We start from the raw sequence: 112,140 nt of genomic DNA on the forward strand, positions 1-112,140 counted from the left end.
GACCCTCAGCCTAGACGGTTCCCTGCCTCTGCCTCCCTTCACAGCTCCTGGAGTCCTGTTGCTTGGCTAGACACTTCTGTCCTAGAAGATAACGAGTTCATCACTGGCTGGGACCTGAGACAGAACAAAGATGCTCGCCAAGAAAAAGGACATCTGGAGTGGCCCCGAAGTGAGGAGCTAGGGTTAGAAGATTGGCCCCTGGCCTGGGCTGGGGAATCTGCCTGGCCCTGCAGTTGTGACTGGCTGCTCTCTGGTTGTGCGTTCTCCGCAGCACCATGCTGCAGCAGATCCTGCACGACATGTACATCGACCCGGAGCTGCTGGCTGAGCTCAGTGATGTCCAAAAGCAAATCCTCTTCTACAAGATGAGAGAGGAACAGCTTCGGCGTTGGAGGGAGCGGGAGGCGTGGGACGCCCTGGCTCAGGCGGAGGGCCTCAGGCCCTTGAAGGTCAAACGAGGTATGTGGCTTGGAGACACTGATCTTCCGGGAGGTGAAGAAATTCATGAGTCAAGGCTGGGCTCTCCTTTCATATGGGAACTAGTGTGATAAAGATGGAGGATTTGGAACCCTTGTGCTGGGGGCTCTGGTCCCATTAGCTTGAGTTTCGAGCCAGGATTAGAGATGAAGGCTGTGGCAGGGACTAGGCAGGACTCAGATGGGCTGGGGAAATGGGTACTTGCTTTGTCTTGTTGTATAAGGCCCCCAGTTCTGAGAAGGCACCATTGAAACTGTGCTCTGATGGTTGACAATTGCATGGTGGGTAATAAAGTACATAGTCTTTTCTTTCTCTTTTTCTGATTCTGGGAATTGACTCTAAGGCCTTGTGCGGGTTAGGTAGGCACTCTGCCACTAAGCTATATGCCCAAGCCAAGCGCGCATTCTTCCTCTTTGAACCAGTTCTAGTCAGAGTGCATTGAGGTTTTGTAGGTCCTTCCTCTCTGGCGTGCAGACTCCAGTTCTCAGCTCAGGCCTGTTCTGTGCATCACGATGCCAGGAAATTTCCTTGTACAATGAGTCATCATTTTTAAAAATTACTTTTGTTTATTTATTTATTTATTTTATTATTATTTATTTATTATTTATACAGTATTATGTTTGCATGTGTTCCTGCACGCTAGAAGAGGGCACCCGATCTCATTATAGATGGTTGTGAGCCACCATGTGGTTGCTGGGAATTGAACTCAGGACCTTTGGAAGAGCAGTCAGTGCTCTTAACCCCTGAGCCATCTCTCCAGCCCATGAGTCATCATTTTCAAATGTCAATAACAACTTCAGGCAAGAAGCAAGGGCCCGAGCCGTCTTTCAGGTGATTAATATTCGAAGTTATTTGTTAGTCAAAGGCATAGACTGGTGCTAACTGACCTGCTTGGGACCTTGAGTCAGTGTCAGGCAGGCTAATGCACCTTGCACAAGTCGAGGTCCTGCTATGGGGAGCAGCTTTTGTGTATGGTGGAGTCGCTTTATGGCCTCTTGAATACATTACCATAGAGTAAATTCAGAGTCACCCATAATGTGCTGGTGTTGCATGCATTAAGCACAGAGATCAATAAAGCACTTCCCCCTTGATGTCATTGATCAAGAGGGGAGCCCAGATTTGAATCTTCAATCTCCCTATGTCTTCTGTCACCCTCTTGTCTGTTGTATGACTCTGCTTATGTGCCTGCCTGAAGACTGGCTTGTGACTCGGTCCTTATCCGGGTGTGTGTATCTGTCCCTAACAAAGGGTTTCTCTCTCTCTTTTATTGAACAGTACAAAACACATCACATGGGGGAAGGAATGATGTGAGCTTCACAGAAATCTTTAAGAGAATTTTATGAGACATTAAGTCACTGACCCAGATAACAAAGAGTACTATAAGCATCACTGTTCATCAAGCAGTATTCATATGTTGTATTCAACATTTATGGTGAATATTCATTTTATAATATTGCTTTCAACCTATATTTGCTCTTTTCAGCCACTGATGATTATAACACATGTACTAGAACACATGCATTGCTCTTGAGCCAGGGGCATGGGAGGTGCCTGGCGTGACGCTTGGCTCCTGGTACTTGAGTCAACAGTATCCCTATGCTGATACTTCAGTCAGTGGTGTGCCCTATGATCCATCTACTCAAAGTCTCAGACTCTGTGCAGTTCACTAATGCCAGATGGATTAAGATTACAGCTACCCATTAGCTTAAATTGTAAGAGTTCATTACGTAGGAAATCCAAGGCTGTTAAGGATGGTTGTTATATTGTCTTCTTAAAGGCAGATTAAACAAATAGGCAGAATACAAGGTAGGACAGCCATCTTAAGTCTTAAGTGGCCTCAGTGGGTATTACTGACTCTGGCTGAGAGGTGCAGCAAAACCAGTGTGTTAAGATACAAAGAATGGAGGCAGAAGCAGGCAGATCTCTGTGAGTTCGAGGCCAGCCTGGACTACAGAGTGAGTTCCAGGACAGCCAGAGCTGCTACACAGAGAAACCCTGTCTCGAGAAACCAAAAAAAAAAAAAAAAAAAAAAAAAAAAAGAGAATACAAGGAATATTCTTACTAAAGCACATTGATTGCCAGGGCTCTATACTTTGCAACACAAATCTAGTTTCTTTCTTCTTTGCTCCAGTGACCCTGACTTGGCCTCTATCTATTCATCAAGTAAAGTGTAGCCTTGATGTGTTCAAAGTGTTCAATCCAAGCCAGGTCCTGTTCTTCCGAGCCAGCCTCTCTGTTGTTCTGCCCCAAGACCTGCCACAGGCATGGTGATGCCAGCTTATCATGTCCACTCTCACCCTGGTCTTTGTGTATGTTTTTATTTTTTGCAGGAAAAAGGTCAACATTTATTACCAGGAAATCATGGGGGTAACAATGGCTGGGCAGGTGGGACAATTTTTTGGGAAAACTTCCTGGTAGACAAAGGCCAAGGTGACATTGGCTCCTTGGCCTGTGTTGGTAAGGTCTATCTGGGGTCACTGTCTCTCTGGGCAGCAACACCTGACTGCTGTCTCTCTTCACATAAATGGAGGATTGTTTCTCTTGGTTATGGCATGGGGACCACAGTCCATTTAATACTTCACTCTATTATGACCTGGGCCACAGGCTGTTCAGTGGCAATGCCTGGTTGCTGCCCCTTTCCCATGATCCTCTACTTGTTTTGCATGGGACAGCATGGATGGTCAGAGACTGTTCCTCTCTTCACTTTGTTCTGATGTTGATCACAGGCTGTCTGGGTACCAGAATCCGACTGATGTTTGTCTCTGATTCCACTGTACAAGAAAGGATGGTTGTACCCTTGGGTGTTGGTGGGGTCACAGCTCATTCTTCTCTCTGGTCTGCTACTCTTTGGGTCATAGAGACCCCCAGAAGAGGGAGAAGATGCTTCTATGTTACACCATCATACCTTTGCTGGGTCTTCTACATTAAGGTCCAGCAGGTTCACCAGGGTCTGTACCACAACATTAATGAATGACTGTACTTCAGGTGCCATGGTGCAGAAGAGCTTTTCTCCTGTGTCTGCACAGTAGATGGTTGAACGCTTTCATTCTTCAGAGACTCCCCTTTGTCTTTTGTGCTGAGGCTTAGATGTTGTAGAGTATTCCTTGTGATTTCCTTCAGACAGATTTCTATCAGGACCTGTCCCTTTCCTAGTGTATTAAGGGAGGACTGACTCTCAGTTTTGGCTAAATCCTTGATGTGGGTGGAGATATTGAGGCCATAGGCTTGGGAAGACTGCACTCCTCCAAGCCTTTCTGCCTGGCTTTTGGCTCTGGATCTCATAAATTCTCTCCTCTCTTTATCTGGATGAAATACCTTGGGGGTCTTTTGTAGGATCTTGTCCTTGGGGACCCTAAATTCCCCAGTCTCTTTGCTGTGGTCTTTCCTCATGAACACATCACCTAGGCCCTGGAAAGGTTTGGGATTGTTGGATGTATTCTGGCAGCTGGGTAGTGAGTCCTGTGAAGGCAAGCTGACCGTGGGCAGGGTGCACAGGACTTTGACCATCTGGAAGGTGCCCAGCAGGGCATGACGGTGGCTGCTTGTTTGCTTTGATATCACCCTCAGTAAGCACCCCTGGTTTTAGATCTGGGCCTCTTGAGTGCTGAGGACTAGGTGTTTGGAAATGACCTGGGCTTCTGTTGACCTCTACATCTTCAAAGCCTCTGAGATTGATAATTGATGGCGTGGCCATTGGGAATCTCCCTGGACCAGACTCACTTTCCACAGAGGAGGAGTCTTTTCTTCCACCTCTGATCTGCTAGATTGCTTGGCTATTGAAGGTGGGTCCCTTTTTTGATGGTCCACCACTGTCTCTCTCCAGCAGGGCTGCCCTGAGGTCACATTCTTAGACTTCTTCCATGGAGCATACTTGGCCATTCTTGGCCTAGTAGTTGGTTGAAGGCTGCCTCTTTCGGTCCCTCGGATAGTCCTGCTCTTATGGGACTTTGCCTGGAAGCAGAACGCATAAGTCTTAGCACAAAGGTATCTCTGCCATACAGCTGGATGGGCCTTTGAGGACTCATGGCTGGCAGCAGGTGGAGAAGCTGAACCTCTGAATATGCACATGCAGATGGAGGGTTCTGCAGCCTGGCCGCTGATACAGTTTCTACCCTTGTCTCTCCTGGATCTCGGTGATGTAAATTCTCCAACACCATACACATTTGGAGTAGTATTCAGACTTGGAAGCACAGGTGGGTGAGGGGGGAACCATGGGCTAGGGAAGGAGTGAGGCTAGAAGCCCTGGTGAGATGAGCTCCCTTGACTCAAGAGTCTGCAAACATGGTCTCCATTTGCATTTCCAGGAAGCTGCTGGATGTTCGATTCCAGCTTCCTCTGAGTCTTCGGGTCAAGGAAGGAAGGGTGTTGGGTGGTGTTCACATAAGGGCAGCTGACCTATCCTCATTGCAGAGTTTCTGGGTTCCAAGTCCTTTGCAGGAGTGTTGCTTGAAACAGAAGGCATGCCTTTGGTTCCAACACCAAGGGGTTGATGAGGTCATGCGCACTCCATTTTGCTGGGCCCTTCTTTTAGGCAGTCCCTGAGGACACAGACCACATCATGCGGCTCAACTTGCAGCTTTTGGAATCAAGATTGGAGCGTTGGGCAGGTTGGGGGAGGTCAGGACTGTTCTTGGACTAATGAGGACTGTGTGCTGGGAACAGTCCCTGAAGCTTCTCTATTTCATTGGATGGGAGGAATCTGTTCCTCATTCTCCCATCTTTCTTACTTTGTCTTCATCCTGGGGCTCTTCCTGCTGCTGGAGGACCTGACACTGCCCAGGAAGGACGGAGGCTGACCTGATACCTTCAGTGGGCAGGGGGCTCCTGGGAAAGTTGTCAATGGGCTGGCTTATGGGTGCTTGCCGGCTTTGGATATTAGAATCTATAGTTTCTTTCCAGTTCAGTCCCTGCTGCGAGGGCTGATTTTCAGTCAGGAGGGATGCACGTATCCTTGTATCAGTGGTAGGATATGCTATTCTACGGGTCCTACTTATGGATGAAAAAGGTGTTTGGTTTGGTGTAGATCTTGGGAGGTTGTCTAGTTCCTGGACCTCTGTTACACCTACCACGTATGGTGCCATAGGTTGATAGGGCAATGGTTGGGCCTGGGAAAGCAGTAGAGTTCCTTGAGCCAAAGGAAGAGCTGAGGGAGGGTCATGTGTGTCACTGGACCTCACAGTCTTAGGTCCTGCAGAGGAAGGTGTCCTGGAAAGCCAGGCAGTAGCCCCCACTGACTCAGAGAGCACAGAAGACTTGCCCCAGAAAAGTCAGCTAAATTTCTGCTGTATAATATCCTGTAAGACTTTAATGAAAGACAACAGATGAGAGACGGGAAGCTGATCCAGTTTCTCCTTAGAGTTCCAAAAGAGGTGTGGTGTGGAGTCCAGTAAAGGATGCTCAGTGGAGATGTCCTCTGGTCGTGATGCACTCTGGGTATCCTCCAATCTCTTTCTGCCATGTGTACAACCTTTTACAGTAGCAGCTCTCTTCCTGGTCTCGTTCTGCCCCCTCTTCACCACCTTTGGGGTGCTCCTTTTACTCCCAGGTAGTGGTGACACTGGGTACTTCTTTAGGAGTGGGATTAGTAGGGAGAAGAGTCCCACCCCGCACATAATGCCTAAGATCGTGTCCGTTGCTATGAATATGGAGTTGACGCTCAACTATGAGTCGCTAATGCCCTTCAGGGGAAGGAGAGAACTCTCCATCATCTGCACCACAGTGCCGCTCTCAGGCCACTGAGTCCTGGGAGTGCAGTGTTGAGTCTTGTCTAGGGGGCGCAGGCCACATCACACAGCAGTGGCCTCCGCATTACAAAGGGTTCCTAGCAGGAGGGAGGCTGCCACAGCCCCTCCCCAGCCTCCAGCATAGCAGACTCTCCTGGCTTCTGAATTCCCCTGCTTTCTCTTTCCAGATGCAGAGATAGACCCCCATCCATGTTTTGTTCCTTCTCCCTGAGCCCAAGAATGTCTCTGTTTCCTGGAAGATGTCTGCTGGAGTCCATGACGTTCATAGTTTTTGACGAAGTGGGCGTTTCTGTGGAACCTGAGTTGTTTCTGAGGGACTGTGGCTCTCAGGGTGTCTTCTGGCTGCGGATCCATGTCTGTTCATTATGAGATCACAATTTGTCTCAACTCAGACATGACACTTCCATTTGTCTCACATTTATTTGGCTTGGCAGTTTTCAATGAAATCCAAAATAATATAATTTTATTGTCTTCAGCTATAGAATGCTAAGGAAAAATTGAATTCAGTACTTTATCCTAAGAATGCATTTAGCCAGTTATTAGTTAATTTGACTGCTTAGTATTTTGCTTCTTTTCTTTAAATGTTCATTTTTAATTAGCAAGCATTACTATAATTCCTTTAGGCATTTTCAATACTTAATTGTCCTGCTATTGTGAGTAGTGCCACAATCAGCATGGGTGTGCAGGTATCTCCTGGGCAGGATGTAGACAGCATCCTTGGAGTCCTTGCTCAGTAATGTTAGCCCAGAGCCTGTGGTACTTCTGTTTTTTCTTTCTTTCTTTTTATAAATGATAATTTATCCAGATTACACCCCGATTGCTATCCACTCACTTGTATCTTCCCATTCCCACCCTCCCTCCCTCCCTCTTCATCCTATTCCCCTCCCCTAGACCTCTGACAGAAGGGGACCTCCTCCCCCACCATATGACCACAGCCTATCAGGTCTCATCCAGGTAGCCTGCTTCCCCTTCCTCTGTGTGCCACCGGGGGCTCCCCACCAAGGGGCTATCAGACCCAGAAGCTGGTACTCTGCAGCCCACAGTCCAGTCTGAGACAGTGCTGGTGCAGCATCCTGGCCTGCTTTTGGTTGGGCTTTGGAGACTATGCCCAAGACTGCCTGGGCCCTGGATCCTTCCATAGATTGGCCTGGTTATCCAAGGTCAGATCCACCCTTGCTCTCTATACTCTGGGGTCTCCTCTAGGCTGGCAGACCCAGACACTGGTGCTCTGCAGCTTTCAGTTTAGTCTGAGGCACAGAGTTGGAGGTGTAGACCACAGATACAGCTCACAGGCAGGTCTGCATGGAGACTCGGCACCTGTCCACAGAGACCCAGGGCCCCTTTGTGGACCTGCTGGATGGCCTGAGTCCAGACCCACCTGTGCTTCACATATTGAGTACCCTTCTCACCCAGGGCACTCCAGCTCTGGTGCTCTGTAGCTCCCAGCCAGGTCCTGCTGATCTGACACAGTGTGTGATTGAACCTAGTGTCTTTTTCTTACTATTGGCAATGCTCTCTTGCTGTATCTATCTGCCCTGTCCCTGGACTCTTGGAGGATGACACTAGTGTAGGAGGACTTGCTCCTCTGTAGCTTATTGGTACAAAGGACCAACCCCGGCTATAGCTTTTGCCGCCCTGGCATTGTGATTCATCTTTCATTTGTCTGACTCTCCCAGTAAATTCAAAACTGCTGGAACTTGGAGCTATATACTTCATTGTATTTTCTTTCCTTGAGACTACATCTGGGACAATGTTGAATGCCTGTTTTGAACAAGAAATAGCTGGAACACCTCTCCTACACATATACCCCCCACCCCTGACAGACCTCTGATATGACTTTAGGTGGCTGCTGCGAAGTCGAGCATCTATTCTCTGACAACTGATCCCCAGCTGGGAAGTCCACAAGCCACAGCTTTCCAGCCCCACTCAGCCTGAGTCCTAAGGCTTCACATCTGTCTGGCAACTCCTTTGGGGAAAAGACAGATGCCTAAAAATTTAACTGCAAAAATATTTATATGGAGATTCATCACACACTGACATCTGCATTTTCATATATAAATTATACATTAAACTCATTTGGATTTTTTGGTGCAGAAGATTCTTTTCTGAGTGATTACATTTGTGATTTATAAAGAACAGAAAAGAGAAGGAACCTGTTGAGAAATGTGTGCATCCTAGGCCAAGATCCCATTCAGATTTTAGCCCCGCACTTCAGTGCTACCCCTGGGACCCACTTAGGTCTGACTCTGGAAAGTTGTAGAGGAGGGACTGGCAATACCCCAGGAGCCAAAAAGCTTTCTGTTGGAGGGTTGAGGTACAGAATGCCTGACCCTTGTCCTGGACTCATGATGTAGGCTCTACACCCTGCGTGCGAGCTTTGTTTAGGCACATACCTGAGTGTTCCCCATGTCTTGGGGGTGTGTGTGTGAAAGGCAAGGACCTCTGACCCTAATTGATGTGAGAGTGCTGAGCCTCACAGAGCAGATGCAGTACAGCCAAGGCCACCCAACCACTGAGAAATGGAGTCAAATATACAGCCCATGACTTTGACCTAGAGTTTCATCACCAAGATTTTCCTATACAATTTCTTCTAGTCTTAGAACTCTAATTAAACAAATACTCTGTTACCTGTTCTCTCATCTAGTCACTTACCCATTCATTCACTTGTACCAAGGGCTGACCTTGATGCAGTGCATGGAATTTTAGCCTTTGAACTTTAAATAGAAGGATCATAGTTGACACAAGTGCCAGGAGCCAGGTATCGTGCAAGGCGTCTGTGTGGTGGCTCAAGGTAGGAACATTTGTCCATTGGGCTTTTTCCTTTCCTGCATACTCACCCATCTTCCCAGTTTCCCTTCTCCTAATTTGTTCTGAAGGACACATCTGCTGTGCCCCTGTTGAGCGGTATGTTGGCCCCTTGGGATCTCTCTGGCCAACACTGCTCAGGTATGCTCAGCCTAACGCGGTATTGTGCCCTTCCTGGCCATTGTCTCCAATGAGCTTCTTCCTTTAATTGGAACATTTCCCAGATTCTATAGGCCTGAGCTCACCATCTGCAAGCTCAGGTCATACTCTAATGGCACTTGCAGGCAGGTCAGAGCAAAATGTGACCTGGCTTCTCTCTAGTTATATCTGGTGAGGCTGTGAGTAAACCCAGGGGCCATGGATCATTCTAGTTCACAAAACTTTGTGGCTTTCACAACTTTTGGACACACAGTTGGGATTAAAGCTGAAATGACAGGTTATACCTCTATTATAGGGGGAAAGGAGAGGATGAGGATGTTGGGGTTCTGGGATGGGCACACATTGTTTCTCTCACGAGGAGACATTTCTGTTTTCATTTTCTCCTGTGTAGCCGTCTCCTGACCCAGTTGTAGCAAATGGAGACCCCCATCTTGAAAGCCTGCTCATCTGCTGTCATGTTGAGTGTTTATGTTCAATGACTCAGTGGAGTCAGTTGTTACGGTTGACCATTTGTTATTCAATGGGAAGTCGTGTTGTCACATTGAGACTCTGGGATAGTGTCATACCTAACTCTGCTCCTGCAAGAGTTCATCCAGTCACTCCAGCATTCCTAGGATCTGTGCGGTGTCATCTTTCTCTTTGTCCCTCTTGGTGTCACCAGACCTTAGGCTTCAAGTTCAGAGTCTTGTTCCCTTCCACGTCCTTGGTGCTGGAGTTCAATTCTTAAGGTGTTCGAGGGCAAGAAGTAGCACTGTCTCGGTTCCTCTGTTCCTGGATTATGTTGATTCTATTTTTTAAAAATGTGTATAGCTTGGGGGATGGAACCATGTCCCTTGGATTTTTACCACCTAATGGTATAACCTTGGAAATTCATCTTATAATGGGAGTAGCAAAGCTTTTCTAATGATAATTAAGGGGGATTAAAAAAAGAGTCTTCATGTAAAAATCCTCAACCACCATGTAGGCACATATCATAAGAGGCAGGTCATACCTATTTTCTTCTTTTCCTGGTATGGTAGTGTGGGAGGAGGGCATCTTTACTTTGCCAACCTCAAATATTCTATAGCCTGGGGGATAAAGGTATAGCATAGAATGCAGAGCTTTTTTCTGTGTCTCTGAAGTTACTACCCCTAGTATGATTTGCAAATTTATTTTCAATGTGTAGAATAAATAGAAAGAACTTTAATCCTTGCAGAAGACCTCCTTTGTTTTGTTTTGTTTTTGATGTTGATAAATATTCTTATGGGTGAAATAAAGACAGGTTTATTTTTTATTTTTATTTTTTATTTTTGAAGACAGGTTTTATGATGAGCATGGGAGATAGTCCACTGAGAACTGCTGTGATCTGCTGACAATGGGAGGCATAGCCCATGGCCTGGAATGATTCTTGCTATGACTGTGCTTGGACATGGGGGTCTCTGCCTGGTCAGAGCAATGGAACAGAGCTGGTGATCTCTGAAAGAAGTATGAACATTGGTGTGTGTTTATACATTTTGCCGATGGTCTGTGACACAAGAGAAGATGCCATAGACACATCTCTATGCTCTACCCATCTGTTTTGTGTGATCTAGTGGGCCTTCCATGAGTTGTTGTTCTACCAGGCCCATGGACTTGACTTTGATAGATACCACTGTGTAGCTCATATTTTATTCTGAAACCAAAGCCAGGATTGTTAGACAGCAGCCAGTGAGTGAGCATCTCAGTGGTGCAGTTTCAGCATCACTTCCCTCCTGCAGCACAGTCTTTCCGTTGTACTGGGAATTGCTACAACTACTTTCCTTTATAACTGGTTGCAAGTAGTTAGTGGGCCACTGTGCAGAATCCTTGGTGCCTACCCCATACACATGGCACCAGCTGATGGCCTCTGGTCCTTTTCGACTGCCTTGCTTCTATTCCTGTTTTCCTTTTCCTAAGTCTCCTGAGGCATCCCCATCTGTCAAAAATCACTAAGGTTCACAGCTCTCTGTCTCCATGCCAGCATTTCAGAAGCTTTGATGCTCCAAATTTACCAGGCAGTTGGTGAGAGGGACCAGAGCAGAAACTGTGGTGAAGTAATCATCGGTAGGGATTGTAATAGCTTTTGGTATCTGGCAGGTGTGGGGACCACAGGGATGAGGTACACTTTTTGAAGTTATTGAGAAAGAGTTACTTTGAATGGAGTCCTTAAATACTAGCTCTAGATATGCTTAATCTACAGGGAGTGTCAGCTGAGAGCTTTTGATAGGAGGATATTGGAGGAGTCCTCAGCAAGTGAGTGTAGGAAGCTAAAAGCAAAGGGTACCAGCGAGTCAGGCAAAGCAAGAACAGTTGCGTTCTTTGGGAATAACTCACCCAAATGAAGACCTGCCAGGCCTGTGTTAATCCTGCTTAGTCTCGCCTTCTTACTGACCTGCAAGCTGCCCCTGTGTGTATTTTATGAATTAAATTATGATGCACTGTTGATTGTAAAAGACACCCTGGTTGCAGAAAGGTTAAAATGTGTGTCTTTGAGTTGATGAAGTGAGGGATGTTTGGGTTGGGCAGATGAAATCTCAGGCAGGCTTAGCAGCCTGCACTGGGGAACTAGGAACTAGGATCTGAGCACCCACCTGCCTTCTAGGATTCAAATTTCCATTCTTCCTGCTTCCACACACAGCGTTTTCTTACGGTTTCTTCTGTATATACAAAAGGATTTTATTTATCTATTTAATTTTTTGAGATGTTTAGTTTTATTTTCTGTGTATGAGTGTTTGGCTGAATGTATGTCTTTGCAGTACCATGTTGGTACTGTGAGCCGCCTTGTGGAAGCTGAACGCATGTCCATCCAACGCTCTTAATTGCTGAAGTATTTCTTCAGCTCCTAAAAAGACATCTAAAGGATAATTAAATGCCAGAAAAAAAAAAGCAAAAGTGTAACAAAATTATTAGAGGAATACAGAAAAATGCAAAATAAAGACATTTAAAATATAGAGCAAGGAAAATAAAACATCGTTAAATAAAAAACAATCTCCTTAATAAATAGTTTTGAAAAAGACAAAGGCCATCAAGATGGTTCAGTTGGTACAAGGTTTGTTTTTTTTTTTTTTGTGCAAGCCTGATGACTTGAACTTAACCCCTACGACCCACAGTAAAAGGTAGCTTGCAACTGTAGTCTGCTAGTCCTACCTTGAGGTAGGAAAGTAGAGACAGGAAGCTAAGCCAGAAGCCCAGGGCCAGCTGGCCTGGAGCATGTTCTGTGACATGGCAGAAACAAGCGAGACCGCACATCAAACCACAGTAGAAGGAGACAGGGAACTTCTGGAAGTTGTCTTCTCCACTCCACACGCATGCTATGGCACACACACATTTATGCACAAGTCCTACATGTATGCAAGCATGTGCGCACATAATAATAAAAACTTTTTAAAAGAACAAAACGGAGGGTATATGAAAGGAAAAGATTTATAACATATAAAACAGATAAAATATTAATATTCAGGAAATATACACACATTTTCCAAATCAACTAGGAAAAGACAATTAAAAGGAAAATTAAGAAAATGTCTGAACAAGAAGTTTACAAAAGGACTATTTAAATCACAATGAAGATGTGAAAAAGACCACAAGCTTGCTGTTTGTGATGGCTAATCATGATGTCAACTTGACAGGGCTTATATTAATTTAAGAGACAAACCTATGCCCACCCCCAACCCCAACCACCCAATCCCCCAAAAGTAGGAGCCTAAACAGGAAGCCATGGAAAAGGATTCTTTTTTTTTTCCCCTGAGACAAGATTTCTCTGTGTAGCCCTGGCTGTCCTGGCCTCACTTTGTAGACCAGACAAAGATCTGCCTGCCTCTGCCTCCCAAGTGCTGGGATGAAAGGCATGCACCACCATCATCAGGTGGAAAAGAACTTTTAAAAAGTGTGACAAGGATGCTGAAGTTTAGCACTCTGTAATCGCTGGCTTCCAGAGTGGGTGCAGGGGAACAACTCAGTTCCGCTTAAGAGGGAGGCCACAGAAAGTTTGACCTGATCCAGTGAGTATATAGATGGTGCAAGGAAATGAGTGTGATTGAAGTGCATGATGTGAGATTCTTTTTTTTTTTTTTTTTTTTTTTTTTTTTTTTTTGGTTTTTCGAGACAGGGTTTCTCTGTGTAGCCTTGGCCATCCTGGACTCACTTTGTAGACCAGGCTGGCCTCGAACTCACAGCGGTCCGCCTGCCTCTGCCTCCCGAGTGCTGGGATTAAAGGCGTGCGCCACCACACCCAGCCTGATGTGAGACTCTCAAAGAATCAATAATAATATTAGAGTCAGGGGATGAGGAGAGGAGGGAGGGGGGAGGGAGGGAGGAGGGAGGGAAGGATGGGGAAGGAGGGAGGGAGCTCTGGGTCTCACAGGTTTGTTTGCTTGTTTGTTTGAGGTGGGAATACCTACCCTGGATGTGGGTAGCACCATTCCCAGGAAAAAGAAAGCATGGGTCTACAGAGATGGCTCAGGTAAGAGTACACTGTTCTTGCAGAGCACCTGAGTTGGGTTCCCTGCATGGAGACAGGTGCCTTTCCAGACTGGTATGGAGCCCCAGTTGGGGATGCTGGACTGAGCTGTCCGGATTTAATTTCTCTTTCCTTGTGTCATAGACTCCTGTGCATGTCACCTCCTCTTCCCCCTCCACCTTGGAGGTCAGCGGGGACAGTTCCTGAGAAAGGCAACCAGGGGATGCTATAGCCTTGTAATCTGATCCCAGGTCTCAGCTCCAGCCTTGTTGAAGTAACAGCTTGCAGAAGGCTGCATTGCTTTTCTGTCTTTCAGGGTGATGAACACTATTGCTTTCTAGCTTTTTCTCACTTAAAAACCAGCAATGTTTCTTAGGAGTTTTTCCATATGGAAATCTATTTTTTATATTAGACTTGGAGGTCTAAATTCTTTGGGTTTGTTTCCATGTCAATCTCCCCTGAGTCATTTCAAAATTACTTTAAGCACCGGGGATCATTTATTGCTAACCTGTTTCATGGGTGTGCCAAAGTTGAGTTCAGGCGTCTAGATTCTGTGAGATGCTGAAGACTTAGGCTTAATATTTGCAGCCCCCTCCTATGACAAAGTAAGGGATTAATGCCTCGGACATTGTCCTAGGTGGGGACAATGTGCTAATAAGGAACAGGACAAAGATTAGGGCACTGAGCTTCTCCTCTTTCTGTTGTTTCAGTCCATAAGGAAATTCAGATAAGGAGATGGGGTTGGAGGCTGAATGGTGGGAAAGCCTCTGTGATGACTGCAGCAAGTCCTAAGCCATTTCCCTTCAACAGGCAGCATCCTCTTGAGTTGGAGTGTGTGTGTGTGTGTGTGTGTGTGTGTGTGTGTGTGTGTGTGTGTGTGTGTATTATCATCACAGCTTAGAGCATATGCTGGATGTCCGACTGTGAGGACTGTACAGAACACAATGTAAAGTAAACTATATCATCGACCTGATGTTCACATTCTCCTGGGACGTCGCATTACTACTATTTTTTCAGGTGGGGGGCGGGGTGGTGGTGGTGTTTGTATTATTTATGTAGAGGCTTTTGAGTGGCATTCAGTGACTGGTTTGAAATTTTGGCTTTGCACACTCACTAACCGTGGCTGTTTCTACATACTCGTTTGGCCTGAGCAAGATACTCAAGTGTCTGTGTCAACTGAAGATAATAGGACGTATGCCCTGGCTTTGTGGGGGAAGATGAAATGACACGGTCCCAATGAAACCCAATATGCTATAAGTTATTGATTTGTAGTAGCTTAACAGTACACCTTGTATACCTTACCAAGTTATTTTTGTTTTCCTAGGATGTCAAATTTGTAGCATAGAACAAATGATACCTGCATTGAGGGAACACACTTCTTTCTGGGTCACAGACCTGCAGGATTCTCTGAGAGACGTCATAAAGCCACACATGCTTTTACCCTTAGGAGTTTTTATTGCATGTTTCTAAGTCTGGCTTCTCCAGAGACACAGAACCATTAGAATGGGTATGCATTTACAACTTTAAGAAACCAGCTCATAGAGAGTAGAAAGTCTAAAATCTATGGCCTTGAAATGCAAGCAGCAGTTCTAGGTGATAGTTATTTTCTTAAGGAAATCTTGGTTTTCTTTTTCTTTCATAAGGCTTATAGCTGATGGCATGAGGCCTGCTGCATCGTGGTGGCTCCTGTGCTCTGCTAAAAGTCAACTGACTGTGAACATTAATAAATCCTTTAGAGTAATATTCAGACTACAGAACAACCAACTTAGCACCACATTTAGCCATGTAGCCGTATAAAACTAACTAACCATCTCAGGGCAGGGGAGGTGGCTCAGCAGGTAAAGGTGCTTGTCACCTAGCATGACAACCTCAGTTCAGTCTCCAAGACCCGTATGATAGAGCGAGGGAAGTGACTCTTGCAAGTTGGCCTCTGACCTCCACATATGTTCTGTAGCATGCACACCCACACGTATACATACACACATACAGAGACAGAAATTAATGTAATAAAAATTATATTAGCACAGTATGCAATTAATCATATCCCTATGTAGTAAGTACATCCTAAATGCAGACTCTGATATCAGGCTACGTCCTCAGACATATCAGTGAAGATAGCTATGGAAAAGAAGACACTTCCAAGTGATGTATGTGTCAGAGTCTAAAGATTTCAAGAAAAATTTATCTGGAAGCAGAAAGTGGGCTACAGGCAGGGCTGTCTTCTCCGTCACCTGGTCATGCTTTTCTTTGTGCACTGTCTTGACTGAAAGGCTCCTCATGTTGTTTATTTGCGTGGTATCCAGTGTTCCCTCATGCTATCAAATGCCATTACCATGCCGTCCAGTGTCTCTGCCATGCTATCCAATTGTGAGGACACAGCCAAGAATGGAGTCCTGTGAATTGTTCTTGGACCGTGTTTTCATGTCCCTGCCAGGTGTATCGGATAGGAGTGAGTACACTTGAGGTTGTTTGGCACAACTGGACATTTTTTATTACACGCCTCTGTGGAGAAACATGTTTTTGTCACGTGCAGCTCTTCCTTGTGATTGTACACATTACCCAGGTGACTCTTTAAAAAATTTTTATTTAAGTAATTTATTCAGACTACATCTCACTTGTTATCCCCTCACTTGTATCTTCCCCTTCCCCTTCCCTCCCTCTTTCATCCTATTCCCTTCCCCTAGGTCTGTGACAGGAGGACAAGGTCTTTCACTTTTCAGGTCTCTTCCTCGTAGCCTGCTTACTCTTCCTCTGAGTGTCACCAGGTCTCCCCACCAAAAGGAAGTGGTCAAATAGGGGGCACCAGAGTTCATGTCTGAGTCAGTCCGTACTCTACATAATTGTGGAGAATGTGGACAGGGGGTCTAGGTTTACTGCATGCATTGTCTTTGTTTGGTACAGTAGTTTGAGGTGACCCGCCTGCAAGAAGACCATTATGGCTGGCGGATCTGGAGTCAGGTGACTTCTTAACCCTTAGGGTATAAATTGTCTGATATTCCAAATAAAGTTGGCTATTGCATGAGATTTTAGTCTGCCTCATTTTTAGGCTCCATTCCTCCAGGTTCCACCACATCTAGAACATCCAATGTCTCCTGCATGGTATCCAGTGTCTTCCCCAAGCTATCTGCTGTCTCCCCTGTGCTATCCAGTGTCTCCTCATGCTATCCAGTGTCTCCCCATGCTATCCAGTGTCTCCCCATGCTATGCAGTGTCTCCCCCGTGCTATCCAGTGTCTCCCCCATGCTATGCAGTGTCTTCCCCATGCTATGCAGTGTCTCCCCATGCTATCCAGTGTCTTCCCCATGCTATCCAGTGTCTCCCCATGCTATCCAGTGTCTTCCCCATGCTATCCAGTGTCTCCCCATGCTATGCAGTGTCTTCCCCATGCTATCCAGTGTCTCCCCCGTGCTATCCAGTGTCTCCCCCGTGCTATCCAGTGTCTCCCCATGCTATCTAGTGTCTCCCCCATGCTATCCAGTGTCTCCCCCATGCTATCCAGTGTCTCCCCCATGTTATCCAGTGTCTCCCCATCCTATCCAGTGTCTCCCCCATGCTACCCAGTTTCTCCTCCATGCTATCCAGTGTCTCCCCCATGCTATCCAGTGTCTCCCCCATGCTATCCAGTGTCTCCCCCGTGCTATCCAGTGTCTCTTCCACGCTATCCAGTGTCTCCCCCATGCTATCCAGTGTCTCCCCAATGCTATCCAGTATCTCCCCCATGCTATCCAGTGTCTCCCCCATGCTATCCAGTGTCTCTTCCACGCTATCCAGTGTCTCCCCATCCTATCCAGTGTCTCCCCAATGCTATCCAGTGTCTCCCCATGCTATCCAGTGTCTCCTCCATGCTATCCAGTGTCTCCCCATCCTATCCAGTGTCTCCCCGTGCTATCCAGTGTCTCTTCCACGCTATCCAGTGTCTCCCCCATGCTATCCAGTGTCTCCCCATGCTATCCAGTGTCTCCTCCATGCTATCCAGTGTCTCCCCCATGCTATCCAGTGTCTCCCCATCCTATCCAGTGTCTCCCCAATGCTATCCAGTGTCTCCCCATGCTATCCAGTGTCTCCCCATCCTATCCAGTGTCTCCCCATGCTATCCAGTGTCTCCCCAATGCTATCCAGTGTCTCCCCCGTGCTATCCAGTGTCTCCTCCATGCTATCCAGTGTCTTCCCCATGCTACCCAGTGTCTCCCCCATGCTATCCAGTGTCCAGTGTCTCCCCCATGCTATCCAGTGTCCAGTGTCTCCCCCGTGCTATCCAGTATCTCCCCCGTGCTATCCAGTGTCTCCCCTGTCCTATCCAGTGTTTCCCCAATGCTACCCAGTGTCTCTTCCATGACATCCAGTGTCTCCCCTGTGACATCCGGCCCCTCCCCTATCTATCCAGTATCTCCCCATGCCATCCAATGTCTACTCCATGAAATCCAAGTCTGAATTCATGTGACCTTAAATAACCCCATTCTTTTGCATCACCTCCAGATTTTGTTCTTTATTTGATTTGTTTGAAAAGAGGGCCATGGTGAAGATGGGGCTGCTTTCTTTCAGAGTTCAAGATTTGAAAGGTAACACTAGGAAAGAATTCAGATGTAGCAGTCAAAATGATAGAAAATTTCTCAGTTAGGGTCCAGCATCTTGTTGTGGTTGGCCAGGATTTTCCTTGTTTGAGAGGCCTACATCTTGGGGGGACCTGCCACCATTTAGGCCTGACTACGACTGCTGACCACTCTATTCTTGCATCTGTATATACATCTTGGTGAAAACATCAGAGGAGAAAGTTGATGCCTTGTAAACGCAGGGAAGAATCATCAAAGAGATAAGAAATCTTTTAGGACCTCTCTTGGAGACACTGATCAGGCGGTGAGGCTTTGGAGGAAGACATGGCGAATCAGCTGTGTTCTATCTTTGGCTTCCTAGCATTTTTCAAGTACCAAGTATCTTTTTATTTGGAGAAGAACCTGAATGCACAACTGTAGTGGTGTTCTAATTCCTTAAAAGCTTTAATGTAGACACGTGTATGATGTAAAGCGGGAGTCATTTTTTTCCCTATGAACATTAGTTTCTCAGTATTGTTAGTTGAAAACAACCCCCTTTTAAATTTCATTATCTTGGCACTGTTGTTGAAAAGCAATTAGCCAAATAAGTATGGGGAGTTCCATTTCTGGATTCTATCTACTAGTTCACCATCGTGTGTGTCCACCTTATAGAAATATCAGTGGGTGTGACTTTCTAGTAAGTCTTGAAACTGTAGCTATGTAGTAGATTTCTTTCTTCTTTCTTTCTATTTTTGCTTTTTTTGTTTGGGTTTTTGTTCCCCCTCGCCCCCTGAGACAGGGTTTCTCTTGCAGCCCTGGCTATCCTGGACTTGCTTTGTAGACCAGACTGGCCTCTAACTCACACCGATCCACCCGCCTCTGCCTCTCGAGTGCTAGGATTAAAGGTGTGCCTCACCACACCCAGCTGTAGTAAATTTCAAACTGTAAATATATAGGGCATTCAACTTTGGGTTTCCCCCCCAAGATTTATTTTGTTTACTATAGCTTTTTTATTATGCTAAAACTTTTTAATAAGATTTATTTATTATGTGTAGTGTTCTGCCTATATGTATACCTGCATGCCAGAAGATGGCACCAGATCACATTATAGATGGTTGTGAGCTATCATGTGGTTGCTGGGAATTGTACTTAGGACTTTCAGAAGAGCACACATCGCTCTTCACCTCTAAGCCATCGCTATAGCCCTTATTATTCCAAATCTTAAAATCAGCTTTCATTGTGGACATTTAAGGTAGCATCAAATGTTCGGATCAATTTGGACTTTTAGAACAGCTCCCCAGATACTGGGGTTCAAGGTATACCCCCCCCCCCCCATCCTGTGGCCATCTTTGTTGACTCAGTATTCTGTTATTGAGCCCACGGCTTATTTGCCCTTTTTAGGCTACTGTGAGCAATATTTCTATGAACATTTATGTACAAGCTTTTTTTTTTTTCTGGCTGGTTGTTCTTTTTGAGGTAGGGCTTTAATATAGAGCATAGGCTGGCCTCAAACTCACAGGGATTGGTCTGCCTCATCCTTCCAAGTGCTGGCTTTACATGCATATGGTACTTACTGTGCCTGGCTTCACATGTACATTTCTGTGTGAAAACATGTTTCTTTTTCTCTTGGTTGGAATCCTGGGTCATCTTGTAATTCCATATTCCAAGCAGCAGTTACAAGGGGACTCGTTTTTCTCTATTTTTGCCAATTCTTGTTATTATCTGTCTTATTAATGCCTAGTGGCTGTGGCAAGTTATGCTATTATAGTGTTATTCATTTGTGTGTGTGTATACATGTGCCATCATGTGTGTGTGTGTGCATGTGCCATTACATGTGTGTGAGGACAACTTGTGGGAGTCAGTTCTCTCATTTCACTATGCGAGTCTCCAGGGTCTCCAGGCCGTCAGGTTTGGCAGCAAGCACTTTTACCTGCTAAGCCACTTTGCCGGCTCACATATTATGTCTTTATAATAACACTTAAAAATTTCTCATTAAAATCATTTGATCCTCCAGGGACAATAAAAAATAGTATAAATTTCATGGTCTTTAATGCCTTTGTTAAAGGTCTATGTTTGTACTTTTTCGTTAAGCCATTCAGATGCATTTCAGAGCCATTTTGATGGCAGTCTAGACTCTATAATCTTCTTCTTCAATTCTCACAGTATATTCAACTATTATTCAAATTCAGTGCGTATCCTGCTTACGTTTGTTCCTTCTTTTAATATGTGTTTTGTGTCCATAAATGAAATGTTGCATACTCTGTATATAAATGGCACATTCTATCACACTACTTACTTTTATAGGTCTTGATTTTTTTTTAAAGAGATGTAATTATGTTGCTTAACCTATTTTTCTTGCCACACACTATGGCATCATAAAACGTACTGTCATTTTCATCCATTTTCCTCTATTATTTATGTCATTTTCAAATTTTCACATTTTGAGCAACATTCCGAGGAATCATCTTGTCCAGGTGTCCCTGAATGCACATGCAAGGCAGCTCTCAGATCGTTTACCCAGAAGTATTGCTTTCCAGTCATAGTGGGGAACTTTTCAACCTTATATTAAATATTGCTAATTATCTTCAAAATGGTTGTGCCTGTGTCTTCTCCTTTGAGACAAAGTTAAGAATTTTTGTTGTTCTATGGCCTTGCCACTTTTGACACCATTACACCTTTCCATGCTTTCCAGGGCTGTAGGGACAGAGTGACAGCCCATTCCTGGGCCCATGCCATATTTTTAATTGGCGGTGAAGTATTTGTGATATGTTTTTCATCCATTTACTGGAAATCTTTGTGCAGCCCAGTTATTAAGCCCATCCCTTAGATCAGTATAATATAAGAAAACTAAGCTATCAGATTATGAAACGATTCTCAGAGCGTGGCTCCTGGCTTCCTGCAAGATTTTGCGACCCTTCCCGGGTGGTCGACCTGTAAGGTTAAACTGTGTTCCCTTCGGTCATACTTGTCCCGAGGTTGTAAGGTGAACAGAGGTTGCCACCGCTAGTATCTAGATTGTCTCCCAGAGCCCCACACATTGGAGGCTTGGTCCTCAGTTTGGTGCTATTTGGAGGTGTTGCGACCGCTGGCCTGGCACCATACTGGTAGTGGTCAATGTATTTTTCATGGTAAACATTTTATCGTGTGACAAATGAGAAGGCCATATAAAGCATTGCTCCTGCTGCAGTATGCAGGGGTATACTGGGAAAAAAAAAGAGTTGTGTGCCTTGTCATTGGAGATATGTTCCCACAAGGGATTATGGGACTTCACTTTCTTGCCCTCTCTGGAGCATCTGCTCTGGTATATGATTCCACCATAGTGTGATATCCCATACTGGGTCTGCTTGATCATGTCCTGAAATCCCCAACTTGTAAGCCCAAGTAAACCTTTCTTTATTAGTTGACTCACTTAGGTATTTGTCATAGTGATGGAAAGTCAACCAACGCTGTGGAAATTTGTTGGCACCATACTGGTAGTAGTCAATGTATTTTTTTTTTTTTTACCATTCCATACAAGTGAATGATGACTTCCGTCTATTATGAAATAGTAAACATTTTATCATGTGACAAATGAGAAGGCCATGTAAAGCATTGCTCCTGCTGCAGTATTCAGGGGTATACTGGAAAAAAAGTTGTGTGCCTGTTTCAGTAATTTTATAAACTAGCCCTCTTTCATGGTCCACTGTTTTTATTTAAGAAGATTTCTAGGCAATGATATATGTATTTTTCATAGGTGACTACTTAAACACAAATAAAGAGAATCTGTTACTTCAAGAAAAGGAGCTGACAAAATTTACACAGATGATAAAATTCCTGCTTTCAAGCAAAAAGGTTAAATTTTTGAAAAATGTCTATCTGCTACAATGAGCTTACAAATTTCCCAAGGTGTAATCCTTTCCTATAAAATCATGATGGCATTTACAAATGCAGCTTTCCTGATACTGTAAGATAAAACCCAGATTTGGAAGATCTGTTTGATGAATTGACCCAACATTTTCCAAGGAACCAACAAGCAAAGTACCAAAGTCGTGTCTGAGTGCAAGGTCTGTTCAGAGCAGAATATGAACCAGTGGGGTTTTACTTTAGGAAAAAAAAAAGAAAGAAAGAAAAGAAAAATAAGAAAAAGACCTGTCTTGTTCTGTGGCCAGACTGGCCTGTGTACTGATTTTGATTCTCCCATCTCTGCATCCTGTGTAGCTGGGATCACAGACATGTACAAAAGCATGCTTTGATCCCAGCATTCAGGAGGCAGATGCAGGCCTGTGAGTTTAAGGGTAGCCTTTTCTACCCAGTGAGTTTCAGTACTGCCATGGCTACCTACATAGAGAGATCCTGTCTCAAAAAACAAAAACAATCACAACAAACAAAAGACTTTTTTGGAGCTAGAGAGATGGCTCAGTGCTTGCTGATCTTCCTGAGGACCAGGGTTTTGTTTCTAGCACCCATATCAGGTCTATCTCAACCCCCTGGAACACACACACACACACACACACACACACACACACACACACACACACACACACACACACACACCACACACACCACCACCACACCACCACTACCGCCACCACCACCACACAAAACAAAAACAGAAATAAAATCTCATAAAAACCTATAGAACATTTATTTTGAATTAATTATTATAAAAGATATTAAGTTCATTAATTCAGATTTATTTCAGAGGAATTGCAAGTTTGGAGAATTCCTATAGAATTCCTACCCAACTTCCCCTAATGATAACATACTTATGTCATCACAATAATGACTCTTAATGTAAAAGGCTCAATGGCCTTATTGATATGGTTTAGATTTCTTGTTGTGATTAACATTTAAGAATCTACTACTAGCTGGCCATGGTGTACGTGCCTATTATCCACCACTGGAGAGGCTGAGGTGGGAAGAGTAGCATTCAAGACCATTGGAGCTATAAAATAAATTCAGGGCAAGCCTAGGCTACACAGCAAGACCCTATGTCTAAACAAACAGGCAAACACAGTATCCACACTTATTTGAACCTTCATACAGTGTGTTACCATCTGTCCCTATTTTATCCTCCAACTCCTTCTATGCTCCCCAACATACCCCTCTCCTAATGTCATTAAAAAAAAATAACCCATTATGCCCAGTTAGTGCTGCTAATATATGAAACTAGAGGCACATGCATTTATTTTAGCATCCCTTTTAATTTCTCTCCCCATTTTACACCCCACGTATCTGTGAGTTCATATGATAGTTGTGTCTGGTTGCTTTTCACTTATCACAGCGCCCCACAGGTTCACATATATGGTTGAAAATAATACGATTTCCTTCTTTACTAGTGCCAAATAGTATTTCATCATACATATATATCATATTTTATTTATTCATCATTTAATTTTATATTGTTTTTTACGTGTTCGTGTCTCTTGGTGGACACAGGTTAATTCCATGTCAGTCATGTATAGCCACAATGAAATGAGTGTGCAGACATCTCTGACATAATGACTTTGAGTGTGCATGCGTGTGTGTGTGTGTGTGTGTGTGTGTGTATCCACATATTTATTTAGATTTAGTTTTCAGAGAAATTTCTGTACTATTTTCTATAATGGCTGCATTAACTCACATTCTTACGTCAGAGTACAAATGTTCCTTTATCTCTATGCCCCTCAAGCTTTTATTTAAAAAAAATGCTTTACGTGTATCACACATGCCTGCATGTGTGTCCGTGTGTCACATGTGTGCTGTGACAACTAGGCTAGAATAAGGTATTAAGTCCCCTGGGACTGGGGTTCCATATAGTTGTGAGATGCCATCTGAGTACTGGGAATAGCATTCAGGTCCTCTGCAAGTACAGCAAACATCTGCTGAGCCATCTCTCCAGCCCAGTGGCTCTCAACCTGCCTAACGCTGGGACCCTTTAGTACAGTTCCTCATGTTGTGGGACCGTCCCACCCAGGAAAGTATTCCACCGCTACCTCATAACTGTTAACTTGCTATTGTTGTGAATCACAATGTAAATATCTGATACGCAAGATATCTGACATATGGCCCCTGTAAAAGAGTTGTTTGAACCCCCAGAGGGGTTATGACTCACAGGTTGAAAACCACTGCTGTAGCCCCTGCCCCCTTCCAACATGTATGGAGTGATACTCTACCGTGGTTTGACTTGGGCTCCTCTGATGATGAATGAGGTGGAATGTGCTCTCTCACAGCTGGCCATCTTTATGTGTTCTTTTGAGAGGTGTCTATTCAAGCCCGTTGCCCATCTTACAACAGAATTATTTGTCTTTTTGATACTGTGTTCCTTCAGTTCCTTATGCATTTGGGTGCTAACCCCTAACGAGCTGCATGGTTTGCAGGAATTTTTTTCTCCTTTTGTAGATTGCCTCTTCACTCTGGTCATTAAAAAAAAAAATCAGCTACATATCTAGAACAAGGTAGGCAGTTGAGCCTTCAGGGCAACAGCTCCGTGACTGGTGCCCTAATGAGAATTCTGTTGTTTTGTAACATTCCGTTTTTTTCATGAAACCATTTTTATAGTATTACACAATAGATTTATCACTATTTAAAATAAACATTTAAATTTTTTCTCATGTGACTTTGAGTGAAGGAGGAAGGAGGGCTGGGAGCCTTACTGTAGAGAGCTGGGTAATGCAAAGAAATTTTTTGCAAGAAGTCAGATATCTCAGTTGTGGGCCTGTTGTGCTTAGTCAGAGACTGGGGCAACCTCGGGGAAGCACAGTCGTGGGCAAACACCAGGTCCTGGAGGCTGGAGGTTTTCCTCAGGAGCATTTGCTGTAGTGGAGTGTAGAGAGCATATGCTCACAGCTACTGTGCTCTGTGTCCTTAGGAATCTCATTCGTGGAGACATCTGTCAGAGCTCTGCCATGCAGAACTCTTCATGTGTTCACCTAGTGTGTGTGTGTGTGTGTGTGTGTGTGTGTGTGTGTGTGTGTGTGTGTGTGTGTGTGCGTGTACAGAGTGCTAGGATCACAGGCATTTACTACCATGCCCCGTTCATCTTTTACAACTTGGAACCGATTTTTTCCCTCAATCTCAAATGTCTGTGTTCTTTCTTTTCTCTTTCACTGCCCCCCTCAATTCCTTCTTCTATTTAGTTTCTTTTTCTCTTAACACTGTGTCAAATTCATCCAACCTACACTGCTAATGTTTCATTTCCAGCTTCCCAATTCAGAAAACACAGGGTCTGCCTTTTACGTTCTAATGAGTCGGTTACATTTCTACCAGCTGTTTTGTTCCTGCATGCACGGGTCTCCAGCTGTTTGGCCTGCTAGATCTCACTCACCCAACTGCTAAAGCCAGATGTGGGGGGGGCTTTCTATTGCTGTGGCAACCCTGTCACTAAGGAACAGTCATCAATGGAGCCTGCTGTTATTGGCAAACTAAGGGCTCTCCGTGGCTGCATGGAGCCAAGGTTCATTTCTTGCTCACAATTACAGCATGATGTATATCACACAGACACCAGGCTCCAGGCTTTTTCATCTTGCAGTGCTACCTTTTCCAGCTCCTTCTTTCTAGTCAGTGGATAGGAAAACAAGAGGGCAGAGAAGCCTCGCTGGCACACAGCTGCCTCCGTCCAGGAGCGGCGCAAGTCCTTTCCTACAGAGAACGTCACACTGTCCACTGACAGTTTCTGCTGATTTGGACTTCATGAAAGCACACCTCTGTCTCTAGCCTCAGGCTCTGGCTTGGCTGTTCTGTTGCTGCCTGGAGGGGATGGAGTAAGGGAATTTCTTGGATCTGTGTTCGGGCCACTGTTGCTCTGTTGGGTTGTGTGATAACCGTAGAGCATTCGCTATGCTCAAGCTCGACTTGCTCGTTCTTTGACTGAAAACTGGTTCTTTCTTCTTCCTCTCTCCGTTCCTCCTTCCACCGTGAGGCAGCGAGCAACAAGCATATCCAGTGGCTGCTGGGAGCAGATGGCGAGGTCTGGGTGTGGGTCATGGGCGAAGGCCCTGGAGACAAGCCCTATGAAGAGATCTCGGAGGAGCTGATTGCAGAGAGAGCCCGGCTGCAAGCCCAGAGAGAAGCTGAGGAGCTCTGGTGAGAGGTGCTGGCTGGGAGGGTGCTGGGTGGGGCCTGAGCCTGGATCCCTGGGTAGATCTAAGCCCTGGGTGGAAAAATGAGGTGCTGGTCAGTGGCTGGCTGCGCTGAGTTCTGTAAAGATCTAGTAACCGAGGCATCAGAGTCTTGCATCAGTGAAAAACTTTGTGGGTTCAAGTGTTAGACCCACCAGTCAGCTAACCTGGGACCTCAGTTTTCTCCTGTTGATAAAATGATCTAAATACCCGACACCCCTTCCTGTGTGCGTGAACTGTGCATTCACCTCAGTGGTAGGGACGGCATGGTGTGTGTGTGTGTGTGTGTGTGTGTGTGTGTGTGTGTGTGTGTGTATCTGTGTGTGTATGTCTGTGTGTAGTGCATGTTCATTTACTCATGTGCCTGTGCTTGTCATGTATGCATATGTAAAAGCCAGAGGTCAGGCTTAGATGTCTTCTCCTGTTGCTCTCCACACTATTTTTTGAGCCAGGGTCTCTCATGGAACCTGTAGCTCACTGTTGCAGCTAGACTGGGTGGCCAGTGAGTTTTAGGGATCTTCCCGTTTCTGTCTTCCCAGCGTCTGGATGTATATGAGGGTGCGAGGGATGTGAATTCATCCACTGTGGTCACGTGGCAATCACTCTACCCAACGGAACCATTCCCACAGCCCCAGCCACTCTGCACAGTTCTCCCGAGGATGGCCTTACCAGTACGATTTCAGCTTGGCTATATGCTGTTCCTCTGAGCACGATTTATATTGTCATGGTGAAAGGACAGCTGAGCCCTCAGAGAATTTGGAGTCAGTCTCCTTTTATCAGCAACTTTTAACTTGTTGTTTTGTTTTTCTTGCCAAACCTGGAAATCGGTGTAATGGTACTTTCAGTATCCGCCTCCATCAAGTTTGAATGACGTGTCTTAGTTGTAACATTGTAAAAACATGTAAACAAGACCAAAGACTACAATGAATTAAAGAACACCCACCACCCATAACCCAAGCTAACCATGATGGGTATTTGAGAGACAAAAGGCTATTTTATTTACACCTTGACAAATCCTGTCACTTCAAATCCTAATGCTGTTGAAGATTCGCACATAGTGTTCTCTTACATAGGAAGGCAACTTATTTGTGTTTGTGATGGACATTTAAGTTGTTTATCATTTTGTAAAGTAAAACTCTGATGAACATCTACTATATACACCTTTGTTTACTTGAACGGGAAATAGGATTTTTTGTTTTTTGCTTTCTTTCTTTCTTTCTTTCTTTCTTTCTTTCTTTCTTTCTTTCTTATTATTTATTCAGATTATATCCCAATTGCTATCCCCTCACTTGTATCTTCCCGTTCCCACCCTCCCTTCTGCTTTTGCCCTATTCCCCTTTCCTAGAACTATGACAGAAGGGGACCTCCTTCCCCACCATATGACCATGACCTATCAGGTCTCATCTGGACAGCCTGCTTCCCCTTCCTTTGTGTGCCTCTGGACCTCTCCACTAAGGCCAAGTGATCAAATTGGGGCCATCAGAGTTCATGTCAGAGGCAGTCCCCACTCTCCCCACAACTGTGGAGAAAGAGCTGTCCATTGGCTAGATCTGAACGGGTCTAGGTTTACTGCATACATTGTCCTTGGTTGGCACAACAGTTTGTGCAAGCCCCGCCCTGGGTCTAGACCCACTGGCCCTGATGGTCTCCTTGTAGGGCTCCTGGACCCTCAGGGTCCTTTCATACCCCCATTCTTCCACACCACTGTCTTGTTTCTTGGTTTCCAGAGTGACTCTGCTGGTTTACCCTTCCCAACAGGAGTGCCATCTCTCCCGTCCTTTGCCATCTTGAGTTCTGTTGCCCTTTGTGCTTGCTGCTCTGTGTACCAAAGAAAGGCTGCTCCTTGCTTTTACCTGAAGTTGCATGGAGACATCATCTTCTTGCTTTTTACCCACTGTTGCTCTCTTGGAAGGAGACAGAAGGAAGCAGAGATCACCAAGAAGTTCCGGGATGCTTTGGCCAATGAGAAAGCCCGGATCCTGGCGGAGAAGTGGAAAGTGGAGATGGAAGACCGCAAGGCTGCCAAAATCCTGGAGGAACGTATACACGAGGAATTCAAGGTGGGCCCAGAGCATAGGGCACCTGGGAGGGGCACCTGCTCTTGCCTCCAAGCTCAGTGTGGCCATGTCTAGTTTGAATCTGTTCTTGGCCTTTGGTCTTGAGTGTGTTATGAGACAGAACTCTGGCACGCCTGAGCAGGAAGGAACTTGACACGTCTTGGGCCCGTCTTCTTTTTGTTGTATAGATGAGTGAAGTGGGGGCCAGAAAAGGAAAAGGAATTGCCAAAGCCACATATGATAGGGTACAGAACATTGGCCTCTTCCATCCTACCCCAGGACTGTTGTGAAATGGAGCACCAGGGACTGTCTTCTGACCAGAATAGCTGGAATTCATGCCCAGCCCTACTACTGACTGCTTTGTGATCCTGAGATTCTTGCTAAACTTCTGAGTTATCACCTTGTTTTTGGGTAAAATGGTAATAAGAAAAGACTACTTCAGATTTTTATTTTTTGGGTGGGTGTCAGGGTCTTACTATATAGTCCTGTCTGACCTTGAACTCCTTAGAGATTCATTTCCCTCTGCCTCTCAAGCCCTGGGATTAAAGATCTATGCCCAAATGCCTGGAAAATCTTTTATTTCTATGAAAATTCACGGAGGGGACATATGTATTTTTTTCTGGCCTAGGAACATGTGGTCACTTGTTATTAACGAAATCTAGAAGAGTTTTGAATTAGTGAGTTTTACTGCTCTCTGCTACCGTGATGGTTGATTTTAACTGTCATCTAGAATTATCTGGGGAAGGAGTCTTCATGAAGAATGTCTAAATTCAATGGCTCGTGGGTCAGTCTGTGTGGGATTATCTTGATTACGTTAATTGATGTTTGAAGAATCAGCCTAAAACACAGCAGCAAGTCCCTTGACTTGGACCCTGGACTGTATAAACGAGATGGTGAGCTGAGTGCAACCATTCCCACACTCAGTCTCTCTCTGCTCTTGACTGGATATGACCAGCTGCATCAAGTTCCTGCTGCCTTGACTTCAGTACAGCGATGGGCTGCAAACCATAGTTATGACCTAAAATAACTCTTTTTCTCCTGAGTTGCTTTTGTCAGAATGTTTTCTCACAGCAATAGAAAGGAAACAGGTCGGGAGCTTAAATCACCTGAAAAAAATTTTTTATTATAATATATGTTCAGTACATTTATTTAATAGAAAAAACATAAGTATAAAACAGGAAAAAAGTCATGTTCAACACTGTACTGTTTTACAAGTTGTATCTTTGAAATCAAACACAGCTGAGGCAAGAAAAGAGAGCTTGGGGCTAGGAATACAGTATGCACATGGCCCCGGCTTTCATATTCAACATTTGACAGAAGCAAAACATGACAGAAGCAAGAAGAATTTTCTTCGTGGTACCTATGGACAGTTGAGAGAGAGAGCCGAGAGTCCTCACAGTGCTGGCTTACAAGAACGGGCTCTCAAGGGCAGGCCAGGGAGACGCTGCTCTCAGCACTTAGAGAAGTGAGGACGCTAGGAGCAGGCCAGCCTCCAAATTATTTTTTAACACATATTTAGTAAGAACCTCATCATTTTTCATTTGCAAAATGTCTTTGCCTAATAATATCACCTATTTTTTTCTACCTGCAGAACCTTTGAACACCTTAAAAACAAAACAAACTCAGATGGCTCAGAGGTAAAGAGCACTGTCTGTTCTTCCAAAGGTCCTGAGTTCAATTCCCAGCATCCACATGGTGGCTCACAACCATTTATACTGAGATCTATGGTCTCTTCTGGTCTGCAGACATGCAGGCGGAACACTGTGTACACAAACAAACAAACAAACAAACAAACACACAAACAAAAGCCACAACTGTTCGTCCCCTCAAATAATAATCCATGGTGATTTTTATTGGGAATGCATTAAGTTGTAGCTGTGTTTTTGGAGAGTGGACATTTAAAAAAATTATATTGAATTTTGGAGTCTTCTTTTGGAACGTGCTGTTTCTCTTGTGATCCAAAGCCACTTTTGTCTTTGTTAACTTTTTATTACAAACTTGTAAAAGTGAGTGTTTTCCTAGTTCCAAACAGCCTCAGTAACTTCTCTTAACCTATAAACTTTTCTGGACCCTGGTAAGACTATTGATTATTCCACACATTCATTTTAGTTAAACCATATACTGAGTATTTTTTCTTTTTTGGTTGGGGTTACCTCAGTGTACATACATACACACACATACATGCATACATGCATACATACATACATACATATGCATATATATATGTGTGTGTGTGTGTGTGTGTGTGTGTGTGTGTGTGTGTGTGTGTGTGTATACATATATATTACTGATACAGGATCTCCCTATGTAAGCCAGGCTGTAATCTTAAACATGTGCCAGTCTTCCCACACCTACCTCCCAAGCACTGGAATTACAAATGTGTGCGGCCACATGGGCTCAAGCAGTGTTTTAAAAATCTATTGCAATTAACATTGGGTTTGGTGTGAATTATAATTTATGAGGAGAGTTTTTTAAGTTTCAAATGAAGTAGTAGTCACTGTATAAGTATTTTATCAACAATTTCAAAGATGAGAAGAGTTGGAGAAAAAATGAACATCTATATATTTTTCACTTAAATTTGCTAATTAATATTTGCCAAAATTTATTCTTTTTCACACACATATACATACATATGGATTTATACACACACGAATATCTTTCACATTCCTCTGTACATGCCTGTATACATATTTGCACATATGCAAACACACAATTATACATAGACTCATGTGTGCATATGCATATATACAGATTGCATACTTATATGTACATCTGTGTATCTTTTTGTCATTGTTTTGCTGAACAATTTAAAAGAGAGTTGTGTAGATCATGACACTCCAGCCAGGTGTCAGCAAAGTGCTTTTTGAACATTGCCAGGTAATATTTTTAGGCTGTAGGAGCCGTACCATCTATGTCACACTACACAGTTTGCATTGAAGTACAGTAATCACCGTCTACAATATGCGTGTGGCTGTGTTCCAAGAAGACTTCATTTTTCTTTTTCTTTCATCCAAAGACTTCATTTTTTAAAATATATTTTATTAATTTATTCATATTACATCTCAATTGTTATCCCATCCCTTGTATCCTCCCATTCCTCCCTCCCTCCCATTTTCCCCTACTCCCTTCCCCTATGACTGTGACTGAGGAAGACCTCCTCTCCCTGTATATGCTCATAGGGTATCAAGTCTCTTCTTGGTAGCCTGCTTTCCTTCCTCTGTGTGCCACCAGGCCTTCTCATCCAGGAGTCGTGGTCAAATATGGATCCAGAGGGTCCTAGAAACCTACAAGAAGAACATTATGATAGGCAGATCTGGGCCCAGGGGTCCTGCTCAAACTACGGCACCAGACAAGGACAATACATGTAGTAAACTTCGAACCTCTACCCAGATCTAGCCAATGGACAGGACATTCTTCACAGTTGAGTGGAGAGTGGGGTCTGACTTTCACAAAGACTTCATTTTTAAAGACAGATGGAGGTTAGAGTTTTCCTGATGGCCTGATAACACTCTAAGTCCTTTTGCGTGTGTATTTTTTGAGTAAGGACACTGCCCTTCAGAATTGGAGCAATTGTTATTAAACCTATCTCTTTCAAGTAAGAGTAAAACTTTAGGGCATTTCCTATCTGTCAGGTCCCAGAGAACCTCAGGGCGAATGGCTCACTGTGGTGCCTATTAACCTAGCAAGGTGTCCGCTGGCCTCCAGGCTCACTCAGTCCCTGTGGTTCCTCTCAGCTCTTCTCACCCTGCCCCATATCCTAAAAGCTTCTCCAGCTCACGGGCCTCTCTTCTCTCAACTTCTCGTTCCTATACAACCCTGGCACTTCATTGCTGCCTTGGCTCTCCCTAGTTCTCTCTTTCTCTTGCCTCTCTCTCTTGGTCCCTCCATGGCCCGGTCCATTCTGCAGGCCATGTTCAGTCTACTGCTTTTTCTCTTCCTGCTCTGGATTCTTCCAGATGCTTCTGGCTCTCCTCTCCCTCCTAGCTACAATAAAAACCTTCTCCTCAACTGTATCTTGGAGTGGTCATGTGTCCTCACTTTATACATCTGGTGCTGAAAACCCTCATTTTTTACACTATCTGATCCAAGTGTGGAGAGAGGTTTATACTGTGAGCTTTACCTATGATTTAGCTCTAAGTTGGCTGGGGAAGAAAAGTAATTCTCTTCCTGTATCTCCAGCAGAGATCACCATCGGCTCCATTTTGCTCTCTTCTCTCTGTACATGGGGTGGAGTTTGGATGCTTGGAGTGAGGTGAGGTAGAGCTGGGTCTTTTCACTGCACAGGGAGGTCACAGAGGTGTCTTGTTACTGGTAGAGATTCTCTGGTGATGGTCTCCTTGAGAGCCTCAGTGATGAAAGGGTGATATATTTTGGGATGTTCTGCCAGTGGCATCAGCAAGGTGATCTGGCCAGGCCTTCAGGCCACCAAAAATACTCCCAAAATATAGGTGTCTGGTGTTATTTCCAGAGAAGGTTCTAGTTTCGATGTAAATGTCTTTGTTTTATAATTCAAGTTGTCGAATAGGCATATTTGAACTTTAATACAGGCAAGAACCTTGCTTCAGCATGGTTTCACTTTGAAAAGCCTCAGAAATTTGAGATACTAGGAGAGGGGCTGCTTCAGGCAGTGGCCTGTCAGGAGTTTCACAACAGGGCTCTAGGTGGCTTGCTCCAGGCTGGAGGGCTGTGTGTGTGTGTGTGTGTGTGTGTGTGTGTGTGTGTGTGTGTGTGTGTGTGTGTCGGGGGGTCCTTTCTTTCACACATTCCTCATTGTGGAGCTCTTTATCCCAGGAAATAGTTAAGATATGCTGAAATGCTGTCTCAAAAGGATTTTCTGGTGGATGGAATAGAGCCGGCAGCAAATCCTTTAGCCAATTTTCCTGTTAGAGTGGGGTTATCTGAGTCTGTATTGGCCTTGAAAGAAGCTTTGATGTGTGGCATGTACTAGAAACAGTTCTCTGTAACCTTTAATTCAAATCCTTTTTTTTTTTTGCAAATAGTTGATTGAAGTAATTATTTATTCTGTGACCGTGTGTGGTCACATACACTCATGTGTTTGAATGCCTGACCATAGGGAGTGGCACTGTTAGGAGGTGTGTTTGGGGGTCTCCTATGCTCAAACTATGCCCAGTGTGGCCCATAATCCCCTTTTACTACCCATGGATCAAGATGTAGAACTCTCAGCTCCTTCTCCAGCACCATGTCTGCTTACACACTGCCATGCTACATGCCATGATGACAAAGGACTAAACCTCTGAAACTGTAAGCCAGCCCCAGTTAAATGTTTTCCTTTATAAAAGTTGCTGTGGTCACGGTGTCTTTTCACAGCAATGAATCCCTACTAAGACAGTGACATAGTCACTGGCTCAGGCTAACCTACAACTTGCTGTGTAACCCAGATGACCTCAAACTTAAAATCCTTCTGCCTTAGTCTTCCTCATGAGCACTGAGATTAAAGCTGTATAGAAACCAAATGTTTTTTTTTTTAAAACAAAACACTTAAGTATATAAAAAAATAATCTAACTTGGAGATGCAACAAACAGAATTTCCAGTTTTGCTTTGTATTTAAAACATAACATGGAGCTGGAGAGATGGCTCAGCAGTTAAGAGCACTGACTGCTCTTCCAGAGGTCCTGAGTCAATTCCCAGGAACCACTTGGTGGATCATAACCATCTATAATAAGATCCGGTCCCCTCTTCTGGCCTGCAGGTGTACATGCAGGCAGAGCGCCGTATTCATAATAAATAAATAAATCTAAAAAAACAAAAAACAAAAAACATACCAATATTTCTAAAATGACTGAAGTCCCACATGTCCATATTATTTCCCTTTATTTTAAAAATAATTTATTTATTTGTATACGTGTGCATTTGCATGAGTTTATGTGCACCGTGTGTGCAGATACCTACAGATGTCAAAGGGCATCTTAACCCCTGAAACTAGATTTACAGGTGGTCGTGAGCCACCATGTGGCTGCTGGAACTGAACCCAGGTCCTCTTAAGAATAGTAAACCTTTATCCATCTGGGCATGGTGGCACATGCCTTTAATCCTAGTGCTCAGAAGACAGAGGCAAGTGGGTCTCTGCGTGTTCAAGACCAGTCTGCTATACATAGAGAGTTCCAGGACAGCCAGGGCTATGTAGAAAGACCCTGCCTCAAACCAACCAACCAACCAACCAACCAACCAACCAACCAACCAACCAACTAACCAACCAACCAACACATAAGCCTCTTTAATCCCTGGGGCATCTGGGATATTCTGTCCTTATCCCTTTTCAGGACAGCCTGCAGGAGACCCAAGTTTCCATTTATACCTCTTGCTGTGCTCATTTTTGGGAGCTGCTCACAAATAGTCCTATACCCTAGGTCATGCTGTGGAGGGTATTAAAGCAGCTAGTCCACGCAGGGACTGAGCTCCGCTAAGGGACTAACCTGAACTGATACTGTGAGGTATGGAAGAGCCACCTAGCCAAGCCTTGCCTGAATTAATAACCTACAGGAGCCCAAGTGAATGAAATGGTGGTTGTGTTAGGCAGTTTTTTCTCCTATTAGTTTGTTTTGTAGCAGCAGAGTGTGAGCAAAAGCAATGTCTTGATATGTAGGGGGCATGGTTGGGCTGATTTAAGGATGCTGGTGACAGGATAATTACAGTACAGCTTCAGGAAAAGAGGGCAGGAGAATTTTGCAGTGGTTAAAATGTGAAGTTGAGATAGACTGACTGTTGGCAGAAGGGAAAGGTTGGGCACAGGGAAGCATTTGGTGGTGGCTGAATTAGCAGGGTGTGGTAAAATTGGAATGAGAAGAAGCCAAGAGCATGGACTTATTTGCCACAGGCTGAGGGAGGGTTAGGTGGTAGCATTTTCCTTCAGTAAAAGCTGCACCCAGGTGTGGACTTGGAGGGGAACAAACACACTTGGGTCAGCCATGTAGAGGTTTTAGTTCTGGGGAAGAGAGAGTTGGGGTGGATGGAGGAGAATCTGAGAAGCCAGTGGTTGAGGGGGTCGGGGTGGGGCTTGCTTGGGATGGTGAGCCTTGAGGGTATAGGCAGTGTCTTCTAATTCTCTATGTTGTTGAAAAGATAATGCTGAAATTTTGCTTTAAAAATGGAAAAAAAAAGTAAACTATAGTCTTTGTGTGGGGTTGCAAATGGAAGGCCAACAAAGCATATAGTGCAAATTGGTGATCTGATTTTAAAAAGCCTTTCTGCTTTAGCTGTAGCTTAATAGTAGAACACTTGCCCAGCATGTCCATAGTCTGACTGTCAAATCCTAGTACCTGGCAACAAACAAACAAACAAAAGCCCCCCCCAACCAAAAAACAAAACAAAACAAAACAAAAAACCCAAAAAAACCCAACCCCCCCCCAAAAAAAACAAAACAAAACCAAAAAACCCCAAAACCAACAACATTTCTTGGGTGCTGGAAAGATGGCTGAGTGTTTAAAACTACTGATTGCTCTTCCGGAGGCCCTGAATTTCACTGGCTGCATTCACACGGAGGCTAACAACCGTGTGTAACTCCAGTTCTAGAAGATCTTCTGACCTCTGTGGATGCTGCCATGCATGTGGCACACCAACATACATGCAGGCAAAACACACATATGAGTAAATATAAGGGGTGGGGGGAAGCACAATAAAACATAAACAAAAGCAAAAACCACACTCATCCCGTATCTCGTGGGCTGATGCCATTAGAATGCAATGGACACGCGCATAAAAATATTTCTTTAAAAAGGAGATTCTGGGCCAGATACCGTTTGTGCCCTGCTACTCCCTTCTTATTTCTATGGCCACTTTTGCTTCTGTTCAAGATCACAAAACAAGGCATGCTGAGGATTGTGCTTTCTTCCTTGGTCTCTTCACATTCCTTTTTGACTTCCAAGTCCCTTGCCACTCCCCCTAACCTTATCCCATTTCCCTGATTGGAGGCCTCCCTGTTTTTCTCCCCCTTCCATTTTAGGTTAGAGTTCATTTTAGTGACTGAATGACATTCTTACCAACCATCATGGTCTTGGCCCGAAGAAGATCATAACTGGTGGTCAAAATGACCATTTCTAATTTTTCCCTCATCTTGAAAATTGTGGCCTTGTCCTAGAGATGTGCTTCAGTGATTAAAAACACTGCCTGCAGCTGGGCAGTGGTGGCACACACCTTTAATCCCAGCCCATGGGACAAGGCAGGCTGATCTCTGAGTGTGAGGCCATCCTGGTCTACAGAACAAGTTCCAGGACAGCTAGGGATACATAGAGAAACTCTGTCTTCCCTTCCCCCTTCCCCCCCACCAAAAAAGAACACTGGCCGCTATTCCAGAGAACTGGTTTGATTTCTAGCACACATTCTATGGCTAACAAGTATCTGTAACTCCAACTCAAGGGGATCCAAAGCTCTCTTCTGGCTTCCTCAGGCACTGAACATAAGTGATACAAAGATATATGAAACACTCTCATACATAAAATAAAAATAAATAAAAGAGTAAAAACATCGTAGGCTCTCTACAAGGATGTCAGGGACAGGACAACATGACCTGGCTCACCTTTTCCCTCTCAGGGATCATAAAAATCCCTGTTGTCTTTTTGTATTTGTTTTTGTTTTTGTTTTGAGACAGGGTTTCTCTGTGTAGCCTTGGATATCCTGGAGTTGCTTTGTAGACCAGGCTGGCCTCGAACTCACAGTGATCCACCCGCCTCTGCCTCCCGAGTGCTATTCCCTGTTTTCTTTACTATTGATTAATCTACTCGGCATTTAAGGAGCACCTACTGTCTGCCGGGCCCTATGCTGTGACTTGGAGAAGAAGGAATGAATAACAAGATCCCAACCCTGATGTTCTGGAATATAGTCACTCACGGGCCGCAGTGGCATTGTAGGAGCAAGAGTTATGGTAAAAATGCTGATGCCTTCAAGAAAAAGCATTTGTCTCTATGACATTTTCTATTGGCATTAGAGACCAAAGCCTCAGCAGTGTGCATTCTTGATGAGTTATCTATTGGGAGACGGGGGAGTGAATCATCTCAGAGGGGGCCTTGAGCAGCCAGCACAGGGCAGTGTTCTTTGTGGGTGGAATCGGAGTATCTGTGCAGCTGCCTCTTGGCTGGGTTGGCCTTTGGCTGCTCAACTTAATGAGGTGAACTTTTCTTCAGTGATCTCAGACTGGCCCAGCAGTTCAGATGGCTGCCACAACAAGGAGAATGCTTAAGTAATTTTAGCTGTGAGAGCCGAGCCCTTTGAGAGAGTCCTTGAGGAGAAAGATGCAATTTTGTGGATTTGTAGTTACAAACTGTTTTCTTTTGTTGCCCCCCGTCTTTGTGAAGAGATGTGCCTTTGTTGTAGTAAATGGCCAGTCATTTTCCTTTGAGAGGGGAGTTTGCCGCAGACCACTGGCTCCCCGGGCAGCGTCCCACTCAAGAAGAGAAACAGCTGAACAAATGACACTGTTCTTTAACGTTCTGCCTCCGGTCACCCACAGCTGGGTGGCGTAGAAACTTCCCACTGTAATTTCAAGTGGAGAATCAGTTGATTTGTGGCACACCGGTCCTGACCTGTTGCCCCTGCTCCAGAGTGCTGTCTTCTCACTATGGACTCAATTGCCACCTGCCACCACCCCTGCCCCCCGCCCCACCTCTGTTCTCCATGCAGCTACTCCCAGAACTTCAACACATGACTGTCTTTGAAGGCAAGGTCCTTACAGAGTCAATTTTAGCTCAACTGCAATCTTTTAGCATTGGTTGGTCCTGAATACAATATGGCTGGCATCCTTCTAAGAAGAATAAATTGGACACAGTGTGAAGCAGTAGGAAGGGGCCATGTGTGGGCCAAGGAGAAGCTTCAGAGTGAAGCAACCCTGCTGGGCTGTGTTAGGACTTGCTAGCTCTAGAACTGTGAGGAAACACTCTCTTGTTTAAGCCACACAAGCAATGGTGCTTTGTAACAGTGACTCACCACAGTTCCTATCTGAGACTCTTGGCTCTTGTGGGCTGAGTGACACAGTGACCACTGTCACAGATTAGGGGATCCAGGGGAAGGAAAAGGAAATAAATTAAGTAAAATAGAAAAAGCTCTGTCAGCATTAGTTGAAACAGCTTACTACGCATTAGAGCTGGAGACATGGCTTCCACTTTTGCGTCAGTCAGGAACCGCCTTAGTGTCAATGATCTAACCGACCCTTCCCATGTCTGTCTCTGAGAGATCTTAGCCAAAAAACTGAGAATCCACCTGGTGTCTACCTTAACCCCACATATTTCTCATCTTGGATGTCCTGTGTCATCTCTATTTTCTCTCTAGGGTGTCTAGATAGCTGTCCCTTTGTTCTGTGAGGGCTGCTGTTGTCACACTCTCTAGTCACTTCCAGTGACGCACCCAGCGGTCTCAGGTAGCTTTTTATCTTTGTAACATCTCCGTAGGCCTCCTTTCAGGTCACTCCACTTAGCCTTAAGTGCTTCCTCTTCCTGCTTGTTGACAGTCATCCTTCCTTCTAGTTATTCTCTCTCTCTCTCTTTTTAAAAAAATGTTATTTATTATGTATACAGTGCTCCACCTGCAGAACAGAAGATGGGACCAGATCTCATTATAGATGTTTGTGCGCCATCATGTGGTTGCTGGGAATTGACCTTACTTTCTTTATTAGTCTTCTCTAAAACAGCCTCTTAAACAGCTGACTTTCAGGCATACCACTAGGTCACATCTATCTGTAGGCAGATGCCACCCCCTACAGTTAGTATGCATACTTGAGTTTTGCCCTTAAGGCCCTTAATTTCAGAATTTTATTACTCACAGCAGGCCCCCTGTATGTTAGTAGTGACATGTCCTGGCCCGTGGGACAGATCGAATCAGAGTTCACCTGAAAGAGGGAGTGGGGATTGAAAGTGGGGTACAGAGATGCAAGAAATAATGAGTCAAGTCTGGAAATTTCTGATCAAGACTCTCTTTAATGTCGACAAGTAAGACTTTTTTTTTTTTTTTGGTTTTTTGAGTAAGACTTTTTATAGCAAGGTCAATAGGATCTATTCTGATCCCTCTCTCCCCAGGTCCTACAAGAAGAACACAGTAGCCTGGGTAGCTCTCTTTAGGAACTTCCTTAATCCTCTGAGTAGCTCTCTGTAAGGACTTCCTTAACCCTCTGGGTGTCTCTCAGTAGGGACTTTCCTACTTCTTTCAAAGGTAAATAGTCCAAGGAGATCCTGGAACACAAAAAGACCTCCTCTGGCAAAGCTCAGCAACTGGAAGGTCACAGTGTGCAGCCTAAGCATGGGCTTTCTGACATGGCAGAAGTTAGCGCGGCTACCTACACAGTAGGCTTCTCAAGCACATGCACTTTAGAATTCCAACTCTTCCACTCTAAGCACAATGAGTAACTTTGGACGCTAACAGGCTGACATGCATTGCACACATGGGCTTTCATGCATGCAGCTCTGATGTCCGAAAATTTCTTCCCCTGCACTCACTTGGCTGTGTTCAGCTTGTGACTAGCATGTCAGACTGCATGCCATCTCCTGTGACAGATCTTCATACCATAGGTCACAAAGCCTATGGTAACCTCCCAGACACCGTCATACACACTGGCCATTCTTTTGTGACATTTCTTGAATTTTAAGTTATTTGTTTAGTGTTCTCACCACCAGAAGGCAAGCTCTGAGTGAGTGAGGACTGTTTCTCATACTTCACCCACAGTAGGCCTGTGAGTCCCACAGATGCTCAGTAAGGACCTGATGAATGATTTAATAAAGCCACTTTGCTTCTTTAGCCTATAGTCTCTAATTCATAGAGAATGGGTCTTGATATTTTAGAAGCACACATTGATCCTTGAATTGGAGAAAAGCCCTCAATCAAAACCATTTCAGAAGCCATAGCAACAACAAAATGTCATTAATTTTTTCCATTCAAAAATTTATCTGTATGTGTGTTTTGTCTGCGTGTGTGTCTTGTACCATGTGCATATAATGCCCATGGAAGCCAGAAGAACACATCAGCTCCGCTGGAGCTGGAGTTAAAGAGTTTTGCGAGCTGTCATGTAGGTGCTGGGAATTGAACCCCAGCCCTCTGGAAGAGCAGATAATTCTCTTAGCTGCTGGGCCATTTCTCCAGTCCCAAAATGTTATTTAAAAAAAAGGATTAAGAATTTATAGTTACCTTGCCTTTATTATTATTCATTAAAATAGTACTTAAACCACATGGACACACACACACACACACACACACACACACACACACACACACACACACAATGCAAGGGGAGAGGTGAGATGAAAAAATATTCAGACCAGAAAGATGTGGGAAATGGAAAGGGGAAAGCCTGAATTATCAGGCAGACTGGAGTGAGATGGGTAGGAAAGAAAGACATTAAGTAAAAGTTTGAACCCAGAGCAGTGGGAAGATAGCTAGGGTTGCCTCCAGGGTGTATAGGGAAAAGGTGATTAATTGTCTTGCAAGGGCATTGTCTTAACTATCAATTAGAGTCACCTAAACCCAGCTTGATAGGCTCTGTTCCAGCAACTGATTGATTCTCTTGTGAACTTGTGGAAAAAACAAAAAACGAAAACAACTGTATTTGTCAGGAGGAAGTGTCTGCTTATCAGGCTGCCTTCTTGGAACTGGGGCTCAGCCACTGGGCTACAGGCTAACTTCACAAAATGAATCCTGGGGTTCTTGGGACATCTGGTCAGTCTCATTATCATTAGTGAGCTCTGTTAGAAACACATGGCCATTGTTTGTTTGTTTCCACAATATTAGAATTTATTGAAGAACAATTAAGTGATACGCAATGTCAATTTTGTTCACTTTAGTTCACCAAGTACTACTTATTTCCAAATTTATTAAGATCTGAGCCTGGGACCTGGCAGCTCTACTGAGTTAGGCTTGGGCACTCATTCTCAATAGGCCAATTAAAAAGACAGTAACTGTGATAAGTAGACATGGAAAATTTGTCTAATGTGGCCGTACTGGGAAGAGGAACAAATAAGAAACTCCGGCAGAATAGTCTCAATTCTATCCTCAGAGACCTGACATGAGGTTTAGGTTTGAGTAGAGGTTTGGATTTAAGGTGTAGTCTCACCTGCCATCGGCCCATCATTGATGGTCTCCACTGCAGTTTCTTTTGCATGATGATTTGACAGGTTGTCAGAACTGTGTGAAGGGAGACCAGTTCCTTGGTGTCTGGCAGCAGACTCCAGCCTTTGTGTGAAATTCCTGGAAATTCCAATTTCCTGGGGACAACTATTCCAATAACCAAAAAAAGTGGAACACAAATGTCCCTGTAGAATATGTTCACTCCTGACAGGAGGCCTGTACTAATTATTTCATTTGGTAGATATGGCTAATAACAACTACTGGTTCTCTTGTTTTAATCTTAATAATGAATAGTAACTCTGAAAGCACACATGCATTTCACATGGTACAGAAGTTAAGTATGTGCTACAGAATGGCGTTGAACAGGTCAATTGGCATTCAGGGGTCATGCATTGGCCAAGAGGCTATCTGGGTGTAGGGAGAGGCTTCAGTAGAAAGCCAGATAAGTAGTTTTTTTTATAAACCACAGCTGTATAGCCATTCAAAGCATAGAATGGCCAAGTGGCAAGTATAGAGTAGTTTTGAGTGTTATTTTACTATTGCACACATGTCATAGGCAAGAGAAACTGCTTGAGTTAGAGATCTGGTGACAAAAAGCTGTAGCAAATTTTCAGGACAAAACTTGTGACAAAAGTGACTAGGTGATGGGTCAGTGTGCATTCTACATCTTGGTCTTATATGCTCCATTTTATGGTCTTATGGGCAGGCTTATATCTGGTATGATGTTTCCAATATGATTCCATATAGTTATACATGTAATAATTTATAAATTATATATTTATTATAAATACATTATTTATCAGTTTGTGCCTCATGATGGTGGTTGTTTACTTGAATAAATGTTATAATTTTATCCTATTTTAATACATAGGCTCAGGGTACAGTAATTCAGGTCAAAACTGTCCCCTTGGGGATGGAGAGAGGGCTTAGCAGGAAAATGTCCTTGCTATTAAGTCTGATGGCCTGAGTCCCATCTCTGGGATCCTCCTGGTTGAAGGAGAGAACCAATTCCCACAGACCATCCTCTGATCTCTATTTGAGTGTCATGGTATGCATGTGCCCTGCAAATGTTCATACACACATGCACATGAAATAAACTTCAAAGATGTAATAAGAAATCCTTGCTATATAAATTGCAGTATTTCAAGGATAGCACACCCTGAAAGCTGCTGGTCTGCACAGTTTAGGACACAGCCTGATGTCCACACTCATACTGGGGAGGGGGCCAGAAATGAATAAACAGGACCCAGAACTCATGTAGGCCCTGTCTGGCCTTGGACAACAGGGCTGCCCCTCTTAGCTCTGCTGGAGAAAGGGCTGGAGGAAGAAACTGACAGACAAGTAAGGCCTTTCAAAACATGACTTTCCATAAAGCAGTGGTTCTCAACCCTCCTGATGCTGTGACCATTTAATATAGTTCCTCATATTGTGGTTACCACAGACCAAAAAAAAAAAAAAAATCATTTCATTGATTCTTTGTAGTTTTGTTACTGTTTTGAATAATAATGTAAATATATGATATTAAATCCCCAAAGGGGTTGCAACCCACAGATTGAGAACTAATGCCATAAATCATGAGGCCCAGGCTAGAGGATTTAAGGGAAGTTCTGCCTGAAGCCTTCTTACTGTTGACTCCTGGTCAGACACCACATGAGAAGAATAGAAGAGTCTGTATAGTCTTAAAGAAAGGAGCTCCAGAACCTTCCATTGTTGGGGGATGGTCTGATGTATTTTGATGCTAATTACTGTTTGCTGTCTGTGTGACCCACCTTTTGCTTAATAAAAAGCCATCCCACCTGGGCAGGGAAAAAGTGATAGGTGGGGCTTAGAGAGAGAGGAATTCTGGGAAGAAGGAGGACTGCCAAGAGGAGAAAGGAGAAAGGAGAGAGACCTGAAGGGAAGAGAGGAAGGCTGCCATGGGTTAGATGGAGGAGAAGCACATGGCCAGCGTGGATGGAGAATCCGGTCCAGATAAAGAACATGAATAAGTATATGGGATTATGGATGGGAGGTAGCTTGGTAGAAGTTATCAGAAGCAGATGGCATGGGATTGAGACAGGGATCCCATGCCTGAGGCCCTACTATGGAAAGTAGTTTAGAAGTTTGATATCTGCCTTGCCCCAGGCTAACTAAGGCTATTTTAAAATATAACAAGTGTCTGTGTCTTAATTGATTACTAGCTGGGCCTACAGATAATCTAAATAATACGTGTAATTTAAAAACAATATTCAATCTGATGGTTCTTCAAGGAAATGACTGGTTCCGCATGCATTGGCCACAGAGTGAAGTCTTGCCGCTCAGTGAAGCTGGCTGCATATTTAGCTTCCCATTGAAGTCTGACTTCTCTCTTAGCTGTGACCAGATAGGAGGGTATAACTGATGAAAGCCTTCTTTTTCGAGGAATGGCAGGTACCAAGTCAAATAAATGCAACAGAACAAAACACAGAAGGCATACATCTCAGGCAGAGCAGAGGGAAAGACCAATGTCTCAATTTTCAGAGAGCTGAGCTGTCACACTTCTGAAACAAATACAGGATGCACCTGCAAGAAAGAGACAGTGAGCAAATAAGAAAGAGGGTTTAGGAATCGCACATTGCTACCATGGAAAGTGAAAGATAAAGTCGGTGACTTCAACCAGGAACAAGAAAAGATAATACGCGGGAAACAAGAGAGAAAAGGCATGGAGTCTTTAGGAGACTGACCCAACTCACTGGTGCTTGACTAATAGGAGTCCTGTAAAAAGAGAAGTGAGGGAACTCATCAAAGCTAATCCAGGCAAAGAAGATATATTTCACTGGATGGACACGAGACTTTAGCAGCAAGGCACATCATTGAAAATGCCTTAGAGTCAACAACCAAACAGGACAAACCAAGCCCTTATAGTGAGGCTGGGCAAGGCATCCCAGCAGGAGGAGGAGTCCTAAGAGCAGGCAATGAAGTCAGAGGCACACCCACCCCACTGCTAGGAGTCCCACTAAACCACCAGCTAACAGCCGTAACATACACACAGAGGACCTGGTGCGGAGCCGTGTAGGCTCTACGCTTCTTCTTCAGTCCCTGTGAACCCACACGAGGCCTGCTTGGTTGATTTGGTTGGCCATGTTCCGTTCCTACTGAAGGAAAATGGAGGGGAGTGTATCTGGGGGAGAGGGGGGTTGTGGGGAGCTGGGAGAGGTGGAGGGAGGGAGGGCAAACTGTACTTGAGCTCTATTTTATGAGAGAAGACTCTATTTTCAATTAAAAAAACTAAAAGGAAAAAGAGAAAGGAAAAATGCTTTAGAATAGCCATGGTAATGAGACTCTGCTGGTTTCCAGGGAGAAAACCAAGTGTCCTACGCAGCAGATGACAATCAAAGTGACAGCAGTGCTGGAAGACAAGTAGCAACATCTGTAATTAATCATGGTCTATGCTCAGCTAATAAGGAGTTGAATGTGAGGCTTGACTAGCAGCATTTTCTGGCAAACACTCAGAAAGTGGTTCTGTGTACCCGAGACGCATTGCTGAAGGAGAGTAGCTAGCAGTGACACAGGGCTCGGTCTCAGAGAAGGTTCAGAGGCGGGTCTTGAAGTACAGATGGAGAGGTATCCTGGAGGCAGCCAGCACAGCCCATAGAAGAATGAAAAATAGCTTGCAAGGGAAGGGTGGCCCTCTGAAAAAGGGAGCAGTACTGTCTTTATAAGAACTCATACTTGGTTTAACTCAAAGATTACTATACTTGATAGGAGGTTGGGAAAATTCAATATTCTACTTTAAGGTAAAATAATTTGTTAACCCAGGAAAAAAGTTATGGCAAAGATATTTGAAAAAAAAAGTCCTGCCATGTTCTATAAAATTTAAGATGATATCAATCATAAAACATACCATTCTCTCATACAATACAACCCAACCATTGTTTCCTTTTCCTCCACTCTTCCTAGTTCCCCCCATCTCCCCTTCTCCCCCAGATCCACTCCTCCTCTGTTTCCCTTCAGATCAAAGGTAGAGTTTAATATTTAGAACTGGTAAATCCAGAACGAACAGTATTAAGGGGAAGAAAGAAGGCTGACTCTAGCCATACATGCTTATCATATGAGCATGAAGACCTGAGTTCAATTCCCAGCACTTACACAAAATGTAAGGCTCACTATCACATTGGGGCGAGGGAAGGGATTTGGTGAACTATTTTTTATTAGCTACACATGTAAGTTTTGGGTATATAAATGCTACTTTGTGTAAACAAAGGCAGGAAATCATACATACAACCTTTTTGGAACCAGTAAATGGGACTTGTAGGAACCAAGAGATTTAAGATCCATAGACCTATTATGGTCTTGTCAATACTCTATCCAGACTGATCAAGGCATCCCTCTATGCCCAGATAGGCAGGATTTAGAAATACCAGGCTCTGCTCCCTGTACCTGCGCTAGTGGAAGCAAGTTTGAGGGTGGCTTAGTCCTTTTAGCTTTGTAGAAAGCTTAGGGTTTAAACATTGCTGGGCTGGGATACCACAGTGTTGGGCACTTGCCAAGCATCCATGAGGCTTTAGAGCAGGGAGTTTCAAGCTGTGGGTCAGGACCCCTTTGGTGGTCAAAAGACTCTTTCACAGGGGTCATCTAAGGCCATTGGAAAACACAGATATTTACATTGCGATTCATCACAGAAGCAACATTACAGTTATGAAGTAGGAATGAAAATTATTTTATGCTAAGGGTTGCCAGAACATAAGGAACTGTACCAAAGAGTCATAGCATCAGGAAAGTTGAGAAACATTGCTCAGGAGTCTAGGTTTAATCCCCTGGACCACAAATCAGGAAATCAAATTTGCCTCAATACCGGATCCATTTGATTGTTACTAAGCATGACTATCACATTTTGTTGGTGTAGGGACCGGGAATGTAATGGTCACTGCTGGCCACTTTACTCAAGGCAGCTCTGCTTGACCCACTGCAGAGTCCCATAGATGGTTCCCCATCCTAATGCCATTCTGTTTCAATAATTTATTTTCAGAGGAAAGAGGAAGAAGAGAGGAGGCGAGGAGAAGAACAGATTCGCCTCCAGGAGGAGCAGAGGGCTAAGGAACTTTATTGGACCTTGAAGCAGGCCCAGCTGCACTGCCAAGCCAGTGAGACGGAGGAGCGCGAGTGGGAAGAGCAGTGTGAGTTGAGCTGTGTCCTGGGCCTGTGCTGCTTTCCCCACCCAGCTCCTCCCACTGTGTGTCTGCCTCACCGGCCTGTTAGCCTCCTTCCTTTCCACACAAGGCTTTCCCCGTGTTCATGGTCCTGATGGGATAAGGCCCCTATGCTTCAAGAGCTTATGCGCCTGCCCCGGAGATATCGCACGTTAAAGAAATGAAACATTACATTTACTGAAGTAGCCAGTAATTCCCCGACTCAATGCTGTTGTCTGGTTTAGGATTCTATTGCTGTGAAGGACCACCATGACCAAGGCAGCTCTTATAAAAGAAAATATTTAGTTGGGAACTTGCTTAGAGTTTCAGAGGGTTAGTCCATGACTGTCATGGCAGGAAGCAGACAGGCATGGAGTTAGAACAGTAGCTTCATGACCTTCAGGAAGCAAGCAGAAGCAGGTGTGTGTGTGTGTGTGTGTGTGTGTGTGTGTGTGTGTGTGTGTGTGTATGTGTGTGTATGTGAACAAAGAGAGACAGACAGAGATGAAGAAACATACACACAGAGAGGGACAGGGTCGGAGAGACAGAGAGAGACACGGTCAGGTCTAGTTGGCCAACACAAAACAAACCCTATTTTTTTTCTGGACTTTTATAATTTATTTTTGCCATTGTTTTGTCTTGTTGGTTTTTTGTTTGTTTCGATTTATATTCTCTGTCTGTCTGTCTGTCTCTGTCTTATCTAATTGTTCTGGTTGGAACTACCAGTACTGTATAGTAATAAAGTAGCAAACCCAGACATCTTTCTTTTTTGGCTGTAGGGAAAGAGTTCCTTCTTTTATTGGCAAGTATGCCCCTAGCTGTGAGTCTTTCACATATGAACTTTCACCAGGTTGAGAAGGCTCCACTGCCTCATTGTTGAGTGTTTTATTATGAAGGGGTATTGGGTTTTTCTGCATTTGTGGTGATGATTCTGTGTTAGCTCTCTAGCTTTTTACTAAGATGGTACATGCCATGGTTGGGTTTTGAAGTCAGTCTTGTAGTCCTGGGGTAAATCTCATTTATAGCGTGTAATCTTTTAAAATATTTGTTACCAGGTTTAGTGTGCTTAGTATACATTTTTATATAAATGTATGTGTGAGGTGCATGTAGTGTGTGCACATGGGTGGGTGCACATATGTAAGTGTGCATTCATATATATGTGTGTACGTGCACGTGTACATGTAGAACGTGCATGTTGATGTCTGGTGGTGGGTATCTTCCTATGTTCCTCTTAATTATTTTCTCCACGAATCTGGAGCCCACTGATCCGCCTCATCTGGCTGGCATGTGAGCTCCAAGAGTCTGCCTGTCTCCACTCTCTGCCCCTCTCCCATTCCGACCTTACAGGAGCGTGTCACTATGCCTAGCTTTTACATAGATGCCAGGGATCCAAACAATGTCCTCATGTTTGCATAGCAGGCACTTTACCAACTGAGCCGCCTCTCCAGTCCCGGTATCTGGACATTTTGTTGAGGACTTTTGCATTAATATTCATGATGGATGAGCAGCCTCTGCTCGTCTTATATTGTTGGAAGTCCGGGCTGGGTTTTAAGATAATCTGGGTATCAGTGAGTGAGTTGGGAAGCGTTTGCTTATTCCAACTTTTGGGAATGGCTTGAAGAATTGGGATTTTTGCTTAAACATTTGATAGAATTCACCAGTGAGGCTGCTTAGGCCTGGGGGTTCTTTATGGACATTTAATAGCTTCATTTGGTTGAACCCTTGGTTTTTAAATAATGCTTCCTGAATTTATCCAAGCTTTTGGTTAAATTTTAATATTCTGAGGAAGTCTTTTTAGTATTCTGAGCATTTGCCACTGTTCTCACTGCCTTCAGGAGAAAGGATGCTCAGAGGTCCTTTTCAAAAAAATACTTATTTTTCTTTTTCAGTGTGTGTGTGTGTGTGTGTGTGTGTGTGTGTGTGTGTGTATGAGTGTGTATGATTTACATGCCTGCAGAAGAGTTTGGATCCCCAGCGCTAAAGTTACGGGTGGTTGTGAGTCATCTGACGTATGCAGAGAACTGAACGTCAGTCCTCTCCTGTTAACCCTGAGCTATCGCGTCGTCTCCATCTTTACAGGTTCTTAAGTCACCTTTGCTTTTGAGCCCTCTATATTCATCCTCTCTCTGTCTCAGTCTCTGTCTGTCTCTGTATCTCTCTATCTCCATATGTCTATCTCAGCTCTGTCTCTCTCATAAATTCAGCCCCGAAATGCTTGGTTTCTGGGGCATATTTGTAGTTATGACCAAAGGAGAAAATGCATGTAAGAAAATCACAATATAACTGCATCCTGGGATTCGTAACGGACCATTGTGAAAAATGAGGCTGGAAAGATAAGATGGGGAAAGCTAAAAGTGAAGCCATTTATCTGAATTCAGAATGGAGGAAGAGACAAGTAGAAGGAAGAGAAAAGACAACACTTACGCTGAAAAAAAGAAAAGAAAAGAAAAGAAAAAAGAATAGTGAGGTGCACAAAGTGAAGCTGCTGAGGCGACTGTGGGGAACCCTGGCTGGAAAGCTTGTGCTTACAAGGTGACTGCAAACAAATGCTATGGGGTTATTCCTGCAAGGCTGGGGCCCTTCTGCAGAGCTCATCGGCTGCTGTTTCACTGGGGACAGAGACTGGCAATCTTGTCCTCTGAGAGCTGCTTGATTGTAGCTCAATATGCTGTGTGGCCACTGGAAATGGAAATGCGTCTGAAAAGCTCGCGCTATGTGATAATTCAGGCTCCCCAATTAGACGTTCTCATTTCATTCTTTCTTAAAGAATGATGAGCTGCACTCAGAGCATGTCATTCAAATCTAGCGCATCTATTCTGCACACAATTAACTTAATCTGAAAGATATACTGGGCCATTAATCTATCAGGAGCAGCAGTTTTGATAAAACAGTCAAATTAAATTCTCCAACTGAGGAAAAAAAAAACCCAGCAAAGATGGCTCTCAGTGTCACCCGAATGGAGCGTTAGTTACTCAGCTCAAATCTTAGAGATCTTGCTTCTGAAACTCTCTGGATAGGTTAGGGATGCCAGTGTGCCTAACAGCTTTTCAACTGTGAACTTGTAGGGGTGTGGAGTTGGACAGAGATTTAGAGAGGATCCAGCAATTGATATTATTTATGGACAATTTGTATTGTAGATGAGTAGGAGTTTTGGTCACTCTGAGTCCTCCAACTGTGAGATTTGGCCTGTGGCCCCAAATCAACCTCCTACATGCTGTTGCCTCCCTCCTTGCCATGTGACTGAGATGGCTGCCTGAGAAAACTGCTCATAAAGCCTGACACGAGGTCCTGCGATATTGGTTCTATCTACTTCCCTCTTAAAAAGCAGTGGTTCTGGGGCTGGAGAGATGGCTCAGAGGCTAAGAGCACGGACTACTCTTCCAAAGGTCCTGAGTTCAATTCCCAACAACCACATGGTGGCTCACAAGCATCTATAATGAGATCCAGTGACCTCTTCTGGCCTGCTGGCTCACATGAATACTGTATAATAAATAAATAAATCTTAAAAAAAAAAAAGAAGTGGTTCTGGGTCCTTGGTTGAACAATAGTGATTCTAACGTGCTAAATGTATGGGACAGGCTGAGCCTGGAGGAGCTGTTGAGCATGGCACTTGACAGGAAGTGGGCTGGACAGGAAGTGGGCTGGACAGGAAGTAGGCTAGACAGGAAGTGGGCTGGAGCAGAGAAGAGTGTGGACCGGAAGTTGAAGGGACAGAAGAAAGAAGGGCTTCTGTTGTCCTCTGCATGGGATGTGTGAGTGTCATGGTTGACGGCTGATTCCAGTGGGAAAGCTTGATTGGATTAATAAACCTCGAGGCCTCAAGGTGAAACCTTGAGACGTTTCACCTCCAGCTTGGTCTGTGAGAGTGTTTCCAGAGAGGATTATCTGAGGAGAAAGACCCATGGTGAATATGGGTGGTACCTGACTGAGTAACAAAGCACGTGAACGCCAGCAGAACACCAGCCAGCTCTCTGCTTTCTCACTGTGAGACGCAGGGTGAACAGTTGACTCAGGCACCCACCACCATCCTTTTCCACCAACACCAATTGTATCCTCAAAATTAAGATGCTTTTTATCAGTTGGTCTCAGCGACAAGAAAAATTACTGGCACCTTATTATTCCTTGAACATGGCTACAGTTGAAACTCAACTTATAAGAAAGTTATGACCCTGAAGTTCTAAGTTGAAATCATGACCCTAATCCTAACTCTAAACAACAGAACATTCTGGCTCAATGACAGAGCCCACTGACGGGTACAAGCTGTGATCTGCTCAGATCGCCTGGCTGGCTGGGACCTGTGGTTCACTTCTACAGACCAGCATCAGCGCACACACACACACACACACACACACACACACACACACACACACACACAGAGAGAGAGAGAGAGAGAGAGAGAGAGAGAGAGAGAGAGAGAGAGAGAGAGAGAGAGAGAGGGGAGAGACAGCTATATAGCTAGCCTGGGAAGAGATCGAAAATCAAAATTTGAAGCACAGTACTGACTAAATTCATATTACTTTTGTAAAAACATCACAAATTGAACCATCATAAACCAGGGGCCACTTCTATTCTGTGTGCCTTTTTTCAATATTAAACCTATGAGTAGTGCCCACCTTAACTTTTGCCTACCTGATGTAGGGCTCTATTTGAGTTTCCTCTCCTGTGGAGTTGCTCACAGAGCCCCGGGCCTTTAGCTTGGCAGAGGCAATCATTGCCCTATCTGCATGGCCCAAGGAAAGCTGGGACCCTGAAAGGATAAGTCAGTTGGCCGAGGTCAGCACAGGGGCCTCTGTTGTCAGGCATAAAGCTGTGCTAGAGGGAAGAGGCTAAATAGCACGATTTCCCCAGAAAACTTGGGGTGGGGGCTGAGAGAGTTCCTTCCATTAGAGCAGGTTAACTGCAGAAGAATCTCATGGCCTTCTCAGACCTGGATGCTCACTTTTTAGCCTTCACAGTCTTTATTGATAAAGGCACTGGGTTTATGCAGTTGACCTGGCTACAGTGGCCTACGTCACAGGGCCCTCTGAGTCAACACACCCTCTCCAGAGGTGATGAAACCTGCTCTTTCCATGTGTTCATTTTTTTTCCAATTTCCTGGTAGGAACTTCTGATTCTACCTAAACACTCTCCTCCTTTCTAGTCAATCCTCTTCCCATGCCCACCAAGGGATGGACTCTTTCCAAACTGTGTGTTCAGTCCCAGAACACACAGCCTCTGCAGTAAGAACCCGGAACACATTTAATAACTGTCTTGCCAGGACGTAAGCAAAACCCTCCCATCTGCTCCCTCATTGAGATCTCAAAGCAACTCCACTAAGCCTTCCTTTTCTAGGCAGGAAAAGAAAATATAGACAGTTAATTCTCTGCTCAAATTCACAGAGAGATGCTGGGCATGGAGACACAACCTTTAGTCCCAGCTCCTGGGAGGAAGAGGCAGGTGGATCTTTTAGAGTTTGAGGCCAGTCTGGTCTAAATTGCTAGTTCCAGGCCAGCCAGGGCTATCTAGAGAGACCCTGTCTCAAAACAAAACAAAACAAAACAAAACAAAACACAAAAACAAAGGGCAGAAGGTTTATACATAAACACGCGTGCGCGCACACAAACACACACACACACACACTCAGTGCACACACATCATACACATGTGCACATAAAATAAGTCAGTCAGTCAGTCAGTCAGTCAGTCACTCACTCACTCACTCACTCACTCAATGTAATTTTTAAAAGACAAGAACCTGGCTTTAGGTCCCTCCCTTCTGCTCACTTTCAGTATAAAAACTGACCAAGGGAGCTTGTAATTGTCTCAGTGGGTACAGGCAACGGCTGCCAAGACTGACGACCTAAGTTCAATTCTTGGGATTCACATGGTGAAAAGAACTGAATGCCACAGTTGTCCTCTGACTTCTACACACGCACACACACACACTCCGCTCCCCTACCCCATGAAAATAAAGTAATAGTAATAATAATAATAATAATAATAATTCAACCTAATTATACAGATTCTGCCCATTTTATCTCTCGGGATTTACATGCTGTTGCTTCAGGCGTTCTCTTTGCTCAGTGCATATCTGTTTTCTGCACCTTCTTGTTCTCTTGTTCTCATACTCTTGTTCACTTCCCATGCTTATTTAGCTCATGCGGCCTGTTTAGAGTGCAGAGGGACTCTGCCCTCTGGTGGCTTTCAGTTGTCTTTCAGGACAGCACGAAAACATCTCTAAGTGGCCTTTTCTGGTGCATCTGCCCTGCATATTTCCAGTGATGCTGCATTGTCCGCGGAGCAGCACCTCCTAACCTCTGGCCTCTAAGCCGCCTCAACTGCCCTTCCATGGGCCACCGCTGGCCGAATCCCTTGGATCCACCAGGCACCAACTTAGACCCCTCCCTGCTTCCGGAAGCTATCCTTGTCTGGATGAGCTGTTTGTCTTCTGGGAGCCCCGAAGGCCAATGAACACCCCGCCACACCTCCACTATTTAGTGCTGTTTTTTTCTCCCTCCAATAGACTCTGAGGATTGAATACAACAGCTGGGTCTCCTGGAGCTGTGTGGCTACTGGCTTTATAGCCTTAAGTGGTAGCCCTACGCAACACTCAGAGCTGGCATAAGGAGACGACTAAATACACTCGTGTGACTATGCCATTAATGCATTCATTATATAGTCAGGCTGTCCTGAAGCTTGCAATCCTTCTGCCACAGCCTCCATGGTCCTAAAAGATTAGGAGTGTATTACCATACCTGGCCAACATGTTACTTGAAGTGGTGAAACTCTTTCCAATACTCTCCTCTTTGCACTTCTGGAGCTGTGTGACCACTTATACAGATTCTTCCAAGAAGAAAAGCAGACACTGCTGTGCTTCCTCAGTGTTAGAAAACTGAGTGGAAGTCCTGATTGTCATCAGGGAGGTGACTCTGGAATAGCCCGGTGTGGCAGCCCTTGGACTAAGGGTGGCACTGTCTCTATTGTTCAGGGAAAGAGAACTAAAGAATAATATGGTCTCATACCAGATGGGCTCATGTGCAAAGCCCATGTCTTTCTGTCTTTCGGCATCATCTCAGGGACTATAAACTCCATGAGGTTGCCTGTATTTTGTATGGCAGAAGCTTCCAATGACTGTGAAGTTGGCCCTGGGTTTCCTGACCCTGTCTGACCCTCGGCCCACAGTGAAATCAAGGCTTTACAGAATTGTTACTGCCAGAGACCTACAGATGAGTCACTGTGTCGCCGAAACCCTTTACAGAATTGTTACTGCCAGAGACCTACAGATGAGTCACTGTGTCATTAAAACCCAGAGTTTCTTCCTGGAATGGGCACTTCTCCTCCTTTCTCTAGAAAACACTTGATCTTTTCATACTGTCTTGTTCATTTTCTTTCAGTGTAATTCACAAGATTCGGTAATTCACAAGGAAAACAGATTTATTCTCTGCCTGAGAGCAAGCGGAGGTGGAGAGGGGACAAAGGAGCTGATCTATTTTAGCCATTTGTCTCCCAAGAACTGATCTATCCCCGAGAAAATTAATGCAGCCTTACGAAGGTGACTCCAGACACTCTCAAAGGCCCTACATCCCAGCATGAGTTTTGGTGGGAACACATCAATTCCTTCACAGCACAGTCCCAGGATGGTTCTCCCATGACAGCCCTGGTCGCTGTGTGCTATGGACCCTGAACTCTCATGTAAATTTTCTTCTTCTTCTTCTTCTTCTTCTTCTTCTTCTTCTTCTTCTTCTTCTTCTTCTTCTTCTTCTCCTCCTCCTCCTCCTCCTCCTCCTCCTCCTCCTCCTCCTCCTCCTCCTCCTCCTCCTCCCCCTCCTCCTTCTTCTCTCATCCTTTTCCTCCTTCTTTTAAAAATGATGCTTATAAGCTTTTTCATTAAGGTTAGTGATAATTTTCAGTCCTTTCTCCAACTTGGACAGAACAGTTGAAAGAAGGGTGCACTTCCATGTCTTCTCTTTATCAGCCTAGAGTCAAATAGTGGAATGCTTTTAAAAATCATTTTTTACTGTGTGTGTGTATGTGTGTGTGTGTACTGGGGCCAGCAGTTGCCTTTGAATGTCACCTCTACCACTTTCCACATTGTTTTTTGAATCAAGGTCTCTCCTTGAACCTGACGCTCACAGATTCAGCTAGCCTGGCTGGCCAGCAAGCTCTGGGGATGCTTCTATTTCTGCCTCCCCAGAGCTGATTTCTGGCACATGTCACCATGCCCACTTGTTATAGGGTGTGAGGATGGAACGCACATCTCCCTTCATGCATGACAAGCATGTTACCCATGAACCATCTCCATAGTGTTCCGGATGCCCGTATCACCTAGAACAGTATCCTGTTTGCCATCCCTGTTCTAGACACTGGAGTTGGCCAATGAGCAGGCCAAAGAACCTGCCCCTGTGAAGCTCAAAGTACAGGAGAAAGTCTGTGTGTAATATCACTCTGTAAATGCCTTTGTAGCACAGACTATGTGCTTGGATCTGGGAGATGCCGTTTTCTCAGGAAAGGCTGCTGGCCACCTGTGAAGGAGAAATACTTTTTGAGGGCTAGAACAACTCACCTGTCTCCTCCAAATACTGACAAAATGTGCTTTCCATGGAGCTGTAGGAGTCTGCGATGTGTGTTGAGTGGATGGAGTAAGGCTTTCCTTCTGGGAAGGGGAGGTGGTTTGCCAGAGCCAGTGTGATCATTAATCTTGCACAGCTGAAGTCCGGGACCAGCTCCCAGAGCTTTCTAATGAGAACTCTTGAACTTTAGAGGCAGGTAGAGGCCTGGTAAGAAGTAGTCAGACTTCAGGATGACCAGTTCAGATAAAAAGCCCTTGATTCCAGTAGGGTTTGTTCAGTTTTCATTTTCTCAAGCCCTGTTCTCCTTTGCAGTACGCAGGTCCAAAGCAGCTGATGAGGAGAGGAGCCGTCGCGCTCAGCGAGCCCGGGATGAGTACCGGCGCCACTCGCTCAGGGCCATCCAGAAGGGAACTGTTGCTGGCCTGAGCACCATGTTCCAAGAACTTGGGCAGAACCCTGAGCAAGAGGCGAGACTCCATCACCGACTTCCTGGCGGTAGTCCACCACCACCCCTCACAGGGCCTGACAGGTGTGTGGGAGTAGGTGGAACCCTGAGAAGAGCCATGGACCCATGAGGCAAGGTCCACAGTCTAGGCTTTGTCTCTGGTTTGTGGGTCGTTTGCCTTCCCTGAGCCTCATCGTTCCAATCTATGTAATGGGTGTAACATAGGAAAAGGGTGGGATCTGGACCTTTCTAACAACTTTGCATTTTGAGAGGTTACACTTTCAGAGGTCAAGGATTCTTGTAATCCTTGATAATCTGAAGAAAGCAGTACATCCTCTTTCCCTCAAAATCTGCTTATACAAATACCCCAAATACTGTGTAGTTGTAGACCCCTTAGGCTTGGTCAAAACATTGCAATGAAAGAAATGAGATGGGATAAATATGTCCTAGTAGGGCCACAGCCCTTTCTAACTATGGATGGAGCTGGTTTGCCCTAGTTTGAACAGTATCTTTACAGACTAGTGTTGGTAGATTGTGAGGTCCTTACGCATATTTGTGTCCTTAGAGGGTTTGCTTGCTAAGGCTGTTTTAGTGACAACACATGTTGGCAAAGTCAAAGGCACAAGGTCACCACGAGCATCTCCATGTTCTGCCTGGCTGGCTGCGCAGCGCTGAGGTTTGGCCTCTTGTCTCAAGGCTCCTAAGCATCCTTGCAGAACAGCTACATCCCGTGGAGGGGAGATGTGGGATTGAGCACCTGTGGCGGCTCCCTTATCTATGGGGAATGTTCAGGAGTCAGTTCACCCTCAGAAAATGTGGTTTGTACAATTTTGTTCTGATTGGAGTTTGGGGTTGTTCATAACCCACTACTCCTCTCTGCTGGAGTCTAGCAAGAGCTGACTCTGACTTTACACCTTCTCTCCCCAGGGTTCCTCCCTCCCTCCCTTCCTCCCCCCTCCTTTTCTCCCTCCCTCCCTTTCTTCCTTCATCTCTTCTTTCTTTCTTCCCTCCCTCCTTCTTCCCTCCCTCTTTCCCTTCCTCTCCTCCTTCCCTTCCTTTCTTCCTCCTTCCCTCCTTCCCTTCCTCCCTTCCCTTCCCTCCTCACCATGTATAATTCCTAAACTAGAAGGTCTGAAAAGGTATGGTGTTCATAAAGAAATCTGATTTTTTTCCCCTCATGTATCTCCACACTGTATCACCATAAACATTGTTCTTAGGTTCGTACATATACCCCACCCCAACCCCTGGCCTTTTTTTATGCAGTTGCCAATATTAAACAAACAACAAACAAACCTCATTTTTCCTCTTTTCTTTAATAGCTGCCTTGTGTTCTGCTGCAGACTAGTTATCAGAGACTCCATCAGTGGGCATTGCTATTTCAAACCTTTTGCAATCACCAACAGGGCTCTGTCTATATAAAACCATGGAAATTAATTTTACTATGGGCAACCATAATCTGCAAAGACATTCTCCCAAGCAGGGTCTTTGCTCAAGTGCTGTGCGCCTTTGAAATTCACTGGCCCTGCACAGGCTAGCACCAAGGCTTTGCATCTTCACATCCTTTAACTGCTCATGTGTGTTTATGAGCCAGACTAAGAATTCCACAAATGTTGAAAGGCCATGTTATTTTCTTCTCTACCTGTGATCCAGGCTACCCTTTCACTGTGTGATCCATGCTTTCTTTATTCACCTAAGTTAGAGAGAAAAATATTGCGACAAATCTGCTTTCTCAGTTTGTCATTGATTTTGGGAGATAAAATTTTCTCCCGTGCAGAAATGCTCAATTTTTATGAGATAAATTTCTTGTGTGTTTTCTGAATGTGGGTGAATAATCAGAAATGCCTTCCCACTTCTGTGCTTTTAAAACTTCTTTTTTCTTTTTCTTTCTTTCTTTCTTTCTTTCTTTCTTTCTTTCTTTCTTTCTTTCTGTGTGTGCATGCACACATACATATACCAGACCATGCATGTGGGGGTCATAGGACAACCTGTGAGAGTCAGTTCTGTACATGTGGGTTCCTTGAATCAAACTCACATGGTCTGACTTGGCAGCAGATGCCTTTATCTGCTGGGCCGTGTTGCCCCACTCAGTTTCTTTCCCTTCTCCTCTCTATTCCTCTCCTTTCCTTTCTTTTTCTTCTCTGATTCATCCACTTCCTCACTCTCTTTCTTCCTAGCAGGACCTGGGAGCGTCCTCTGCGTCCACTCTCCAGAGAAATCATCGTGCGCTGGTTCAAAGAGGAACAGCTGCCTCGCCGAGCTGGCTTTGAGAGGAACACCAAGTCCATCGCCCCCTGGTTTCATGGTAGTATACTTCCTGGGCATCATGGCAGATGATGTACATATGTCTAACTCTTTCTCAGATGGAAGAAGTCTTGGAGGATGGCTGTAATCAGGGGTGTGGAGGACTTTGGGGTCCATGCTGCAATTCTTCCTCCAAAACGTTTGGCAAGAATTCATGAGTTCAGGGTTGCTGGGATGCTGTGTATATACAGTCTTTATCTTCTAGGAAGCTGTGAACTTGAGTCCCCTTAGTGGAGACTACCGTGAGGGAGCCCCTGGCTACTGGGGAGGAGGGTCAACACTAATCATACCCATGCCCATAGCACAGCAGCCTATTTGCTCTGAAAAGAATACATTTTGGTTCAATGACAGATTGATGAATGAAGGGACCAGAGTCAGTCAAAGGCAGAACATTAGATGAAGAGGCTCCTTAGAAATCTTCCAACCCATTCATTACAGATAATAAACCAAGGCTCAAAGACAGAAGGGGGGTTTTCAAAAGGTACCAGATGATGTGTAAAGTTAACTTCAAGAATGAATTTCAAGGACTCTAATCCCAGGGAGCTGAATATGCAATAGCTTCAAGTAGAAAAACAAACAGGACTGTGACTTCACCAGAGATTTAATACAGAGAAATAGCAATACCCTACTGGCTTTGAGTTCCCTCAATATTAGTTAGCTATTGCTGCACAACAAACAACTCTAGAGCACCATACTTTATTTATTTACTACACATTTTTTAAATTGAAAAATAAAATAATTCATATTACGTCTCATTTGCTATCCCATCCCATGCATCCTCCCACTCCTCCCTCCCTCTCGCCTTCACCCCATTCCCCTTCCCTATGACTGTGACTGAGGGGGAACCTCCTCCCCCTGAATATGATGCTAGGGTATCAAGTCTCTTCTTGGTAGTCTGCTATCCTTCCTCCGAGAAGCACCATACTTTAAAGCAAGTACACCTTGTTCCTTTCTTCATGTGTGTCTAAATTGGCTGGGCAGTTCTAGCTTGGTTCAGATGGTCTTGGCTGATCTCATTGATGTTACTCTGGGCAGTCAGAAGGTCAGCTAAGGCCTGGCTGGCCTAGGACAGTATCCTATGTGCTCATGTGAATGCTTCTATTCCAGCAGTCTAGCCCAGACTGTCAAGTTTCCACACTTTGGCCTTGTTCCCTTGAGCATCCCTTCCCTAACCAGCACTTAGCTCAGGTTAGGAAAGCTTGGGATTCCCCTGGTCAGAACTAACCTCACCGGCCACTGTTATTACCCATGTGATCCTCATCTGCCAGCTTCATCTCCAAGTGGATTGAAGAGTCTTCGTCTTTGGCTGTATTTCCTGTATTTGTCTTGGTGATGAACTGCCCTCCTATTCCAGACCAGCTTCTTGTACTCTCAATTCTATCCAGCTGAAAGGTAGAATCTGGTACCATGGGGGTGTAGAGTTCTGGTGTCTTGAAGGGTGACTGGCAGCTGGCAGAGGAAGGCCGTCATGAGCATGTACTGGGCACGCATCCAGCTCTGAGAGCAGCCTCAGACATGCTTAGCAGGAAAAACATGCTCATTGAGCAAAGCTATCTGCCTGCAACTTTACTCTAGCCTGCTGGAGCCCAAAGAGCATGTGACCTTTGAATTGCAGGCTGCAGTCAGCTGACATGCAGTATTGATCGGATCGCTGAAGGTCACAAAGATAATGACACTTCCAGTCCAGGCCTGGGGAGTATCTTCCTTGGTCTGTCCTCTTTATGGTTCATCCTTCACAAAGCGTTCTGGAATTATTTTAAATGCAGTGAGATCCTGTCACATCTCTGCTGTGTTATCCTCTACTTCCCTTTATGCATGCAACTCCCCTCTCCCCCAGTCCCGTCCTGAGGTCCACAAGGCCCAGATGATAGTTTCCCACACTACACTGATGTCAACCGTCTTGCCTTTCTTCTGTTCTTAAAAGAGCAGCTCAGGCCCTTCGTCCTTGTGTGATGATGATGTCCTCTGCCTTTGCGGTTTCTCCCCAAGCTCATTGCTTGGCTGATACTGTCTTATTTTTTTTTACCTGCAATATCTCAGGGAGGCTCTTTCACCTGTCCCCTCTGCCTCCCAGCTGCCCAGGGGTCAGGTGTAGAAACACAGCTTATCATCTTCCAGTGCCATCATTCTTTTGACTTCTAGAAGACCACTATAACATCCCTACTCTGTGAGTCTCAGTGTGCACGTAGGCTTTGTTGTACCTCAGAACAGAGGCACCCAAAGGCACAGTGACTATTACCAACTAAGGATATTTTATACTCTGGTCTCAAGTTTGTTGGCCTAAACATCTAGGAATAGGACTGAAGTTTTGTTTCTACAGGAAAGTCTGATGGTTTTGTGGCATAGGGAAAGGAAAGAAATAGTGAGTCACACATCCGTCTCAATGTTTCCGGCCGGAACAGATATCTGCTGTGACTGCACAGGTATCATTAGCCATGGTGCCCATGGCGTGGTTGGGAGTTTTGAATGGTAAGACTTTTATAACTACTTTCCACTTTTGGGAATCTTCCTTCTCTTAGGCCTCCACACACCCAACAGAATCATGCAATAGCTCTTTATTGCCCAGAGAAAACAGTCACTCATGGGTGACTGAGCCATGTGTCCTTGGAGCTGGTACCAGGGACTCCCTGTCTTCTGTCATATTGTGTTGTCGGAAGCCCTTGGAGGACCACCGCCTCCAATTGGAGACATCGCCCCCGCCTCCAGGTGTACATTATTACCACATTGGAAGTAGCTTATGGTATCTCAGGCTGCTGCAGAGTGCAGCTCAAGTGTCCCCATGGAGCTGGGGTTCGGTGGCTGTACTGGTTGCTCAGAAGGGCTCCTGGTAGCCAATGGGGGAAAGTATAGTTGATGTGCTTAAATTCATCTTTTTTTGGGGGGGGGGGAAGGTCTTAGAGTTTTTTATTTTTATGTAAAAAGATTGACATGGCCTCTTTCGCTGGGTAGACTGTCTTGGATAATCCATTCAAGAAAGGTTACTTGGTCCAACTTAATGAAGCCTGTGCCCTTTGTGTAATGACAGAAACACTGCCTGCGCATGCTCAGCAGTGACTCCCATAGAGCTACTGGTCACCCGTGTTGCCTTCAGACATCCAGCTAAGGAAACAGAAATTTATTTTTAATTTTACTTTTTATTTCAGGGGAGAAAAGGGTAAGTTTTATGTTGTCACAGAACAAACAGAACCTAGATCTAAGTCTTACAATTTATGTAATTGACTTCATGTTCTCCTGACAGTTTCTACCATAAAGCATGTAGGGAAGTTGTTAACACACGGAACAGAACTATTTAGTGACCAAGTTTTCATTGATCTGTGACAGAATGAAAGAAAAAACTCATATGTGGTGAATAGCCAGCTGCCTTTGCTTAGAAAAAAGGACTGAGCTATATTTATATCACAGGATTATATTCTTTCCCAGTTTTAGTGTTAAAATGCCCCATCTTTTATGAATCAATGGTGATAGTTAACAGTGGTTACTTTAAAAGCAAAATATCAAGAGCCCAATTCTAGTTCCGAAGTATGTGTATGTGTGTGTGTGTGTGTGTGTGTGTGTGTGTGTGTGTGTGACTTTGTTCCCTTCTAAAATGCTAAAGTTGAGACTACCTAGAAGGTCCCAACTTTCTTTCCAACATGGAGATTTTCTGATGGGTAAGTGGGACTCCTTCTGTATCAGTCCCTACAGAGACAGAGAGCTCATCAGCCCACAGGTAGCCTGTACCAATCTGTTACCTGCCTTGGCAGGGACTCTGTTCCTGCCTTGGGTGGCTGGGTATCTCAGCTCTGGAAATCCTACATTATGTAGCACTCACGTTCTAGGAGCACTGGGTCCACTTAGATATCCTGTTGTCATGGTGATGGTGTGGGTAGAAGATAGTGATGGGCAGCATCTGGGTTTCTTGAAGTCTATACTTAGGACTAGCACACTGTCCTTTCTGTTTCAGGCTGCTGGCCACTATTTGTCGTCTCCTCCTCTTCCTCCTCCTCTTCCTCCTTCCTTGTAAGAAACTTCAAGGTCATATACCAAGAGGTGTGGACATAGTAAGTTGAGAAGAATTTGAGTCAATGATGCAGTCTATCACAATTGAGGTATAATTCTTTTCTTTTCCTGAATGAGACATTCCTAGTCACTTCAGATGGATTTTGATGCGGGTTAAGAATAACTACTGTGATGTGTAGTTCTTCTGTTTTCTCAGACATTTAGATGTACTGTGGTAAAATCCAAACAGCAAGACAGACAGGGATCTCAAGATACAGGGCCTCTCTTTGACCTTGGGTGGGTCATTTAACACCTTCTGGGAAATTGACATAACATACATTTGGGTGCCTATACAAATCAAATCAACAAAGACACTTTGTCCCCCCAAAAAGGCACATGTCAGTGCCAGTACTGGTGTGTCATGGAGTGTGGGATCAACTAGTACAAGAAACTCCATGTTTTTCAGGAAATACAGTATAGAGAAATGCATACAGAGCACAGAGGACAAGCAGAATAAAGATTGTCTTTCCCCAGACCAACCTGGGAAGTTAATCAGTCCTCTGTTACAAAGAATAGGAGAAAAGGAATCCCCTTTCTCCTCTGCTCATTGCCACATCCCAAGAGTTATGAGAGACGTGAAGTTCTTCCCGAGAAGTGCCAGCACATAAGCTTGGCTCTGGGAAAAAGCTATTTTGGGACTTCAGCATGTGTCTGACATTATTGAGTGTTCTCTGTCTGAACATTGGCTCATTCAGAACGAATTTCTCTTCCTCAGCTTTACTTCCCGAAAAGATTTAAAGTGTGGTCCATGGTTTGTTGTCTTGGCAGTGACCCATGGTGGCCTTGCTACTGCCCTTGGGGCTTGGCACAGAAAAAAGGCTGTGTGGTTGATGATGGGCATGGCACTGGTAAGTGAGTCCTGTTGAATTTTGCTCAGATACTGGGAGTGTATCCCAGGTGTGGACCCACCCTAATTTAAGTGAGGCTGGTTTTACCCAGATGATATGTTACTGGCATGGTGCTTGTTTTGACAAGCATAAAGTATGGAGCTGGCATTCCCCATCTTTGTCAACAGTGTTGTCTTCAGGGAGCCTAGGAGTTAGGGTGGCTTTCCTCTCACCGCCCTTCTGATGTGCCTCTTCCATGTAGTCCCTCATGCTTTATGTGAACTGTATAATTTGATATACATCACCTCACATCACTGTCAAGGGCTTCTTAAACTGGGTATAGACATCCCTTTATGGGTGGCCACCACAAGGCCTAGAAAGCTGCAGAAACTGACCCAATCTTTCCCCACCAGTAAACCCAGAAGTTTGAACAACACGCAAAATCTTATATACTCTATTCTGAGTGTTCCATTCTTCTTTGAATTCTCTGACTATCCAGGAGTGGATATTGGGATAAAACAAGACATCCGCTTTGGATTTATAAACCCTTACTGAGAATCACTTTCGGTACAAGCTGTCTCTCACTCTCCCTGCTCCATGACCTTGCAGAGTTGATCTGATGTGCATGCCCCAACCTAGCCCCAGGAGCTGCCTAGGAATGGCCAGTTTGTTCTTAGTGATTATTTTCTAGGCCTAGAGTTTCTGAGGCAGATGAAGAGTGTGCGTGAGCCCATGAGGCGGGTATCATTAGCATCCAAGGTCAGTGAGGAAGAACCTGGCGTGAGGCTTCGGAAAGATATTTCTGTTGATGGATGGAGCCAAGAATAGTTGCTGAGGTCTCAGGAATAGGAGCTCAAGCAATAAAAAATTTACCTGAAGCATCAGACAAAGCTGGGGACAATAACGACAGCGGGTCTTGTTCTGAGGGTCCTAGGTATCAAGTCTTACAAATAAATGCTGTTTGTCATATGCAATAATCAACATGGCGGCCTTGGAAGGTGAACAATGGGACTTGAAGTGTATACACCAGTGGTTTCATATCTCCAGGGCATGCTATAAATCAGTCTTCTCATTCAGATAAGAAGAAAACAATGACATCATTTGGCTATACCAAAAGAAGATGATACTAATTTAGCCTCTCACTCTCCCTCTCAAAAACAAACAAACAAACAAACAAACAACAAAAAAAACAAAACAAAACTTCAAATAAAAAATTATGATTGTCTTAGTTGGGATTTTCACTGCGGTGAAAAGACACCATACTCAAGGCAACTCTTATAAAGGAAACCATGTAATCGGGGCTACCTTACAGTTTCAGCGGTTTAGCCCATCATTTCCATAGCTAGCGGTGTGCAGGCAGACATGGCGCTGGAGGAGCTGAGAGTTCCACATCTTGATCTAAAGGCAGCTGAATAAGACTGTGTCACACTGAGCATAGCTTGACCATAGGAGACCTCAAGGCTGGCCTCCACAGTGACACATTTCCTCCAAAAAGGCCACACCTACTCCAGCAAGGCCACACCTCCTCCAGCAAGGCCACACCTACTCCAGCAAGGCCACACCTCCTCATAGTGCTACTTCCTATGAGCCAAGCATTCAAACACACACGTTTATGGGGGCCACTCCTATTCACACCAACATAATGATTATTATCTTGAAGTCGTTTCTGAAAGCCACAGGTGTAACACAGGCCGTTGGGAGGGCTGCCTTGCATGTGGAGTTAAAAGAACTCTCGGACCCACTCTCCGGAGCAGAAATTGAAAAGAAAAACCTTTCACCAGGTCTGGTCTCAAAAACTTTTTAAAGGGTAGGTCGCTTGGACCCATTTTCTTGGCTTCTGTAGTGCTGAAGATTGAACATGAGGCCCTGCACAGGACAGGCAAACATTCTTCCGCTAAGCTATGATCCCAGCTTCTACGATTTTTGCTTAAGGTATTCCACCAAGAAACAAAAGAATTGTTCTCATTCTTTTCCTGAAGGTGTGCATTGGTTAGATATCCCCAAAAGGGGTTACAAAGAACAATATTGCTTTTGCTTAAGGAAAGCAGATTGCACTATTATCCCTAAGGTTTTGACTTTTACTCAGCTGCCTATAACGCTAGTGCTGGCTCTGCTCCCAAGCCCTGGATATGATAGGCGTTGTGCAGCTGGACAGGCGAAAGCATCATTTAGCTCCGTGGCTTCTGTGGATAGGGGATTTGTATAGCCGGAATTTTGGCTACTCTATTGGGTTCTTTTTCCTACCTTCATACTACAGCACCCCTATTCTTTCCAACTCTCAACACTGGGTAGGAGAGAAAGAAGGTTAGAGGAGAAAGGGGGTGTCAATGTTGTTAGATTACTTCCTGATGAGTAGGAGAGTCAAATTCCTTGGGGGAAAATTTGACCTTTGTCATTAGGATGTCACCAGCCAGCAACCAGCAACCCAGCAAAGAGTAACAAATAGCAAGAGGAGCAAACAGGAACCAGCAATAGCATTAGCAGCAGCAGCAATAGCAGCAGCAGCAGCAGCGGGAGTAGCAGCAGGAAGAGCGGCAGCAGCAGGGGGAGCTGCAGCAGCAGCAGCAGCAGCAGCCCCCTCTTCAGGCTCCAACATTTATCAAGAGTCCCCAGAACTGCTAACATAAACTGTTTTCAGCTGGAATAATCATGCTCCTGTCAAAGCATGAGACAAACCATAGTCAGCTGCGGTGGTCAATCTGAACCCGCCCCATATCCCTCACCTGGGATTAAAACAACAACAACAACAACAACAAAAATACTCGCATAATATTTCTATCTGTTTAAAGAAACTGAAAGTTCTCACTACAGACTTGTGACTTCCTGTTCTCAAGCATACACTGGGCTACGTCTTTGGGGTCTGTGTCTGGCTGCACTTGTGGAAGTATGATGTCCTTTTATGTTTCAATAGGTTTTTGAACATTTACTTTGTTTTGGCTTTATATCAAACACTGATTGACTATGCAACATTCCATTTACTCCACATCTGAACACATGAAGTAGGTGTTAACTCTGACCAGTTTGTGTGTGGAGCTCACAGTATGCAAGGCATTCTTTAGGCTCCACATATGTCCACTTAGTCCACCACATCATGCACTGGCCATGCTATGGGATAGATGAAGAAATGAAGGCCCAAAGAATGGAAGGCACATGCCTCAGCCTACACTGCTAGTAAACGGTCATGGAAGGATTTACACTCCTATCTGGCTTCAGAATCTCAGAAGCTTTTCACCATGTCGCCGTTCTGCCAAGCCACCGTCTCACCAGTGAAGAAACGGAGACACTGCAATAACCTCAGCAAACAGTTCTGCAGGGCCTGGACATTTTGACGTGGAAGAAATGATGGTGTCTTTAGGGGACACTCGGGTGTTCTGGGCTGCAGAGTGGCCTTGGTGGTCATGCTTCATTTCTGCCTGGGGAAGGTGGCTTCTTCAGACGTTGGGACCATTTTTTTATTTTCAGAGAACCGAAGTGTGCTGTCTGAATGTTTAATGCGGCCTGTGAAGATCCTAGGCAGTAAATACAGTTAAACAGGAACTTACCGGTTTTGGGGGCTTGTTGAGTTACCTGAACGGGGATATTAGGAAGCCTGTCTCCCCTCCCGTCTTCCTGCCATGTCATGTGATCTCTTTTGCGTGTACAAATTTGATTTCTGTTCTTCTACGACATTGTTTCCCAGCCTAGGGCTGTCACCACAAGTGCAGTCGATGAAGCAACTCAACCTTGGACTTACAGTCCCTCAAAGTCCCTCAAAGACAGATAAGTCTGTCTTAGCGCAAACAAATAAATAAGCAGCTAGTTGATTACTCATGCTACACCTAAGGAACAAGTGGAAGGGTTGACCCCGGTCCTTATGGAACTCATGTGCACTTGCAGGTGATAGAAAAAAAATGCATAGCAACATAACTAAAAGGAAATCCGGCTCACAGGACTGAAAAGCACTGCCCCCTCAGACAGCTAGGACCAGTTTCAGACTTTACCTGACCTAAGGAGCGAGCATATTTCAGCCACTGGCCCCTTTCCACTCGCTGCTGCTTTCGTTCTGAAGCAGCCATTGTTTAAGGTACCATGTCTTTTCTCTCCGGTTAAATGCAGCAGCAGCAGCAGAGGGCCTGCTTTCACTCACCAATCCTGCTACTGTTTCCTGTCTTCTGCTTTGATGGCTCAGATTTGGTCACACGATCACACCCAAGCCAATAGCTGTGGCCTTGTAGATGAGCTGCCTGATAGAGCTGTCTTGAGACTGTTTGGAGCAGATGTAGACGGAGTCCACCTTTGCTGAAATTGCATAGACAGAAAGCAAAGGAAGGCCCCTGCTTCTTTGCCAGAAGATGGTAGCCAGGATCAAGCAGGCGAGGCTGGTCTCTACACAGGAAAGCTGCCTGGTCTCTGACCTAACGAAGCAGAGGGATGGTACCCAAGTAATCATGCCATAAATAAATGCGTCCAGTTGAGATGAGTGCTATGCAGAATACAGAATGCATAGCCAGCTTCAGAAATTATTTTGGTGGGTGGTGTCTGTTACTCTGTCATGTATTTGGATGCACATCGCTTCCAAAGGCCCATATGATAAAGGCTGTTCACCGAGTGGTGTGCTTAGGAGGTGGGCGGACCTCGGGAGGCTATGAGGAGTGTGACCTTGAATGGCATTATAGGTGGGGGGCCCCATCCCTTCTCTTTGGATTCCTCCCCAGGAGATGAGCAGGTCCTCCACGCTCAGGCCACTCTTCCTTTTAAAAATCTTTACTTAATTTTCATTGGTGCTTTGTCTGTATGTGTGAGTGAGGTTGTGGGATCCTGGAGTTACTGACAGTTGTGAAATGCCATGCGGGAGCTGGGAATTGAATTGGGAACCTCTGGAAGAGCAGTCAGTGCTCCTAACCACTGAGTCATCTCTTCCCAGTACCCCCCCTCCCAGCCTCATCCGTGCTGTCTTAACACTGCCACCCAGCTCCTTTCTAGAGGCCTACAGTGGGTCTTCCCTATCTTAAGCAAACCTTGTCTGTTTCTGTGTTGACTGTCTCTGGTGCTTTCTGTAGAGTCAGAACACTGACCTGCACAAGTGGCCTTAGAACCTGGCCTGTCAGCTGTGAGGAGACAGACAGCCATGGACAGTAATCCCCCCTGTGCATAAGTATATTTGGATCTAGGAAGCCTGTCCGCTGAAACCCTTGTCTCAGCACTTAGCTGCGGTTCAATTTCATTTGGAAGTATATAAAAAAAAAAAATGCAGGTATTTGAACATATTCATCACAATCTCTGTGGCTTTCAGATGCTTTGAGAAACTGTTGAGAATGAAGAGCCTAATAACTCCGGCCTTCTTAATGATATTGTCTGCAAAGTGTGGCAATAAGAAAGGAAAGTCACACGCAAAAAAAAAAAAAAAGAAAAAAAGAAAAAATAGAATGAGAAATAGCTAAGCGGTAATGGAGGAGTTGTCAGGCGGTGAGGCGAAGCCTTGGCTTAAGAAATATGCACGGCAGATAAATTGAGACTCATAAAAAGGGAACCTGGGCAGCCGGCCTGCCTCTGTGTCTTTCTTTCTCAGAGTGAAGCACTGACAGAGAAATAAAAAAAAAAGCTTATTTGGTTACCTGGGTGGCTTCAGTTCCCAGCTAATGATTTCCAAGGATGGAACTGGGGTTGAGAAGGAGACGGAGCTCTGGGTCAGGCTTGAGGCTGTGTTAACCTGCAGATTTATGGCTCTATTAGAGCATGGCAACTTTCGGGACTATGAAGTGCCCTCCTTTTGCTGAGTAAATATCTGGATAGAGAACTTGATGCTGAGGGTGTTTAAGATCATTCGCGTGGGATTTGGGGGTAAGAGTTAGAGGGTGTCAGTATGTGTCTACTTAAGGTCTGTACTTAAGATACAGCAAGAGGAAGCTGGGTGCTGCTGGCCCCTTCAGTGGGTTGCTAAACTGCAGATGCCAGCTTTTGGACAGTGTTGCTGGTGGGAGGGTGGAGTCAGCTGGCTTTGTTTTCTAACTCAGCAAGCAGCATTCCTGCGTCTGCACTGTCATTCTGCGGTAGCCTGGGCAACTCCACAGAAGGGCTTGTCTCCTGATAGCGGCACTACCGTTTTTCTACTGGTGCACAGCAGAGGGCACTGTGGCTATTGGGCTGCTGTGAGCTCTGGACACCTGCAGGGAGATCAGGTGTAAGCCTCATTCTTCATTCCCATTAAGAGTCCAGGTAGGAATGGAGGCTGTTTGCTTCAGTGTACTCCTATAGCTGTGACATTTGAAGTGTATAAAGGACAAGATCAGCTGGGTTTGTGACTCACTTGGTGGCAGTAGCACCCCACCTCCTACTGTGGTCCCAGCCTCCATGAGGCCCTGGTGTTGTTCCACTTAATATGTCCTTTATGCTCTCTATGTCTATGGGTTCTGTAACCATGGATTCAACCAACCCCCCCAAAAAATGTAGTTAAATTCACAAAGATTTCATCTATATAAAACAAGTACTTTTTGTTGTTGTTGTTGTTGCCTAATATGTCATTTGAGTTAGATAGTGTGAGCCATCTGGAGGTGATTTAAAGTGCCCAATACAGAAGGTTTTCATAGGTCATGTTTAAAGACCAAGCCATGTTATATAAAGGACGGGGCTTCTGGAGTCACCTTCCAGAGATACTGAGGGGCCATTGAGCTTCATCTCCCAGCGTCTGGTGATGAGTTTATCTCTGCTGGAAAGACTTCAGACCCGGATATGATTTCTTCTTTGCAGATTCAGTTCTTGTCTCCTGTCCATATCATGCCCTTGGGCGTTGCTTCTCCAAGGGTGAGTAGCCTTCCTCTCAGTCTGTGCCTACAGCCCTGGTCCTGGCTCACCTAGAACTCAGCCTGCTGAGAAGCTTCTATGCACTTCCTGGTTGAGTCTTCTTGGGGGTAGGAACTTGTTTTGCTAATCCCCACCTTGCTCACACAGTCTTCCAGTTTCCTGTGTGGGAGGCTCTGGGCTGTACCTGGGGGAGAATAGACTGACAGACTGTTCCTCTGTCGAGCCTCTGCCATTTGCTAGCTGAGAGACCTTGTTAAGTAACTCAGTATCTTTCAGCCTCACCTTTTTGCTTTGCAAAATGGGGCTTGGGTATAAAAGTGTCTACCTCAAAAGATTACTGTGAGGCTTTAGCAAGCCAATGCTGATTGACCTCTTAGCACAGTGGCTGTCACAATGCCAGTGTCTCATAAATGCCAGTCGTGGGATTGCAGTTCCCAGCTATCATTTATTCTGTGCTACTTATTGATAGCCTAAGTTCCAGACACATTCCCAGACACGAGGATAGAGTGGAAGAAAAAGAAACCTGAAAAGTCATTGCTCTCATAGGTCTTATAGATGTTAGAGTTGTGAAAATATATCAATATAAACCAATGTTGAAACCATACATTTGATGTAAGCTATATGATTGCTGCAGTAGTATCATCTAAGATGTTGTTGTTGTTTTCAGTTATCAGCATATGTTTAGAGATTCCTAGTCTGTGCCATGGTGGGGGGTTCTCAGCAGATGATTGAGAATGAATCCTGGGGCAGGGGACATTTTTGGTGGTAGCAACTGGGAGGGGCTTTGGGCATTTGAGAGGAAGAGGCCAGTGATTCTGGCAAAAAAACAAAAACAAAAACAAAACAAAAAAAATTCAGTCTAAAGTATCAGCAGTGCTCAGGGTGATAAGCCCTGGGGTATGCCTGTGTATCTTGCTGTGTCCTTGTACAGTGTCCAGGGGCTTGTTCTCACCGGGCAGCAGGGGAATAAAGAAAAGATAAACATAGAGAGACACACAGACAGAAAATCTGGGATTGGGCAGACTGGGCACTCTACTGGAGAAACTACGGCGCTCAGCTCATTGAGTTAATACAGAGCTTAACAGGAAGGCTGCATTATTGCATACAGCTGAACAAAGAGGTGGAGTTATTACTTACAGGTAAGCAAGGAGGCAGAGTTTATAGTCCCCAGCTGGATCAAGGCTTAGTTAGGAACATTCTCTGTAGGGGAGCAGTCTTTAGGCTGTAAATATCTGGAAGGAGAAAGCTGTGATGGACATTTTCTGGACCAGAAGGGAAGGCTTTGCCATTTTTTCTCGGAGACTTATCCCCACTGAGAAGGCTTTTTGTTATTCCTCCAGCGGTCTGAGCTTATGAAGTAACTAACATAGCCGTGTCCATGTCAACAATACACATTCACTCAGAAATTCACCCATCCTGGGCTTCTTCTGCTCCCTACAGGGTCTCCTTAAGATTCTTTATCTCCTCTCCTCTCCTCTCCTCTCCTCTCCTCTCCTCTCCTCTCCTCTCCTCCTCCTCTTCTTCTCCTCCTCCTCCTCTTCCTCCTCCTCCTCTTCCTCCTCCTCCTCCTCCTCCTCCTCCTCCTCCTTCTTCTTCTTCTTCTTCTTTCTCTCTCTCTCTCTCTCTCTCTCTCTCTCTCTCTCTCTCTCTGTCTCTCTCTCTCTCCTTTTTTGGAAACAGGGTATTATATAACTCAGGCTCTCCTTAAACTCTCTGAGAATGACTTTGAATTTCTGATCTCTCTGCTTCAGCATCCCAAGTGCTGGGATTATTGGATTGTGGCTTATGCCATCAAATCCAATTTATGTGGTGCCAAGGATGGGGCCCACTGGTCTGTGCAAGCTAGTCAAGCACTCTGTCATTGGGCTATATCCTCACCCTTTGTTCAGACTGTTTTTTTTTACTTTTTTCTCCTTTATTAATTTATTCTTGTTACATCTCAATGGTTATCCCATCCCTTGTATCCTCCCATTCTTCCCTCCCTCCCATTTTCCCCTTATTCCCCTCCCCTATGGCTGTTCCTGAGGGGGATTACCTCCCCCTGTATATGTTCAATAGGGTATCTAGTCTCTTCTTGGTAACCTGCTGTCCTTCCTCTGAGTGCCACCAAGTCTCCCCCTCCAGGGGACATGGTCAAAGGTGAGGCACCAGAGTATGTGAGAAAGTAATATCCCACTCTCCACTCTACTGTGGAGAGTGTTAATTATTGTTCCTAGAAGGATGTAAAACAGATGGAACTTCTTTTTCTAACCTTTCTTTCTTTCTTTCTTTCTTTCTTTTTTGTGTATGTATGTGTGTGTGGGTGTTCAGGGAAGATGGATCAAGTCCCCCTGGACCTGGAGTTTGAGATAGTTGTGAGCCACCAGGAATCCATTCTTGACCCTCTGTAGGAGTAGCAGGACTCTTGACTGCTGAGCCATCTCACTAGGCCCTAACTTGAATGTTTTGATAAGCAATCTCATCTTACTCCTGATCTTGCTGTTAATGACTAAAAAATCCATCACATACTCTTCTTACCAATGACAATTTTATATAAAGATGTCACATGGTCACATGGTATCCTGTAAATAGGCATACTTTTTATGTTTTACTTAAAACTAGTAATGAGCAGGCAGTGAGATGGCTCAGTGGGTGAAGTTACTTGCCCAAGCCTGCTGACCTGAGTTCAGTCCTCGAGCCTATGAGGTGGAAGGAGAGAATAAACTATAGTGTATCCTCTGACTTCCACGTGTTCACCATGAAGCTTGCCTGCTCATACATGTAAAAAATGTGACCATCAATTTTTTGCATCAGAAAAAAAGTTGTCTTATCTCTTTTAGTATGCATCTCTTTCAGTTTAGCTCTCTAATTTTTCTGGTGAAAGTTCAGACACTTAAGCTCACAGTCCACTTTGTTCCTTGATGGGTCTCTCTAGCTTTAGTCCCCGTTCCAAGATGGAGTTTCAATGCAAGGAAACAATTATGGCCTTGGGATGGAGTCACAGGAAGTTGCTCTCTAATATGGGACCCTCTTTGGTCCAGCTCTGGCATGGGGCAATGTATGTTCTTTAAGTGTTCTGTGCCTAGATGGCTTTCCTTCTCCTTCTCCATCTCTGGACTATCCACTTACTTTGTCTGGCTGTTAGCCAGCTTGATTGCCATTTGTTCTGGGAAATGATGTGAACAGTAGCCCTCAATCATGTTGACTGTCCTTAAAAGGGATATTTGCCAGTGTGGGCACATATATACCATTCCTCAGGCACAGGGTACACAAAGGATGTGTACCTTGTCAAGTAGGCAGGTCGGTATCAGAGGGAGATGTGTTACAATTCATTGCTCTTCCAAGACAGCAGAAGACAGGATGCAACAAACCCATAACCATTACCAGGATCAAAACCAACTAACTAACCAAAAACACTTGGAACTTTTTGTATTGGACTTGAAAACTATAGTGTACCTATGAAATAGATTTGGGTTATAATCAGATAAATATCAAAGAATATTAGAAGAGTTAAGGTTTTGGCGGAAGATCTCTTGGTGGAGGCAGGCACCTCTTCTGGCACCCTTTCATCTACCTACTTTCCTGCTCTCCAGATTTGACCCACCAAATACTTGGCTTCTCTAAGTCACCTGGATGAGGCAGCTGCATGGAACCATTTATTTCTAGGGGTTGCTGCCAATGTGCAGGTAATTCCAAGGCCAGACCTGACTTCCATATGGCATAGGTCAAAGCACCTTAGAAGGTTCTATCCTCACGTGAAAAAGAGGTGCATTTTCATCTACTAAGGAACCTTGTGTTCAGTGTGCATAGGCGTATGGAGGACGCTTCCATCAGGCCCAAGGGCTGCACGTACCCTAGGGGCAGCTTTGAAAAAAATTGTAAGCAAACATACTGGAGGAATGTTTGTGTATTATTTTAGAGTGAGCTTTGTTGATGATCATTTTGTGTTTCAATGTCACAAGGTTGGACCCTCCTGACTTCAAGGAAAACACGACTCAGGTTTCATCCACTGATCCCGGTCAATGTGGCACGGTCCTTCATCATTCTGGCTAGTCATTAACTCTGGGATTTAAGGCTCTCTAGTATTTGTAATCAATAGATGCTATAATTCCAGCTCATTAGTAATTCCTTGCTTACCTAATTAATCCAAATTAGTGTGCTTTAATTTGGAGAAAAACACGCTCCACTCTGTAGAAATGCTGTCCCCAGGCTCATGGCTGGGTGTTCTGGCTCAGTATACTTTAGCAGCAGAAGGAAGAGACCAGCCTCCTATCTCCTCCCCTCTCATACCCTAGACAGCACAGTTGGCCTGTGAACTAATGCAGAGGGAAAGGAATAAGGATGACTTGGCAGAGCCTACCAAGGCCTTTTGATCTTTTCCTTTCTTTTTTTTTTTCTCTTTTAAATTAGGAATTATTAGCAGAGAGAGCGCAGAAGACCTTCTGGAGAATATGACAGAGGGAGCATTTCTGGTCCGGGTCAGTGAGAAGATCTGGGGTTACACCCTGTCCTACCGCCTGCAGAGAGGCTTCAAGCACTTCCTTGTGGATGCCTCTGGGGACTTCTACAGCTTTCTGGGAGTGGACCCCAATCGCCATGCTACCCTCACAGACCTCATTGATTTCCACAAGGTATCCCTCATTGAAGTGTTCATAGGGCGCGTTGGCAGAGACGTTGACTGAGGAGAGCCTGGAGCAAGAACAGCCAGTGCAGGCTCCAAGCCAAGGCTTTAAGGTCTCTGAACTATGGCACATTGTGGCAGAAGAGACCAGCAGAAGTTGGGGTAGAAGATGTTCAGGGCTGCCTCTGGGGGGGCTGTGTTCTCCCCTCTTCCTCATGCCTTGACCTGCCTTGTGTACCTGCTGCTCCCAGGCGTCTCTTCCCTGACTACCTGAGTGCTGCCTGTTGTTAGCACAGGAGATGACAGGTAGCTCTCTGTTGGAGCCAGCCTTGTCTTAGTTTTAGCATGCACCCCCCTCAGCAACTCCTACCCCGAACTCTGGCAGTTTTCAAGCTAGCTGGAGTGCAGCAAGCCGTCATGTGGCCTTAGCAACTTACCTCCACAGTAGAGTCAGCACCTTTCCTGTCTAAACTTACTCTTATGCTTGGGACATGTGTGGCCTTGGCCATGTCACATAGTCCTACTGAGCCTCAGTATCCTTTGCTTTTGTTGCCACTACAATGGAGCACAACACATTGGAACATTTATAAAGGGGGAAAAAAAGCCATTTTTCACACCTTTGGAGTCTGAGAAGTTCAAGATGGAGGGAGTGTCACTCATGGAAGGTTTTCTTACTACATTAACTCCTGACAGAATATGGGAGAGCAAAGGAGGGCGAGAGGGAGAGAGAGAAAGAGAGAGCAAGAGAATGAGCAAATGCAAGCAGGGAAATGCCTGGCTCTGTGGAGATGACTCAGTGGGTCAAGTGCTTGCTGTATAAGCACGAGACCTGAACTCAGATCCCCAACACCCACATAGAAGCCAGTAATGGCAGCATACACTTGTACCCCAGGGCTGGGTTGACGGTAAGGTGGTAGAGAAGGCAGATCCTGAAGGCTCATTGACCAGTCAGTGAAGGCAAAGTGGCAAGCTCCAGGTTCAGAGGAGAGGCTCTGTCTCAAAAATTAAGTTGGAGAGTGACCTCTGGCCTCCACACTTTTCCTATGTGCACAGGCCAGCTCACTTGTGTATACACATGCACATGCATGTCTCTGTCTGTCTGTCTGTCTGTCTGTCTGTCTCTATCTCTGTCTCTGTCTCTGTCTCTCTCTGTGTCTGTCTGTCTGTCTGTCTGTCTGTCTGTCTGTCTGTCTGTCTCTCTCTCTCTCTCTCTCTCTCTCTCTCTCTCTCTCTCTCTCTCTCTCTCTCTCTCTCTCACACACACACACACACACACACACAAACACACGGGCCAAACTCACTTTATAGCAAGGAGCCCATTACTGAGACAATGGCTTTGATTGCCTTGTGGAAGCAGAGTGCTTAGGACCTGATTGTCTCTTCTGGATCCTATCCCTTAAAACCATTACATTGCAATTATGTCTGGAGTACATTCTTTTGGAGAGCACATTTAAACCATAACATTGAGCAAATAAATACACATAGTGCTTATTTGAAATCTTATGGATTTTTAAACTGTATTGTATCCATAACTGCACCCTGTGATCCTGCGTCCAGTACTGTCATCCGTCCTGCCATTGAATCACATCAGGAAAGATGCTGTCTTGCAAATGTCTCACATATCATACTGAGAAGCAGCTTCTGTGTTAGTGCAGTTGTTGACAGCTGTCATAACTGTAAGAACAGTTGTACCTCGGCAACTGTACCTCATGAAGGCTCTAGGGATTCTGGGGTAAAGTTATGGGACTTCAGGTCCAATATCTAATTGAGTTTCACAGGTGTGGAAGGTGTCACAAAATTGCTTGCACTGGGATTTTGCTGTTATAAGGTCTCTTATGTTATAGATTGCTTTCTGTATTTTATCCATCCACAGAACACCTCAGGCCTTGAAAGCTACGTCCTCACATTGCCTTATGAATAAAGCACGTAGAAAATCACCTGTCTAGGCAGGCATGTTAGGAAATCCCAGGACTGTGGATACTGAGGCAAGAGAACCACCACCAGTTAAGGGTAGCTCAGGTTACATGGATGTAAACAACAACAACAACAACAACAACACCTCCAACAAAAACAACAGCACTACACCAAAAGCAGAGAGGGACAAAAAGGGAAAGGAGACAGGACAGAAGAGAAAACTGTTCATTCACAGATACGTCCGTGGTGTGAATTTAGAGTGGGTCAGAGTAGAAGTCTACTTGTGTTGGGAAGGGCCTTTTACAGTCAGAGGAAGGAGGAGGAAGGAGGAAGGGAGGGATTGTGTGGATTCTGGTAGCAGTGTTCCGGGTCAAGCATACAAACCCTCATAATCACAGTGACCTCTATGTTTTAGGGACATATTAGCTTTGTTCACCGGCCAGGAAACCAAGACTAAGGAGGCCAAGGCACTTGGCTGAGTTCCAATGGCTGCTATTGGCTGCTGTCAGGAGCCCAGGCCCCAGCCACCTTCCTCTTCAGGTCGTGCTTACCCACTGCGCCCAGTGCTTGTCCTTCTGTCCAAAATAAGCTATGTCACCAGCTATGGCTCCTTGTCTTCACCAGGATTTCAGTCAAAGGGTCAGTGCCCAGCCCTTAGGGCAGGTTCTGCACAGGAAGGCAAGAGCACATATCTCTGAATGGCTTTATTTGTTCCAAATTTAAATTTTTGGAGATCAACACTTTCACTTCAAGCCCCACACAGAGATATCATCTATGCTCACATGGAGGTCTGGTGGTCAGTTTTAATAAATCAAATTTTAATTATACCATTAATTCATGATTACATTAATCATGTCAGCCTCACTCATTTGAAGCCCTATGTTGCATCTTTTACCTTGAATTACTAGTGTACCATATGTTATTTGCTAGGCGGTAATACCAAAACTTATGCACATAAGAAAATACATAGTTTTGTCATTTTCACAGCATATAACAATTTAACCTCCAACCTCATTTTTAATAAACTATAAGGCAGTGTTTAAAGACTTGGCCTTTGATACCAGAATGTCAAGTTTAAATCCCAGCTTCCTTATGATGCATGGCTTTGGGCCACTATTCAGGCCTTTGTGGCTCAGTCTCCTCTTCAGTAGGGTGTATTCAGTGACATCCCTGTGAGATTTCAATGAGGTATCACTGTGTAGAGTGATGAAAAATTATGCCTGTCATTTCGGCATCATCTGTAGGTGCTGGCTGTTATTTAAATCTGGGTGGGTGGGTTGGGAATGAACGTCAGTTAGTTATTAGAGCACTTGCCTGGATCTGAACTCTGGTACTGAATTAAACTGGGTGCATCGGTGGATGAGTAAGTCTGTAATCTCAATGCTCAAGAAGGGGGAGAAATGAGAATAAAATGCTCAAGATACATCATCTTCAGATACATAGTGAGTTTAAGGGCAGCCTGTGACGCATGAGAACTTGGCTCAACGATATGCCTGGCAGATCTTTGCACATTACTGTATGTACCAGGAGTTGTAGTGCTCCATGAATTCCTTGGTATGGGTGTAGAGTTCAGCTTAATTACTCATGTTCCTCTTGTGTCCATCTTTCTACCTTCCAGTTTCATGATTATGCACAGTGTTTCAGAGACTTCTGTACTATGTATATGCCACTTTGTCACCATGGATACATATGCAGTGTTTTCCAGGATCAATTCCTTGAACTAAAATTGCTGGAAGGAAAAGTGTGCACATTTTAATTACAGAAGACCTGCCAGGTTGCCTTCCAAAAACATGGCACCAATTCATGTTCTTGCTGGAACTGTATGAGGCAGTTTCTCTCATCAGACACTGTAGCAGACACTGTAGCTCACTACTGTCTAGCTTGCGTTTTTCTTGTGGCCACTGATGCTCAGGTGTCTTTTCATATACTTAATGGCTACTTCCAGTTAGTCAGCTGTAAATTGTCTTTTCTTATTCACGGTCCATTTACTATTTTTAGGTATCTTTTTCTTGATGTTATAATTTTTGTATCTACCAAATTGTTTTTTATTTATGTCTATTCTGCTGAAAATATTTTTATTTTAAATAGTCATGTTTTTCAATTGTATGCTCATTTTTCTCTGGTAACAGTCCACTCTTCTTTCATGGATGACTTATCTGGTTGAGAAAGATAATGTAGATCTCTTAAAGCTTCCTCCTGTTCCCTCTTAGAAGCTTGGTGTTTTCTTAGAAATCTGTTGAACTATTGAGCTTTGCATCTTTCTGTTATGGTTGAGGTGGTCCTTAAATGCTTCAATAATGAGACAGTCTTCCAACTTTCAATTTCAAGCTTATTCGGGTGTAGACAATTTCTGTTTCCCAAGTCCATTGTCATCTGGTGTAGGCTTGGGGCCAACAATGAGTAGCTCTTTGAGGGGTATGGAAATGTCTGTGCTTTCGGTTTCTTCAGCTTCACCAAGAGCTGGGGCAAACATTTATTTAGAGTTGTGTTTCTAACCTGTCCCAAGCCTGCACTTTGTGGACTTCCTTCTTACTTTCTCATACTGTACAGATGTATTTCTTCTCCTCCTCTTTTTCCTCCTTCTCTTCCTTCCTTCCTTCCTTCCTTCCTTCCTTTTTTCCTCCTCCTCCTCCTCCTCCTCCTTCTTCTTTTGTTTGAGACAGGATTTTTTTGTGTAACTTTGGCGGTCCTGGACTCGCTTTGTAGTCCAGGCTGGCCTCAAACTCACAGAGATCCACCTGCCTCTGTCTTGCTGAGTGCTGGGATTATAAGCATGTACCACTGCACTGGTTTGCATTTCTTCTTAAAAGAAGGTTTTCCCTTATGTCTAGAAAGTTAAGTGAGGGGAGGTAGATGTATGGCCTTAGTCTTCTTGTCTGAACCATTTTCTACCTGATTCCCTATGAATGTTTATCTCTTTTCTGGATCTTAATTGGATTTTCTTCTTTTTCCCTTTAGGAGGAAATCATCACTGTTTCAGGGGGAGAGTTGCTACAGGAACCTTGTGGACAGAGGGATAGCCCACCGGACTATCACTTGTTGTTTGAATGATTTTTCCCCTCCTCTTTGGACTCCTTTGAATATCCTAATTTTGAACTGAGCTTAAGAATGTCCCAACTCAAAGCCCCAATGGTCTTCTGGAAGATCTCCCATTCTTCAGATGAACACTGAGTCTCTAGAATGTGACCTACAAAATGTGATTGTATTTACAAGACTGGTCCCATTTCAAATCTCAAGGCAGAAGCCCCAAATAATGATGCTCCTGGAGGTCTGACATGGCTGTGCTAAGCTGAACTCCTAGAGCAAATGGATCATATTTTAATAACCCAAAGCAATCCCAGTGCCGAACTTTACATTTAATATATAAGGCCAATACTCAATAAGTGTTTGTTGAGTGAGTGCCCTTCTGAAAAACCTCAAACACCAATGTGCAATGGTTTCTAGCAAATTATTTTTATACCATTTCATAAATTCACAGAGATAACAGAAGCAGACTTGTGACTACTTACGTGGAAGACATAGATTTCTTGCATCTTTCATAGCTTGTTGATACCACCATGGACATTACCCAAGGTTTCTAAACTCGACTTCCAGAATAGGTGATTGACTCTGTGCTGTCTTCTTCTTTTTCTTCTTCTTCTTCTTCTTCTTCTTCTTCTTCTTCTTCTTCTTCTTCTTCTTCTTCTTCTTCTTCTTCTTCTTCTTCCTCTTCTTCTTCTTCTTCCTCTTCTTCTTTAAACTACTTCTACTCCTTTGTTTCACCTTACCTCACATCTTGGCTCTGGTTTTGCAACGCTGAGGTAAAGATTCCATGTGAATGTACACAGGTCTAGAATGTATTATAAACCCAAGGATGCTGTTTAGATACTTGATGAGGCCTTTGCTGTCTAGAATGCTCTCTCTGTGTGCTCCCTACTTAAAGGCTTAGCTCTGTTGTCATTTTAATTCTTCTGTCTCCTTAATCTGGACATATTCTTCGTATTAATGGCAGTAACCTCCCAGGAACTCGGAAACTCTCAAGTATGGTGTCTAATTTGAGCTTAATCGTGTTGTTCCTTTATGGTCACAGACAAGGAGATAGCAGATGTGAGAGCAAGATCACAGGTTCTGAAATTTGGAAGGTTTTGGTTCCAATAAACACTCTGAAATATTCTGAGACTATATAATATTTGCAGCACAAGGTTTGGTGCATATAAACGGATGGATGGACTCTGGAAACTGTTTTATCTTCTCTGAGAGTCATGTCATCAGGAGAATAAGGCATCTTTATTCTCTAATCAAACTCTTGGCTCTTCTATTTCTTGCATCCTTGGCCACTTGTGGCATTGTGCACCCACAGGGCTATTATTATAACTAGTTTTGTGTGACTGATTCTGCTTTTATTCATTCCCCATGCTCTTCAGCCCCATATGTACATATGCCAATGGTGCTTTGCCACACATGGCTCTCCGGGGGGTATTTATTTATTTATTTATTTATTTATTTATTTATTTATTTATTTATTATCCCTTAAACAGTGTTTCTTTATTATTGAGAATTTCATACATCTATATAACAAAAAATGATAATATTTACTGTTGCCCTTTGCCCACCCTATCCCCCATCTCCATACCAGTATACCCTCAACATAATGTATTTATATATAAAAAAATAACTCACTAAGTACAATTAGTGCTGCCCATATGTGCATGGATGTGACATTTTACTGCATCATAGAAATTTTGCTAGTGACCATGTTTTCAAAGAAGAGTGACTCTGTCTTCCTCAACAACTATCAACTACCAATAGCTCTTCAGTAAGGGCTAGGAGCAGCAGGTATCTCTTATAGTTAGTTTTTCTGTTAGAGTCTAAACAAGACTTGCATGTAGCATACATGAGTACCGCTATGCTTGGCTCCCCCTTTTTCTCCCTTCTCCACATTTTAGTGAAAAAAAAATGGCTACCGTTTCTTTACCCCTTGCTTTTAAGGTGAACCCTGGGTCAGTGGGATGCTCAGGTTGGACAATCATCTTTTCCTTCATCCTCGCAAAGGGACTGTTCTGAAATCCAGCTCTTGATGTGGCCGCTTAGAAGACAGTCATGCAAGATGGAGTAGCTAGGTCAACAAACACCCCTATTGTCTTTCATTCTCTGTTTCTTCCCTCTCTGCCTTTCTGGGATGGTCTTCTGAGATACTACCCCTGAGTCAAGTAGCTATCTGTGGCTAGCATTACCGTCTCGTCAGCAAGAACGACGCTGCACACACAAACAGGATCCTTCTGCAGTAAAGCTTTACTGCCTCTTGAGAGGAAGAGCATAAGCTTACAACACGAAAAACGGAGACAGAGAGAGCAAACAGCAGAAACCCCTCCCTTATGTAGGAAACTGTCCTCCGCTTAGGATGTGTCAGTCCCTGATTGGCTGTTGCTCATCGGGCGAGATGATGCCACGGGAGAGGCAGAGCACAACGAGTGGAAAATCCCTTCGCACATGCGCAGATTAGTCGTTTGTCAGCATGGGACACAGGGTGTCAGCGCCATCTTGTAATGGCGAATGTGGGCGCGGCTTCCCACAGCTATCTTATTTAGTCTTTACCTTTTAGAAACTCAAGGTAAATGCCTACTATACAAATAATGTATTTTAACTTTTTGTATCTTGAGTCTGGGCTCAAGCTGGCTTAGGAGTCATTATGTAGCTCAAGTCAGGTCCTGAATTCATGACCTTCTTGTGTTAGTCTCCTGAGTGCTGGGGGGACAGGTGTGTGGCATCATAGCTGGACCTAGTATGTTAAATAACAAGAGTTTAATGTATCAGTTCCATAGCTTGCCTCCAGTCAGCCTGTATCACTGCATGAGTGAAATGAGGTGAGGATGGAGAGACCCTGCTTTCTGAATTCTATGGTATTCTCAAACTCTAGCCAAGTCGTCCTTTTCTAATTACATTATTTCTACCAGGACTCAGAAGACCCACTTTTGTTCTGATTTTGCTATGTACCAGCTATGTGAAATTGTTCAGGCCACTGAATCTCGTTAAACCTCAGTATAACCAGGAATAGGCTTTTTTTTTTTAATGTGGTTTATCATTAGTTTCTTCTGGCCGATCAATTAAGTGACAAATAGGCAATCTCTGTCCAAATGAAAGACCTTGCTATCCACAACCACACAGTGGCAGCTTCCTGCCAAGCAGTGCTGTGTCAGGGGATTCCGCAACATGATTTCCCACAAACTGGAAGAAAGTTCCAACGGCAGCTTTGAATGGAGTCCAGGATGGGTTGAAAACCTGACATCCTGGACAGTGGTTCCTGTCACCTGCTAATTAATATGCGATAGATAATAGCTGAGTTTTCCATTCTTAACGCATTTATTTCATTTTATTTGGGGCCTGCACTTTCTGTACGTCTCATATATTTTAGGTTTTACCTGGCTTTCAGATAAATTCCTTGTAAGTTGTCCTGCAAATGAAATTACTGTCTGGAAAACTGCAATTTCATCTTGAGAGTTTTATTATGCTAATAAATGTCAGAATTCTCAAATAAAAGAATGGCCTCCTTCCCCCCCCCCCAAGCCTTACAAATATAATGAAAAACAGTCTGTTCTAAGACTCAGCAGAAGGAAAATTTACAATCTATAACTGGAAAGAGAAGCTGTAAAAAACAATATGCATCTTAATGGAAGATAAATTTCAGGGAATTAAAGGGCAAATTGGGGCAGAGATTCTTGGAGATTCCTGCATGGCAGGTATTCTTAGGGGATATTTAAGCGTTCATGAGCTAAAGAGGGGTGAGAGAGAAGGTGGGTTCTTTAGAAGCGTATGTGGTGGTGATGGGCTGGGGCCTGGGGGACTCTGAGGCCATGGTTACTAAGACCTGTGTCTTTGGGCTTGAGGAGGTGTAGTACTGAGTGGTAGGAAGAATGTGGTGGAGGAGGCTTGTTTAACTCGTGGCAGTCAGGAAACAGAGAGACAAAAGTGAGCAGCATCTTAGGAACCTCCTCAAAGGCACACATAACTTCCTTCCACTAGGATCTACATCTTAAAGGGTCTGCCTCCTTCTAGTAGTGTACAGGCCAGGGACAAAGGCTCTAATAGGCAGGCCTGTGGGGAACACTTCCAAACCACAGAGCTTAGGAAGGATTCTAATTCCTTCCTATGTTTATGCTTCAGAGAAACCTAAGTAAACACATTAAAATTTTCAATAATCTCTCCATCTTAATGTTGGATTGTAGCTCATTTCTAGTATTCATAAAGCATAAAGATTATTTTATTTACCCATTTGTCTGTTGATGGTCATTTGGGCTGCTTCCATATTATAGTTACTGTGGATAATGCTAATTTGAGCATATATATATATATATGTCTTTTGATACTTTGTTATAATATTTTAAAAAAAATTTCATACAATGTATTTTGAGCATATCACTCCCCCTTTGCCAACTTCTCCTACATTGTCTCCTCCTCCAGGACCATGCAACTTCATGTCTCTTCTTGGCTTCTCTTTCTCTTTCTCAACAACAACAACAACAACAACAACAACAACAACAACAACACAACAGAAACATAAAAAATAAACATTAATACACATATCAAAAAGACAAGACAAGACAGAAGAAAACAAACAAATAAACAAACAAAAACCACACAAAAAACCACGGGGTCTGTTTGTGTTAGGTAGCTACTCCTGGGCATGGAACCTTCCCTAGAGTCTGGTTGATATACACTGTTGTCGCGCCTCGCTCGACCAGCAAGAAAGACGTGACCACCAGTTCTTCTCTCAAGCGGTTTTACTCAGGCTTTGTTTCCAGGAGAATCCCCTGAGCCACTCCCGTCACGCTCATTTATACCACCCAAACAGCCAATCACACTAAGCCACGTCTCACACGCTGATAGGCTCGTAGAGGAGGAGCTAATGCAAGCAGCAGGCCTCTTCCAAATAAGGGGTTGTTTGTCTTAATCGAGTCGGCTCTGGCTGCATGCCAGGCGCCATCTTGGGGCGAGGTCCACAAAGGGCTCTGTGGCTCTCCACACACTGTGAAACTCCTCAGGTGAAAAATGATTCCCATTTGATCATTTGACCAGTTGTGACTATCTTCTTGGTTAGGGGTAGGACTTTTTTTTTTTTTAACCATGTCCCTTCTTCAGTGCTGAGATTTTAACTTGTCATGGTTATTCTAATTTTCCCAGAGAGTACAGATTCTGGCCACTTAACTGTGAGTACATTTTAATTCCAGCTCCCCAGTCTCAGTGAGTGCACTTACCCAATTTTTCTCTCTTTGATGGCCTCGTGATTCCTCAGCTAAGTACCCCTGTTGCAGGGCCAGTCAGCACGACCATGGTTACATGTGTGTTCCTGGTAGGCCTGAGATGATGGGACACCATCTATGGGCAGATACTGAGTAAGACTCAGTGCGTTGACTTGCAGTTCTGTGGTGACTGGTGATGCTGATTGTATTGGTTACTTATCTAATGCTGTGATAAAACACGTTGACCAAGGTGACTTGTAGAAGGGAAGGGTTTATTTGGCTTACGATTCCAGAGGGATAAGCCTCCATCGATATCACGGCAGGGAAGCCTTGCCAAAGGCACCAGGCATAGTGGCAGGAACAGCTGAGAGTTCACGTTTTGAACCACAAACAGCAAGTTGAGTGACAGAGAAGTGGAAATTGTGCCAGCCCTTAAACTCTCAAAAACTGCCTCTAGTGATATGTTTCCTTGAGCAAGGCCACACTTCCTAAGCCTCTCCAAATGGTGATAGGAACCTGGGATCAAGTGTTCAGATGCCTGGGATTATGCAGGACATTTCTATCATATTATCACACTTATCATTTCTCATATCTGTTAGCTACTCATAAGCATTTTCTTTTGAGAAACCATTTGCTCAGATCATTTGTTAATTCAACAAATCATATTATTTACTTTGTGTGTGTGTGTGTTTCTATTTTAGATATTTACCCCAGTTGGTTGCTATTGTCATTGTTCATTCTGAATATCAATCTCTTCATCTTGTTGGTTGTTTTCCTTGCTCAAGAAGCTTCTTAGTTGGATACAATCCTGTCTGTGAACTTTTGCTTTTGTTGCTTACGGTATTGATGCAGAAAAAAAAATCATTGCTTATATTGGACGTCCTAAAATGGTTCCCCTATGTAATATAGATGGAAATGCAAATCACAATAATGATGAGATATGAACCCACCCCAGTCAGAATGGTTACTTGCCCCAAAGTGAAAAATCAGAGATGTTGAAAAGGGTGCAGAGGAAGGGGACCCCTTATAGCTGGTGAAAGTATGCATCCTTTCCCTTTTATGGTGGGGAGGATTGTACCTGGGTCCAGAATGCTAAGCCAGCCCTATACTATTATGCTGTCTCCCTAAGCCTTATCATTACCAAGTAGAGGTTCTTTAAAAAAGTAAAAGTAGAACATTTTATGATCCAGATAACTTACTCTGGATATACAATGAAAGAAATAATCAGTATACTAAAGATACCTGCATACCATTTCCAGTAGCCAAAATATGGAATCAACTGATTTATTTACCAGAGGTCATTTTGTAAGTGAAACAAGTCAGGCACAGACAAACAGGTGATGCATGTTTTCACTTGCATACATAATTAAAGCTGCCTAGAAATAGAAAATTGATTACTAGATTGTGGCAAGGGCAAGAAAGAGAGAATTAAAAAGAGATTGGATTATGGGCACCAAAAAATAGTCTGGACATGCACTATTCTACAGCACAGCAGAGTGACCACAGTTTATAAAAACTTAAATATTAAATAAAAAATTCAAAGAGAGGTAATTTGAAGCTGAAAATACAAAGGGATGTTAATGTTCAAGGCACAGAAGTTCTAATTATCCTATTTGTGTATGATACCCATATACACTTACTGAATTATCATCTTGTAGCCTATACATATATTCATAATGTCAATTAAAATAAAATTTCAAAAAGACTCAATATTGTCTCTATTCTTGCTGAGCAACATGTGTGGCTCATGGCTGTGTTTGTATCCATGTCTATCCTCACTTCAGAGGATGAACTCAGAGGCTTTCTACAAATAAAATCTGAATTTAATATCAGGAAAAGAATGGATAACATCTCCAGGGAAAGGAAACAAGTAGCATAATCAAAGATCTGGTGTCAGAAAAGTGTGTGTGTGTGTGTGTGTGTGTGTGTGTGTGTGTGTGTATGTGTGTGTGTGTGTGTGTGTGTGTGTGTGTGTGTGTATGAGAGAGAGAGAGAGAGAGAGAGAGAGAGAGAGAGAGAGAGAGAGAGAGAGAGAGATTGTATATGAGAAATTGTCTGTGTGTGCCAGAGAGTATGTGTGTGAGAGAGTGTGGGGAAGTGTGTGTGTGCCTTAGCAAAACAAAAATTAGCACACAAACACACCACAACCAACATGGAAATAAAAGGACCTAGCAGTCACTGGTCATTAATCTTTCTCAATATTAATGGTCTTAACCCTCTAATAGAGGCACAGACTAACAGAGTGGATGCATAAACAGGACCCAACAGTCTGCTGCTTACAAGAAACACATCTCAGCCACAAAGAGAGATATTACCTAAGAGTAAAGGGCTGGAAGAAGGTCTTCCAAGGAAATGGACACAAGAAGCAAGTTGGAATAGCTATTCTAATATCTAATAAAATAGACTTTCAGGTATAATTAATAAAAAGAGACAAGGAAAGACACTTCATACTCATTGAAGGAAAATACAGCCAAGATGACATCACAATTCTGAACAGCTATGCTCCAAATACAAGGGCACCCATATTTGTAAAAGAAACATTAATAAAGCTTAAACCACACATTGATCTCCACACATTAATTGTGGAAGACTTCAATACTCCCCTCTTGCCAAAGGACAGGTCAATGAAACAGAAGCTAAACAGAGAAATAATGACACTAACAGATGTCATGAATCAAATGGACTTAACAGATACCTACAGAACTTTCTATACAAACACAACCCTTAGCACCTCACAGAACCCTCTCCAAAATTGACCATATGCTCAGTCACAAAGCAAGCTTCAGTAGATACAAGAAGATTGAAATAATACCGTGTATCCTATCAGACCAGCATGGACTAAAACTGGGCCTCAACAACAGCAGAAATAGCAAAAAGCCTACACACACATGGAAAATGAACAACTCTACTCAATGACAACTGAGTTGGGGAAGAAATAAAGAACGAAATTAGGGACTTCCTAAAACTCAATGACAATGAAGGCACAACATACCCACATTTATGGGACACAATGAAAGCAGTGTTAAGAGGAAAGTTCATAGCACTAAATGCCTTCATAAAGAGATTTGAAACATCTCGTATAAGCAACTTAATGGCATATCTGGAAGCCCCAGGAAAAAAAGAAGCAAACATACCCAAGAGGAGTAGATGGCTGGAAACAATCAAACTCAGGACTGAAATCAATGAATTAGGAACAAAGATAATAATTCAAAGAATAAACATAACCAGGAGCTGGTTCTTTGAGAAAATAAACAATATAGACAAACGCTAAGCGAAACTAACTAAATGCAGAGAGACACCATCCAAATTAAAAAAAAATCAGAACTGAAAAGGGAGACATAACAACAGATATCGGGGAAATCCAAAGAATCGTTAGGTCTTACTTCAAATGCCTATATGCAACAAAATTTGAAAATCTAAACAAAAAGGAGAGTTTTTGTGATAGATTCCACTTACCCAAGTTGAATCAAGATCAGATAAAGAAATTAAATACTCCTATATCTCTTGTGGAAATAGAAGCAGTCATCAAAAGTCTCCCAAATAAAAAAAGTCCAGGGCCAGATGGTTTCAGCACAGAGTTCTACCAGACCTTCAAAGAAGAGCTAATACCAATACTCTTCAAACTGATCCAAAAGATAGAAATGGATGAAACATTACCAAATTCATTCTATGAGGTCACAGTCACCTTAATAGCTAAACCACACAAAGACCCAACAAAGAAAGAGAATTTCAGACCAACTTCTCTTATGAACATTGGTGCAAAAGGATGCAATAAAATACTTGCAAACTACATTCAAGAACACATAAAAAAATCATTCACCATGACCAAGTAGGCTTCATCCCATATATGTAGGGATGGTTCAATATAAAGAAATCCATCAATGTAATCTAACATATAAACAAATTGACAGAAACAAAAACACATGATCATCTCCTTAGATGCCGAAAAAGCTTTTTAACAAAAGCCAGCACCTGTTCATGTTTAAAGTCTTGGGGAGCTAGGGAATACAGGCACATACCTAAACATAATAAAGGTTGTATACAGCAAGCCAATAGCCAGCATCAAATTAAATAGAGAGATACTCAAACTCACTAAAATCAAGGACTAGGCAAGGCTACCCACACTCTCCATATCTCTTCAATATAGTACTTGATGTTTTAGCTAGAGCAAGAAGACAACAAAAGGAGATTAAGGGGATCTACATTAGAAAGGAAGAAGTCAAAGTATCACTATTCACAGATGATATGATAGTTTACTTAAGTGACTCCCAAAATTCCACCAGAGAACTCCTACAGCTGATGAACACTTTCAGCAACATGGCAAGATACAAGATTTATTTAAAAAATAAGTAGCCCTCCTTTACACAAATGACAAACAGACTGTGAAAGAAATTAAGGAAACTACACCCTTCACAATAGCCACAAATAATATAAAGTATATTGGTGTAACTAGCTAAGCAACTGAAAAACTTGTATGAAAAACTTCAAGTTTCTGAAGAAAGAAATTAAGGAGCATATTGGAAGATGGAAAGATCTCCCACGTTCATGGGCCAGGAGGATCAACATAGTAAAAATAGCCATCATACCAAAATCTGCAGATTTAAAATGCAATCCCTATGGAAATACCTACAAAATTCTTACAGATCTCAATGTTTGTTAATTGATCTTTTGAAAGATCAATTATCAAGTTCATACAGAAAACCAAAAGAGTTCAGAATATCCAAAACAATCCTGTACAATAAAAGATCTTTTGGAGGAGTCTCCATCCCTTTTCCCAAGATGTACTATAGAGCAACAGTAATTAAAAAAAAAAGTATGATACTGGCATAGAAATAGGTTGGTTGACCAATGAAATCAAATTGAAGACCCAGAAATAAATGCACATCCACATATCTATGAACACTTGACTTTTGACAAAGAAGCCAAAACCACACAATGGGATAAAGATAGCATATTCAACAAATGGTGCTGGTCTAACTGTATGTCTACATGCAGAAAAGTGCAAATAGATCCATATTTATCATCCTGCACAAAAATCAAGTCCCAGTGGATTAGAGACCATACACACTAAATCTGTTGAAAAAAAAATAAGTGGGGAAGAACTTGAATGCATTGGCACAGGAGACAACTTCCTGAACAGAACACCAATAATTCAGGCTCTAAGATCAACACTAAATAAATGGGACCTCATGAAACTGAAAAGCTTCTGTAAGGCAAAGGACACTGTCAACAGAAGAATGTGACAGCCTACAGACTGGGAAAAGATATTAACCAACCCTACACCTGACAAAGGGCTAATATCCAAAATATATAAAGAACTTAAGAAATTAAACACCACCAAACCAAATTATCCAATTAAAAATGGGGTTACAGACGTAAACAAAGAATTCTCAATAGAGGAATATCGAATGGCTGAGAAACACTTAAAGAAATGCTCAACATTCTTAGTCATCAGGGAAATGCAAATCAAAATGACTCTGAGATTCCATCTTACATCTAAGACCAAAATTCAAGTGGTGGCACATGCTGATGAGGATGTGGAGAAAGGGGAACACTCCTCCATTGCTGGTGGGAGTGCAAATTTGTATAACCACTTTGGAAATCAATCTGGCACTTTCGCAGAAAACTGGGAATAGTGCTACCACAGGACTCAGCCTTACCACTCCTGGGCATATATCTGAAAGATGCTCCACCATACAACAAAGAAATTTGCTCAACTATGTTCATAGCAGCTTTATTCATAATAGGCAGAATCTAGCAACAACCTAGATGTCCCTCAGCAGAAGAACGGGTTAAAAAACAACAACTACTGTGGTACATTTACACAATGGAATACTATTCGGCCATTAAAAACAAGGAAATCTTGAAAATTGCAGGCAAATGGATGGAACTAGAAACAATCATCCTGAGTGAGGTAACTCAGACCCAGAAAGACATGCATGGTATATACTCACTTACAAGTGAACATTATCTCAACATTGATGTACTCTGAGATGCTCCATGCAGCGGGGGATGAAGCTGGATCTTGCTGCTGGACCAGACCCCCTGTTCAGATACAGCCAAATGGGCAGCTCATTCTCCACAGTTGGGTGGGGACAGGGATTGCTTCTGACGTGAACTCTGGTACCCCCGATTTGATCACCTCCCCTCAGTGGAGAAATCATGTGGGCACACAGAGGAAGGGAAAGCTGGGTATCCAGATGAGACCTCATAGGCTGTTGTCAGACGGTGGGGGAGGAGGTCCCCTTTTGTCAGAGGTCTAGGGGAGGGGAAATAGGGCAGAAGAGGGAGGGAGGGAGGGAATAAGAAGATACAAGCAAAGGAATAACAATCGGCATGTAAAATGAATAAATTATAATAAATAAAAAAAGAAAATGTGTGTATGAGAGTGTGTGTATGTACATATGTGCATGTGTGTGAGAGAGTGTGTGTGAGAGAGAGAGCATATGTGAGTGTGAAAGAGGATGTGCATTTGTGAGAGTGCATGTGAGAGAGTGTGTGTAGGAGAGAATGTGTGTGAGAGAGAGTGTATGTGCATGTGTGTGTGAGTGTGTATTTATGTATGTGTGTGAGAGTGCTTGTGGTTATGAGTGTGTGTGAGTGTGTATATGAGACAGTGTTTGTATGTGAGAGTGTGTGTGTATGTGTGTATGTATATGTGTATGTGTGCATGTGTGTATGTGTGAGTGTGTGTGTATGACAGAGTGCAAGAGTGTGTGTGAGTGTGTATATGTGTGTGTGAGAGTGTGTGTATGAGAGAGTGTGTGAGAGAGAGTATGTGTGTGTGTGTGTGTAAGAGGAGGTGCTGAGATGGGCTTGTTAACATTCTTGTCTTTTACTCTACTCTTATCATAAACACAAACATTTGCACATCCACTCTCTCCTAAAGGGAACATTCTGTTCAGATTCTGAGCAATGAGCCAAGGTCATGGACAACTCTGCAAATCTTTGTAGTAACAGCAATTTGTACCAATAAGCTGGATGTTGGCAAAACCCTTAGCCCCAGCCTTGCCATGACTTGGTTTGCTCCTCTACTTGGTACCACGACTTGCTTTCACAACTGCTGTCTAAGGCAGCCGCTGCCTATGTCCACACATTGGCATGCCTCTCATTTTCATGGCTTCATGGATTTTTATATTTGCTTTATTCTGGTTGGCTGCAATTCTTGCTTCTTATCCGAAATTCTGACTCTGGGGAGTAGTGATAGGCAGGGAATCTTATGTACCCCGTGTGTGTATTGTTTTTGTCTCTGTATTTCTATTAGCAGCTAGATTGCACAGGACTAGAGGATTGCTCAGGGCCAGACGATTTCTTGGGGGGGTAGTTAAGTCTCTGGCCATTTTCAGTTTCAGAGGATTTATGTCAAGCACAAGAAACAGAAGCATCAAATGATCAAACGATTTCACAAGAATTAAAATAATAGTATTCTTAAAAAAATAACTACATTCCTTAAACCATATGGAAGCTAGTAGCCCAGAGTCTGGGTCTAGTACTGTATTTTTGGAACCAGATTCCTCCCCGAGTCTTCCTAAGAAAATACTATGTTCCATGAACAGTTCAGCATTTTAAGAGGCAAGGAGTCCCTGAGTAAGCCAGCCACCAGAAAACCCGATGGCTGCATTAGACCTTCTTTTAACATCAAAGAATAGCTACAGACTCTGTTGAGACAGACATGTAAAATCCTCTTAGAAACCCCTTAACTTTTACTGCATAGTACACACCAAGGGAGGAATATCGCCTCTTAACATCATTCACCTGACACATCTATAACAACAATAAGGCTTAGGTCTGAGCTGAGGTGCATCTCATCCTTAAAGAGAAAGTGTCAGTATTTACAATGGAGATTTATGTCCCCCATTAGGTAATTCCACTATTGGTTTAGGGGAAGCGCCATCTCTCCCAACAATTTTAGAAGTCCCTGAACACTCCTTTAACCAATTGTACTCAAAAGAACAATAATGACTCGAAGAGGAGCAAAAGCGACGCAGTCAGACTCATAAGCATTTTCTCGTTTTCTCGCATCTCCGTTTTTTCTTCAGGTGGAGTCATTCCCCTGCCCTGCTGACTATGCGGCTTGTCTTCTGTAGTTGCCAAGAAGGCCTGGGGGAAGCAGATCCAGGGGCCACTGGTGTTAGCTTTTGTGAGGGACCTTCTAGGAAGGAGCAGGAAGCCAAATATATAAAAACAAAAACAAATAAAAACAAAACAAAAAGAGGGCCTTTTGCGCTGGGCTTGCTCGTGCAGGCCTGGAATCCCACCTGTTTTGGAGATTAAGGCAGGAGAATTGCCTGTTTAAGCTCAGTCTGGCAACACAGGCTTCGCAAGGTTCTGTTTCAAAAAATAGGAGTTTGTAGTACAGTGGTAGCGTGTTTGCCGAGCATGCATGAAGGCCTGGGTTCTATTTCCAGTGCCACAAAATTGAAGAAAAAAAAAAGAGGGGGCGTTAATTGAGGAGGGCTCACTTATGAATGCTTAGTAGGATTCCAGCCCTACTACCTGGGCTATAAGGATAAGATAGGAGCAGAGATGTACTTACAATTGGGCACAACTGGGCAGTTTCCAGGCATACAGAGAGTATAAGGCAACTGTGGTGGTTTGAATTAAAACAATCCACATAGGCTCATATGTTTGAATACTTGGTCTCCAGTTAGTGGAACTATTTGTGAAAGATTAGGAGTTATGTTTTTTTTTATTTAGAGGAGATGTGTCAATGCGGATGAGCTTCAAAGTTTCAAGAACTTATGTCATTCCCAATTAACACTCTTTCTCCCTCTCCCTCCCTCCCTCCTTCCCCCTCCCCCTCTCTCTTCTCCTCTGTTTGTCTCCATTTCTCTCTCTCTCTCTCTCTCTCTCTCTCTCTCTCTCTCTCTCTCTCTCTTTCTGCCTTTGAATGAGGGTATAAGCTCTTATCCACTGCTCCAGCACCATGCTTTCCTGCTTACTTGTGTGCTGCCATGCTCCTCACCATGATGGTTATAGACTAACCCACTGAAGCTGTAAACAAGCCGCCAGTTAAAATGCTTTCTTCTATAAATTTCTTTGGCCATGGTGTTTATTCACAGCAATAGAACTAAGAAGTCAAAATCAAACTACGGCACCAGCCAAGGACAATACGTGCAGTAAACTTCTAACCCCTACCCAGATCTAGCCAATGGACAGGACATTCTCCACGGTTGAGTGGAGAGTGGGGTCTGACTTTCACATGAACTCTGGTGCCTCACATTTGACCATGTTCCCTGGATGGGGAGACCTGGTGGCACTCAGAGGAAGGATAGCAGGCTATCAAGAAGAGACTTGATACCCTATGAGCATATACAGGGGGAGGAGGTCCCCCTCAGGAACAGTCATAGGGGAGGGGGTTAAGGGGAAAATGGGAGGGAGGAACGGCAGGATACAAGGAATGGGATAACAATTGAGATGTAATATGAATAAATTAATAAAATATATTAAAATAAAAAATATAAAAAAGAAAAAAAGACCCTAAAGCAAAGCAGATTGGCTGTTAATAAGGATATTTTTAACACAGTTTTTGTCATAGCTTTGCTGTTTCTGTGTCCTAATAGACGTTTCCTGGCTGGATGTATATCAGTATTCTCACAGCCCCTCCTCAGGCATCATTAGTTTTCTGTGATACCTCACGAAACTCAGAAATGCATCCATATACTCATTATGAAGGTTGCAGATGAGCGGCCTCAGCAAAGAGAGGTGTTGTCGGTCAACCAGAGAATTATTTCATTGCTACTTCATAACTGTAATTGTGCTACTGTTACAAATCATGATATGAATATCTGATATGCAAAGCATCTGATTGATATACAGCTCCCAAGGGGGTCGGGACCCATAGGTTGAGAACCACTGTTTGCCTGTCTACTACCCCCCCACCCCCCGCCCCATCCCCGTGTGTGTGTGTGTGTGTGTGTGTGTGTGTGTGTGTGTGTGTGTGTGTTTGTGTACGCACGCGTGCATATGAGAGTGCATGCGGTGCCACTCTGCCTCCTTACTCTAACAAGGGAGAGGGAATTGTCCTTATCTTTGCTCTTTCTCAACAGCCCAGGACTAAAAATTGCCTGTTCACTGGCACGGATCCTTCACAGCTCTCCTGGGAAAGCTCATCTGTCAGGGCCTTACAAGCCTGTTCAGCCCTGCCTTCCACTTGCTAGCTGGTGAAGACAGGCGAGCTGCCATAACCAATCGCCTGTGTCCTTTGGGTACTTCATGTGACTTCGGGAAGTTGAGGCTTCTCATCCCTCGCCCCGCCCCCCCCCCCCCCCCCGCCGCCCCATTCCTGCTTCGATTCAGAACTTCTAGAGATACTGTCCCCTCTTTAGAGACAGTGTCCCCTAAGCAGTAACTCCATTAGATCTTTTGTAATGATAGGGGTCTCCAGCTTTGGGAATGAAGTGCATTTTTTTTCCTTTGATGCAAATGGCCAGAACTTGTAAGCCTAGAAAAACAGTGTAAATCTGGGATAGAAACCCTTGACCCTTGCGCATGTTCCTGTTTGGGTCTCCACACTCCCTGTTGCTTTATTTTTCAATCTGTAGATCTCGGGCACTGTCTGGCCAATGTCTATTTCTTTTGCTGGATATTTCCTGCAATTTTGTAAGGCCCCTGGCCTGTTCCGAGTGCTGGGAACACGGGGACAAGTCAGCCTCGGGGCAACGCGCGTGGGTCTGCAGGGACCACATGAAGCCATGATGTCAGGGCTCGGCCTCTCCGAACCTCAGTTAACAACACTGTTCCTAACTTCCGGCTCTCAGTGGTCCCCATCCTTCAAGGATTGTTCCATGGCTGGGAGCAGCTGGACTTAATGTTTCTAGCCTTCACCCCTAACCCTGCTGCCACTGTCAAGAGCTGCTGACTATGAAGTATGGGATCCCAGCCGATTGCCGGGGGCTGGGCCCATTCTGAGTTACAGAATTATCTAGAGTTACCCTCTAGAGTTTTCTTGGGGTGGGATGTGCCAGGCTGAAGCTGCCCTCTGTGCTCTTGCTGTCTTTGCTATTTTGTTCCTTTTTCCTTCTTGCTCACGGGTCTACTTTGGGAATACTTCATAAATCACCTGTGACCGCTTTTTCTCTGAAGGTCAGATTCTGCAGAGTCTTTATAAGGTGGGCATTGGACTCTAGTGAGGGCAGTGCAAGACAGGATGGTTAGGGGTTCTGAGGGTGCAGCTCTAGGGCTGTTTATATGTGTGTCCATGTGAATTGTGGAGGACGTATATCAGGGAGGGTCTTGCGCTACCATGATGCTCTGGTGGCTTGCTGGCAGGAAAGGGCAGAAAAGCCTGTAGGGTGGACAACGTTGGTGTAGGTGTAGCCGAATATGGTGGCCGAGGTGTGGTCTCTGGACCGTTTTGTCCTAGAATCTCGTGGTTCTGCTTTTCATGATTTTTGTCTGTGGCAGCTGATCTCGTCAGCTTGGTGGACTTTAGAATCACCATTGAAATATGGACATGCTTGTCAAGGGGCTTGTAGAAGAGGTTAGTTGAGGTGGGAGTATCTACTCTAAACGTAGGGTACACTCCCATTGACTATAGTCCCAGACTGAATAAAAAGGTGAAAGTGAGCCGATTGCTATCTCTCTGCTGCCCTGGGGTACTGTATGACCAGTTGCCGGAAGCTCCTGCTGCTGTGCCTTGCCCACCATGATATTTTCAGACTGTATCTTCAAACTGCGAGCCTTCCTTAAGTTGCTTTTTGTAGGAGGCATGGAGGTCTTTGTGCTCAGAGATAAGTTCCAAAGTTGCTCTCTCAAGGAAGAAATGTGATACCTGCTATCTGCCCAGGAGACTGGGAATGGATAAAAGTGTAGCCTGGTGACCTTTGCCCTATCTGTGTGGTGGAAGACCACACTGTACCCTCCCCCAGGCTCGCTTTTCTCAGTCAACCTGTAGAACCGATCTTGATAGAAGGTGTCATGCATAGTCTGTCTATAGAATTCATTTTTATGGAAGGTGCCACATGTGCCTTACAAAGAGCTACAGCGTAGTCGTGTCCAACCTTTATTCAGTTTACTTTCCTCCTCAGAGTGATTTTTGTATGCTTTGTGGTGCCCCTAGGATTGAGTTAACAATCACTAGAAAAGTTTTCACCAAATTGCGTTGTGTTTAAGATGCCTAAAATAAAACACTTGGAGTCAGATTCCAGAAGCTTGAGCCAACACTGGCTACTGAGTGTCCAACCAAACTCCCTTCTTGTCTCCTGCAGATCATTACCGTGGAGGTCACAGAGACCCCACAGCGGCTTTTCATCATGCAATTTGTTGCAGCAACAAGACAAATAACTAATACGCTGCATATCTGTATAGAGGCTTCTGCAGCCTTCTCAGTGGTCCAATTATCTCCTGCAACTTGAGCTCTGGTCCTTGGGTCAGAAGTTTGCAGGGGGGAAAAAGAAAGGAAAAAGAGGGTCATGTGGTCAGGTCTAGAGGTGTGTAAAAGGGAATGCTCGTGAAGCTGAGGAGTTTGGGATTAGTAAAGATAGTGCCAGGGATAAGCTAGACCTACCTGGCCAGAAGCCAGGGTGAGGAGTGTAGAGGGAACTCCAGTCGCTCTGCCTCTAGGTGCGACCCAGAGGTGTTAGGTCTTTTTTTTCCTTAGTATCATTTGCCTATAGCTTTCTTTTTTAAAATTTTATTTTATTAATTTATTCTTATTACATCTCAATGGTTATCCCATCCCTTGTATCCTCCCATTCCTCCCTCCCTCCCATTTTCCCCTTACTTCCCTCCCCTATGACAGTGACTGAGAGTGACTTCCTCCCCCTTTATATGCTCATAGGATATCAACTCTCTTCTTGGTAGCCTGCTATCCTTCCTCTGAGTGCCACCAGGTCTCCCCCTCCAGGGGACGTGGTCAAATATGAGGCACCAGAGGACGTGTGGAAGTCAGTCCCCACTCTCCACTCAACTGTGGAGAATGTCCTGTCCATTCACTAGATCTGGGTAGGGGTTGGAAGTTTATGGCCCGTACTGTCCTTGGCTGGTGCTATAGTTTGAGCAGGAACCCTGGGCCCAAATCAGGAGGCAGATCTTTTACCCTTAGTGACCTAAAGTCATCGCTGATAAAATAAATTACCATCTGCTTGGTTTTTAAGTGGAGATGTCTACAGCAGCTTCTCCTTCTAATGTCCTCGACTCACGGGTCCAGAGCGGACAGCAGAGATGAGCTTCACTGTCTCTTCAAGTCGAAGCTCTGTCATTTAGGAGATTCCACGCCTGAGAGGAACAAGCCTTTTTGAATCTCTCCGTATTCCATGCAGACGTCATAATACTATAATCGTTATGTCTTGTTACAGGTGAGGAAACGGAGGCTGCAATAGCTTGTAGGGTTTGCTGGGGCCACTTGGTTACAGAGAGATGATTCTAGTGCGTGCACGCAGACCCTCTGGCTGCACAGCACCATGCCTCTCCCTCTGCGTTCACAGGACACTTTACCTGCAGATCACGTTCTGGCGTCTGCTCAGAGCACATGTGAAATACAGCCCACCTCCAGTGTGGCCACGAGGCATCAATCTTCATGCTTTTGTGTCTTTCCAGTTTGGCTATGAGAGAACAAGCACATTCATCTGGGTTGACTGAGGCCACGATTAAGTGAACTGACTGTAAGCCTTGGGTTTACAGATGTAGGTGGGTCTAACCTTGGCAGCAAGGGGGTTCATAAATGAACCTGTGACATCCATAACTCCAAGATGTGATTTACATCCTTGTGTATTAGGTCTCTTCACTGACAGGATGCACAGGCAGCGCGTTGTTGGGGACATGAAACTACTGAGTGGAAACCAATGTGATGGTAAGGGCTGCCTGTCTCTACTTACTGTGCCCCAGAAACACCGCTCACAGGTTGACACATCACCTCTACAGCCCCACAAGAGCACAGTGAGGAATACATGCTGGCATGCCTATTTTTAAACATATAGGGTTTAAGGTTGGAGAGCCATTTGATGAGCTCTCATAGCTGGCAAGTGAAAATATTGCCACCCAAGCATTTGGATTTGGTCTGTGTACTTCCGCCTAAATTTTTTTTGCTCCCCATAATATTATCCTTAATTGGCAGCATCACCTGGGAGCTTGTGAATAATTCAGGGTGGAAGGTTGTATCCTAGTTGATGGGCAGCTACATCTTAACAATGTTTCCAGGTGATGCTTGGGCACAAGGAGTTTCAAGGCATTGGTCGGGGTTGTGTCATCTCAATCTCTTTCTTTCCAGGTCCTGATTCAATCATGATGGCCATTTAACATGACTGGAACAGTCTTAGAGAACACTTTAGTTCCCCTGATGGCGAATTCTCCCAGTTTTTAAAGACACTCCTCCTAGACCTCTGGTGCAGCCAGACCTGTGGTACTCTAGGTAGCCAGTAGGTGTCATTGGTAGACTCGCTCCCCGCATCTTCCACAGAGATCTGCGTATAACAGTGAAGGTAGGGAGCTCAGACCTTGGCCACAGGAGGGAGCAATGTATGGATTAAAAATGTCACGATGCGGGAGTGGGGTGGGGGAATTGGGGGTGCATTTTGCTTTGTGGTACTGTGGCACAAAGAAAAGGGGACTTTTGTCAAACTCTGTGTTTCCAAGAAAGCAGTGTAAATAACTCCAGGCAAAAGCAAAAACAAAACAAAACAAAACAAAATACAAAACAAACAAAACCAAAAACAAACCAAAACCCCAAAACATGATGTTCTGCTGCTAAGTACTCAGCATCAGGAGGACAGGGGCAGCAGGGGGCAGCAGGGGAAAGGCAGTGTGTGTGTGTGTGTGTGTGTGTGTGTGTGTGTGTGTGTGTGTGTGCGCACACACACACACCTGGCTACTAATTTTGGCCTTGCCACTACTTTCCATCAGAGCTTTGGGCCTTGGTTTCGTATCCTGGCTTTGAGGACTCAAGAATATAAGCTCACCTCAGTGTTCTTTTAAATCGCATCATTTCAGTATGTCATAAGTAAGAGAGCCCCTTCATTACACGGTGCAGAGATGATTGTCATGCCCAAAATTCACCTCGGCGATAACTTGCATTTCCTTTTTAACTTCATAACATATAGCAGTGACTATGGGGGCCACAGAGATGGTCCAGTCAGTGAAGTGCTTGCTGGGCAGCATGATGATCTGAGTTTGATGTCAGCACCAAGGTTTAAACAAACCAAACCAGACTGAAACAGCATAGGTTTGTAATTCTAGTGATGGGGAAGTGGAGACTGGTGGGTCTCTGGAGCTCTTGGCAAGGTAGTCTAGTGTAATCGGAGAGTCTTCAGGTCAATGACAGACCATGCCTCAAAAATTACATGGAGAGCAATTGAGTAAGACACCTGATACCAACCCTCACACATGCACCCCAGCACACATATGTGCACACACATGAACACTCATACAAAGATACAAAAAAGTGAGTATATAAAACAGAAAAAGAAATCACAAAATAAAATGCTTGTCAAGCCTTCCCCCATCCCAAAATTCTGGTAGCATACATAATGTTTTTACTAAGTAACTGCATAACACATTTCTGAGAGGATGGCTTTCTTTCTTTCTTTCTTTCTTTCTTTCTTTCTTTCTTTCTTTCTTTCTTTCATCCAGGATCTATGTAGCTCTGGCTGTTCTAGAACTCACTATGTAGACCAGGCTGGCCTCCAACTCACAGAGCTCTGCATGCCCCTGCCTCCCAAATGCTGGGGTTACAGGTGTTTGCCACCACACTGGGCCTGGACTGCCACTTTCTACAGCTCTCCTTTAGATTTTATATGCTTTGGTGAGCTTCCCGTATAATTGCCACAGTGATATTTTCATACAAGGCATTTAAAAGATAAGCTTGCTTTTCTTTTAACGTTGGTTTTTCGAGACAGGGTCTCTTATTTTGATGGTTGGGATTTGTAAACTGTTGCTAGCATTATGAAAGACTGCTTTTCAGGCATGAAACCTGCAACACTGTATTCCACCCTGTTCCCACCAACAAAGCACAGCCATGCTGCATTTGTAACTATGTAACTATGGTGTATTCTTGAGAGAACTCCCACTTTTTGCCTAAACAGTAGTGAGAATTCTGGCTGCCGCCCTTAATTGTACATATTCTATGGTTTGAAGGCTTTTCCCTCAGGAGAACTTTATGTATTTCAAACCCTCTGATTCCTTCACCTCTTAATGAATTCTGGTGCCAGCTACACGGGAGCGTGTTCCTAGGGAGACAGCCATGTCATATTGTCACGGGGGGGGGGGGGGGCGGGGAGAGGGGAGGGGGGAGGAGCCAGAGCCTAGTGCGTAACTGGATGTTGTTCCCATTGCTGCTCCTTTGTGTTCTGGCTGTGTCTGACATCAGGGCTGCAAATGGATTCTCAGCGCAGGCCACTAGCAAAGGCTGCACAAGGCCTGAGAAGGACTCTAGCGAGGTTTCCCGAGGCAGATGGTGGGAAGCAGAAAGCCGCTTCTGCCTCTCCCAAGATGATTCAGAACAGCAGCCAGTGTTACTTGCACCCTTTGGTCTCATCACTTCTCTCCCCAGCACAGTCCTGGAGGCTGGGACATCCTCTCAGCGCGTTTGGAATGGGAACGGGCAAACTGTCCACTTCCCTCTCACTTCCATTTATTCACCCAGAGAAACAGCTCTTAGCTAGGGCTGGCCTCGTGCTGGTGCTGCAGATTTTCTGCCCCTGTCCTTCCCCTGACTTTGAAACTGGTCATACAGATGAAGATGCATCAAGACAGATGAAGAATGGGGTCAATAGAGATGTCTATTTGAGCAAACAAGTCCAGAGTAGGGCAGCTCCAAGCAGAAGCAGTTCAGGCACTCTGCAGTGAAAACCCAAGGGATATCTTCGTAGTGTGAACATTGGATGTGATGTAACGGAAGTAGCTGGTGAATTACATTACCCAACCGGTGTATTTGTCTAGCCTACTGGGTTACTCCTCATTTGATAATTCTACATCTGTTGATGGCTTCTGATTGACTGAGCTGAAGTTCTGCTTCTCTCTAATAGGGATTTACAAGAAATAGTCCAAAAGCTTTGCTTATGCTTGCAAACCAAGCAGTTCAAGTTGCTTTGGGGAGCATGTTAGTCATCTGTCCAGCATAGTTACACATTAACTGAGATGATTAACTGCACAGGGAAAAGCCTTCCAGTGGCTGGGGTTTCTTGGGTGTCTCTAATGGTGCTGCTGGAGACGGAGAAGTATGTCCTAGCTAGAGTGCATGGCAAAAGAACTCACAGTCTCCTGGATGGGATGTGAAAGGGAAATGAGATGTGATCAGGCCTCACCATGCCTTCTCAGGACACACCCCAATGACTGTAAGGCTTTTCAACAGTCCCTACCTCATAAAGGTTCAACCATTCCCCAGTGCTTCCACTCTGGGGGTCCAGCGTTTAATCATGAGCCTTTGGGGGGAATTTTAAAGAGAAACTCTAGCAGGGATGGTTGGTTTGCCTGGTTAGAGACTGCAGCTTGTTTTATATTTTACTTTACTTTAATAAGTTTATAGTGCCAAATGACTCAAATTCTTCAGAAAATATATGACATACAAACAAGGGTGTGTGCATGCAGGGGTTGGTATTGTGTACATGTGAATGCAGGTGTAGGTGTGTGCTACTGTGTATGTAGTTGTTGTGTGAATGTGTATTTGTATATGTGTATGCACACGTGTAAGTATATGTGTGTGTGCATGTGTCTTGTGGCAGTAACTTTTAGATTAAAAGAGATGTAAAAGAATTATCAGGTATATTATGCAAATATTTTCTGGAAAGCTATACTTGTTGCCTGTCTATTTTAAGTCCTGTCCCCTCCATCATGTTATGAGCCTTGATTTGAATTGACTGCAGGAGAGGACACTTGTGCCGCAAAGAGTTGTTAAACGTGGTCCGGGAATTAGTGTATACTAAGGAAATTTTGTCAGTGTGATCAATATGTTTGGATGTGATCTGGCGATAGTTTGAATTAAAGTTCAATAAATGGCCGTTTCTCTGAAATTACCCTTCTGTAGCTATAGGGGGTATACGGGATGAGACAAGGTGGGGTGATATGCCCAGGAGGATATGACAGGGATCCTGGTAAAGAAGGAGGCCACATGCCATGTTTCTCTTTCCATCTTTCTGTCCACCCTTTCCCATGGTTACCCCGTTCTAGCCCATGGCCTTTACTTAAGCCCAATTTCCTCGACTCCATCCTGTTCACTATGTTTCAGCCTTTGAGTTGGGCTGGATTCTGATCTCACTGCCTGTTCTTTCCACGAGCATCCCCCCGGACTCCTGAGTTTTCAAGCTCTAATTGTTTTTAGTGCAGTGCTTGCCCCATGTTCTTCTCTCTAGCTAGACAAGCTGAGTTGGGTCTGTTGTCTGCTTCATCCTTTATTCTTAGAAGAAGCTCATTGAAGGAGAGATAAACATGTTTTTTGTTTAGATCACAAGTGGGGGGCTGAGAAAAAGTTGTGAGAGAACAGGTGATGTGTATCCCCTTAGAAGTTGAACTGCCGTGTGGGGGAGATTGGTTATTAACCAGCTGAAAAACATCCTTGAACATATTCTGAGAGGGGGTATAAATGTGAGCCAAAAACAGGAGGCGGGGCCTTTGGAGACTTGGGATAGTTTTGGCTGTTCATTGCTCCACTTCTAGACACTCCTAAAGAGAACTGCTTGAGGGAAGGCTTTGGGGCTCCTGGCTCCGGCTGAGGTTCCAGGTTCTGGTTGCTCCAGGTTCCAGCAGAAGAAATCCTGCTGATTCTACCAGGAGAATTGTTCCTCGGAACTGACATCCTTACAGTTTCGTTATTGTATTCCTTAATCTCCTTTTCCTATTGTTTAGGTTAGTTGGGTTAGAAGTGAGGTACTCTCAGTTAATAAGTTGGGAGCAAAATATATTTGTTAAGAAAATTGAGCCCACAGCTTATGAATGAAAAAAACACTTGGATCCCTTTGGTCCTCCAAAAACCTTATCCTGAAAACTCTATTTGCAAAGTCAGGGCTTGTCCATGCAGAACTAGGAAGAAGGATCCTGGAGGGTTTGTGAGCAGAGCAAGTACAGATGGGGACTCAGGAGGGTCTGTGGGCAGAGGGAGCACAGGCAGGATCCTGAAGGATAACATGTAGTGAGACTTCATTGTATCATGACCCATCTCTTCTAAGATGCTTGAATGATGGAGTAGGACTGACAGAAAGATGCCAAAAAAAAAAAAAAAAAAAAAAAAGGAGTGGGACATAGGGCGGGAGAGAAAGAAAGACAAAGAGAAGGGGAACAAAGAACTGGGAAAGGAAAAAGGAAGGGAAGGAAGAAGAAAGGATGCAGTTGTTATTTTTTACTCAGATTAGACTTTCCTGGAGTGAGGATAGGGAGGACTAAATTCCAAGTCTGTTGCCTCCTGAAAACTAATTACAACATAGCCCCTGGGGAAATGAGTGATGAAACCCCTCCTCTACATCCATCCAGGTGATAACAGCCACAGCCAAAGTGGGCACTCACTGGGCTGTGGTTCTCTTTTCCTGTCTCCAGAACTTGGATTCCACAGAGGTATTTACAAAGCTACCGGCTGTTTCCTTTCATCTGTGCCAACCAAGAGAACACACATGTTTTACTTCTGTAAAATACAGTCAGTAGTCTCAACAGTGAGCAAAGGGACAGTCTTAAAGCTGTTTTCTTTGGGAGAAAAAAAAAATCAGTGCCTGGGCATCATTTCCCAGGAGGAATTCAGGGGCATAGACAGAGGTTCTCTGCAGAACAGGGGATAGGTAATCAAGCAAATTTGCTTGAGAAAGAGAGTGTGGAAGAGAGAGTGCTCAGTGGGTGGAAAGGGAGCAGGCAAGAGAGGAAGGTAGGAGCCCCAGATTGTGCAGTTGAAGAGAGCCTAGGAGGAGTGGCTGCTCAGGGTTCCCACCTGCCACCTCCCTCCACCGCAGGGCAAACTGCCCTCTCCTTGGCTGCATGAATGAAGCTCTCTGTATTATAGCTACTCTCACTCAGAGGACCAGTCTTGATGGGTATGGCTGGAAATGAAGAGGGCAGATGTGGGCAGCTTAGGGAATCTATGAGAAGAGACTGCACAAGCCAGAGTGGAGTGTGGGTGGGGGCTCTCATATTCCCACATCAAGGGTCTCCCTGCAAGCCTCATGTGACAGACCATTCCCAGCTCTGAGTGACCAGAAGGTGGGACTCACATAACAGTTATAGTATATGGGTGTTTATGATTTCCTTTGTTTTTCTTCCTAATAGCCATTCTACTCAGAGGCTCAGCTCACAAGGAAGCCAGGGCGATCTCTGGTCTTTCCATGGATAAGAGGCCTGAGGCTTGTATGCTCCAAGATCTGTGGACTTCTTCTTTTCTCCTGGGCTCTTCAGTGCCCCTGGCTGTTTAGGATGCCTGTTAGGGACCTTTCCCTTTGCCTTCGCCTGGGCCTTTCCTTCAGGTATTCCTTCCCACCATGGCCCTGCTCTTCATGAGGAGCTGGGCTAGAGACAGGTTGTGGTGCCTATTAGGAACCTAGATCCAATGCATACCCTATTCTTGAGCTGAGTAGGGTAACATCATCTTTAGTAGTTGGAGCTGAAGCTTCAACCCCCACCCCTTTTGCCCTCAGGTTCCTAGCAGGTTGCCCAGAGGAGCTTTAAGGAGTGCACTGACTGGCTCTGAGCTCAGGACTCTTGTTTAATTGGTCTGCATACAGGCTGGGTACCCAGACTCAAACCTTCCAGGTGATTCTGTCTGCAGCCAAGGTTGAGAGCTACTGCCAACTCAATTCCTCTTCATTAGGCAGAGAACTTTCCCAGCACATCTGCCCAAAGAGAGTGAGCAGTTAGTTAGCAGCAAGACAGGATGCCAAGCTCCCCACCTGGCAGATCCAGGCCTTCAAAACCTTGTGCATAATGAAAGTGGTAGCTAAGTGTGCCCTTGGGCAACATGAGACCACTTGTCTAGGCTTTTGAAAGCAAAAAATGTACTCACTTCACAGCAAAAGAAGCCAAGGCCTCAGGACCACAGGCTCTAGGTTGTCTTTTGGGGATGGAAATTGTGATTATATATATATCACTATTCTGCTGTGTTGAATGATTTGTTTACACCCCCTTTGAATGCCCACCCCATAAGGGCAGGTGTTATGTCTGCGAATTTCCTGCTGTGCTCCTTAATTATAGGACAGAACATAGGATACAGTGAACTGTGTTGGAAGAAGTATGAGTGAATGGACGGGAGGGTTGGTAGGTAAATGGGAACATGGATGCATGTGTGGGTGGATAACTGGGAAGAGTGGGAAGATGGCGACTAGGTGGGTGGGTAGAGGCACATGTGGGCACATGTTGGATGGGTAGGTGGATGGACATGTGGGTGGATGGCTGGATACATGGTGAGAGCTTTGGCTCCTTAAAAAGCCCAGTTATGTTGTGTGAATACGTTTCTGTTTTAATCCCAGCTGTGGTATAAGAGGCTGCTTCACAGCAGGTGATTATGATTTGCCTCATGCACTGGTAGAATGTGATTTTGCCAGCTGAGGATAGTTGACATTTGGAATTCTTGGAACTTTTCAGAGGGGATAAATGCCAGAACCCTGAGAGGGGCCCTGGGGGCTCTGAAGAAGAAGGAGAAAGAAGAGGAGGAAGAAGAGGAGGAGAGGGGCTGCTGGTCCCCCTGCTCCTGGTTGCTGTTGTTGCAGTTTGTCAAGTGGTCACAAGCAATGAGATGAAATAAAAGAAATTGGATATTCTGTGGACGAAGGTCAATCCTGTCCCAAGGAACTCGATGCCCCTAATCAGCAGGAAGCAGTTTAAAGAACTCTATGCCTCCTTCCCCCTCTAACTTCTCTTGATTATCTAATGTTGGGGTGTTGGAAGGGATTGCTGCGGTGGAAGAGGGTGGTAGACATAAGAACCCAAATAAAATGACAAAAATAAAGATTTGCCAACTTGGATGAGTATATGTAGATGGATGAGTGGGTTGGTGGATGGATAGCTGGATGGGTAGGTGGGCAGATAGTTGGATAGAGGAAGAGTTATAACCACTGCCTCCTGAAACATTCTGGAAAACCAGCATCATTGGTTCCTTTCAAAAACGAATGTTGGCAAGGGACACATGAAAGCAGAGAAATGCGTAAGTTCAATCGTTACAAGGACTACAGTTAGGTGTCTCATTAGTGCAGTGGGTAGTGTGTCAGTTCATGAAAAGGCTAGAATCTGAGGGCCTGGGTAAGTTTTATTTTACCTATTCATGTGGTCACAATTTAAGATTTTATGAGTATCTGCCGTATCAGCTGCTCCATCTTGTGACACTCAGACTTCATGACTAAAAACAGGGAGGGAGCACATTCCCCAGAAAGCCATCAGCCTCAAAGAGTGACCTTTTAGACACAATGATTTATAAGAGAAAAAAAAATAAATGCTGCAATGAAAAGGATGAAGTTTTCTTTCATTCCTTTTCAGCTGTCTTTATTCCTAGAGGGAGCACCTTGAGCTGCCTTTTATCTCCCCATTGTACAGGCCTTCTATCTGCAGGCTGTACAGAAGAGTCCTCTAGGAGAGAGAGAGAGACTCTTGAGTAGCTGGGGGTGGGGCAGGGTGGGGTGAGAAGCCTTGAGACTGATGCCTTCAATTGTCCTGAGTTGACTCTATTCTTGCTGCTTCTAATCAGCAGGAAGTGCCTGCTGGCTTCTTATCTGTCTTTCTTGGGAACTAGCAGAAGATGCTTCATTGGCAAAGCATTACCCTCTAGCTTCTGATAGGGCTGGTGAGTCCACATATGTCTGCAAGTACCCTGTCTTGGGGGGTGGCAGGGGTTCTTTTTCTTGTCCAGTGGAGGATGTTTCATATCCTAGTGTGGGGAGAACTTTATTGAAGACTTCAGAAAGAACTCTCATGGTAGCAGAGTATTCCACAAGCCTGAACTGCCTTAACTCTAGCCCTACCACTTAGCTGTGTAGGGACCGACCCCAAGGGACCACACTGTTAGATTTTTATCACGAATCACAAGCCTATCTGTGATTCCTTTATTACAACCAAATATTTGTGAAAAAACCAACTTACAAAGATAAAAGTCTTACTGTAATCACAGTTTTGAAGACTCTGGCTGATGAGTGACTAGATCCCTAGATCCACTGCTTTTAGGCCCTGATGTTGTGTGCATTGGGGAGTTGGTTTGTGGGCAGTGCATTGTGGCAGAGAGTGTACTATATGGTAAAATTGTACATCTTAACACCAGAATACAAATGGGAAGGGAGAAGAGACTGGGTTATTGTAATCCCATTCCAGGGGACATTCTCAGTGACCTAAAATGTCCTAGGAGGCTCCATTCCTTAGAGGTTCAACAACCTCCCAACAGGGCAAAGCTGGGAACTAAGCTTTTAGAGTTAGCCCTTTGCGTGGATATTTAAGATCTAAACTATAGCGCCACCATCTGGAGGAAATAGTCCCCTCCCTGTTTGAGGAAGTGGGTATGAGCTAATCAGTGAGATGTGTATGCCCTCTCTGCTGCTCAAAGGAGTAGGTGATAACCATAAAGGACTTGGGGACTCCACAAAGAATGTCTTGTCTGCAGCGGGTGGCCTTTCCTTGTTGAAGGCCTACTTCTATCAGGCATGGCTTTCCGAGTGCTAATGATATTATCCTGGGAGCCAAGGGAAAGACTCTTGTGGGACAGAGTTAAATTCATAAACAATACCCATATGGGGATGCTACATAAATGTTTGGTAGATGAGTCTGGGGATCCATGGAAATATCCCAAGTGGAGCTAATATGGCCGGAAGGCCTTGATGGAGGGCTGTAGCAAAAGCCAGGAGAAAGTAAGGAAGGTTCCAGAACCTAGAACAAAGACAGTCTGAACAGGTATCCAGAGGTCCCAGGCAGAAAAGGGCACTGAGTAGCTTGAGCTGATGTGGCAGGAGGGAACTAGAGTGTTTGAGAGGCTAGTGCATGTGTCATCATACACATACGCGAATGGCTAAGGCTGTCACTCTGTCAACAGAAGAGCTTGAATACAGAATGTTTCCAGCATTCAGTGGAGCATACAGTCTGCATTAGACTTATGTTTGTATAGCTCACAGAGTGTTAGGAGCTATGCTCTCTTTTATCATCTGCATGCTGTCAAAGTGCCAACATTTGAGGGCATTTCATATGAACTAGGGTTGGTGCTCACATTATGCAGAAGACTGCATGGGGTATCTTTTTTTAAATTAAAAAAAATCTATATTACAGAAAGGAGGTTGAGTCTTAGTCTGTGCATACACATATATGTGAAGTTTTTTACTTCCACATGTAGCCTCTTGAGTGGTTTAGTCTAGCTAGCCAGTTTGCTCCCCGGAGCCTCTGCCTCTGCCTCCTGAGTGATGCGATTATCAGCAGGTTGTCATGCCCACACAATATTTATGCGATAGCTAGGGTTCTGAACTCCGGTCCTTGTTTGTGTTGTGTTTTATCCATCAAACCAACTCCCAAGCCCTCGGCATTGAGTTTTATAAGAGGGTTGACCTAGATTCACCCCACATTTACTCAACTACAGTGTTGAAGAAAAGATCGAGGCAACACTGTGTCTCTCAAAGTTGGAAACTAAAATAGGGTCCTTAGTAGAGATCAGAGGTACCATTTCAAGGCGGATTCCAATTTGTTCTGTGTAGCTTCAGAGAGCAGGCTGAGGATCATGAGGGGGCTATTGAAAAGATGATCTCTCTTGCAGGATACCTTTCTAATAGCCAGGCTTGTCTGTGACTTCTAATGATACAGATTTGTGACAGGGCTGGTCAGCCATGCCTGACAAGTTCCAGTTCACTCTGTTACTTGTTGTGCATGACAGGCTTGGAATGCGGTTCTTTTTCCTTGGTGGTTTCTGGCCATCAGATGTGACTAAAATATTAAAGTCCTAATCCCTCTCCCACCCAGCAAGATCTCCCCAGGTCTTCAGTTTCCTTAAATGCAAATCAGAAAGTCAATAAGCCTTGTTGTCACGTATACATCGTGCCTGTATTATCTGTATTCCCCTTTAAAGTCAAGGAATGTTCAGGAACCTGTGGTGGTGACAGAGTCGACTACTTAACTCCCATGTCTGACTGTGAACACACCCTATCATCACAGTTTTTTTTCTCTCTCCCTAACTGTTTAGTTTCATGTGAAAACTGCCTTGAAAACCTATCAGTTCAATCAAGGCATTGCATAGGTCTCTCCATAATCCATTGCAAATAAATGGCTTTGTGTTGATGGTTTGGTGAAGACTCAACAGCAGACATGAATGGCTTTTTCCAAACAGCAGCAGCAGGCGGTGGAGATGGGCATCCCATCCATGTCTATAGCTGCTAGTGTTTCTGCAGAACCTGATAGACACAGCCAGAGCTCAGCCTGCAAGACACACACCAGGTATGGAGTGTAAGAACTCCTAATTGCTTGAGAGTTCAGCTTCATGCAAATAAATTAGTTTTGGCTAATGATCCATTGTCTGGGACCAACTTGCTGTTAGGATTTCGGAGTGTGTGTCTTCCATAATCCCCTATATGATGTTATGCTTGGGGGCTTCGGAGGCAGATGCTATCAGTCCTGTTTTGTAGATGAGGAAACAAAGATCCAGAAAGGTTGAGCCAAATGCCCAGGATGATGACATCAATTAGGAGAACAACAGAGGCCCCTGTGAGCATCCTGCTGACGATGGGCCCTGAGAGGGCTCCAGCCTCCCTCCCGAGTGAGTAAGGTGAATTGGAAGAGAAAAAAATGGGATCAAAAATGATTGAATTTCTTAATGTGCGAAAATGATTATCCTAAGGTTCTAAGCCAAACACAGCATCCTCTGCTTGCCCATGCACGGAGGAAAATGGGGTATTGAAAGCATATCCGGTGTTACTGCTATACAAAGGCAGCCTCTTGGAGTGACTGTGCTGTGAAATACCTGGCAGCTCAGCAGTGAAATTGCAGCTAATTAATTTTGCCTGACTGTATGGAATCCTCTTCCCTTCTAATCCTCTCTCTGCTCCTTGCCAGATGAATGAGGGGGCGGTGGATGGAAAGGACATCTGTTACTTTTGAAGTAGCTTCTATGTGTGGCTGCCTGGCATTTACCCCACAGCCCACCCTAGGTTTCCTCGCATAAGCATTTGCTTCATGTGCAGCCTGGGTGGAAAGTGAGCTGGAGGCTCATGAGGGGGCTCCATTCACTTGTACCAGAACTGCAGAGAACTGAAAATAAAGCATCTGCAGGAGGAAGGATATGGGGATTTAAGAGTCTCGCTGTGCAGGTTTGATGGGGGAACTTCAGGGACTTCCCTTAGAATTGGAAAGGTTTTTTTAGAAGCCATCTATTCGGTTTTATTTTAGTGCTTTCTTGTAAAATGAGGAAATATTTTATTCAGTTTGGACAGAGCCGTGGCAGGCTGACCTGGAAAAGAGATCTTGGGCAAGGACCCATGGGGCGATTGCTCAGTTCTCGTTAAGAATGGCTTCTGAGAATGACCCCTTGCTATAGAGAGGCAGCATAGCATCCAATACAAGCTGTTTAAATTTAAACTGATCCCACCGGATGCTCCGACTCATGGAGGAAACCCTGTTAGTCTAATGCTGGCATCTCAACCTCAATTGTTGCTCGAATACGGATTACAAGGCTTTCAAGGCAAGCACATGTATATATATACATATACCCACTGAGCCATCTTGCTAGCCCCAACCCTGTGACAGGAAATACATCTTTAGTCTTTGGCCTGAGTTCCTGGTACAAGCTTTCAGAATCCTTGGCATTCCATAATTTGAGTAATTTGAGTGAAATATGTAGGCATATACTTTTAAAATCTATTTTTAATTTGGTTCTTTATATCTTTCTCCCTTCTCCACCACAACCCCTCTCAACATCTCAATACCAGGTAGTAAAGAAAGAAAGTTAGTGGGGAGAAGGGAGTAATTTTCCTTAGCTACTTCCTGCTGTTTAGGGTCAGTGGGTTCCGTGGGGCAAGTCCAATCCTCGTTCTTCATCTTCTTGTAAAACTACAACAGCAACCAGGAGCAGCAGCAGCAGCGCCAGCAGCCTTCCTCTATCTCAGAGCACCCAGTCTCTCTCTGGGTCTGGCATTCACTCCCACTGGCACAGACCACTCCCCTGCACAAGGTAGTTCCCAGCTGACAAACATTACGTGTCCTATCATGAGGACCAGCTGGAGCAGCCTCCATATCCCACACCCTGGATTAAAACAAAACAAAACAAAAACCATGTTTACATATAAAACCAAACCCTCCACAACAGAAAGACGTGCTTAATATAGTAAGTTCCATTCAAACATCACTGATGTTAGTGAGATGACCATTGATGGGTCTTTCGATGGCTTCAGGAAGAAGTGTAGTTGTCAGAGAAACAAGCCATGTGACTAGAGAGTTGGAAAGTTCAGCTCTACTTTTTTTTCCCCCAGATCACTTGAGGTCAGAAGACCCTTTATTTATTTTTTTAAATTTTAGTTTATTTTTATTTTTAAAATTTTAATGTATTAAAATTAATAAATTCATTAAAGACGAAGATTTTTATCATACATATCTTTCCCTTATTTAGTTACAGTTATCCCAAGATATTATTATATTACATGAGGCTATTGTGAAATGTGCTGTCTTCCCGATTTCATTTTGTCTTGTTTGTCATTTGTATACAGGAGGACTACTGATTTTTGTGTGCTACTTTTGTATCCATCTACTTTGCTGAAAGTGTTTATCAGCTGTAGGAGTTTCCCGGTGGACTTTTAAAAAATTTTAATTTACTATAATTTATTCAGATTATATCCTGATTGTAATCCCCTCGCTTGTATCTCCTCTATTTCCCTTCCCTAGCTCTTTTGAGAGAAGGCGACCTCCTCCCCCACCATATGACCGCAGCCTATCAGGTCGCATCTGGATAGCCTGCTTCCCCTTCTTCTGTGTGCCTCTGGACCTCTCTACCAAGAGGAAGTGATTAAATTGGGGGCACCAGAGTTCATGACAGAGGCAGTCCCCACTCTCTGCACAACCGTGGAGAATGAGGTGTCCATTAGCTAGATCTGAACAGCGGTCTAGGTTTACT

The 112,140-nt window shown here is 44.3% G+C and overlaps 1 protein-coding gene across 1 annotated transcript; it reads left to right on the forward strand.

The window, feature by feature from the left end:
* Positions 1 to 275: 275 nt before the first annotated feature.
* On the forward strand, positions 276 to 79,727 carry SH2D4B (SH2 domain containing 4B; the record flags this gene model as incomplete). Its single annotated transcript, XM_084794449.1, has 8 exons — positions 276 to 459; positions 26,054 to 26,213; positions 28,161 to 28,308; positions 46,353 to 46,500; positions 55,374 to 55,590; positions 57,684 to 57,808; positions 73,842 to 74,062; positions 78,925 to 79,727. 8 exons carry the CDS (start codon positions 276 to 278, stop codon positions 79,015 to 79,017), a joined length of 1,296 nt encoding a protein of 431 aa, XP_084650575.1. The 3' UTR covers positions 79,018 to 79,727.
* Positions 79,728 to 112,140: the final 32,413 nt, after the last annotated feature.

Source organism: Acomys minous (genome assembly GCF_964271855.1).
Source record: "Acomys minous genome assembly, chromosome: 9".
Classification (NCBI taxonomy): domain Eukaryota; kingdom Metazoa; phylum Chordata; class Mammalia; order Rodentia; family Muridae; genus Acomys; species Acomys minous.